The sequence below is a fragment of the Sus scrofa genome, chromosome 4 (assembly GCF_000003025.6).
Source record: "Sus scrofa isolate TJ Tabasco breed Duroc chromosome 4, Sscrofa11.1, whole genome shotgun sequence".
Lineage (NCBI taxonomy): Eukaryota > Metazoa > Chordata > Mammalia > Artiodactyla > Suidae > Sus > Sus scrofa.
In genome coordinates, this window is record NC_010446.5 from 130763616 (window position 1) to 130907794 (window position 144179).

The 144179-nt window shown below is 45.5% G+C and overlaps 2 protein-coding genes across 10 annotated transcripts; one reads left to right on the forward strand and one right to left on the reverse strand.

Annotated features, from left to right (window-relative positions):
• On the reverse strand, positions 1965-63213 carry WDR63 (WD repeat domain 63). 9 transcript variants are annotated; one of them, XM_013981172.2, is made up of 24 exons: positions 62864-63213; positions 57252-57321; positions 56831-56869; positions 51865-52046; positions 51164-51268; positions 48608-48757; positions 48453-48488; positions 47396-47595; positions 42278-42394; positions 39913-40103; positions 38789-38913; positions 36015-36104; positions 34428-34514; positions 33637-33765; positions 32409-32482; positions 30853-31000; positions 29447-29534; positions 20598-20728; positions 17037-17100; positions 11657-11787; positions 9587-9791; positions 7313-7404; positions 6345-6467; positions 1965-2261 (listed from the first exon to the last, which is right to left on the reverse strand). In XM_013981172.2, exons 2-24 carry the CDS (start codon positions 57313-57315, stop codon positions 2118-2120), a joined length of 2715 nt encoding a protein of 904 aa, XP_013836626.1. In that variant the 5' UTR covers positions 57316-57321; positions 62864-63213; the 3' UTR covers positions 1965-2117. The 9 variants fall into 9 exon arrangements, with proteins under 9 accessions (XP_013836626.1, XP_020946006.1, XP_001928501.1 ...); XM_021090347.1 differs by lacking the exon at positions 62864-63213 and adding an exon at positions 62400-62857; XM_001928466.6 differs by lacking the exon at positions 48453-48488.
• On the forward strand, positions 71680-102910 carry MCOLN3 (mucolipin 3). Its single transcript, XM_021090354.1, is given in 15 exon segments — positions 71680-71995; positions 72538-72754; positions 74677-74906; positions 80795-80888; positions 80891-80961; positions 83915-84068; positions 85556-85640; positions 85717-85813; positions 91294-91393; positions 94712-94824; positions 94904-95053; positions 98516-98617; positions 98722-98844; positions 100019-100225; positions 101157-102910. Coding segments are annotated over 13 exon segments (1656 nt in total). The 5' UTR covers positions 71680-71995; positions 72538-72754; positions 74677-74678; the 3' UTR covers positions 101289-102910.

The following is a 144179-nucleotide window of genomic DNA, read 5'->3' on the forward strand; positions in this document are numbered from 1 at the left end:
TCCCCAGCCCTGTGCAGTGGGTTAAAGGATCCAGCGTTGCTACAGCTGTGGTGTAGGTTGCAACTGCAGCTCAGATTCACTGCCTGGCCTGGGAACTTCTATATGCTGTTGGTGTGGCCACAAAAACACCACCACCAAAAAAATGTTTTTGAAAAAAGGAAAGAGAAACGTTCACATACAAGGATGAGCCCTGGGATATTCTAATAAGGATGCTGACCTGTGTGGGGCAACCCCCCACCACCACCGTACGCAGGGACTCATTTGCTCTTACAAAACGTTACCGGTAAGTCCTCTCGTCCTGACTGTAGAGAAGGAGGAGGCATCACAGCAATGAGCCGCCTGTCCCAGGCACACAGAGGGTTAAGCGCCGCTCCTACCTGACTTCTGTGTAAATGATGCGTCACCTCCTGGCAATTTAACTTATGAGCCTTGGCATCACCCTCTGTCTCCCTGCCATCCAATCGGATGCAATCGGCCTTTCTTCTCCATTTTCACTTTAAGGTTCAGCACAGGGTGTCCTAGTCTTTTACCCTGAACTGTTACAACTGTCTCCTGCCTTGACTCTCCCACTCGAATCTGCTCCTCATCTTCCTGAATGTAAAGCTGATTGTGTCACCTTCCTGGTTGGCTCGTCCATTAATTCCCCATTCTCGGCCAGCTCTAATCTTGCTTCTTCAGCTTGCTTTACAGGAGCCTTCGCTTCCTCTCCTGGCTCCTCTCCCGGCAGCCCGCCTCCCACACTAGACACTCTCCTGTGCCATTGAACCTCTTATTGAGGTACATCGAGCTCCTTCTCAACTCAAACGCTATTACTACTCCCCTTCTGTGCCCGTGCTGGTTAAACCTTCGGTTCCATGCTGACCAGAAGACACGACACTGGGCACTGTCCTTGTTCCACGTCTCTGAGGAAAACTTTCAACTTTTCACGATTAAGTATAATGTTTGTTGCAAGATTGTTCTAGATGCCCTGCATCGGATTAAGGAAGTTTCCTTCTTTTTGTAGTTGCAAAGAATTTATTGTTTTCTTGTGAGTGGATGTTGAATTCTAATGAATGCTTTCTGCGTTTATTTGGTATCATAAATGCTTTAGTCAATCACTGATCTATTTTCTATTAACCTTATATTTCCTGGATAAATCCAACATGACCTTCACGTGCAATCCTTTTCAATGCATGTATTTCTGGATTTCATTTGCTAATATTTTGTTTAGCACATGGCCCTACAATCTGTGCAGTGGTCCAGTGGGAACACTTCTTGGAAAGCAACCTGCTAGTTCTATTTTTTTTTTTTTTTTTTTGTCTTTTTGCCATTTCTGGGCTGCTCCTGTGGCATATGGAGGTTTCCAGGCTAGGGGTCCAATCAGAGCTGTTGTCACCAGCCTATGCTAGGGCCACAGCAACACGGGATCTGAGCTGCGTCTGCAATCTACACCACAGCTCACAGCAACACCAGATCCTCAACCCACTGAGCAAGGCCAGGGATCGAACCTGCAACCTCATGGTTCCTAGTCAGATTTGTTAACCACTGAGCCATGACGGGAACTCTGCAACCTGCTAATTAGAAGCAAAGTTTGATTTCTACTTCTGCCTGGGCTTAGAGGCTCTGAATGGATGCTGGTCAAGGACTGAGGGTGGAGGGGATCTCTGAAGCTGTTTTACCACAGGAAAATGGAAGTTTCATTAGAACTAGCCTTTTTTTTTTTTTTTTTTTTTTTTTTTTTTTTTTTAGGGCTGTACCCACAGCATATGGAAGTTCCCAGGCTAGGGGCTGAATCGGAGCTACAGCTGCTGGCCTACACCACAGCTCACAGCAATGCCAGATCCCTGACCCACTGAGCAAGGCCATGGATCGAACTCACATCCTCATGGGTGCTAGTCGGACTAGGTTCCCCTGAGCCACGACGGGAACTCCAGCAATAACTTTTATGCTCGGTATATTTTCAGTCCCCAGAACTGAAATATACCTTATTGTTTAATTCAGAAGCTTTAATAGCAGTAAAATGAAAGCTTAATATGTGAACGCAAACCTTTTTCATGTTTGCTAGTCCACCTCACATAAACAATGATGAAGAAAAAGAAGGCCCCGCGAAACCCCAAACACGGCTCCCGCAGGGTCTCCTACATCATTTCCACGTGCGACCCGGTTTCCTCCACTTTGATAAGCCCGAGGCGGACGAGGGTGCTCTTTTCCAGCTCCAAGTAATCGTCATAGTCTGCTTTCAATTCCGTCTCCAATCGTTCTTTTGACTTCTGATATGTTTTCTAGGGGGGAGAAAAAAAAGTCATCCATATAACACTGACACCTGAAGATACCCAAGGCTGGGAAGGGGCTATTTTTGAAGAGCTGGCCTGGTGCCGCTCTCGGGAAGGGCTTCGAGGGAGAGGGCAGGGGGCACCTCCCGCACAGTCAGGGAGGGGCTCGGGGCCGGAGTTGGGGGGCAGAGACAGAACAGAGCAGGTGTGTGCAGACTCAGGTGTCTCCTGGTGGTGGAGCTGGCGGATCCGCTGAGCGCTGGGGGCGGGATGTCAGGGGCAGGGGGAATTCAGGCCGGGCTGCAAGCTGCTGCCACCGACCCAGGGAGGAGCACGTTGAGGGCGGTGAGAATAACAACAAAGAGCTTTTATTCAGCTAATTTACCCAGCAGCTCTTGCTGAATCATTTGAGTCATCTGCTTTGTTCTTTGATCTGTCAGTATTTGCATGAGGACTGCTCTGGTTTCATTAGCGTGACAGTTAATTTGCTGGGCAGTCACGATTTTTCCCTCATCTGTGTCTTCTTTCAGAGGAGCTTTGGGATCCCTGCATTGTTGCCTTTGTTTCTCCTCTCGTCCTCTCCCCATCTGATTGTCTTCTGGTGCCTTCTGACCCCTTGTCACCCAGCCCTGTCTTTGTGGATTCCATCAAGGGGACCAGTGCTGCATTTTATTCTAGTTGCTTTAGAGAATAATCTGCAATCATTTCCCCTTTGAGCATCCACACACACGATGCTCCCTTCCCCGCCCACTGAGGCCCTCTTTCCGTAGGTTTGTTTTCCCTCTCTCTTCTCTTCTTAATTTCTCTGCTTTCCCAAGAGAATTGCAACCGCTCCCTAGCACCGTGAGGGTTAAAGGAACAGTTAAGTACTGGTGAGTCTTCAGAATGGTTCATGGCACCCAGGAGGCACTTAATATGTGGGAGCTACACTAACCAATTCACAGAGAGGGCAGGACTTGATGGGGTGAGAGTAGCAACTGCTGCTCTTCTAACCCCTGACCTGTGCAGCATATGTGACAGATCCCGCAGGCTTTCTTACCACTTCTAGGTATGAGGATAATGTCGTTTTTGGGTATTTGAAGGTCCCAGCCAGTCCACTGTCGAAAGGGCAACTGCCCCACTGTGACACCCCTTCTGAGACCTCCAGCCTCTTTCTTGGAGGCTGCATCACTCCAGTTAGAAGGCCCTTTGGGGCTTCTGATCGGAGCCTAGCTCTTTTGAGTTTGCCCCCTGGCCCCAGGAAAACCCACGGCCCTCACTCTGCCATCAGGACAAGTTCACTGCCCCGGGGTCCTCTCTCCTCCTTCTGCCAGAGCAGTTTCAGCCAATCTCCTGCCTGCAGACCTTCCAGCCACAGAGGTCAGGTCCCCGTCCCCAGTTGCTAAACTCCTTCTGGACATTCTGCTCTGGGCCCTTGCTAACTCCCAGCCCTTGGGTTTCTGTGGCTCCACAGGTAGGAGGCCGGCACCCACTCAGCCAGCAGCCACCTCTGCAACAGGTCCCGTGCAGCTCTCCTCCTGGGGTCTGGGCGGTCTGCATGAGTGGGAAGTGGGGGCCACCGGACCTCCAGCACCTCCCTCCACAAAAAGCACCCTCCTCCAGCCTCTTCCCTGCGGCTCCTGCTTCCCTCGTGGCCCGGAGTGTGGGTTCCTGGTGGTCTGGGGTGGGGGTCCCTGACCAGAGGCCACAGAATTATTCGGCGTTTCACCCTCTTCTCAGTCTCAACATATGGATCCCATGGGAACTGTCACTCCTCTTGGCGCTGGGTCGCCTGCTGGAATTCATTTCATATGTTCTTCGAGCTGTCATTACTCTGACGTTTCAGTGCGTGGACAGCATCCGGCTGCAGTGTTTGCAGAGGGGTGGGCACATAGATTCCCTCTATCTGTGGGTGAGGGTGCCCGCGGGCCCGCCGTCTATAACCAGTGCTCCTCACGGCAGCTGCCGGCTGCGGACACTTCACACAGTTTAGCTCCCGCTGTGACCTCAGAGGCAGCTCCCTCAGGCCCCTTGTCCCTGTTATCAGTTGCTTGTAAGGAGAGAGGTCCTCCTCGGGGACCCCCGCTCATGTTCTAAATCTAACAGACGGGCCCTGAACTTGGCCCTTTCCCACAGCCTCATTCCAGAGGAAGCTGTAGAGGCAGCAGCTCTGCTCGGGGGAGGGCGTGATGGCAAAAGGACCAGAAACACCAGGCAGCAGGTGGCACAGTTTGGTGACTCAAAAGCATCCCAGGCTTCCACAATGGGACTATTATAACGTTCAGGTGTTTTAAAAGTACTTCCGGAGTTCCTGTCGTGGCTCAGTGGTTAACGCATCTGACTAGCATCCATGCAGACTCAGGTTTGATCCCTGGCCTTGCTCAATGGGTTAAGGATCCTGTGTTGCTCTGGCTGTGGCGTAGGCCGGCGGCTGAAGCTCCAATTCGACCACCTAGCCTGGGAACCTCCATATGCTGCAGGTGCAGCCCTAAAAAGTGGGGAAAAAAAAGGACTTCACATGCAAATTGTTTTTGGATTATCCACAATTCTACTTAGTCTCAGTGATGTGGACAGTTGGGAGCTGTCACTATGGCATTTAAACCCTCGTAGTCATCATAGATGGTGTGTGGAAAGCGTGGCAGACTCTCCCCCAGCTGAACTGCAAGGTTCGTGATGCCCCAAAAGCCAGACCAACACCTTTTTTTTTGTATCAGGGAGAGTTGGTTCCCTGGTGTTCTTTTGTGCTTTGCCATCGCCGCACAGTGTTGGACAGGAAGGCCCTCCGCTTTTGGTGCACTAATTCGTATCCATCAATGCGACCTTGTTGACCCATTTGCTAAAGCAGTGCATGAAAACTTTTCCATGTGCTCGTGCTTCTGAGACCTGGGGTCTCACATGAGTCATGACATTGGAGGAGGCTACGTATGAGGCTACAAGGAAACGCGAGGCAGTGATGAAACGGGCGGTGACCAAAAGCAAGGGAGGGAATGAAGGAGAGCCCAGCAGAAGCGTGGACTGAGATGACCCCAGTGAGGAAGGAAGAAGAGCCGAGTGCACAGAACAGTTAAAGGCCCCCAGCTCTGGGGATCAGGAGAAGAGGCCACCAGGGCGACAGGGTCCCAGCAAGCGGACAGGCTGAGAAAGAAGAGGGTGGGGCTGTCAGAACTTTAGGTTTTTTGGGGGGGCAGAATTTAAGGTGGGGGTGTCCTGTAAATTCTTCTCTCCCGAAAACTTGAGTTCTAGTCCATTTTTGTCTGTCTGTCTGTTACCAGCTCTCACTTAATCAGAGTCTACTAGGTGTCAGACCACCGTGCTGAAAGCCTTACAGTAATCCTAAAAGGGGCTTATCAGAGTCCCATTTTTAAAATAAGAGAACCGAAGCTCAGCAGAGACACAAACCTTGCTCCAGATCTCGTAGCTAGTAAGTAAGAAAGATGGAAGTGAGCCCTCACGTCTGAATTCATAGTCCACTCTGTTTTGCACTGTTTTTTTTTTTTTTTTGGTGTGTGTGTGTCTTTTTAGGGCCACACCTATGGCATATGGAGGTTCCCAAGCTAGGGGTCTAATTGGGGCTACAGATGCTGAACTACACCACAGTCACAGCAAGGTGGGATCTGAGCCTCATCTGCAACCTACACCACAGCTCACGACAATGCCAGGTCCCCAACCCACTGAGGGAGGCCAGGGATCTAACCTCCGTCCTCATGGATACTAGTCAGGTTCGTTAACCACTGACCCATGAGGGGAACTCCTGTTTTGCCCTGTTTTAATGCATTGTTCACCAGATGATAGCATTCTATGAAGAGAAAGCATTCAAATTTTGAATTTTTGTATCTATAATTGTTATGTAGATAACCCTGTATCTAAAAGACTTTAAAATATGAAAATTTCAGAAACTTAAATTGGGCGGAATCTCACTAGGTGTCCCACTGGCAGTTCTCACGCACAGTAAACTAGGAAATCAGAGAAATGCCTGCTTGACTCACATGAGAACAAGAGAAGAATGTGAAAAGGCATAATTTTTCTATCGAAACTGTAGACTAAGCCATACAAATATGTCCCCACTGGCATCAGAGGAAAGCAATTTTGGTTGGTTTCCGAAATTTAACTTACAATTTTTTTCTTCTCCAATTCCAAATCCATTTCTTTCTTTTCCTGTTCACGAATTTTTTTGCGCTGTTCTACATATTCCAGGTGCTTGACTTCTCTTTCAAAGTAGTGGCTTATACTTGATGCCTGTTAGAAACACCGGCCCGTGAGAGGGAGCCCACGCGGGAGCCCTGGAGCTGCAGCTTCATGGCTGCAATTCAGGGATCCGCCCCCCACCGCCTGCTTCTTTCCTTCTCACGTTCAAGACCAGGGCAAGTCCCACGTCCCAACCAAACTTGAGAAACCCAGAGGAGGGTGTTGAGGTAAACCCTGAAGGGACTGGAGGCAGAGCTGGTTCCTGGGCCCCGGAGAGCTTGGTATGTGGGCATAAGAAGAGGAGCAGGAATGTGAGTAGAGGCCTCGGGCAAGGCGACCAAAGGAAGAAAGCGTCTCCTTGCCCGGAACCAGGCTGATGCTGTCGGAACTCGCAACAGACTGTAACCTGTACATTTAATGCGGGTTGAACACACAGTTACACACTTCCATCTATTGATCTTTTTATAAGCTAAAGATTAACATCGCTCGACACCCTTGAGTGTTGTGCGTGGAGGGGCAGACACGCTGCCCGCCAAGCTGGAGGAGGAGGGGTGGAAGCTGGCAATGGAGAGATGCATAAACACGCCAGTGGTCCCTCTGGGAAGGGGGTCCCTGAAAGAAGGATCTCCTGCCTGGGTTATAGCCTGAAAAGAACATTATTGGAGTATGAATCCGCCAATTCTTCTCTGAATCTGAGCTTTATGAACTGGGTCTTTCTTTCATTGCATTTTTTTCCCCTCGCTTTAAGCCATACAACAGAAACACATCACCTTATTTTTGACTGTACGATTCTTTTGTTCTCTTGCAGAGCAAAAGTGGTCATTTCTAAACATACTTACAAAATATGCCTCAGCAGCATCTGATGACATAAATCTGCAAAGCCGGAAGTTACCAACCTCATTGCTGGAAGGGTGACTTAATGTCCACGGAATTTCCAGTATGTGCAGCGTTCCATAGTAATCGGCTATGGCTATCAGCTGCTGCTTAGCTGAAAGAGTCAAAAACGGGAAGAAGCACCTCTGCAATCAGAAAGCCACCTTGGAGGCGACCAGGGAATGTGTTTTGTCCTGTGATGGCCCAGAGGACCTGCTCTGGTTCCAGGGATCTTGGCACCTTCATCAGACATTGCCTACTGGGGGCCACATTCAGAGACCCCGAGCCTCTGTCAGCCACCTGCCCAACTCCAGGCGCTGTATAAGGAGTGTAGCTCCCAGCTGAAGCCAGCCCTCTCTGGCTGGATCCGCTGGGCCAGTTTAAGGGGTAATACATGGAAGATTTAAAAATAATAATGAGGGAGTTCCCGTCGTGGCGCAGTGGTTAACGAATCCGACTAGGAACCATGAGGTTGCAGGTTCGATCCCTGGTCTTGCTCAGTGGGTTGGGGATCCAGCGTTGCCGTGAGCTGTTGCAGACACGGCTTGGATCCAGCGTTGCTGTGGCTCTGGCGTAGGCTGGTGGCTACAGCTCTGATTCGACCCCTAGCCTGGGAACCTTCATATGCAGTGGGAGCGGCCCAAGAAATGGCAAAAAGACAAAAATAAAAAAATAAAAATAATAATAATAATGAAATCATTTCCACCAAAGACACAGTAAGGGCAAAGGGATACCATCACGCAGATGACATACAAAGGCACAGCTAGAGCCAGTTTTCTTATTATAAAAACAAATTGCTTCCTTTGATTATTTAAAATGGATATAAAACAAACGTATTTGAGAATTTAAATTTTCTGTCTCATCGACTTTATTCTTCCTCTCATTTTCAGAAGGTCTGGTTCAAATTGCTAAACCCTAGACCTGCAATCCCTGTAGGAACACACACACACACACACACACACAAGCAATGTTGGGTAGCAGAGATAGGAAAACACACTTTCATGGCATATACTGCCAAGCAGTAGCCAGACTCTGACCTAGAGATTCTGAACCCTGCAATTTATTTATCTATTCTTTTTATGGCCCCACCTGTGGCATATGGAAATTTCTGGACTAGGGGTCTAATCAGAGCTGCAGCTGCAGGCCTTCACCACAGCCACAGCAACACTGGATCTGAGCTGCTTCTGTGACCTACATCACAGTTTGTGGCAACACAGGATCCTTAACCCACTGAGCGAGGCCAGGGATCAAACTCACACACTCATGGACATTACGTCTGCTCCTTAGCTCACTGAGCCACAACGGAACTCCTAGAAAGACAATTTTATGCTTGCACATCTTTGGAAACAAAGGGAAACTTCTTTTAAAAGAGGCAAATATGGGAGTTCCCATTATGGTGCAGCAGAAGCGAATCCAACTTGGAACCATGAGGTTGTGGGTTTGATCCCTGGCCTCGCTCAGCGGGTTAAGGATCCTGTGTTGCCACAAGCTGTGGTGTAGGTCGCAGATGTGCTTCGGATCCCGAGTTGCTGTGGCTGTGGTGTAGGCCCAATTAGACCCCTAGCCTGGGAACTTCCACAGCTGTGAGTGTGGCTCTAAAAAAAACAAACAAAAAAAAGGCAAAAATGTACTGGGTTTGCACAGAAAGTATTACTTGGGTGAAACAGAGAAATTGGGACAAAAAATATAAATTAATTTTCCACAGACGCTTTCTTAAATTTCTGCTTGCTCTCTTATACCTTATTTTCCCTGATAATTAGTTCAAAATTTATGGTTTGAATCAACATATGACCCAGGGAGACACATGATCTCATGAAGAGAACTGCTCGGTACTGTCCAGGGAAGAGCCACGAAAGTGATAAAATGCTGAACATTTGTGACGTGATGAAAAGGTAAGGCTACAGACCTTATCCTATTTGGAAAAGAAGCAACAAAAAGTAGCAAAGATTTCAGGGTTCAGACTGTGATTTAGGGACCTGGAGGGCGAGAAGCGAGCTCTTCATGATGTCGGTCAGAATCGGCCTGGACTCGGCACACTGCGTGCATCTCAGAAACAACTGTCGATGAAGCAGACAGTGACCGAAACTCAGGCTGCGTCCAAGCCGATGAAGAGGGAAAGGGAGGGAGTGACGGAAGGGGAGGGAAGCGAAGCATCAGAGGCGGTCCAGGTGAACGGCCCCACGCGCCGGAGCCGCCCGAAAAGGCAAACTGACTCAGCACATTTGATCAGAGTGCACACCCCAGAAGAGGCCCCCACACCCCGAGAAAGGGTCACGCATCAGAAAAGGTCCACACACCAGAAAAGGCCCAGGGTTTGACGCAGGTGATGGCGGTTATGCAGATGTTTTGCGACTGGGCTGGTTCGTGGGTTTTCTCCAGAAGGTCCCAGATGTCGATGGATCCGTCTTCTCGGCCAACGTAGAAGAGCCCGGGCCTTGTCAGGGACCAGTGCCCCGAGGTGTACCTTTTCGGGGCACAGGATGACTGCAGGAGGGGTCCAGTCTAAAAATTAAAAATACATTAGAAGATTTTGGGACATTCGCAGCGATTTCTTTTGAAAGTAAGACACAGGTAGCTGTGATCATATGACAGCAAAACCATGCCCGCTCAGAAGTCATCTTCTTCCGCTTTCTTGTAGGATTTTTCTGTGATGCCCGCTCTTTTCTTCGCTGTGTGTGTGCCGGCTGAGGTGCACAGAGGCGGGGATCTCAGTTCCCAGACCAGGGAGCAGCGGTGAGAGCGCCCAGTCCTATAACCACTACAGACCACCCTGTATGTCTTTATAGCATCTTTTTTTCTTAAGTGACTTTTCACATAAGGTCAGACCTTTCGATTGAGCTGTTGGCTGTTCCAATAATCCAACTGCTGCTAAAGCCCGTTGCTATTTCCGTGGAGCTGGGTGGACATCCGGTAAGTCAAGATTATAAGTAAATGTTGCTAATAACGTTACGTTCCTGCCACGTGTCTGCTCACCACGGATCCAGCTCTGGCTGGCAGGAAAAGCGAATGAAAGTCAATTCTCTCCATAAGCTGCTCTTACTTGAAAGAGATTTGGGGTCATCTTCTCTTCTCTACTGTGGGGTGTTTGACCCCTGCATAGTGTTTAGAAAATCTTGTCTAAATTTCCTTTTTCTTCTTCTTTAGCTGCCAAACTAATACTTGCTTGTTGTAAAAAAAAAAAAAAAAAAAAATCATAAAAACGTGTGTTGGGGGAGCTCCCCCCTGTGGCTCGGTGGAGACAAACCTGACTGGTATCCATGAGGACCCGGGTTCGATCCCTGGCCTCGCTCAGTGGGTTAAGGATCCAGTATTGCCCTGAGCTGTGGTGTAGGTCACAGATGCAGCTCAGATCCTGCATTGCTGTGGCTGTGGTGTAGGTCAGCGGCTGTAGCTCCAATTAGACCCCTAGCCTGGGAACTTCCATATGCTGTGAGTGCCGCCCTAAAAAGACAAAAAAAAAAAAAAAAAATGCTTTGGTTATAGTAGAAGTCCTTTTGTGGATGGACACGTCAAGAGTTTCCAACTTTTTTCGATTGGCAAACTCGTCATATTCACACACATTTTTGGGGGGTAACTGTGTAAGTTAGAGTCCCCAAATGAAAGGAAATAAACATGTTAGGTCAAAGCACACACACACAATGTGTGTAAAAATATACACTTAGGTATGTATATATCCACACATACATAATTTATCCAAAGACTATATATTACTGCTGTAAAACATATATCCATATACAATTTTTTGGTCAGATTTGATACTTTTCTTAAATAGCTCACCAAAGGGACATATCTTTCTCTTCGCCCACACCTTGTTTCACTGGGTTTTTCCAGTCGTTCTAGTTTTTGGCAGTTTGGTTCTGTCTGCCTGGACCCAAGCCTGTCCCTATCCTGACCCCCGATTCTTGGCACTGCCTCACCTTGACCCCTGCACGTCTCCACCTGGCGATGGAGCCCTTAGCTTTTTTACTCCCACTTTCTGAACCTGCTGACAAATTTCTGGGGCAGGAGAAAGAAAAGGCGACAGACCCATCGCTCCTCCTTGGACCCCACACGGTAATCAGCACCCCATCTTCTATTTTAACGGGAGGGAAAGGCAAAGCGAGCCAACGGCCAAGGACACTTTGTCGAAGAAAAGGCTGGTTCTGGAGAACAGAGACTAGTAAATGCTTCCTTCCCTCGGGAAAGAAAAGCCAGCGGCTGTGTTTTCAAAAGACTTTTGCAGCGGGTCTGCTGACAAGTGGGAGACCAGGCCACCTGTTCCAGTTTCTCTAAAGTGTCCCAAAGGCCCTTCCTATTGGCTGTTGTTCCCACTGTCTTTCTCAACAACGGAGGACCGCACACCGCTCCGGACTCTGCAGGTGACTCACCGTAACGCCCTCTTTCCAGATGGCCACGTTCCAGCCCCCAATGGTGAGGATGATGTCCTCGTAAAAAGGGGACCTCTGCACCGTGTGGACAGCTCCGTCGTGGACCGAGTAGAGGCTCACGGGCTTCTTTGCTGTCAGAGTGGAAAAAGGCCACGGCACATTTACTAGCTGTTAGCGTTCCTGCAGTGGAGAGTGGGCAGACCTCCGATGGGCAGACAGGTCCCTAGTAACGAGGTCTAAGTGGAGAGGCAGAGACCAGCTGGGCCAAGAGTCCGTCAAAGGACTGAGCCTCCTCTTTTCATAGGAGTCCAGGGAAATTCCCATCGGGCCACGTTTCAGGCTCAGAGAAACACTTCCTGTCCTTATTGACTTACTCATTCACTAGCCTATCCGTTAGTCAACACTATGCGTATGGTTTGTGGATTGTTTGTATGGACCAGGTACTGTAGATGGCTGGGTAAACAATGGTTAATAAACAAACATCATTTGTCCTGTGGAGCTTAGAGTCCAATGGGAAAGACAGATTCTCAATAAACAAATCCCAAAGTATAGAATAAAAAATGTGAGAAGTCAATAGCCAGGACATGGAAACAACCAAAATGCCCATCAACAGATGATTGGATTAGGAAGATGTGGTATATATACACAATGGAATACTACTCAGCCATAAAAAAGAATGACATAACGCCATTTGCAGCAACGTGGATGGAAATAAAGACTCTCATACTGAGTGAAATGAGTCAGAAAGACAAAGACAAATACCATATGATATCACTTATAACTGGAATCTAATATCCAGCACAAATGAACATTTCCACAGAAAAGAAAATCATGGACTTGTAGAATAGACTTGTGGCTGTCCGATGGGAGAGGGAGGGAGTGGGAGGGATTGGGAGCTTGGGCTTATCAGACACAACTTAGAATAGATTTACAAGGAGATCCTGCTGAGTAGCATGGAGAACTATGTCTAGATACTCATGTTGCAACAGAACAAAGGGTAGGGGGAAAAATGTACACATGTAAGAGTAACTTGATCCCTATGCTGTACAGCGGGAAAAAAAATGTGAAAAATATCATCAAGGAAGGACTATCATAAGAAAGAATAACAAGGGACAGTCATGATTTAGGCAGAATGGTCAGAAAAGGCTTCCCTGAAGATGCGTCGTTCAGGCCTGAGTTCTGCACCAGAGCCTGTGCTGTGGAGAAGGATCCCCAGAGGAGGAATATACACCCAATGCGGAGAAGTGTTTTAGTGCATTTGTAATTTTGAGGCATGCAGCAGGACTGCAGTTTGGTAATCCCGTGAGGAGACAGGAAACAAATGGAGACCAGGAGAGTCCAGACCACACAGAGCTTTGCTAGGAAAAGCGCTTAGATTTCTTTCTTTCTTCCTTTTTTTTTGCTTTTTAGGGCCACATCCAAGGCATATGGAGGTCAAATCAGAGCTACAGCTGCCAGCCTATACCACAGCCACAGCAAAGCCAGATCCAAGCCGAGTCCGCGACCTACACCACAGCTCATGGCAACACCGGATCCTTAACCAATGAGCGAGGCCAGGGATTGAACCTGAGACCTCATGGTTACTAGTCAGAATCCTTTCCACTGTGCCACAACAGGAACTCCCTAGATTACATTCTAAGTGTGTTGTGTTTTAATGAATTCTTTAGGTCTAGAAGACAATCTGATTGACGTATGAGCAGATTCTCTGGCTGCTGTGGGGAGAACGGATCAGAGGCAGATAAAAGCAAAGAGGGACCATGGGAGGCTGTGCAGCAGTTCTCTTAGGAGGATGGTGGCTTGGGTGAAGTCAAAGGGCAGGAATGGAGAATCAAGATGTATTTGTGAGCCCTTGAAGACGCTTGAACAGGAGGCCTTAGGAGGGTGTCTCCTGTGCTCTCGAGATGGGGCTTTGCTCGAGGGAAATTGGTCTTTTTCTGTAGCTTAGAAGAGCTACATTTAAATTTATTTATTTATGGAGTTCCCATTGTGGTGCAGAGGAAACAAATCCAACCAGTATCCATGAGACTGCAGGTTAGATCCCTGGCCTCACTCAGGGGGTCAGGGATCCGGCGTTGCTGTGGCTGTGGTGTAGGCCAGCAGCTGCAGCTCCAATTCGACCCCTAGCCTGGGAACCTCCATATGCCGCACCTGCGGCCCTAAAAAGCATAGTGTGTGTGTGTGTGTGTGTGTGTGTGAATTGCTTTATAAGCGTTTCTCAAATAATTTTTAAATTGAGATAAAAGTATACATAAACATGAACTGTAAAATTTTAGCCATTTGAAGTATAGACCAGTGGAATTAAATACGTTCACATTGATGTGAACCAATCTCCAGAACGCTTTTCATCCTGCAAAACTGAAACTCTGGACCCACCAAACACTTGCTCCCCGCTCACCCTTCCCTCAGCCCCAGGCACCATCTCTTTCCCTTCTAGCTCTGCAAATGTGACTCTTGAAGACCTCTGTAGAAGTGGAATCGTACAGTACCTGTCTTTTTGTGAATGGCTTATTTCCCTTAAAATAACATACTCGGAGTTCATCCGTGTGGCAGCATACATCAGAATTCCCTTCCTCTAGAAGGATGGACACTATCTCAGTGCATGCGTAGAGCACATTTGGTTCATCCATTCACAGATCAACGACTCTCGGGTTGCTTCCTTGTGGCCAGGGCAATTATGGCTACAAGGAACTTGGGTGGACAGAGATTTCTTTGACACTGAGCTTTTTGCAAGATTTGGTAGCTCTTTTCTGCTTAATGTTCCATTGGTGTTATGAGAAAACAAACAAACAAACAAACAAAAAACCCTCCAGCCTTCGCACAGCTGTAAATAGAATGAGCCTCAGAATAAGTTTGTTGTTTTAGTATAAAGTAGCCACACATTATGGTTTGGCCTAGACAGGCACATGTTTTTATGGCCACGCCTGGGGCTTGTGGCTGTGGGCAGCAGCCAGCTCCACAGCCGGGCTGGGGCAGTGCTGGAGCCATCGGACCAGGGAGGCGGGAGGACCCTGGGGCTTGGGGCAGAGACTCGGAGAGGGCGCCACCTGATAGCCACACCTGCTCCCCCTCCAGCTGCGATGAAAGGAAACTGCAGTGAGCCCGTCCCTCTTGCGGAAGTCCTGCAGTCTCAGGGATACTGGTCGGATTTGTTTCCTCGGCACCACAATGGGAACTCCATAAATAAATAAATTTAAATGTAGCTCTTCCAAGCTACAGAAAAAGACCAATTTCCCTCGAGCTAAGCCCCATCTCGAGAGCACAGGAGACACCCTCCTAAGGCCATCTTGAAGTTTTGCGAAGGTTCCTGGGGAGGCAGAGACCCCTGGAAACAGCTTTCTTCTTGCTGCTGCCTGTGTTGCTCAGAGCCTGGTTTTGTCCTTGGTGAGCGGGCTTCCCTGGACCACCCTTTTCTGGGGAGCGGGGCTGTCCAGGAGTCTAGAAGCTGTCTGTGAAATGTAACAGACGGGGTAACTGTAATTATCAAGTTATCAAGTATCAAGATTGGTACTGTGGGTAGAAGGTCTCAACCCACAACTCTTCTATCCCTTTGTCCTTTGAGAGGCCCTATGTCTTTAAGCAGTAAATGGAGCTGTCCTTAAAATAGCAAATGAAACACCAGTAGAGTTTCAATAAAGATTTGATGAATGACTCAAAGAAAGGACAAATATCCGTGGGATGCAAACATAGAGTTTCAATAAAGATTTGATGAATGACTCAAAGAAAGGACAAATATCAGTGAGATGCAAACGTAAAGCTCTTAAGTTTCTAAGATTATTGTCACTGGTTCTATAGACGGAATGACATTCATTTAAAATAAATAACTTGTTTGTCATGCGCCACCTCAAACACAGTGTGGGAAGCTGGCAGCAGGGTAAGGCTGCAAGAAAATCTGAGACCAGGAGGAACCAGTGTCCAGCTGTGCATTAACCAGTCACAGCATCAGGATGGCAGCTTGCATCCCAGGGGTGCGGTGGAGATCACTGCCATGAGCACATGGACGCTTAACACTCCTGAACGCTAGTGTTAAGAATAAAGAGAAACACGAGTAAGCATCGGAGTCGTTGCACGTAATTCATTATATCCAACGTACAATTCTGAGTGCAACTTTAAGTCATGGAGTTGAAGTGCCCGGAACATCAGTCTCCGTTCTTCACGCGTCTGACCCTCTTCTGAGGTCATATCTAACCCTTTCTCAATACCCCTCTCACTGACAACACACACTTGGGTTTCTAGGCAGGAGACCCGTCTGAGAAAAGTAGGTAGGCATATGCGTTCATCTCCAGATGAAAACGGCGCCCTGGAGGCGGTGCCGACAAAGCCAGTCCTCCCAGGTCCAGGGCAGACTCTAGCCTGCACAACCAGACCCTCCATAGACAGAAGCCAAGAAGATGAAGTTCAGGGTGCAGATCTGAGCCCCCGCAGCTGCGCCCTGCAGGCAAGCGGCTCCATCAGGCGCGTTTCCAGTTGCCCCAACCACACACAGGACTGACCAGCTCCCCTTCTGTAAACCCAGCCTAGCCCTCTGCCTCACGCTCCACGGTGTCCTGGCAGTTCCAGGAGCTGCCTCTTCCTCATCTCATGGTTATTGCACACTTTGAAAAGCAGCTCAAATGTATTTTCATGCCATGGTAAAATCGAAAGCTTTAGAGGAGGTGGTTGTAATTTCAGTGCACCCTAGGGCTCCGAGCTTTGACAGGGAGCTTTGCTGACTGGGGCCTGAAGTGTGGACTCTGATTCTCACCCACACCTGGGTAAGACCTTCATACCTCTGTTCAGCTGCCAGAGTCTGGGCCCTGGCAGCAGAGGGACACATGAACACATGGGTCCCAGCCCTTAAGAGGGGCTCTAGAGTTACTTCTCCCACGTAGTGCTGAGGTCTTCAAGATCATGGTGAATTTAGCTGATAATTTCATGTGGATTCAGATTTTCCACACAGCTGAGCTACTGGGCTTTTGAATTTTTTAAAACATTTTTAATTAAAGTACAATAGATTTATAATGTTCTGTCAATTTCTGCTGTACTGCAACGCAAATTGTTGAAACAGCACTGCTATTTTAAAATTCAATTGTCCAAGTATCTCAGTAGTTTTATTTTAGCATCAATAGACCAGTGCTCCTTAAATTCTGGTGTGAAAACAAATCACTGATGAATTTTATTAAAATCTGTACTCGGATTCAGTAGGCCTGGGGTAGGAGCCCAGATTCCGCGTTTCTAATAAGCTCCCGGGTGACAGCTGTGCTCTTGTCCAAAGCCCTCGCTCTGAGTGACAAGCGTGGAGTCAGGACCTCGGGGGCCCTCCGTACACTTCCCAAGGCCAGTCATGAGTCCTTTGTAAAAAAGGGAACAACTTACCAATAAAGGAACAATCATCAGAACTTACTCATCAGTCGGCCAGTTTCAGGGTCTCTTTCCATTTTCCAGTCTGTGTATATCACTTCACCTTCCTAAGAACATTACAGGTTCCTGATGAGTACCACGACAATTTCAGAGACCAAAGACCTCACCTCCCTGCGCCCAGACAGACTGTAACCCAAACAAGCACAAAGCAGCAGGTCAGCTGGATCAAATGATAACTTGGTGCAGGAGGAGGGCAGAGAAAGGCTTGAAATGATTATTTAGGTTTATATTAAACAAACGGGAAAATGAATTGGTTGAGTTTTTTTAATTACACTCAGGGACGAGGAGAACACAGGCAATTCTGAAGATATTCTAGGTCCACAAGTTCCAAGTGCTGGGCTTCCAAAACCTCTGCTGTTTCCAGGGAACGGGCTGCAATGGGCTGCGAGCTCCGGGAGCTGGGGGAGTTGGTCTGATTTGGTCAGTGGCTTGTTCTCAGCACGTCGCAGAGCAAGGACTCAATAGGGAGCTTGGAATAAGGCGGCAAGGGGGACTGTGTGTTCCTATTACGGTACTTATTGCCTCTGGAAGTTGAGGATGGGAACCCTAAAATTCCATCCAAATACTGTAACAAGTAACCTATGTTCCAGCTCTGCCGACAGCCATTCTAAGAAACAGGAAGGCAGAGGGACCTGATGTAAAGAAGAGGCGGAAACAGGCACACGAGGGGAAAGACAGAACCAGGGTATGACGGAGGTGGGAGAGATTTAGGGGAGAAATTTAGTCCACACGCCACCTCATGGACGTGAAACAGAGACTCAGAGAGGTTAATGGACTTCCTCAAGGTCACCCAGATGCAGTCTCTAAGTCTATTGCTTTTTGTTTTTTCTTTTTTTTCTTTTTTTCCCCACTGAATGAGAGGAAAACACAGAGAAGGCACAGAAAGGCGAATTAGGGGGACTGGAAGGAGGGTGTGGGCGGGGATGGAGGCAAAGGGAGGCAGAAAACACTGGATTCACGCAAACTGAAGGACAAGCTCCGGGGGCCGGGGCCACGCGCTCACTCTTCTAGGCTTTCATTCTCCACGTCAACTCTTTGAGCAAACGAGGGCTGTGTCTGGAGCTGGGAACTCAGAGTCCGGGGACAAGGGGTCCCTCCTGTCTTGCTAACACAGTCTAAGGCAGTGGGCGGCGGGTCCGCGGTCTGCGGGACACGGCCAGCCCATCGCCCTTGGGCTGCCACCTCCTCAGTGCTTTGCCCGAGTCGCTCAGAGCTTTGCGAATGTGACCCCAGCCCTCACCAAAGTCCTGCTGGAGAGTTACTATCTCCTGGCTCTCCCAGCGGCACGTGGGATGCTGAACCTGAACCGGGTCCAAGGGGTCATCTACACCAGGTTAAGAAATATGCGTTGAGGGCCCTTCGTATCATCACACAAACCTCCTCCTCCCTCTCCATCCAGTTACCTAGTTCTGAAATTCCACGCCCCCCAGGCCGGGGTGAGGCGCTCCGCCCCACTGCTCGGGCCCTCTCCAATCCTGGGCGCCCCGCCTGAGCTCACCACCTGCCTGGCCTCTCTGCTCCAGGACGCCACATCCCTCCACTTTAAACCCCGCGTCAGCCAGCCTGGATCCCAGGCAGGCCTCTCCTAGACTCTCCACCCGGAGTAGAAGGACCAGTCATGCCAAGAAGAGCGTCCCATAGGAATGTCAGGAACGCTGGCTGTTCTGTTCGCTGCCGTGTCCCCGGGGCAAGACCAGTGTCTGGCATACATTACATGCTCAGTAAATACCTGCTGAATGGTGTGATGAGGCTCCTTGGAAGGAGTGCGAGGACGTGAGAGGCAGGAAAGTGTTTGGTGCATAAGAGGAACGGGAGAAAAAGCGGAGGAGACAGAGTGAGTGAGGGGCGGGCGCAGAAGGGTGGCGAGAAAGGAGCAAATTATATGGAATCTCATCGGCCGCGGCATGAGGAGACTGGGTCTCCATGCTTCACTAAGCCCCGAAGAGGAGTTTCAGCGGAGGGTGCCATCCTTTAATTTCTGTTTTAAGCTTTTGTGACCATTGCTCTTTCTAAAGCTATCATTGTCCACTTACATAACTCTGGTGTGCACAGGGCAAAATACTACATGAGTCCACGGACGTAAGCTGCCCAGGACAGTCACATTCGGGGGGACAGGAAGTAGAACGGGGGTTGCCAGTTGCTGGGGGCAGGAAGCAACGAGGAGTCATTACTTTAGCGGGTACAGAAGTTCAGTCTGGGATGATGAAATAGTTCCTGAGATGGACGGTGGTGACGGTTACACAGCGATAAGAACGCACCTAATGCCACTGAACGATGCACTCAACATGGTGAAGATGGTAAACTTCACGCTTATTTATATTTTTCATAATATTTAAAAAATCTTAACGAAGACTTTGGTGCGCGGCCCAAGTTACAGAACATCTATTTAGTGGTGCCCTGTTGCTCAGCAACTGCAGTGCACGTGACCTAGCACAGGCCCCAAGCCAGCATTTCCTCTTACACCAAACTCCGCCACTCTCTCCAGACGAGGCCCAGACCCTCAAAACTCCGGAGCACTGTTCAGGCTGGTCCTCCCGCGGTCCCGGGGTCTTTCAGGGGCTTCCTCAGCCCACAGCGCCTGCGAGCTCTCAGGTCACCTTCCCTAACCTCCCGCTTCGCATCCCTGCAACCTCTCGACACGACAGGTGTGGTGTGGCTCACACTGTCAGCACGTCTGCTCCTTGCTAGGCAGTGAGCCCCTGAAACAGGGACTCTGCTCTTGGTTCGCGTCTGGCCCGGGCCCAGGGCTGTGCCGCAGGGGGTACACCCTCAAGAGCAGATGGAATTGAGTAGCGCCCTCCCAGCACGGAAGCCTGCAAGCGAACTGCAGCCAGTGAGGCTGAGCTTTGGGGTCGGCCCTCGGTGGATGGTCTGGGAGAAAAGCCCTTCCTGTCGGGCGAGAGAGAGAGTCGGGAATGGAAAGAGAGTCTCTGCCCGGCGGGACTTAAAGCTCCCAGCCTCCTTTCTTCACGTGTGAAATGGGCCCGATGACAGCGGTCTTAGAGGGTTTGATTTTATTCGGGTTAAAGGGAATGTAATTTGGAGACTTCCTGGCACAGACCCTGGCGTACAGGAAATCATCAACCTGAGCAGGGTTTTGTTCTTACGGCAGGTGCTGGAAAATGACAGCCATGGTGTTTTATATCCAGTTGTCATTTATCTTTTGAACTGAGTGAGTTTTCCGTCTTTCCTGCTAGATTGTACTGACCTAACAAACAAAATATTTTCTCAGTAAATCTCTAACACTCAGCATAGTGTCTTCCATGTGGTATAGCTGTTTGATAACTATTTGCAGGTTGATCAATAAACTATTAGTAAAAAGAGTGGTGTAATTTTATAGACTTCCACATTCGTTCAGGAACGTCTCATATGTGAATCCAGGAGACACGGAGGTTAAAAATGTCCAATGCGAGCAAAGCGCACCAACTATGAAGACAGTGTAGATGCCGTAAGCATACGAGACAAGCATACGCAGAAGTCATACCCATGCATTTCAACCCATCATTTAAAATGCTAATTTTAGAAGCAGATAATTCGGACTCACCTCTGTCCCCACAAAGAACTTGGTGCAGAAGTCGTCTATTGGCTTGAGATGATTGGCTAACCCGCCTTCCAGATTCTGGTACGGGTTCATTTCTCCTGCCTTCACTGCTTTGCTCTGGGCTAATATTTTGTCTTTTTGAGGCATGTGGACAGAAGCAGCACACAGTTACACAGAAAGATCTAAAACAGTTCGTCTGCATCCTCCGTCCTGTGCCACACGTATCTGCCCCCCAGCCCCGCCCCGGTGGGGGCATAAGCCTAAGCATTTCTAGACTCCTGGCTCAGCAGCAGGATGCTTTGTTCAATCCAAACGCTGTATGTACCTCCCTGCCCCCGCCTGTAAAACAGAGCAGAGCTGCATTGCTCTGGTCGAAGGGTCTCCTGGGTGGGAGGCGGCGAACCCTCTGCCCACTTTTCAGGAGCTCTGAAAGGTTCCACTGCACACTTTGAAAACTTCCATCTCATTTACTTCATTCCAGAATTATTTACAGTCAGTTGGATACAAATATATCCTCGGGTTTATAGCTCCTTTGATCTTCTCAATAAGAGAGATCATTGATATTGCTCTTGAATTGATAACACCCTGTTATTCCCTAATAATAAAGTCACGTCATTTGTATTCAGTTGGTACCATACAGCAATTTTCCAGTAATTCAAGATTAGCCTTTTAAGCGTCAAAAATTCTTAACTTCTAAAAAACACATCCATCTGAAATATGTTACTTGTTATAAGCGCAACATATGGAACACAATTTAATATTTGCTGATTTGTTCAGGTTTATTCCTTACCAGCATCTATGACTGTGGTATATTACAACTATCCATGCAAATAGCAAGAGGACAGCTAATCTGGGGGGTGAAATTCAAATGTCATCTGGGGCTTCTTTCTTTTTAAAAGCATCTTGTTTTAAAACAAAAGGCTTTTATGATCTAAATTAATAAATGTTATTTATTGAGATCTAAAACTACATGTTATTAAACATTTATTTTAGACTTTTATGATCTAAATTAATAAATGTTATTTATTGAGATCTAAAACTATGTGTCATTTATTTATTTATTTTCTTATGGTTGCACCAATGGCTTATGGAAGTTTCCAGGACAGGGCTTGAATCTGAGCCATAGCTGCGACCGATGCCATAGCTGTGACAATGTGGGATTCTTTAACCCACTGCACCACCCCGGGACTGAACCCTGCTTCCACAGTGACCTAAGCCTCTGCAGTCAGATCCTTTAACCCACAGTGTCACAGTGGGAACTCCAAGTGTTATTTATTAAAGCTTCGGAGAAGAGAGAAAAGCATGAAGAAAATAACAAAAATAATTCATTATCATGTCTCCCAGAGGTGCCCACTATTAAAATATTGGTATAGTTTCCTCCATTACTCTTCTGTGAATATATACAAACAATGTGTTTTTTTAGTTAGGTATTTTAGCTTTGTATTCTGCTTTTCTATTCTCTTAAAGATGTATTCTGGGCATTTTCCCACCCCTCTTTTTTTGCTAAATGTTATATTAAACTTCTGGGAAAGACTGTGAAGAATGCACACCTGCACAAGACACACTGTGGGTTGCCTCCATCATGGGAAAACCAACCAGCGAACTTCCAAATGAAAGCTAACACTGGGGAAGAAGACATCAGCTGTACTGAAAATAGGAGCATTTCAAAAAGACAATTCCACACAAAAGTAAAAGACAATCATCATGATTTAGGAGGCACAGTCAACCGACACTTCCTCTGTTTGGGACCTACATGTTTTGAGCAGTCCTTTTCATACTGCGCAAGACAGGAAAACAGGAACCAAAGCCTTCCAAGGTTGGAAGCTTTACAGAGCGGAGCTGCAAGGTGTCATCAACACTTCAAGAGATAACCAGGCACATTCCAGCACACTGCTCTTACTGATAGTATCCACAATACATTCAGCAAGAGCAAAAAGCCATTTCGTATCCATGGAATACATAAAATTAACATCATTAAAATATTTATTTCAAATCTTCGCTCTCATTTTTGTGTCTGTTTTTCTCTTTTCGAAATAATGTACATAAATATATTAGTAGAGTAAAAGGTATTTAATTTGAAATACACGTTCATTGTGAATATGTGCTTAAAAATGTTTCCTGAAGGGGTGCAAGGTAGATCCCTCTGGTCTAACAAGGGGAGCCAAGAGCCTGGTCCAAGGGTCTCCACTGATAATGCAAAGGGAAAGACAAATGTGAGCTGCATTGTAAACCAAGACTTAATTAGCCTGCGTAGGAGACCGGACATGTGGGCCTGAGGAGAGAGTGGGGGACTCCAGTGACCAGCGTGCTGCTCCAGACACACTGACGGTGGGGACGAGGCCGGCTTCAGTCGCAAGGGATGGCGGGAGGCGAGATTTCAGGATTCTCAACAGAGGTCTGCACGTCCACTGTGTCACCAGCGGGAGAGTGTGCGCCGAGGGACATTCTCGATGAGAGGGCGGTGAGGTGATATGGAGCCAGGGAAGAGGGCAGAGGAGAGAGACTGAAGAAGGTTCAAGGAAGTCACAGAAGCCAAGGTGGGGGCTCCAAGAAGGGGGTTTAGTTGATGTTTAATGCAGTGGCGGGAGAGGATGAGGCCAGAGAAAAACGCCATTGGCAGCAGCACTTACTCAGACCTGAACGGGGCACCTCGCATATTTATTTAATTCAGCCTCGTCCTCACAGGTCACGGCTTTTCCATCAGCAGGGATGGTAATAACAATAGCAGCTGTCATTTGCTGATTGCTTAGTGCCAGGCACTAAGCCGTGTGCACGAGATCGTGTCGCTCAGTTCTCACAATAACTCCTGAGGTGCCAAAGCATTAATCCTCCTGCGAGGGGAGTGAACGAGGCTCGGAGAGCTCAGGCGGCTTGCCTGAGGTCTCACACAGAGTAGCTAAAGCTTACTGTGTGTTCTTAGAGCTTCACAGGTATTAGCTCATGGGATGGTCACTCAGTCCAAGAGGTAGTTACCTGTATCATTTACTCCCCTTATCCTCACCTCTTTTCAAACAGGTGAGGGCTGGGGAAGAAAAGGCACAGGGAGGTAAAGCAACCTGATCTGCTGGAAGTAACAAATCGTAGTTTTGGGATTTAAACCCGAAGCCAGAATCCACACCCTAAAGTCCTGTGACACGTTGCTGAGAAGTATAACGGAGGCTGTGAAGGCAATTCCTAAAGAGGAATTCCAGAGCCATTTAGAGCTCAGAATAAGCACAGCACTTCTTAAAGTGACTTCTTTGAAGGGCGCCGGCTTTTGCGGATGCAACACGGCAGGGCAAAGGGAGTGGTCTGTGGCCACTAGATGGCAGCGCAGTGCCAAGCACGGAGACCGCAGGAGCGCACGCGCGAGAAGGATGGAGCCGCAGGATTCGGAGAACCCATGTAATAACAAGCTAAACATGAGCAAGAAGCACACACAGGTGTATTCTAATCCGCAGGTCCAGATCCGACGCGAGTAGGTGGATAGCCGGCACTGTGTGCGACAGAGACCCCAGATATAGTTAGACCTCAAATAAACTCCCCAAACGGGCCAGTCACCCAGGAAGCAGGACACGGCCACAGTAACGCCTTTAGAGGTAAAAAGGCACGTGTTAACCCGACACATGGGCTCACCAAGTGAAAGGTAAGTCTTTCCCCAACTTGGGGTATTGTCAGCACATCAACTTCTGAACCCACATGAGGGGACATGGCCAACTACGGTCTCAAATGAGAATCTAAAAACTTGTGTCTGTGCCTGTTCTGAACTGATTTGGGCAAGTATGTCTTTCTCCACATCCACAAACATGACTTTGTCTGGAAAGAGAACATTCATTTGATGGAGAGCATTCGTGTCTGAGCACAATTGGGCACACTTCCAGTGTCGTTTTATATAGGCCCTTCCTTAAATGGATACAGATACGTATATTTGCTACTTATTTTAGTGTTTATCCCACCAGAATGTAAGTTCCATGAAAGCAGGACTTGTCTGTGCACAGATTTATCCTGGCATTTTGCAGGAATTTAATAAACGTTTTAAATAGACACAGATAAGGAGACAACAGCATGGAAATAAATAATGCTTCTGACCGCATGAGCTTTATGTGCCTATTCCCTCGTGTTAGCTGTGCCTACACTAAAATGAAATGTAATGTTCTTTAAGGGAAACAAGGGCCTCTGTCTCCTGAAATGATAACATATTCAGTCTTCAGAAAGAGTTGGGCTAGGAGTCTAATTGCAAGGAAATGAAGGGTCAACAGAAATTGCACTCACTTGAAGAACATTAAAGTTTAGATTCATTTGTTTTTCAGAAAAAGTAGTAGTCATATCTCCTAATTAATGTTTTAAAAAGCAGGCTTTAGAGAGACCTCTGCTTTGGACCAAGGAGGAGCAATTGGGACTGGGCTTAAGCTTTCTCACTTTAAACAACCAAAAAAATAGGCAAAATATATGAAATAATAATAGTTTTCAAGGCACTGGACATAAGATCACAAAGAACACTGATCCCTAAGAGATGGGAGAAAAAATGACAGTCGTAAACCTAACCACATCGATAATCGTGTTAAATGCAAAAGTTCTAAGTGTCCAGTTAAGAGGTGATCGAATTGGACGAGAAAAAGTAAGACCCATAAGAAACGCACATCGAATATGACAGAAATAGGTTAAAGGTAAAAGGATTTTAAAAGGCGCTTATTACCACGCTAATGTTGTTAACCAAAGGAAAGCTGGATGGCTATAGTAATGTTAGAAAAGTAGATTTCAAAGTAAAGGGTATTACCAATTCTTCAAAACACATGAAGCGAAAATGACAGAACTGCAAAGCCACAGTTACAGCCAGAGATTTCAATGCCACTCTCTCAGCAACTGGTAGAACAAAGAGATGGAAAATCTGGAACAATATAGAAAACTGTAAAATTACTCTCAGCCAAAATGATCTGCTAGACATTTATGGACCATTCTATCCAATCACAGAAGATACACATTCTTTAAAAATGAACTTGGAGCATTTCTCGAGGTAGACCATGTATGGTCATGAAAGTCATATGAAGTGTGCTCCCTGATTACAGCGGGATTAAATTTGATATATCTAATTGAAAGATCTCTGGAAAGTCTCCGACAATTTATAAACTAAAAAACATACTTCTAAACAAATTTTGGGCAAAATAAGAAAACGCATGAACTGAATAAAAACGACAACACGATATTGCAGAAGGGTGACACGCTGCCACCGCTATACTTAGGGGGAAGACTACCTCACCAGATACCCTTACTAGAAGAGAGGAAGCCTTCTAGTCAGTGACTCAGCTGTCAGCTTAAAAAAGCTGGGAAGAGCAAAGTGAATCCAAAGTAAATAGAAGAAAGGAAAAAATAAAGATGAGAGCAGAAATCAATGAAATAGAAAACAGGAAAATAATACAGAGAGACAGAAAACTCCAGGCCCAGGTGGCTTAATCGGTGAATTCTACCAAACATATTTTTTTTGTCTTATTAGGGCTGCACCTGTGGCATATGGAGGTTCCCACGATAGGGGTCCAATCAGAGCTGTAGCCACTGGCCTACACCACAGCCACAGCCACAGCAACACAGGATCTGAGCCACGTCTGGGACCTACACCACAGCTCAGGGCAACGCTGGATCCTTAACCCACTGAGCAAGGCCAGGGATCCAACCTGAGTCCTCATGGATGCTAGTCAGGTTTGTTAATTGCTGAGCCACTAGAGGAACTCCCTTCTACCAAACATTTAATGAAGAAATAATGCCCATTCTAGATAAAATCTTCCAGAAAGTGGGAAAAAAACAATACTAAAATATTAAGAAAGTAAATACAATTCATTCTATATGAGGCCAGAAATACCAAAACCAAAGACATCATAAGAAAGAAAAACTGGGGAGTTCCCGTCGTGGCGCAGTGGTTAACGAATCCGACTAGGAACGATGAGGTTGCGGGTTCGGTCCCTGGCCTTGCTCAGTGGGTTAATGATCCGGTGTTGCCGTGAGCTGTTGTGTCGGTTGCAGACACGGCTCGGATCCTGCGTTGCTGTGGCTCTGGCGTAGGCCAGGGGCTACAGCTCCAATTCGACCCCTAGCCTGGGAACCTCCATATGCCACGGGAGCAGCCCAAAGAAATAGCAAAAAGACCAAAAAAAAAAAAAAAAAAGAAAAACTGACTAATACTAATACTCATAAACATAGCTGCAAAAATTCTTAACAAAATTTTAGCAAATTGAATCCAACATTATAGTAAAAGGATCATATCACAACCAAGTGGGATTTATTATTCCAGAACACAAGGCTAGTTTAACATTCAATAACTAAAATAATTCACCATGTTATTAAGCTTAAAAAGAAAAATATATGATCATCTCAAAATACGCAGAAAAAGCTTTTGACAAAAACCTAACATGAATTTACATATAAAAGGGACATTCTTCAAGCTGATAAAGGGTTCTGCAAAAACCCTACAGCTAACATAACACTTAAGGGTGACAGACTGAGTGTTTTCTTCATAAGAAGTGGAAAAAATGAAGGATGTCTCCTCTCACTGCTTTTTTTTTGTGATTCTGGAGGTTCTGGCCAGAGCAAACAAAAATTAAAAGTTTTAAAGTACCATTTACAAGAGCATCTAAAAATATGACAGACTTAGAGAGAAATCAGTTAAAAGAGGTGAAAGACTTGACACTGAAAAATACCAAACATCACTGAGAAATTGATGAAGAAAATAAATGGGAAGATATACCATCCTTATGAGCTCAAAGATTCAATATTGAAGATGCTGATTCTTATAATATTGATTTACAGATTCAACATGATTCTAACCAAAGTCACAGCAGGCTTCTATATAGAATAAACATTATAAAATTCACATGAAAAAGCAAAAAAACCTAGAATGGTCAAAAACTATTTTGAAAAAGAAAAAAGTTGAATGATTAGTGCTAATTTCAAGACTAATTATAAAGTAGTAGTAATCAAGACAGGTGGTGTGGTGTGGAAATAGACGCATCAGTCAATGGAGCAGAGCACAGAGTTCAGAAACAGACTCACACACATACGGAAAAATGATTTTTGACAAAGGTGCAAAAGCTATCCACTGGAGGAAGAAGAGTGTTTTAAACAAATGGTGTTGCCACACCAGACACAGAGGAACCCTGATCCAGAACTTGTGCATATCAACTTAAAAATATATAGACTTAATTATAAAACTATAAAACCCTTAGAAAAAAATAACCTAATCTCGGATTAGGCAAAGATTTCTTAAATTCGACACCAAAATTATGATTCGCCAAAGAACAAATTGATATACTGAGCTGTCTTAAAATTAAAAACTTCTGCTTTTTAAAGGACATGTTAAGAGAATAACAACAATTTAATAAGGTGCACATCACATATGGGAGAAAATGTTCGCAAATCATGTTTAATAAAGGACTAGTACACAGATTATGTTAAGAACGCTCAAGACTCAATTATGAGAAAATAATGCAACTGAAAAATGGACAGAAGATTTGGACAACTCACCAAGGAAGATAGACAAGCGGCAAACAAACATGAAAATGTGCCCAGCATCTCTAGCCACCAGCTAAATGCAAATAGGATATCAGTACACACATTTTAGAACAGTTAAATGACCATATGGCAGGTTTAGCGTCTAAAGAAACTGCCAGGGGTCTTCCAAAGTGTCTGTACCACTTTGTATTCCCCCAGAAGTGTCTGAGAGTTCCCGATTTTCCACATCCTCACAAGCAGTTGGTGTGATTCATGCTAATTTAATCATTCTAAAATGTCCATTTTTTAGTTGAAACCCATGGCTGGAATTCCAAATGTGTAGCCAATAATTGAATATGAAGTGGAGAAGTAGGAGAAGGGAATTCTCCTAACTTTCTGGGATGAAGGAGGCCCGAGTACATAAAACACATGAAATGTTTTAATACTGCTTTGAAAATGTCTGTAAAGGTTTAATGATTCCTTTTTTTTTTAGCATGAGGTCTTGGGTTACATCTTTGAACCACACAGCTTCAAACTGAATTTTGCCCAAGCTGGGTATTAGTTATATAATATGTTTTTCTTAATGTCCTATTATTTAACTGCACGTTGAACAATTTATAAATGTAGATCCTTTCGATATGGCAAAGACTCAGAAAATACTTCTGTTGCTCCTGACCCTTGTACGTTTCCACTGTGCATTGCCTGCCAGGTGGGCTAGTGACCCACACCTTTGTTTTAACAGTCTTGACAGCTTACACCCACAGCTTTCGGCTCCTGCCCAAGGGCATGTGGCTTAAGATCTATTTATAAGTCAATTATTCTTTCTTTACTCAGTTTTATCATGGTGCTGTATAAATATTAATTCTTCCGTTTTATTCTAAGAATGATAATTTGACTCTGAGCACGTCATCACTTATTTTGCTAGACCTGAGATGCATCCCATTCTGTAGAATTAGTCTTTGAGCACAAGACATATTCATTAAGTGAGCCTCGTTCAATTGGTTTAGTGTAACGAGTTTTCAAAAATACATGAATATGCTCAATAACTGCCTGTGACACTGAACTGAATTCTGTCCAATCTTTTTGTGTAAAGGCAGTTTTGATATGCTGGCTATAGCTCTACAGTCACTATAAAATTCTGTATCGGAGGAATCGCTTTTCCATACTATTATTATTATTTACAAATTAGACTATCCCAGAAAGTACTCACCTTAGACATAAGGAACCACTAAACTCAAACTTTATTAAATGCCTTTTTTTGGACTGCCCTCAGAGCATGGGGAAGTTATTGAGCCAGGAATCAAACCAGCACAGCAGCGTCGATGCCAAATCCTTAACCCACTGAGCCACCAGCAAACTCCGTAAATGCATTTTTAATAAGCAAAGGCAGTTACCTTGTGCTTTGTAAAGGAGATTGTCCTCCCCCAGGCTTAACTTGGTTGGGCAGTGGTCTAAAGTTGTTTCACCTTTAGACAGCCTTATCTTTGGGGAAACATACAAGAAAGATTATTTTCACACATCCCCCCTCATCATAGGTGACTCCCTCTTGCTTTTCCCTTCTGCCCCCAGACCTCTGGGTCCTGCTTCCTGCTCCTGTTCCCCTCTCCATTCTCCTGCAGATTGTGGTTGCTTTCCCCCCTCGCAGAAAGCACCTAACCCACAGTTTTTAAAACCTGGCTACTGAGGGGAGCCTGTCTGGGAGGGCTCATTTCTAAATCCCAAAGTCTCATGTGTTGTTTAATTTCTGAAAATGTTGTTTTCTATTCCATGGTACATCATTGTTGGTAATAACATAAAATAATGGCGTCTTCCCATGTTCCTGAAACCTTTTCGTCAGAGGCGCCCCCAGGACTGCCTGCCGGGTCCCCTGCGGGGCGGGGCGCTCCTGAGCTCCGGACCCGGGGGTGGGAAACCGGCACACCTGCCACGTCCCCCTCACGGCTCCCTCCTCCTCTTCTCCATCAGGATGTTGGTCCACATGCCATGCGGTTATTCGCAGGTGACGTTTGGTTGGCTGGCTTCTTTTTAAACCATCCACAGCCCAGTAAATCTTATTCCAGGAACTTTCTAGTCCTCTCTTTCTAATTTCTAATCCCAGTTATTTCAGAATTATTCTCACCCTACGTGCCCCCTTTTTCCCTGGGAGCGAATACATGATAATGTCGTTCTAGTGATACTTGTACATCAAAGGAAAAGAAAAATACTAAGTTTAGAATTAGAATTAGACCTTCTGAAGACTGAGAGCCATCAGTGTCAGAAGTTCATGCCTGCTTTTTCACACACATCCCACCCACAGCCGTTATCTTTCTTAAATTAAAATGTCTCTTCATGCTCTGCCATTGACAATAACTACAAATAGTTTCTCCTTCAATTACTTTCAGTTTTATGTGCGCGTAGGCGTTACAATACATTTCTACTACTGATATGCAAAACTCAGAATTTTGGCCACAATAGCGGTAAAATTAGCTTTTCCAGGAGATCCTACCAGTTTGAAGCAGCTGCTATGCAATTGAATAATTATCACACAAATCCTGAGAAGTTGTAGCCTGCTTGTACCCGAACAAATACCTATCTTGACTTCCCAATAATTGCGATTTGTGGCTTGACCTCGGCAAGCGTTATAATAACTCTCAATGAGATAATTTATTGGTTGAAGGAACACATGGACTGTAATGTCGTGTGTTAATTTGGCCTGCTCTGCTGTGTGTGTGTGTGTGTGTGTGTGTGTGTGTGTATCTATGCATATAAACTACATCGTGTATATAAGCAGATAAAATGGACTAAAACCCATGGCACTTGCCTTAGAGAGAGGCTTCCAGGAGAGATCTAGATGCAGAAAAGTGGATGGCAGGTCAAAGGGAATTTCAATACTTTCTTCTTTCTTTTTCTCTGCTGGTGGTTGGGAGCTTAAAGCTTTCTGTGGTCTGATATCCCAAAAGCATATTGTGCTTTAAAAAAGTTTACAGTTTGTTTTTATTAAGTACAAAGAAGAAGTTGGGACTACCATTCTTGCCACTACGCCTTAGCCACGTGATTGTGGCTATATCTAATTTCTCTGAAACTAGGACTTTTTAAAAATGAAACAGGACTGTTTCACATTTTACATTTTAGGGAATTATACAGTTTATAGGGGTGTTTACCAGCTTCACTAGTATGGAGGCTAATATTATTATACATGAGAATTGAGTTTGGAGATTGACACGTTTTTAAAACCTAACAGCTTTATTGAAATATAACTCACACACCACAAAATTCACCCACTTAAAGTACACAGTTCAGTGGTTTTTACTATTCACTGAGTTGTGCAAGTCATCACCACACTCAATCCTAGAAGATTTTTCTCCCCCGTGGAGACTCACTCCCCTCAGTCTCTCCCGTCAGCCCTGGGCAACCTCAACTCTGCTTCCTGTCTCGATAGATTTGTCTGTCCTGGACATTTCAAATAAATGGACTCATATACTAAGTGGTCTTTCACGACTGGCTTCTTTCCTTTAGCTTGTTTTCAAAGTTCATTTCTATGATAAGCTACAGCAGTACCTCATTCTTCCATTGGCACCTAACAGTCCATTGAATGGAATATAGGGCGCTTTCTTTACCCATTCTTCATGTGACGGGCTGAGCGACGAGGACATAAATTTGGGTTATTCTGCTTTGTGGCTGTTATTAGGAACAATGCTGCTTTGAACAGGTGGATATAGGTTTTCCTTTCTCTTGGACACACACATATATAGGACTAGAACTGCTGGGTTTATAATGTCTTTGTCATAATTAAGTGAAAACATAGTAAGAACAGCAAAGAATATACCATATCAGCTCCATATTTCAGTCACTGAGGTTATGAGTAACCCGATTAATAAATGTAAAACATGACTAAAGAATCTGGATGTGTAAGTTAGAGTCTTTGGATAGGTTGATGGTAACTCAAACAGGACTCCTCACTACCCTCTCCAGGGCAGGACACACCGTTTTGAGGGCACTAACCTGCTGTGGCCCCTTTGCCTGGCAAAGCAATAGAGCCGTTCTTTTCTATTTCACCCGAAACTCTGTTTCTATTTGGTACTGGGCGAACAGAGGCCGCGTTCCAACGGCACGTGAATGTGAAGAAGCAGAATAACTACTGACATGCTATGCGACATTACTAACGAAACTGAGTTAATTCTTTTTGCAGCACATCTGTACCTATAAAAAGATTGTTTTTTTATCCAGCAACAATCTACTATCTGTCCTTTGGTTATACTAAGTTTAATTTCCACAATAAAACTTACTTAAGGAACAGGAGAGGACAATGACTTCAGAAGCATCTAAAAAAGAACACGTTGTATAAAAACACTAGATAATGATTAAAATAAGACATACCAATCTGCCGAGCAAGTGACAAGTTGACAGGATATTCCACTCCGATTTTCAAAGACGGAACCCAATCTGTTAATCTATTTTTTAAAAATGCTAGAAGTAAGTTCTGTGTATCTAGAACAGTAATTACTTTTTGTTTTTGTTTTTGTTTTTTTTAAGGTCCTGCACCTGTGGCATATGGGAGTTCCCAGTCCTTATTTACTGGAAAACCTGTATTTACTATATTTGGGGCAGATAGTTTTCTTCATTTTGCTATTTGCTGTTTATTTTTAATTTAGAAATTTACAGGTATGTTTTGAATTTCTTTCAACATTACCTTAGAAAACTATCAGATCCAGAAATATGATATTCTATTCTGAGTTGCTGTATTTGTCCTGTGATTTGTTATTTTTATTTAAATTATAATCACCTGGATTAATTTGTGCGTCTGGTGTGAACTGAAATGAGTTTTATATCAACTCTTTCCTTGTGTTGCAACCTCCATTATTACACGTTAAACTTTAGCGGACACTCTGTTTGAGCTGTTTATCTTGGTCCATTACAACTCTGAAGAGTAACTGTTTTTGCATAACCATTTGAATACCTTGAAGGGCTAGTCCCCTTTCATTACTCTAAATTTTCAGAATAGTTTTTGATAGCCTCACCTTTTAATGTTTCAATACATAGGAGACTCTTAGCTCCTTGACGGAAATATCTGGGAAGCTTACTGGTTTTCAAAATCACAACCTTTGTGGGTCAAGAACAGAACCACAAAGCTGACCTGCAGCGCAGATGCTGGGCAGTCAGCTGACTCAGTCACTGCACAGGTAGTTTTCACGATGCACACAATTCAAGACTGCCTGCAAAGTGACACGTTTCTACTGTCACAGATCTTCAGGGTCGCCTGCTCTGAGTAGCTGAAATCACAGATGTTACACCCATGAAGGCTAAGAGTGTAAAATATCTGCACTCTGTTTCTACAACCCTCTCCTCTCCACCATTCTACCAGTGTTAACACTACCTACACTTTTTAGTGGTTTATAAAGCATCAAAGTTGAAACACTGGTCTTCTTCTCATCCCCACGTCAGATATTGGCTGGGCAACCAGTGACACAACTGTGTGATGTCTAGTTCCTGGTTATATCACAACTTAAATGCAAATGAACTGTTGACTTGAGACAATTTCTTCAATTAAAATCTTCTGAAAACTTACAAGCCAGCTGGAGAAAAGTATGAAGGCACCAAGACTCACCTCAAATGTGTCAGGCAGCCAGTGAATATCTGTAATTACTTTCCTATGGCCGTTTTCTATCGAGGAGACGGCACACTGCCTGATATACATCGCCTCTTTGTTGCTGTCTGGTTCAAGGAGAAACATAGGCTGTAAAATGGGAAAAGAAAGTTATGGGCTAAATTCGGAGAGCTGATGAATGAACTCATACTTGACTTATCATTCCAACTAAAATCAATGACTTAGAGAAGTACCAGCTCAAGGAAAAACATAAATTAGGGTTTCTATGTATCCCAGAGTCTAGTAATAAGATTAACCTCTCTCCCCTTCAATTTGGCCTAAGATTTTGTCTATGAACTTTTAACAACAAAGATTGACCCATTCTCTAAGGAACCAGTGAGATCCCATTTTTGAAGGAGGATGTGAAGGCTTAGAACTGAGTCTTTGTTTATCTCGGCAACCCTGTCATGTGCCTTTTTTTTTTTTTTTTTTTTTTTTGGTCTTATTAGAGCTACACCCGTGATATATGGAGGTTCCCAGGCTAAGGGTGGAATTGGAACTATAGCTGCCAACCTATGCCACAGGCACAGCAACACAGGATCCAAGTGGAGTCTGCAACTTACGCCATAGCTCACCGCAACGCCAGATCCTTAACCCACTGAGTGAGGCCAAGGATCGAACCTGCGTTCTCGCGGATGCTAGTCAGATTTGTTTCCTCTGAATCGTGACCGGAACTCCAATCCTGTTATGTACTTTTTTGATAAACTCCTGAATGGAAAAAACTTGCAAGTGAGAAGTGAGGAAAAGCTAACCTTGAGTGTGACTTTCTTACTTCTGTTACCACCTGCCTTGATGTTTTCTATTCGATCTGCGTGTGCGGTAATATCCCACATGACAATCTGGAACAGAAATAAATGTCATTGCAATCTATTTTCAGGAAGTAGCGAATTGGATATTGAACATTTAAAAAAACCCCTATTGGAATTGTATGCACTCTGATAAATCAATCGCCTTGGGAGGATAATCAAATTTAGCCCGTGTATAAGACGGCAACTTTTAAAGTGAGTATAAGAAATGTTTTCTTCTTCATAAAAGAGTTTAAGCACTTTGGGTGTTGTGCTTGTGTAAGTAAATTCTAGCCGTTTCTTTTAAAAGCCAATGTAGACATCATGCAATTCTCTCTGCTCCAGGGAGAGTTCTTCCTCTGTTCGGGGAATGTGCTTGTTCTGGGGACAGCTGTCTTAGACCCAGGAGAAAGCAGTCTGTTCTCCAGAATTACGTGCAAACACCCGAAATTGTCCAAAAGGCTAGGAAGCTATGATTTCTATTCAAATGAATATTATGGCCAATTTTGAATTTGCATATATACATGGATGGTCATTTTTGAAAAATCAGAATAAAGTATCCCATGTGACACTAAATTAGAATACTAAGACCTTAACAGAACGTCAGGATGATAGAACTATGAATGATTTGATTTTTATCATTTACTTTTACAAAGTATTCTAAAGCAAACTTCGCAATAAGTAAAAAGGGCATTTCAGGGTCTGCAGGGCTTTTGGAGGAGGAGCTCCAGGTCATCCTTATGATCGCCAGTTACTACTGAACAAAACCAAAGAAAAAATTGATTTTCTTAGGAGTTCCCATTGAGGGCGCAGTGGGTTCAGGATGTGACCATGTCACAGCCATGGCTCCAATTCGATCCCTGGCCCTGGGAACTTCCATTCGTCTCAGGTGCGGCCAAAAAGGAAAAAAATTAGGTTTCTTAGATGTTTTGTTCTGGATGAGGGGATGGATGATGCAGATGTTCACAGTCCACCACAGGGCGCTTCCCAGTCACACACAAAAGATAAGGCACCCCTGCAGTGGTCAGACTCAACGGCTATCACAGTGGACTTAAACTTCGGTCACAAAATAGCTGTAAGATCTCTATTTTGCTTTTTTGGAGAGACAGGCAATTGGAAGATAGAATCTAAACTTCATATAAATTAGACAACTTAAGGAGAAAAAGAAAAAGAGCAAACGGGACATTGCGGTATACAAACATAAATTCGGTGATACAGGCTGTTTTCCAGAGAATTCTGTTTAAAGTCTGGATCATTCCCTGACTCCTGTACCCCTGGGGAAATTTCAGAAGAGGCCTCTTGACCAAAAGGCATTCATGCTTTTGGGTTTGTTCTTCTGTGCGGGCTTGTAATATGTGGTTCTAACCCAGCGACACCAGGTTTTGTCCCCGTTATCACAGCAGGGTTTCCTGCGGACCTCGCGAGCCCAGATACAGTGGCAGACATGCTGACATGTGTTTCCCCTGCTGAACTGAACGCTTAAGTTCAAAAAACTACCGACCAATATTGTTACAGAATATCGTCTAATAAAGAGTTGAAAAAGCTCATGTGTACCTGCCCATTCATGCAGCCTCCAGCAATGATATTAGGGTCACTCGGACAGAACTTGAAGCAGAAGATGTCATCCGGGCTCTCCAGCATTAGCTAAGGGGAAACCCCCACCAAGTTCAAGAGACCGTGAGAGAAACTATTAGGCTCATGGGCAGAAAATAATATGAAGACAGTCAAAAGTCAAATCTATAAGAACCATGCACCTGGAGTCCATTCCTAGAATTCTACCTCTGGATTGGAAGCTGCTGTCACCGAGTTTTATCCTGGATGTTGACCCAGAGCAGGTAGGTCCTCGAGGCCCGTCTCCCCACCCCTACCCTCCACTGGTCATTGTTGGAGCGTATCATCATGTGTTATAAATAAAAAACTATGAGAGTGCTTCCGGTAAGCAGACAGCAACCTCTATGTCTGGGAGGCCAGGATGTTGTATTATCTATTCCCTGCTGTATACAGGGCCTGGCACAGAGAGAGCGCTCAAAATTAAAACATGTTGAACAATATTATCACTGGCAACACTGCCGGTGGTATTTCAAATTTTAAAACAACACAGAACCCAGAGGTAAACAAAATCAAGTGCCTGGAGGGCGGGGGGAAGCCCTGAAAGGAACACACTTATTTGTGAGCAAATAGGTGTAGTAACCACAGTGAACACCTGCCCTGCTGTGCTGGCACTGTGCTACACACTTGCATGGTTGCATGGTGACCGCTCTTCCATAAAGATAACGGCCAAAAACACAGGCTCCAGAGGCCGTGGGTTTTCCACCACCGAGCTAAAGAGTTCGAATTGGAATTGCGGCGGATTATCTTGGTTTAGTTGGTTCTTTATGGAGAAACCTGTTTTTGAAAATACAACCTTTAATACTTTCCTATAGTTTTGATTAGAACAAAGACAAAATTAATCATTTGCATTATTTCTTTAGCAAATTATTTGCAAGTCTTTTAAAAGCTATTCTTCAGAACAGAGGAAAGGCGAGTTTTTCTTCCTGCTTCCTATTTGTCTGGAAGTTGGGCCATGCTCCCATGGCCGGCAGTGGGGAGCCTTCCACACTGCAGAGGAGGTAGGAAAACCGCAGCCAGAGAAAGGCCACCTTTCTTGTGATAAGTAGCTGACGAGGAAGGACGATTGAGCTGCCATTTTGATCTCTGTATCTGTAATAATTAAAGCATCTAGACTCTCTAACAGTAAAACTGCCTTCATTCCGATGGATTAGGGAAGGACTAAGGCGAAGCTAGAGTTTATTAGGGAAAGCCCTAGTTATAGAATGCCTTATAGAAGCAAAATATCGTTATATTCAAGTACGTTGAAAAAAGGTAATCTAACATTGCAAAGCACCCTCCCCTAAGCAGAAGCCATCTGGAGCACACACCGGAAACTGAACACGGAGGCAAACCCAGCATGCAGCCTTATTTAATTGGGCTGCTGTGCGTTTTGGTTTGGTTTTCATTGGGCTATTTAAAAATTGGGAGATGTTGGCGGGCGGCCGCTGGAGCTGCCTGGAGAGCTTGGCCGTCCACAGCGATGCTGTGCTTCTGCCCGGGCTGCGCAAGTGGATGCTGAGGGAGGGGCAGCACTGCCCTGGCTTCACCTGCAATACCCGCCCCTAGGGGCTCAGTCACCCGCAGGACAACAAACCCCAAGTATCCAGGGTTGAACCAAGCGGATGACTTGCGAGGGGGAGCAGCTGCTCAGAGTGCTGGCTCTACTGCAGCCGTGTCCCAAAGGTGTGCATCCTGGTGTCTGTTTCCTGCAGCTTCAGACCCGCTCTGCAGACCCCCATTCTGTAACCTTCTGCAAGGCCCGAGGCCACCTTCTACAGCTGTTGCTGTGCTCAGTGTTGACACCGCCGCAGGGACCAGGGCCAGGCTGGCCCAGCGTGTCAGCGCCTAAAGGTCTCAGGGTGAGTTCCCAGCCCCCAGGGTGAACTGTGTCCTGAGGGCCTTTGCTGGGGTGGGAAAGCTAACCCTCATGGGGGCCAGCCAGGGGGTCAGGAAATGCAGCCCATCACCCAGTTGAGGATTAACTCCTTAGTGTGTGGGGGGGGCCATAGCCAAGCGCATCCTGTTTAAAGCCCTGTCTTCATCCTTGACCTTCATCTGGCGCTTGACCTTCTCTCACCATCAGCTGCTCATACATGTTTACACTGTTTGCACAACCAGTAAAGGAAAACTTATGAATTTAGACACTCGATGTCCCTAAGTATTTAACCATCAATTAGAAACCTATTTGATTAACATTGTTTCTGAATTTTTAATTAAAATTAAAAAGCTAAAAGCAAAAAATAAATAAAAATTGGGAGATGTCACACAAAACTTGATGAGTGGGACCACCTGGCAAGAGCCGAAGCGGGGCTGTCCCCGCAGATGGGCCGTGTGCTCTCTAGAGCCACTGTCCCCGCCCTCCCCACTGTCTCTCATACAGTCATCTTTACCCGCCACCATCTCCTACCATGATCCTGGGAACTGAGGAAAATCAGGTGACACTAAAATCTCATAAAGCTCATAAAAGGGTTTCTCCTTAAGATCAATCGAACATGCCTCTCACAATATTTTTTGAAATAACATGTTGGTTTGTTCCAATAAACCTTTCCAATAAACCAAGTGTAAACTTGAGTTTTGCTCAAACAGAATGATGACAAATTCGAAACTGAAGAAAGCCTAACTTTATGAGGGTTTACAACATCATGTGGTTGTAAAGCATTTGTTGATTAAAACTGCTAAAGATACACGAAAGAAGTGTTTGAAATTTTTAGACCACGTGGATGACTCTGCTGAATTACCTGAGGATGTATGGGATCGGAGAAACTCCAGAAAAGAATCAGCGATGGCTGCAGCAATAATTTACCAGAAAAGTGGACTCTTTCTTCAAAGGAGAGTCGAACAGCCACCGACACAGCTATTAGCCCTGATTGAAACACAGCCAGGAATTAAAGTCTGTAGCAACTGGGCGTAGAGAAGTGGTTTTAGGTCTTGCCTTTTTTGTTTGTTTGTTTTTGTTTTTGTTTGTTTGTTTGTTTGTTTTGCTTTTTAGGGCCACACTCATGGCATATGGAGGTTCCCAAGCTAGGGGTCAAATCAGACCTACAGCTGCCGGCCTACACCACAGCTCAGGGCAACTCTGAATCCTTAACCCACTGAGCGAGGCCAGGGATCAAACCCACAACCTCAGATTCGTTTCAGCTGCACCACGTTGGGAACTCCAGGCCTTGCTTTTCTCTATAGTCAGTGCTCATTTCCATTTCAATCAAACCTGTGTGAAAATATTCTATGGGAGTTTTCTTGGATCCCTACTGTCTAATACCAGGGTTGCCAATAGCCGCTTGTCACTTATTTAGCACTTGAACTGTGGCTGGTCCAAATTGAGATTACTATTAGTATAAATAAACAGTGCATTTTGATGATTTAGTCAGAAAAAGACGGGTTTTGTTTGTTTGTGTTTTTTTGGGTGAGGAGGACAGTGTCGGGGAGGGAAGGAGGTACAGGGCACGGGTGGCTCTGTCCCTGGTTCTGCCCTCAGACATCCCTGCCTCCCTTGGGTACTGAGTGCTTGGAAGGAGGCGTGTCTCCTATCTTGCCCAGTAATCAGGGCCGCAGGGCATCAGAGGAAGGAAGTTAGCCTTGGTGGTCGTCAGGCCCCAGGCAAATCCAGATTCAGCATTGCAACAGCTGGGCGACCTGAGCCAGTCATTTCCCCGAGTTGAACTTTGGTCCCCTGCTTGTAGAGACCCCAGGGCGGTCCCATGGGGTAGCTGGGAGGACACGTGATGGGAGAAGGCACAGAAAGTGCTTGGCAGGCAGGTGCCTGCACTCGGGAATGGACGGTGTCTCATTGGAAGTGAGCCTGTCTGTGGTTTGACTCTGTCAGCGTCAGCCCAGAGTGGCCTCCCAGCTGGATCCCGCTCACCGCAGACAACCGGATGCCAGCAGATGCAGGTGATCATCTTCTCTGCCAGGTTGTGCAGGTCCGTGAAGGACTGGTATTCTTTCAGGTGGGTGTCAGTCTTGTCCCCAAATGTGCCTTCTTCTTCCGCCAGGCTTTTCCAGTCGTCCACAAATGTATTCATGATTTCATTTTGCTGCAGGGCTATTTCAACACTATTTTGTAAAAGAAAAAAAAGAATTAAGATGTTAGATTTTCGTATTCGATGATATGGCTTTTAGCAGAATGGTTTTCAGTTACACGTTTCCTAAAATAAGGAAAAAACCTTGTATTTAGATAATTATATACAAGCAGTAAATACCATAATAGATATTCTTAACATATCAAACAAGGGTACCATTTAATACCTCTGTCATTAATCATTACAGTATCACTTACTGCTTAATTGTAAACCCTTCTCGAAAACTCATCTGTTAAACTAGAAGCATTTCCTAGGACCAGCAGCCTCAGCATGACCGGAACTGTTAGAAATGAGGAGTCACAAGCTACACCCCAGACCTCCCGAGTCAGAACCTGCGTTTTAAGAAGACACCCAGCTGGTTCACGTGCACATTGAGGTCTGAACAACCCTGTGTAGGGTAGGTTCATACCCGGAGCATCCAGGTTTAAAACCCAGTTTCAAAGAGAAGCATTTGTTAGCATTTTCAAAACCATTTCTTTCTGTTCCAGGCTGAACGGGGAGGTAATTCACGAGGAAGAAGTAAAGACAGCACCTTCCCTCTGGTTTCCCGAGTCCGTCCGCCTGAACTCTACCACCTGGATCCTGAGAATGATGAACTGGAGGCTGGCAAGGTTTGCTGTCTGAGAGAAAGCCTGTGGGTATCATTTTTCTTAAGCCCTCAAGTGAATGTTTCTTAGTGGATTTGAGCATCTCCTTAAAGTTTCTCTCTCTCCTCTCAGATCCTTTTCTTCTGTTGCAAATAATGCCTGCCTTAGGTTTGTTCTGGACAAAATTCTATGCGAAAAAAAGAGCTCATGTATCAAAGGGCTCTCTTCCAGAACAAACTCAGGCTTATATTAATCTTAAAAAATTAAGTAAACCTTAAACAGTTCTTGGGTAACAGGCACGGCTGCGATGTAAATGGGGGTTGCTTATTCATTCTTGGCCAGTGTTAAATTTCCGGTACTTATTTTCCTCTTTCTTCTTATAATTCTGGCCCTTGCTTCCCACATCTCAAGGAGGGAATTCTGAAGCTGTTCTTCTTACAAGCATGGCAATTGAAAGGGAAGAATAAAAGCTGCTAAAAATAATACCCAATGCAGGTAATTGAGAACTGGCTACAGACCGTTTATTTCCCTGAAATGCACTGTACACAGATAGACATCTCATTTTTACTGTTCTTAATAACTACTTAATTTTGATATGAGGAAAAGAAACCTCAGATTTTTCTCCTTTCTTTCTCATTGCCCACATAGGGAACACTCCCACATTGCTGTAAGGCAGTGGCAAATACTTAATAAGCTCTCTTTGAATCATTAGTGAATTCTTTTTTGTCTTTTTAGTGAATTTTTGAACCAGATTCTAAGCATAGGTCACAACTTTTGAGAGTTGTTGGAGTTTTCAAGACATTTAATCTTAAAATGTTTTCTTAAAAATAAAAATAAAAAACTTAACCTGGACTATATATGAGCTCGTCTATCAAATCTTTCATTTTGGAAAGAAACAGAAACTGACCTATTGGTACAGATGGCAGAACCTGAACCACTGACCTGAACTCCGATATCAACTTGATGAGAGCTTGCCAAACTGTTTCTTTGGCTTAAAAGTCCCAAGGCTCTGCTTAGGGCCCTAGTGTCAGGGTAGGGGGCGTTTTTAAGACATTTCTCTTTCAGAGCCAGTAACAGCGGCAGCAACACAAGAGTTAGGGATGAGGGCGACCTATCCAAAACCCATACCTGCCTTGAATTCAGGTTCTCACTTAAAAGTAATTTTGGTAAATGCCTATCGTCACTGTAATGATCATCTCCAGCACCCACAGCATCCCCGTCTTTGTAAACCTCTAAGAGGCAGTGAAGCTAAGAAGGCGAGTGCGAGGAAAACCGTTAGGAAACCGTGGTGAGTCAATGGTAACTTGCCATCAGGAAACAGCATATACACCTTTCCGGCTCACTCTGTGTGGTGGGCCCTCGATTTGAGGGTCTAGGATGTTGCTTAGCAACAGAAGGGAAAGACAGACCGAGAGTCTGTAGAACGTGTCACGCCGCCGATAAACGTCTTCATACATCCTGTCTGGACACCAGGCAGGGAGCTGTTTTTTAAAGACCTACCATTGTAAGTGCACATACACACTTTACATTGATATTTTTAAACTTCACATGCAGCTTTTACCTTATGGACACGTTGTTAAGAAACTCAGTCAGAGTCTTCGATTGTCCCAGTGTGTCTTTTTCTTCTTCTGAAAACTCTCTTGGATAATATTGTGTAGTAGCATTTTTGGGATATGCCCTAATATATTAAAAGAAAGTGAATACCCCAAATTAGATCAAAGACAATTAAATAGAGGCCATGACAGGTCAAAAGTTTGTCTCTGAAACAATATTAGGGTATTTTTTTGTATTTAAATTTTATATATTGAATTTTTTTCTACACCGTGGACAATAGATCCTGGCTGCCATTCAAAGTACTCGTGAATTTCACTCTTTATTTTAAAAACAATTTATTTAGATAATTTAAATTTACAGAAAAGTTGTAAGAAGGGTATAAAAAATTCCCATATGCTCCTTCCCCAGACTCATTAGTTACTGACATTTTGTCACTCCATCAACATGGAAATAGTGTCCATCATTAACAGTCAGCATTCACTGAGAGGCCAATAAATTTAAAGTTATGTGGTTAGGGTTCCTGCTGTCAGAAGTTCGCTCTTCCTTTCTGAGCCTACCTCCTGAGTCTGTCCTGGCTGACTCACTTTTCTGTACACTGGCAGGAAAACAGAATGCTCTACCTGGCTTGACTAAGAAATTTGTCTCAAAACTCTACTTAAAAGAGACACATGCACCTGCATGTTCATTGCAGCACTATTCACAATAGCCAGGGCATGGAAACAATCCAAATGTCCATCAACAGATGATTGGATTAGGAAGATGTGGTACATATGCACAATGGAATACTACTCAGCCATAAAAAGAATGACATAACGCCATGTGCAGCAACATGGATGGAACTAGAGAATCTCATACTGAGTGAAATGAGCCAGAAAGACAAAGACAAATACCATATGATATCACTTATAACTGGAATCTAATATCCAGCACAAATGAACATCTCCTCAGAAAAGAAAATCATGGACTTGGAGAAGAGACTTGTGGCTGCCTGATGGGAGGGGGAGGGAGTGGGAGGGATCCGGAGCTTGGGCTTATCAGACACAACTTAGAATAGATTTACAAGGAGATCCTGCTGAGTAGCATTGAGAACTTTGTCTAGATACTCATGTTGCAACGGAACAAAGGGTGGGGGAAAAAATGTAATTGTAATGTATACATGTAAGGATAACTTGATCCCCTTGCTGTACAGTGGGAAAATTAAAAAAAAAAAATTTGTCTCAAAAATCTGTTTCTTCCACTCATGAGTCACCTCTCTCCTTCCTGTCTTACCCTCATTTCTTGATATTTAAAGTTTTTTTTTTTGTCTTTTGTCTTTTTTAGGGCCACACCCTCAGCATATGGGGGTTCCCAGGCTAGGGGTTGAATCGGAGCTGTAACTGCTGGCCTACACCACAGCCACAGCAAAGCCAGATCACCAGACCTGAGCCACGTCTGCAACCTACACCACAGCTCACGGCAATGCTGGATCCTTGACCTACTGAGCAAGGCCAGGGATTGAACCCCTGTCCCCATGGATACTAGTCGGATTCATTAACCACTGAGCCACAACGGGAACTCGGAGATTTAATGATCTTTGACGTCCTGATCATCTTCCAAGGCCTGATCACTCCTCGTCCTTCTCCTCACCTCACTGGCTCTGGCCGGTCTGGCCATCTGCTCCCGGCTTCTGAGCCATGTCCTTCCTCACCCTGGTACCTATGCACTTAGGCCCTGACTTTAACACTGCATTGGCATGGTTTCTGACTCTTCGGTTCACAGAGATCTGAAAGTCATGTTTTTGTTTTGTTTTTTGTCTTTTTGCTATTTCTCGGGCCGCTCCCGCGGCATATGGTGGTCCCCAGGCTAGGGGTCAAATCGAGCTGTAGCCACCGGCCTACGCCAGAGCCACAGCAATTCGGGATCCGAGCCGCGTCTGCAACCTACACCACAGCTCGTGGCAACGCTGGATCCCCAACCCACTGAGCAAGCGCAGGGACCAAACCCGCAGCCTCATGGTTCCTAGTCGGATTCGTTAACCCCTGCGCCACAACGGGAACTCCTGAAAGTCATGTTTTGAAGATGATTTTCTCTGGCTGATTCTCCTGTCTTAACCTCTCTCACTGTTCATTCCATGGCTCTCTTACACTGAACTCACGTCTGTCATTCTGCATGTTCTTCCTTAACTCGATCCCCTCCCCTTCCCTTCCTCCGTCCTTTTCCCCCTCCGTTTAATGACTACCTGCCAGGAACTGTCCTGTGAGTTGGGGGTAGAGCAGTAAACCAACCAGACAACGTTCCCGTCTCGTGGAGCTTAAATTCTACGTCGTGGTGAGAAGGGGAGAGGAGAGAGACAATGACCAGTACACACCAAGCGATGAGGGAACCGTGAAGGCAAAGTAAGGCAAGAGGTTGGCTCTGCTTTTCCACAGGAGTGTCGGGGAATAAGCCTCGTGCAAGCAGAGGTCTGAATGGAGGAGGGAGAAAACCCTCAGGACGGGGAAGAGCGGCCTCTGCAGAGGACCTGTGAGCATGAGCACGTGTCAGATCTCAGGATGCGTTGGGGACTGCAGGGAACCAAAGGGGCTGGAACGAATGGGCCAGAGAATTGTGGGAAATGAGGGCCGAGGACTCCAATCGCCATCACACGAAGCTTTGTAAGTCCCTTCAGGATAGGAGGCCATAGGAGGGGTTGCGTCAGTGACATGGTATGAGCTTCATTTAACAGGATTAGCCGGGCTCTTGTGTGAGCAGCGTGATGCAAGAGGATAGAGAAAGCCCCATTAGGCTGCATTCCAGTAATCCAGGCAGAGGTGACGATGCTTGGTCCAAGCTGAGAGCAGGGAATGTATTTTGAAGACAGACCCAATACAATTTAAGATTTGGTGTCTGAGCAATTACAAGAAGACCACTGCCATTTACTGAAATGAGGAAGATTTGGGAGTCTGGGGCTTGAAAACAGAAAGTCCAAAGTTTGTGGTTGGACACGTTAACTTTGAGACGTTAGTTATTTAAGGAAGCGGATGAGTATGAACACATGAGCATAGAGTTCGGGGAGAGATTGAGGTTGAAGCCATCAGCCAAGAGATGACAGGTAACATCACAGGAATGAACACATTCACTCAGAGATCAACTACAGTTGGAGAACACATCAAAAGGAGTCAGCTTTGTGGGTCCTTTAACATTCGGAAGTTGGGAGGAGCAGGATCTCAGTAAAAGAGACAGAGAAGGCGCTGCAGGTGAGTTCGGCGGGTGAATGAGTAGTCTCCACCAGCCAACGGACAGGTGTTGACGGAAGGAGAAACGGTCAGCGTGTTAAATACTGCCGAGCAGTGGCAAAAGAGGGGGTCTGAAGACTGGATGAGGCAGTCAGACCACGGGGTCTTTGGTGGCTTTGCTAAGACTGGAGCATACTTAAGACAGAGGGTAGAAGAGAAGTTGGAGCTAGAAAACGTGCACAGTGCTGTGAGGGGTTTCGATGTTAAAAAAAAAGCAGAGAAATGACCTGAGCGCCAGAAAGGCCAAAAAGTTTTTGTTGGTTTTAGCGATGAGGTTTACAGCATTCTGCGTTTACATGTGTCTCCTTTCCATCCTTTCTCCTTGGTTTGCTGCCGCCTGACTTTAGAACCTGGTCACATTTCCCTGGTTTAATGAGAGTAGGCCGATCCTACTCAATCCAGTCTCCTCAACTCCAGACTCCCCTCCTGCCCCGTTCTCCCTACACACTGCCCGGCTCAGCTTGTTTTAATAGCTTTGCCTTCTTGCCTCTGCCTGGGCTTTGGAACTTGCCAAAGTTCCCTACAATCAGTGACAGAGAACCAGACCTGTTTCTCTGTCTGCCTCTGCTCCTCCCTCCACACCTCCCAGGCTGGTCTCCATGTTGTCCGTACAAGCTCTGTTGATCCCTCCCCCTTGAATTGTTCATGTGATTAAAAAAAAAAAAAAAAAAAAAAAAAGGTTGTTTTCCCTTTCTGTGTGTTCAGGTCATACTCAACATTTGTGGCTTATCTTCTATAAATCTAAAATTATTTCAAAATAAAACAACACCAGATCCGAGATGGGTCTGTGACCTACACCACAGCTCAAGGCAACGTTGGTTCCTTAACCTGCTGAGCGAGGTCAGGGATTGAACCTGCATCCTCATGGATGCTAGTCAGGTTCATTTCAGCTGAACCATGATGGAAAATCCTGGTTTAATTCTTTTTTAAAAAAGACATGCATGGCTTAGCTAAATATGTCTTCAAATTTACACAACTTTCAAAGCCTAGTTCAATTTCCCAAAGGAGTCCCTCGGGAATCCATTTCACATCAATTAATTCACTAAAAATTTTACTTAAAAGCTTGCTGTGTGGAATGATATCATTTACAGCCTCAAAGCACTCTGGCTGTAAGGCAGACAGGCCAGTAAGCGGGTGAGTACAACATGGGTCATCGGTGCTGCAATAAAGACACGTCTAAGCTTTAGTGCAGAGGAGAGGGTGACTGACTCTACCTGGCGTTTCCAGGAAATCACAGAGGGTATGAACTGGAACCTACAGGGTGCAGAGGGTGGATCAGGTGGTGCAGGGCATTTTAGGCAGAGGAACAGCATGGGCAAAGGCAGGAAGGAAGGTATGCTGGGCCCGGACGTAGCTCGTAGGCTACAGCACGGAGGGCTTGTCTGGGGACGGGGCTGGACAGGCAGAGTGACTCACCGAGGAGGAAGGAAGGGGACCTCATATGTCATCCTGAGGGCTCCGGGCGTGCGGGGAGCCGTGGAAGGGATTTTGGCAGAGATGTGGTACGGTCTGACTCGAGACACAAGAATGACCATGCCGGTGGTAGACTAGGGGAGTTAGAAGGTGAAGGTGATATTCCGGGTGACAGACGACGAGCCCTTCTCTAGAGCAGCACCGTAAGTATCGGCAGCATCACTGTTTCCCACTTTACAGTCTTTACGGTCTGACATATCTGTGTTTCACTTTCCTCCTAAGATTTTTAAAAGGCTCTGTCGATTATAGTTAGACCTTCTAGAGTTAAGTTCCTCCGTGGAGTGCTGTAGTCATGGTCAATTCACCTCTACTGTAAAGCCCTCTCAAAATAATCATGGGTGTTGCTAGATGTTACTGCAATTGCCTGTGGAAAAAATGTAAATGCATCACATACTTACCATCTCGTCTGCGTACTTGTGTCCCTGATTTGGGGGACTGCTTGCATGCCAACATCTCTCTCGAGTTGCTTAAGGGTAAAATTTTTATCTGGGTAGGCTGTGCATTCAATATAGGCATCTTTTACAGTGGAAGCATTCTGGTCACTGAACTTAACTGAGGCACCAAAATCACTTCGTTTCCGAGAAATCATGTAGGTGACCTGGAAGACACGTGAGCAGGAGAGGGAACGTCATCGAGCCCCTGGAGGGGAACGGCCGCGTGGCCAAGGCTGGCGCTCTGCCCACATCCTCTTGGGTCCCTCTGTGTACTTCCCAAGTCCATGAGCCATGTTCCCACAGCCACCTGGGCCGCTCTTCCGTGGAGGAAGCTCTAGGGTCCCAGGGCCACTTTGTTGGAAGGTACATCTCGACCAGTGATAGACTGTAGGATGCATATGGAAGCCCCTCTCTTTTGCTTCTGTTTGGTGCGCCTCTGAGGTGTCATTTACGCTCCAGAGTTCATTCCCTTAGGGGTGCAGGCTGAAGCCTTACCTCTGCCAGACCTTGGTCTGAGACTGTACCCTTGCAGGGCTCCTGCATGTCCCTGTCCTGCCGCTTTCCCCATTCTCTTGAGGGGCATTTGCATAAGGAGTCCCTTGCACACAACTGCCCCTGTCAGGGGCTGCTCCGGGAAGGTCATTGGGTTAGTTTCCCAGGGAGGCTCTAACCAAGTACCACAGACTGGGTGGCTTGAAACAACAGGATTTTATTCCCTCTCGGTTGTGGAGGCTGGAAGTCTGAAGCCAGTGTCGGAGGGCCGGTTTCCTCCAGGGCGCTGAGGGTGAATCTGTTCCCTGGCTCTCTGCCAGCTTCTGGTGCGACGGCAGCAGCCCTGGGTCCCTGGTTGATGGATGCTTCACTCCAGTCTCTACCTCCTTCCTCACGTGCTGTTCTCCCTGCGTCTCCGCATCTTCTCAAGACCATCCTCTCATAAGGACCCCAGTCATACTGGATAAAGCTCCCCTGTTTCCCAATAAGGCCACGCCCTGAAGTAGTGGGGATTCAGACTTCAGCTTACCTTCCAGAACATCCACCTAAGGCAGTGATCCTTCGTCTGTCAAAAGGAAAGCCATATTCCTGTAGGAAACACGGCAAGCCATGCGGATCCCTCAGGAGTAAGCGTTGCTAAGTTACAGAGAGATGAGGACTGGAGATCATATTCAAGCCACTGACCTGCTTTGTGGATTCCTTAACTGATTCTTCTTCAATTTCTTTTTCACTGCCCAAAGAAACCCATGGTTTAGAGACAGGTGGCTTATAAATATATATATCTTCAGGAATATATTCTTTATATTCTTCCTGTTCTTCTGGTGCTTCTGGGGGCTGAAGTAAAACAAAAACATTCTAAAATACACGACCAAATTTACATATGCATATTTTGCAATAAATTTTACTCATATAACTTAAAGTCTTATTATTTTTCTTCTTTGTAGGTTCATGCCTTTAATTATGAGAAAAAAGTAAGCCAAAAAAAGTAAGATTAAAGAACAAACAAGAAAGGGATCAAGGATATAGAAAGAAGAAAAAGGAGAGGAATAAAAGTGAAAGATAAGTGATAAGAAAAAAGCATTTACTATATATTTTAAAGATATACATTACTGTATATATCTTTAAGAATATAGAATGCTAAAACTTGATAAAATGTAAAACTAATTTTCTCTGATTTAATGATATCCTTTGATAAAAGGATTATATGTATGAATAAATACAATATCCATTAAATAAGAAGAGTGAATGCTTTTTAAACCAAGATGTCCACCAGGAGATATACAGAGAGATACAGGTAGAGGTTTATAGATGTTCCTGCTGTTTTATTTGCAGTAGTCAAAAGAATGGGCAACCAAATGAATAGCATTAGGGAAAAGGGCTCATACATATTGTGGTATCATCAGAAAATAAAATCTCATAAAACATTTGCAATGAACAAACTGAATCTATAGCATATGATGTCTAAATGTATCAAGATGGATAGATCCTAAGATTTTACAATTCAGTGAGAAAAAGTTGCAAAGCAATTTGATTAAAATCTAGAAATTTTATGTAGATTTTAAATTAATGCAACATATTACCATGTATCATTATACACACATGGTAGCAGTGGGAAATCACAGACAGAAGCCGATATAACACTTTAGAAAATGGTCCCTTATAGGAGGAAGGAGTTAGAAAAAAATGGAGTTAGGAAGGATATGGGGGGGGGTGGAACATTATCTATTATAATTTATTTCATTTTAAAGAATTTGAAGTGAATATAAGAAAATATTAACATTTGTTAATTATGGAAGGGGATTGTGCAGGTACTTGTTATACCATCTGTACTTTTATACTTGAAATATTCTACTGTAATAAAAAAATTAAAACACATAGAAAAACAATCATAAAAATAAAATTGAAAATGCCAGAGTTCCTGTCGTGGCACAGTGGTTAACAAATCCGACTAGGAACCATGAAGTTGTGGGTTCGATCCCTGGCCTCGCAGGGGGTTAAGGATCCGGTGTTGCCGTGAGCTGTGGTGTAGGTCGAAGACACAGCTCAGATCCCGCATGGCTGTGGCTGTGGTGTAGGCTGGTGGCTACAGCTGCGATTAGACCCCTAGCCTGGGAACCTCCACATGCCGCGGGAGCAGCTCAAGAAAAGGCAAAAAGACAAAAAAGAAAGAAAGAAAGAAAAAGTTAAGGCTAACTGAAAGATTGCTTTAAATTTTAAAAGTGTTAAACACTTTAAAGTTCTATGCTTCGTTTTTCTTGCTTATCGGACAGCCACACAAAGCCCTGCTTCCTGCACTTTGACCATACCTCCCCGTGGGGGTGCTACATCAGAAGGCAAGTGTCAGAAACCCGTCACCTTTCATACACACACCCCCAAAGTGAACAGACTGCCTTTCCTTGGAAACTATCATGCTTTTATTTTCTGCTCATCTTGGACACACCCTCCCCCTCAAATCCCCACTGACCAACCTGTCCTTTAAAATTCTTCTTTTAAATAATCATAGCCAACAGTTTTGGAGTGCTTAGATGTGTGCCAGGCACTATACAAGGGCTCTACCTGCCTCAACCCACTTAGTCTTCACGACAGTCCCGGAAATGGACACTGCTGGTGCCACCATGCAGCCCCGAGGCTCTGAATTTACCCGAGTCATGGAGATGGTAAGAGGAGAGCCAGGAATAGGGGTCAAGGCGGGTCTGAGAGCGGTGGTACTCCGGGTTCGCTGTTTCCCCTCTCACGGGGTCGATGAAGGGCAGATAAGCCAAGTGTCTGCGACCCTGAGACGTCTGTTAGCTCACCCCACATCTGCTGCTTAGCTGCTCTGGGTGCCAGAAGTGCTCCAGGCCCCAGGGGATCAGAGCTCGGCAGGAATAATCATGACCGGAGTTCCCATCGTGGCGCAGTGGTTAACAAATCTGACTAGGAACCATGAGGTTGCAGGTTTGATCCCTGGCCTTGCTCAGTGGGTTAAGGATCTGGCGTTGCTGTGAGCTGTGGTGTAGGTCGCAGACTCAGCTTGCATCCCGCGTGGCTGTGGCTCTGGCGTAGTCTGGTGGCTACGGCTCCAATTAGACCCCTAGCCTGGGAACCTCCTTATGCCGCGGGAGTGGCCCTAGAAAAGGCAAAAAGACAAAAAAAAAAAAAAAAAAAAAAAGAATAATCATGACCATGTCTACAGGGCTCCCCCAGAGCCACCACTTCCTTCTGGCCACCACAAATTGCACGGGCTCAGAACGTGCTTACGTTTAGATAGCTTTCCTTGCCCTCTTCAGTTCCAATAAGGTAAAAGTTAAGTCCATATTTGAAATCCTTGTCATAAACAAGCAGAAGCTCATCTCCAGGATATTCCTACAAAAATATCACAAGAGAAGGTTAATGTTCAGGGGTTGGTCAGTTTATATAGACATTGACACAAAACTGATATTTCTTTAATCAATCAATCATAGAAGATAATTATAGTTAATCTACGGCTAACAGCGCCAAATTACAAAATTATTTTATTAACTTACAAAAGCTCTTAAAACACAGTGGATCCAAGGAAATTTATCATGCAATTTTATTTCTAACATGAAAAAAGAAGCATTTCTTTTATTTGGTATTGTTCCCTGTAGCATGTTTGCAGACAAATTATGAATCAGGATCAAATTATGAATCGAACAAATAAAAGCACTTTGGGAAAATAAGGGTAGGTTCCTTTTCTAGTTAAAATTGGGCAAGGATGAGCTTTTTCTGGGTGTGGAATAAGACAATCTGTCACCAGTTGGAGTTTTCTGTACACAAAGAGTCATCCAGAGGGATTCCCAAGAAGGTGTGGATACGATAGCCTTTGCCGAAAGTAATGGAAAACGCCAGATTTGAACTCAGCAATTTCTCCAACTTTTGTGATCATGTACCAGGAAGGTCTTGAGGTAGGACCAAGAAATAAAGAAGGATTCTGTACTTACCTGAACAATTTTTTTGACTGGGTAGAAATCAGATACTGCAGCTCTGTTTTCAAAGTCTGCCAAAATATCTTCTTTTCTGATAAGTTTATAAGGTTGGTCATCTGTGACATCTTCATCGACTCGACAATCAAATATTTCCTGGGTCATGGTAGTTAATACTAAAGGATAAATTTCTGGATGACCTGGGAATGGCCAGGTGGAATTAGGACATTAAATATAACCATTTAAAATATCAACACCAGGAAACATGCAATTGTTTGCTTTAAATACTTGCCTTGGTTAAAATTTTAAAAATTTTACATCCATTGTTCTTTTGTTTTTTTGGTTTTTTTTTGCCTTTTTAGGGCTGCAGGTTCAGCATGTAGAAGTTCCCAGGCTAGGGGTTGAATCAGAGCTGCAGCTGGCCTGCATCACAGCTCGGGGCAACACCGGATCCTTAACCCACTGAGTGAGGCCAGGGATCTAACCTGCATCCTCATGGTTACTAGTCAGGTACTTAACCTGCTGATCCACAATGGGAACTCCCCACTGTTCTTATTTTTAAAGGAAGTTAATACATTGTTAAAAAGATTAAAAGATGAAAATAACAATTATCCCTAATATTACCTCTCAAGAGAGAACCTGTGTTAATAGATTAGTCACTCCCTATGTAGTATCTTACGTGAAATTCTAAATCCTTTCTTTCATACTTACCATTATGTCACTAGAATTTTACTATGACATTATGTAATTTTTCTAATGTATCATTTTAAATTAATGTAATTCTATAGCATAGTTTTTAACCATTCTGTTTTTGGTAAGCCATAATTTTTTTTTTCCTCATTTGTTTCCAATGATTGTAAATAACTCTACAAACAAATATCTAATTTATAAATTTTTATCCTATTTCAAATTATTTTCTCAGGATTGGTTTTAAAAGTGAAATTATTGGTTCAAAGGTATTACCACCCCCTTTTCAGCTCTGTCAAGTCTGTTGCTTTCCTCAAACTGCCTCATTCTAAACCTGTGCTGACAGTCACTTGTGGTAAACAGAATGATGTCACCCCAAGGATATCCATGTCCCAATTCCTGAAGCCTGTGAAGTGCTGCCTTGGTGGTAAAAGGGACTTGCTGATGCGATGGAGTTTAGGATCTTAAGAGCCCCAGAGGTGTGTCTAATGTGATCACAGGGTCCTTACAAGAGGAAGGAGATGGGACAGGGAGCCAGAGGTCAAAGAAAGAGAAAGATTAGAAGATGCTATGCTGCTGGCTTTGAAGATACAGGAAGGGGCCTAGAGTCAATGAACACAGAGAGCTTTTAGCTGAAAAAGATAAGAAAACAGATAACCCTTCCGAACCTCTGGGAGGAACCAGCTCTGCCAACACCTTGACTTTACCACCAGTGAAAGTCCTTGCAGATTTCTGATTTCCAAAATGTCACAACGGTAAATTTGTAGTAACTGGTTACAGTGGCAATAGGCAATTAGCATACCATGGCCACTCTAAAGTATGGATACACTAAAGTGTGACTTACAGTTTGGGTAAATTACTTAACTTTTGGGGGTCACAGAGCTCCCTCTTGTGATAGCCACATCGATGCTTACTTTCCAGAGCTAGAGGCTGAGAGGAGCATGTCTGGCACGAAGTTGCTGCTCCATAAATGGTAACCGTGTGTAAAAGTCATGCCTGTTCTCTAGAAACCTCCGGACCTTGCCTGTGAGCGCCTTCGGATACAGCTGTTTAGATAGTCTGTTGGCCTCTCGGTTCTTTGGTAGGAAAGGGAATCCAGTCCTTGGCAGCATGACCTCCGCAAGCTTTGAGTGACAGTTGACAAGGTCAGGACCCACGTCAAGGAAGTCAGAGGCTCCTAATGTTGCCTGTGGGGAGTCCGGGGGCAGAGAGACCTTCTAGCATAGGGGATGCTAAGTCTAACTCACCACAGGCCTCCTTCAAAGTTTTGAAGGTCCTTTTTCTTTTTTTCCCCTCTCCTTAAACAAACATACTCACTTCTATTTTTCAGCTGAACCATCTCCACCACTACCACCTCCCCAGGTTCACGGACTTTCTTACCAGTCAATTATTTAGTCAGGAAATATTTACTGAGCACCTGCTATGTGAAAAGCATGGTCCTAGTGCCAAGGTCTACAATCTAGACAGACAGAAAAGTACGCTCAGAAATACATAAGGACAAATAGTGACAAGTGCTATCTGGGAGAAAACAGGGTGCGAGATAGAACACAGAGCTGAAGAGGGCAGTAGTGTGGTGGTCTATTTAGGCAGGAAGAACAGAGACAGCAGTTCGTTCATTCATGTATTCAATTGATCAACAAGCATTTACTGAGGGCTTCTGTGTCAACATCTGGTCTGGGCACTGGAGCACAGCAGTCAGCAAGAGAGTTGCTGTTCCCCTGAAGCTTGTGTTTGTGTGAGAAAGAGAGAGAGAGCATGAGAACCCACAAGGGCTGACCAGCACAGGCATATGTGTGTGAAGGGAGTATAAACGCATAAACAAATAAATGTGTTCCTTCCTCATTATTCACAAATTTTGTATTTGCAAATTCACTTGCTAAAATGCATTTGTAACCTCAAGACCAATAGTGGTGGCATTTTTATGGTCATTAGTGGACATGCTTAGAGTAGCAAAGAAATGAGTTGCCCGATGTGCGTGTTGCCAGGGAAGGTCCAACAAGACTGTCTGGAGTTCCCTGGTGGCTCAAGGGTTAAGGATCCAGCATCGTTTCTACTGTGGCTCTGCCATCTTCTATCCTCCCTCAAACTGTGAGCGGTGTCCTTTCCACTGTCTCTGTACTAACACATTTCCCACCGTTTTGTGCTTTGTATTGGTGCTTTGCCTATTTAAAATGGTCCCCGAGATTACTGCTAAAGTGCTGTCTAGTGTTTCTAAGTGACGAAGGTGTGATGTGTTTTACAGAGAAAATACGTGTATCAGATAAGCATCAGTCAGGCGTGAATGGTAGGTAGTGTTGTTGGCCACAAGTTCAGTGTTAGTGAATCAACAATGTTCACTAAATGAGTTGTCTTTAAACAGAAGCACACATCAAACAAGGCTATGTGTTGATTGGTTAATGAAACATTGTGACCAGAGGCTGCAGGAACCTAATCCTGTGCTCCTCCTAGGAGGGAAGGTTCAGAATCCTCTATTCAACTTTGTAGCAACTGTGCAGAACTACCACGAATCAGGAAAATTGGCAGTATTTTAACTTCGGAATTATGACAAGTGCGATGAAGGCAATAACACAGGCACTAGGTGAGAGAGAGGCCCTCAAGGACTGCCTCTTGTGGAGGTGGGGTTGGAGTCTGGATCTGAACGATGCAGAGAGAGTAGCATGGAAAAATTTTTTTCTCAGGTGTTGGGAACAACCAGAGCAAAAGGGCCTGAGGCAGCAACAAGCTTGGTGTGTTTCGTAACAAGCGAGGCTGATGAGCTGTACGTGGGTGGAGAGGATGGAGAGACGAGGTTAGAGAGGAGGGCAGAGCCAGGACGGCTGTCAGGACACAGAAAGGGCAGGGGAGAGTTCACATGGCAAAGAGAGAAGTCAGGGGGATTCTGTGCACAAAACGCACCCACGGGGGCTGAGCGGGAGCAGGGATTCAGTCAGGGGCTGAGGGACTAATCCGAGTGAGGGATGTGAGGCTAAGGTTGCAGAGGTGGGTTTGATACATGTTTTAGATGTGGAACTGTCACCACTTGGGATGGTTTGGATGCAAGTGAGGAGCTGCTGAGGGGGAAGGAGTCAAAGATGCTCTCAGGTTTCCCGGTGGAACATTCAGTCATTCAGTAAATGTTCGTCAGGCAACACACCTGTTGGCTCCAGTGTCCTTGACTGTCAGCTGACAGCCTCCCTCCACCTCCACTTTCCACATCTGCTCCCCCTGGCGCCGCCCAGCCATCTCCCTCCTGGACGGCTGCAGTGGCTTCCTAACCAGCCTCACCTCTGTTCTTGCCCCTGCAATTCCCCACAGAGTAGCCAGGGGGGCCCTTTAAAAACGTAAACCAGATGGTGTTTCCTCTCTGCTTAAATACCACCAACAGCTCCCCATCCTACAAGATTAAAAGCCAAAATCTCTACTGTGCCCTGCAAGTCTTTTAGAGCTGCCTTCTCCCCACCCTCACTGTTTTCTCTGTTTCTAAACATGAAATGCATCATCTAAGGCAACCCAGAGAAAGTTTCAACAACAACAACAAAAATTAAAAGTTGTTGGAATAGGTTATTTAGCCTCTAAAAGTAGGAACCACATTAACTTGATTAAGTTCTAGTTTATTGGCTTAAAAATTAGCCTCTTTCTTTGAGATAGTGGAATCCTACCATGATGTACAGATAAATATTGCCCGTGAGCCAGAGTTTGAAAAATATTTTTATAATCAAGTAATAACTTGGAGATTTATCATACTTTATAGTTTAGAACGTCTCTCAACAATCATACATTGTTGGAGTTTAAACGGACTGCTTGGTCCAGTCTATTTCTCAGTTTGGAATTCTTGCTTCCACTCTTAATGTGTTTTTTTTTTTCTTTTTAGGGCCTCATCGCGGCATATGGAGGTTCCCAGGCTAGGGGTCTAATCGGAGCTACAGCTGCTGGCCTACACCACAGCCACAGCAATGAGGGATCCAAGCTGCATCTGTGACCTACATCACAGCTCACGGCAATGCCAGATCCTAAACCCTAACCCTAACCCTAACCCGTACCCTAACCCTAACCCGTACGGAGTGAGGCCAGGGATTGAACCCGCAACCTCATGGTTCGTTCCTAGTCAGATTCGTTTCCGCCGCACCCCAATGGGAACTCCTCCACTCTTGCTTTTTATTCTTTCTTTAAAACCTATTTCATATTCGAAATGACGATATAACTTCAGTCCATGCACATTTTGATCATTTATTTCAATTTGTAGTATTCTCACTTGCTTACTGAGTGTCAAAATATTATAGAACTGAGGACATAAATTCTATATTGCATTTCCACTTACCCATGCTCTCCATATTTAAAGGTTCTTCTTCTTCTCTAACTAGAATACAATAAAATGATATCAAATTTACATTTTGAATCAAGTGTGTATCTTAGTTTATTACAATTTTTACTAAATGTTAAACCACAAAACTTAAAAACAAATACATAATGAAGACTTAAATTTATTTTATGATTAGGCATAAACTGAATAGTTGTCTTTCTCACAGAATTACATCATAGTGATATCTTTGCTATGGCCTTTGAGATTGTAATGAAAGGAATAAAAATTAAGAATAAATCCCCAAGTTTTGAATTCCACTTCTCTGACTTTATGACACCAAAAACATGTATTTGAGACATAAAACCATGATTGTTTTGGCTGCCAATATATGTACAAATACTAAATCCATAAAAATCTCTGAATGAAGAAGCAGTCCTACCAGGCAACGTTGGTTTGGTTTTGCCGCGTTTCAGGGGCTTCTTTCTCTGAGGTTTTGGAGCCATGGCTCTCTGCATAAAGAGAGACAATCACTGGTACATGCTGGTTTACAGTTTCAAACAGTGAGCATTATCCATTAAGAAACATGAGAACATGTTCTCTAAGTTTTGCCCTTGGCTAAATCAACACGTGTCCGTGCAGCACGGGTGCTCTGTGTGCAGAGGGACCCTGTGACATCAACCCTCCTAATGAGATCCTGCCATTCCAGGGGCGCCATGCAGCCCCAGCATGAGAGGTGACTTGCCAACACTCCCAGGTTTCTGCTGCAGTTCCTGCCATGGGGGGACACAGAGCACACTGGGTCCCTGCCTCCTGCTGCCTTCTCCATCCAGAGAGTTGCTCAGTGCCCCCTGTGCACGGCTGTCTGACAGGTGCCTCAGCTGCAAACACAGGCTGAAAGACACGGGCCTGCATGTACATGTACGTATAACATTTTAAAAATAACACGACTGGAATAGTTCTTTTGTCCTGGCATGTGTACATGTAACCGCTGTGCCCTTATTTGCACTGTCAGAGAATACCTCCAAACATTTTCTATGAATTATTCACCAATTCTGACAGGATGTAACCTGGCCAAGGTCACTGCCGTGATACCAAACCCTTGTCATCTCATCTCCTCAGAGTTCCCCTCCACCCCATCTTCTTGGATGGTAGGGAATGTGATTTCAGGAGCCTGACCAGCAGAATTAAAAAACAGGCTCTACTTTTAACAGTGGAGGGACCCTGGGCAAATCATTTACCTTCTAAGCTTCAGTTTAATGGGGATAATAATGAAACCTACCTCACAAGGAGGCTGTGAAGATTTAATGAAAAAAAGTTGTGCCATCATCAATTCAGGCATCTGACACTGCTTCGCCTCATTTTAAGAATCCAGTCTCAGGCAGAATATTATTTCATAGCCCACAGTCAAAATATAACAAGCTTTGTTTTATGCCCAGTCCCTTAATGACTAAATCTTGGCCAAAGTGTGGGTAGGCGTGTCTGTGTGTTTATAGATATACACTTTTCCTTCAGATTTTTCACATGTATTTTTCTCAAATGGCAATGAAGATTTTAATGATAATAGCCTCATGTTTATTGAATGCTTGCTATGAGCCAGACACAGCTCTAAGTACTTTGTATGCCTTTTTAATTTAATTTTAACCACCCTTTTAGGTAAGCATTTTATTAATACAATGATCTTTATGCCCATTTTATGATGTGAAAACAGGAGGCCCTGAGCTGTGGATGACGTGCCCAAGGGGACGTGTGGACGTGTGGAGCAGAGCAATAGGGCAGGCTGTGCCCCCCGCCCCCACCCCGAGCAGCCTTGCTCTAGTGTCCACACTCTTTGCCTGGGTCCCAGACTGTCCTTTGGATTTCAGCCATGACTGTTGACTGTGTTTCATTACAAATGATGCTATTTAAAAGCACTGTCTTTAGCTAAAAAGGTACGATTTTATTATTTAACCAACATTTTATGTGTCAGACCATGTAGGAATTTCCATTTTATAAACATTGTGCAGCAGGTGCCTCTGACCCAATGTTCTGGCTGTCTAGCACCCTCCGTCCCTCTTCCCAGCCTCAGCCTCATTTCAAATCTGATCTAGTCCTTTTTTTCAGAAGAGTCTTTATTAATATATACCCTCCCCATATTCTATTCCAGCTAAATTTGACTCAAAATACACAAAACCATTGTGAAGTCACCCAGACTCACCCCATCACTGTTTGTTCCACAGTTAGGTATTGAGTGACTGTAACGTGCCAGATGCTTTCCTAGATGTTAGGAATAAAGCTTGGAAAAAATAGATAATCCCCCGATAGAGCTTACATTCTAGTGGGGAAAGAGCAAAGCAAGGAGCAAATAATTAGTACCTTAGAGGGTAATAATTAGTACTTCAGAGGGTAATAATTATTAAGCAGAAAATCAAGTAGGAAGGGGAAAGGGATTTAAGAGTGGAGAGGCTGGGATCAGGGAAGACCTCACTTAAGTAACATTGAAGCAAAGACCTAAGAGAAGGAAGGGAGCCTGAAATGCACATTCTGGGGTTCCCTGGTGAGAGAAGCAGGAGATAACTTCATCTATTCCTAAAGGAAAGTTTATGCCTCCCCCTACCCTGCACTTGTATTACAATTGGTTTTCAAAGCCATCACAGCTGCTTGAATTTCAAAACAGAATTTATGAAAGATAATACCTATAAATATTTAAGCAATCCATTTAAGTATTTCTCACATTAAAACATTAATCTTCTTTGCAAATTAACCCACCCATTCCAGGATGCCTTTTTGCTACCAATGAACTAAAGGACACGTGCTGTACCTTCCACACTAACAGAAAAAGACATTAGGGAGTGACAAAAGAAGTAAGTACAGTGGGCCCCCCTCCACACCTGCAGATTCTGTGATCTTGGATTCAACCCACCTGGGATCAAAAATATGGGAAAAAATTCCAGAAAGTTCCAAAAAGCAAAACTTGGATTTGTCATACACTGACAATTATTTACATATCTTTTACACTGTGTTAGGTATTACACATATCCTAGAGATGACTCAAAGGATGCGAGATGATGGGGTAGGTTATGCAAATACCACACCGTTTTACACAGGGGACTTGGGCATTCTCAGACTTTGGCATCTACAGGACGTCCTGAACCCAATCCTCCCCCAGCCGCGGGGACACTGAAGGAAAACTGCTCTGGGGAAAGCCTCCGTGTAACAGTCCAAAGCCTGTGACTGCCCTCCGCCGGTGATGGGGAATGTTGCATTCAGGGCTGTCCGTGGCTTGGTTCCAAACTAACTTTCAAGACTTGTCCTTGACTGTGTGTGTGTGTTTTTAAATAAGGCTTTTATTATTCAAGAGGATAGCTACTGCAGAGGAAGGATAAATGACACAAATTACAAGTGACACAATGCAGTGACTTAGTCATCAGCCTCCTCTCTTCACTTTCTTCTGCTGTCGTGCTCACACCTGTACACATTCCCATTTATTACCTGTAGCACGTGTGGCTTACTCCCAGCCATGAGATCTTTAATTCTAACAAGACCTGTGGCAGTGGCACCTTATCCTCAAGCAGAGTCTTCCTGAGAAAGAATGACTTCCCTGAGGCTTCTTCAATTAGATGACCTCGTTTAGGTGGCCATCATCCTTTTTATCCTCTTCTATCTTCCCCCAAGGTTTTTTGGGTTTTTTTTTTTTTTTTTTTGGTCTTTTTAGGGCCAAACCTGCAGCATACAGCATACAGGGTAGAGGTCAAATCAGAGCTGCCAGCCTACACCACAGCATTGCAACACCAGCTCTGAGCCGCATCTGTGACCTACAGCACTGCTCAGGCAACTCAGGATCCTTAACTCACTGAGTGGGGCCAGGGATTGAACCAGCGTCCTCATGGATACTAGTCGGGTTCTTTACCACTGAGCCACAACGGGAACTCCTTCCCCAGGTATTTTTAGGTTCATAATGTTTGCCTCAAGTGTTTTTTATTTATTTATTTTTAAATAGAGATTTAGAATAAGATCCAAGACTAACACCTTGGAAGTCTGGCAAGAGAGTCTCTAGGGACAGAGATCCTGAGGAAGTTTTCAAGGGCCCCTGGGCTTTTCAGTCATCTTCTCAGAAGGGCCCAAGACTTATCTACCAGAGATAACTCTTCCCACAATATTGATTCGTCTTCTATTCTTCTTTCTCCTCCTCTAACCCATTCCTTTCCAAGATTAGATATTTACATATTCAAGTAGATGCTAAATCATCGCTTCTCCCTTTGAAATGGCTCCTGAATCCCAAGCCTTCCTCTCTGACCACACCCTCTGGTTCAGGCACTCAACACACCCTCCTCTACCAGGAGTTCCTGACTATTTTGTGCCCTGAACACCTTTGGCAGCCTAGTGAGGCCCGTGCATCAGATAAAAACATGGCATTACAAGGAAGATAGATTATATTGAAATACAGTTATCAAACTCGTAAAAATTATGAAATAATAATTTACTTGCCTCTTTATTAATACATTAAATAATAAGATCTAGCAGCGGTTCCAATTACTGCCTTAATTTTAAAGAAGAGAAGAGCATAAATAATATATCTATAACATCTATGATGTTACATGAAAAGAGCTCTAATTTTTTTGGTGACAAAGTCACAGGTTCTGCCAATACTACTGTAGTTTGTTATCAAATACAGACATTTCAATTAGCAATTAGTAAAAATAAACATGTATTCTTTTTCTGTCCACAGATTCCCCTTCGACTAGACTGTGAACGTTTAACTTTCCACTCTGCCTCTGTTCCAACCAGAACAGTCACCCACAGGACAGGCCTTCAGAATTCTCTTTCTAAAATGCAGATCTGAAGAAGTCACTTCCCCGTATACTGGGACTATAATATGGATGCCTAGCAGGCACAGAGGGATTCTCCTCCGGCAGAGTAGAAGTGGAATTCCTTTGAAATGCAAGTTTCCTGGACCCATTGTGTTTAGCAGGTCTGAGTGAACTTGGGACTCAGCATTGTTAAAACCAGCACGAGGCAGTCTCGCACCAGTGGTCTGCAGACCAGAATTTGCAAAACAGGATAGAGTCCAAACTTGTAAGAACCACCTTTAGTCTCTCCACATTCACCCTTCCAGTTCTACTCCAGCCTCCTAGGATATTATCCACTCTCCAAACAGAGAGGGAGAGCCCTCTTCCCTCCAGACGGCTCCTGCTCCACATGATGCCATGTTTCTCTGCCTGCTTAAATCTGACTTTTAAAGGCTCATACTCTCTGGCGTAGGCCGGTGGCTACAGCTCCGATTCAGCCCCTAGCCTGGGAACCTCCATATGCCGCAGGAGCGGCCCAAGAAATAGCAACAACAACAACAACAACAAAAAAAAGACAAAAAGACCAAAAAAAAAAAGGCTCAACTCTAACATGAACTCTCTGAAGCCGCCATAAGTTTCTCACTGAGGCTGATACAATTTTGTTCTCCCCGACATTTCCTAATCATGCTGTAGAGTAGTTAATTATGCCAGGCTTCTGCAAAGGCAGAGCTGCCTCAGCACATACACGGTGGAGAAGAGAGAAATTACTGAGCAGCAATCAGATCTTGGGGGGCGCTAGAGCAATAAGACAAAGTCCTTACTTTCAAAGAGCTGGTGTTCCCCTGGTCATCTGTTTCACTCCATTTACTCCAGCCCTTTCTTAAGTCCTGAAGTCATCTAATCACTTCAGTCCACATTAGTCTTTTCTTCTTTGGTCTCCTATACCAGGATCATGCTGTTTTCCTTCCCATCCATCCATCCATCCATCCCATATTTATTTTTTCCACCCTGAGCCAGGCATTGAGATAGGCACTGGGAATATAAAACCTGTGAGCAAAACAGTACCTGCCCTCAAAGTTCTTAAGAGTGTCGTTAACTGCTCTCTCGTTGCTTTTTTTGGTCTCCTGGCTAGGCTGGCAGTTCTTTGAAAGCAGAGAAAATTTGGTACATTTTTGTAGTCTTCACTTCATCTAGCACATTGCTGGCACAGCGAGTGTTCCAAACGCCCTTGAAAGAGTAAAATATTGTTTTTCAAGCTTCCTTTCCGATTCAGAGCTTCCCTTACCTGAAACTGCTAAACTGAAGGAAAAGAAACCTCTTCGCAATGCTCTGGAGAAAAGTTCCTTCGGGAGCTGGAGACTGGAGTTTGACTCTCCTTTCTCAGAAAAACAAGACCCAGGAACCTAAGCTGCAGTTCCCCAGGCAGGCTGTTGCTGTGATGCATCTGTTGCTAAGAGAAAAGAGGCAAGTCCGCTACTGAAATTGACAGAGCAGCTCTCCCAATACAGTTCCCGCTCCCTAACAGTATCTTTCAGAGAAGGCTTGTGATTGGTTGCTTGAGGATGACGCCACTCAACCTGAACTAGAGGGAGGGCCGCAGTTTCCCACTAACCAGGAAGGAGATGTGCAATGTCGAGGGCTGCCGCCAGGCCTGACCCTAAATTTATCAGGCTTGTTCCATGCCTCGCGCCCTGTGCAACCATACCCAGAGGAGAACGCTTCTAGGATGTGGTCTCTAGCAATAGGGAGTGAAGGGTAACGTGAAGGTTTCTGGCTGCTGCCCTTTTTACCCCAGCTGCCACCTGGGCCCCTCCTAGGAACCTGCCCTCTGATCCCGGTGAAGGAGAGAAAATCTTGCTGATCAGGTGTCCTGCGGTCCCAGAACTTCTAATGTGTTACATTTTCTTCTTGCCAAAATGTAACTTCTAATGTGTTACATCTTCTTGCCAAATAACTTCTGTATAGAGTTTGAGTCAAACTGGAAGTACCAGTCTCAGGGGAAGAAGATCAAATCCCTCAGCAACACCGAGGCTCATTTTATCTATGGCTGTGGGTCCTATGGGATCATACAGTCAAGGTCATCTCCCTGAACACTATTGCCTGCCTTCCTTTTCTTTAAAAAAATAATTAAAACTGACTAATTTGCACTCTGGCAGAATATAATAAAGTAATTCAATTGACTGCTGTAATTGGTCTGAATTTCTTACTCCTAATTTAAATGAAAATAATTGGCAATAGGGTTATAGATTCATAATTTAATGACCCTAAGATGATTTTACATGTAGGAAGATCATGCACATTCTTTCCAATATCTGAAGAATTTGTGTTTGCAAAATGCAAATAATTTTTATTAAACAAATCATTTAAAAAATTAAACTAGGAGCAGGACTTATCATTGTGATTTGTGAAACTTTTCCCAGGCTCCACGACTTTGAAAGGTTAGTTTTCCCCAGGGCCGAAGTCCTGAAAATTCTTCTTTACTTACTCTTAGGATTTCCTAGAGGCATTATATCTATTCCCCTTAGCTTTAAATGGCCCCCCTAACACATCAGTGACTCCCATTTCTATACTCCAGCCTAATGCATTTAGGCTGAATTTCCACTACTGCTTAGATATCTCCAAACATGTCTAGCTTTGTTCATGGTGTTTAATAGCTGCTGCTAAATAAAGATATTGAGTGAACAAGTGAATAAAGATATTGAAGGAATAATTACTGTACCAGAGGCATCACAACTTAGCAGTAGCAAAAATCAAGTTATTGTCTTTAATGTGTATTTCAAGTATCTTTCAGAAACTTTTTTTCCTTTTTCTTTCTTTATTTTCTGCCTTAGGTAATATTATCCATTGTCCATTTGTTTGCAAAGCTAGGAATCAGAGTCACTCCTACCACACACAGTCAAGACGTCACCAAATCCTGTCATTTTCCTTTTCTAAATTCTCTCTCAAATAATCCATCTCTTCTTAGTTGTCTTCACTGCCTCTGACTTATTTTAGGTTGTAAGAGTGGTCTTGTGACTTGTTCTATCTCTTCCTCTCTAATTTATTTGCCACAATGCCATAGAGTGTTCCAAAACAGAGATGCAGTCCTGCTATCACCCTGCTTACATATTCTCAATCTGGCATATGAAACCCTGTCCAAATACCTTGAAAGTTACCTTGAAGATATCTGGAAGATAATAAGTTGTTTTTCTAACTTCACTTCCTGCCTCTATCTCCATCAACCCACATTTTAGCACAGTGCTTCTCAATTGAACCGCTTAAGAGCCAGAGGCCTGAAACCACAGGGATTGCAGGTTGGTATCAGGCTGATAGTAAGAGGGGTTATAGCTTGAAATAGATTTCCGCAACTGAGATATATTTTTTTCATACAAAGTCTTCACGAGATTTTTGCATTCTGCTCCGCAAAGTGCTCATGTTTGTTTTCATATTTAAAATTTTTTTTCTTTTAATGGCTGCACTTGTGGCATATGGAAATTCCCAGGCTAGGAGTCGTATTGGAGCTGCAGCTGAGGCTTATGCCACAGCCACAGCAATGCCAGATCCGAGCCGCATCTGCGACCTACACCGCAGCTTGTGGCAATGCTGGATCCTTAACCCACTGAGTGAGACCAGGTCTTCTCATGAGCAATTTTGGGTTCCTAACCTGCTGAACCACAATGGGAACTCCTGTTTTCATGTGTCTGAAATCCTTATTAAATTCTGTGTCTGAAATCCTTATTAAATTCTATCTCAATAAACTGGAGAAAGTGTCTGCAATCACTATTAACTAAAACTGACATAACATTGAATAAACTCAAAGAAGCCCCAGGCAGCTGGGCCGTGCTCATTGGGAGGCTCTGCACAGCTCCTGCACATTGCCACGCAGGCCCAGGCGTCTGTGTGTCCCAGCCCGAGAGGCAGAGCTCGGGCACTCAGAGCCTTTGACTCTCCCTGAACATGCCATGTCCTTTAGTTACCGGGCATGTGTTCCTCCTGCTGCCTCTACTTCTCCCTCTTTCTCAACCTCTAATGGCTTTCTTCATTTTCATTATTTAGTAAACTCCTATTTATTTTTCAAAACACAACTCAAATGTCATATTCTCTGAAAGCCATCCAGACACGGAACAGAATTAGTCACTCTTTCCTCTGTTTTTCTGTTATAGCAAGTTTCACACGGTGTTGCAATGGCCTGTTTATATGGCTGTCTCCCCCACTGGACTTTAGGGCTGGGATGGTGTTTCACCATTGTTCAGCACAAGATCTGCCATGGGTATTTCATATATGTTGAATCATTTAATTGACTGACTCGTCTTGAGAGCAAAGCTAGAAAAGCTATCTAACAAAAGTTTCTTTGTATTCTTCCAAAGAATTTCCTTTTCTTAAAAAAATTTCATAATACTTTGCAGTCAGATTTAAGGAAGTAAGTATTATAACCTTGTGATTTGGATGTGACATACCAAGCCTTTCTGTCATCTATTCTTTATAGACACCCCCAGGGAATGTCCATTTGGAGGAATGATTCATATGTCCCAATACCAAGAAAGTTAGAAATCAAATGGAAAATGTTTCATAATTTCTTCATATTACTGATTCAAATTGTAAATGAATGACCAAACACCTGCTCTTTCACGGGAACGGTCAGAAATAAAACATCCCCGTGATGCCTAGTGGACACTTCTCCGTGCTTCCAGGGGTGCTAAATTAAATTTGCCTGAAGTGTAAAGATACTTAAGCATTAGTTTCAGCTTTACTAGCTGAGTGAAAATGTCTTGGGTCAAGAAGCTGTTACTGAAAACATTTCCCTGAAGATTTGAGGACATCTTGATAAGTTTCAGACTGGAATACAGAAGGGTAGTCTGACAAATTAGATATGAGGTGGTTTTTACTACTTATTACTTTAGTGCTTGACTCCTTCAAGAATATTTTTTATGAGTTCCCATCATGGCACAGTGGAAACGAATCCGACTAGGAACCATGAGGTTGTGGGTTCAATCCCTGGCCTTGCTCAGTGGATTAAGGATCTGGCATTGCCACAAGCTGTTGTCTAGTTGCAGAGGTGGCTCGGATCCCGAGTTGCTGCTGTGGCTGTGGTGTAGGCCGGCAGCTGTAGCTCCAACTCGACCCCTAGCCTGGGAACTTTCATGTGCTGCAGGTGCAGCCCTAAAAAGCAGGGGGAAAAAAAAGAATATTTTTTAAAGGTTGGTTCAGAAACAAGAGCTTCTTGACCCTGAATAAGAAATCTTTATGCCTTTTGTTTTCATCCTGGGAGGCAGACAAAGTGGGAGAGAAGAAAGTATCCTTGTTGGAGCCGGAATTACCAGGATTCTGACATGTTTGCAAAGTGCTTGCAAACCTATTGCACGAGAAACTGAGAAGCATCCCAGAAAAGTACTCAGCTTCAGAAAAGAGAAAACAAACATACAAGTCTGACCTGGGAACAAGGCTTTGCCTATTAGAGGAGAGGATTGATTGTGTCAATTCTAGGAAAAAACGGACGGAAATTTCAATAAGAAATCGGAATAGATGTAACGCTGAAGTGAGGCAAGAGGCATGCTTATGAATTCTGCACAGAATGGCTTAAGTCTTATGGGGACTAAAGAAAAACACCCTTCACCCCCATCAGAAATGCTGGTTCTTCCCACACAGGAAGCAGATGTCTCTGGAGGGGCCGGTGAAGGAGCCGAGAAGGAAAATGTGGTGCCGTGTGCTAGCAGAGTAGACTTAGCTGTTTCTCACCAGAAAGGGTTGGTGGCGAGAGGGCCATCGTACGGTGGGGATGGTCCTGCAACACCAGCAGGCATCAAGAGGTAGTGAAGTATCAGTTCTAGGCATGTCATGATTATCACCATTAGGACACCTTAAATATTTTTTAAAGTGGAATCGTTCAAATAACACTGTCCTTAAAGTTAGAAAATTATTTCAGAACCAAAATTTGCCACTTGTTTGTGAGATCTGACAAGCTGTTCACTCTCTGTATCTCAGTTTTACATCTGCAAAATCTAGAATAGTCATGCTTTCCTTGGAGCCAAATTAAATAAAGGGTGAGAACAACCACACTGCTGCTGAGAGGGCATATTCTGCAAAAGAGATGAAACCTCACAGTGGTGGACTGGAAACAGGTTGTCAGTTCAGGTTTCCACAGGGGAATTCCTACATAGCAGGAGAGAGAAAATTGGTTCTTCTCTCCATCAAGAAGACAGTTTCAGATTTGAAATAAAATCTACATTGAATATTTCTGCCTTGTGAGGGTACAAATCATAAGATTTAACCAAAAGTCAAGTGTTTTCATCCCTGAGATTGAATATTTAAATTTTGAACAGCTTGATATGTTCCCAATAACAATTTGTTTAGAAACAACTGGTTTAGAAAATTGTGGGGTTTTTTTTCCTTTGGCTTATTGGTTATTGTAGTAGTATTTCCAAATTCCCAATAAAAATTAATCTTTGAGATTCAGGAAGCAAAAAAAAAATGGAATTCCTGAAATCATGAGTTATTTTGTATTTTTCATAACAATTTTTAACATGCTTTTAAAATATAATAAGTAACCATAATAATAAACAGTGAGTTGTTTTTCTGTGATAGAATTAGACTAACAGTTCTGGAGGTTTCCTTATATTTTAAAAAAGATAATAATAGAAGTGTGGTTTATTATTATGAATCAATATATTAGACAAGATTGTATATTTCAGTTATATGTCCCTGCTCATTTCATAATAAAAACCATTAAAAGAGGGAAGGATTAATGCAAAATAAATTCTAAATAAAATAAATTTAAAGATGAAAAATAAAAATATTTAATATTTAAAAAACTATTCTTCAAATGACAATTTAAAACTTATAAAACATTAATTGCTTTATCCAATAGATTTGATCTTTGTTCTGTGACAAATATTCTAGATGAGAGAAATTTTCTCTTATTTAGTGTTTGATGTTGGTTCTGCTTTAAAAGTGCTTCCAGAAGTATTATGAGATTGGATATTAGGGCATATGCTGCTTTTTATGAGTTCATTTACTTTTTACACAATGAAAATATTTGGTCCGTTTTGCAAAAAAGTATATCCTTCAGTGAATATTCAAACTCTGGAAAATGCAGCCAACATGAATAGGTAATATTCAAACAATGTAATGCTTGGATTTCCCAGCAAGATCAATAGTATTACATAGAAATATGTTGAAATCACAAATTTATTGTTACTTTGCTTTTTGCAAAATATTATTTCTTGAAATGCCATCCTTGGGATTAGCGCAATGTATTCTATGTATATAATCACTAATTATATACATTTACATGAAACATGTTAATATCTATCTTATTTGTATGACGAGCCAGGAACACAATTTATAACCTAACAATGATTACAAGCAAAATTGACTGCTTAGATAGTAACTGTTTATAATGTGTTCCTGTCATGCTTCCAGAAATGTGACCTTAATTTTCTCTTTTTTTTAAATTAATTAATTTATTTATTTTTGTCTTTTTTGCCTTTTTTTAGGGCCACTCCTGTGGCATATGGAGATTCCCAGGCTAGGGGTCTAATTGGAGCTGTAGCCACCAGCCTACGCCGTAACCACCAGCCTACGCCAGAGCCACAGCAAGGCAGGATCCGAGCCGTGTCTGCAACCTGCACCACAGCTCACGGCAACGCCAGATCCTTAACCCACTCAGTGAGGCCAGGGATCGAACCCGCAACCTCATGGTTCCTAGTCGGATTCGTTAACCACTGCGCCACGACGGGAACTCCGACCTTAATTTTCCAAACCACATGTCAACATTTCCTGTCTTCCTTTAGACTTGAAGTCAGTATATTGCTTTGAACTAATAATATCAGTATGTTAATTGTCAAGGTTTAATTTTCCCCTTTACACTGTTTAGACATCTTCGTCAAAAATCGATTGACCGTACATATTGTACAGATCCATTTCTGGACCTGCTAGTCTGTTCCATTCCACTTTATATGTCTGTTTCAGGACCAAACTCTCATGCTTATAGAGCTTTATGATAAGTCTTGAAATGAGGTAGGGTAAGTCCTCCAATTTTGCCCTCATTTTAAAACACTGCTTTGGGGAGTTCCCGTCGTGGCGCAGTGGTTAATGAATCTGACTAGGAACCATGAGGTTGCGGGTTCAGTCCCTGCCCTTGCTCAGTGGGTTAACGATCCGGCGTTGCCGTGAGCTGTGGAGTTAGGTTGCAGACGTGGCTCGGAACCCATGTTGCTGTGGCTCTGGCGTAGGCCAGTGGCTACAGCTCGATTCGACCCCTAGCCTGGGAACCTCCATATGCCGCGGGAGCGGCCCAAGAAATAGCAAAAAGACAGAAAACAAAAAACAAACAACAAAAAAAACTGCTTTGGTTATTCCCGGTTCTTTGCATTTCCATAGAATTTGAGAATTAGCTTGTCAGTTTGTATAAAACAACTTGCTAGAATTTTGACCGATACTGGGTTGAATCTATAAATGAACTTGGTGATAACTGGCATTGTAACAATTCTTGTAATCCATGAATGTAGTTGATTTTTTCATTTAGACTTTCTAAAATAAAAATTAAAAAAAGATCAACAGTTACAAGCACATAAAAAATGCCAGGTACAGTAATGGGTGCTTTATTTGCATCCAGTAATTAAAATCCATCATTCTTTTTATTAGGCAAATTATACCTAGAAAGAAATGGGAAGGCAGACAAGTAATTCTCTGAGGTCAGTCAGCAAGTGGCACAGAAGCGAATGTGAGCCCCCAGCTGTCTGATACCAAAGCCTGGCTTTTTCTATAAACCGGTCTACTTAACTCACCTCTAACTAGGGCCATCGCTTACACCTGCAAATATCTTTAAAGTTCAGATTTTTCCTGAACAATCAAGCATTTCAAACTCCCACTGTGAGTGTTATGCTAATGAGATAGTGTTAAACCAGGTGGAGGCATATGGCATAAGAGATGGTTACAGTTTCCAAACTGCACTTGAGAATTGAGTGTGCAGCTATACCCTTTTGACTACACTGTTTGCAGCACTTGGGATTCCGCTTTAAGAACAGCATAAAATTCTTGTACCCCATCGCAAGAAAAGATATTCCCATTTATAAATTACCCATGACAGTTATCCTGGTTTAGGATTTTAAAAAGCTTTTATAAAATATCTAAAAGCTCTTGAAATAATTTGGGGAAATGCCCATTATGGAAATGCAGTGACCTTTACAAACTCGCCCATAACCAAAACAACAAGTTCTTGATCTATTCCTGATGAGTAGTCTAAGGTTGAATTTTTTAAAAGATCATGAAGAAAAAAATGATGGTTGGAGATCTACTTTAAAAAAAATTCAGTGACACCTATTAAATATCCATCCAGACAGGTGCATGGACCATTGCAATGAGAATTTTCAGTGGAGAACAGAGACGGGGCTCCACCCCTAACACTGCCTGAACAAGTGGAAATCTGCAGGGGAGGGGTCAGTGAAGGGAAAATCACTAAAGGAAAAGGGCAGGGTTAAGGGGGGTCCTGGCCAAACTGACCTAGCAGGATTCTTGCTGAAAAAAGGCCCGAATGATCAGACTCCAGCTGGGAATAGTGGAAGGTGAGGAAGCTGATCATTAGATGCGACGGGGGAGGCTGGTTCTAGCTAAACTAACTTGGCAAGGTTCTTGCTAAAACTGGGTGTCACAAGGTAGTGCACAGATGAGCCTAGGCGGTTTCAGGAGTCTGAATGAAGTTTGGCCAAGCAAAGCATCTTTACTTCAAGTATTTCGGGTCATACTTCTTTTTAGCTTTCCAGAGCTCTTTCAGGCCTGGCAGCCAGTCTAGAAGAGTCTAGTTAACAATCCACCCATTTCATAGCAATTCTCCCAAACGGGAAGGCCAGGCGAGGGTACAAGGCTCAAGCTTGCCGTATCAACCTTCAAGATTTCCTTTGTTTACGAAAACCAGAACAGCGGGCTTTTAGAGGGGCTGCTCCCTCCCCCAGGCACTCCACACCCCACCTGGCCCTTCACTCCTCTTCAGCCAAGAGATGAAGCTCTGAGCCCAGCGCTCCCACCTCCGGGCTCCACAGCTCCTGAGCAACGCGGGAAGCCGGAGGAGGGGGAAGCGGGTTGTTTAGGGGACGGGGAGGGGAGCGAAGGAGGGAGGCGCCCAGAGGACAGGGACGGCGCCAGCCAGTTCAGAAGGCCTCCTTCGCCCCAGATCCCCGAGGACGGCCCCGGAAAGGGCGTGGAAGGCAGCGGGAGCGCTGCGGGGCAGGGGCAGGTGTTCACAGTGCCATCGACGGGCACTCAGCCGCCGGGCTCGCGTCGGACTCGGGCTGAGCCGAGCCTCCGACGCTTCTAGAGCAGCTGCCCTGCCGCAGCCCCGGCTGCAGAGAAGCTCTGACTCGACTCCCCCATCCCCGCCTCACCCACCACAACGACCTGCTGAGGTCCACCCCGCCCCCCTCCGGCTCCCGCTACCCTGCAGGTGAGCAGAGCTCGGTAGCGCCCTGAGCATCAAGCGGCGTGGGAACTGCGCCAGCGGCGCGCAGGGAGGGTTCGCGAAGTTTCCGGCCCTCAGCGATACCCAGCGGGAGGTCGCCGGGACGGCAGCGCCCTGGAAAGGACGCGAGTGGGAGCGGGGTGCGAGCTGCAGCACTTCGGCCCGGAGCCCGTTCGGCCGCTGGCCCAAGGATAGTGGCGGCGCCCCCGCCCGGGGAGGGACTCCAGCTGCGGCGCCCCCCCACCCCCGGAAGCCACCTGCGGGCGGGGCCAAGCCTGGGAGCCGGGCGGCCGTCCCGTGAGGCCGAGGGTTCGGAGCCCGCCTGCGGATCGCACAGCCCCTAACTGCAACTCTCTAGGAAGCGAAGCCCGGGGGGCTTGGGGGGGGGGGGGGGACGCGGGGCCGAAACCGGGTCCCTGCGCCGAGCGAAAGCAGCCTCCAGCCGGCCTCGGGCCGTGTAAGGACAGTCGTCGTCAACTGGCAGCCTTTTACTATTTGCGCAGTCCCTGGTTTTCTTCAACTTTCAGGCCAGTTAAGCGTCTCCTCGCTGTGCATCAAGACCTGTGCAGCGGGGCGTGGATTCTGAGAGCCCCCACAGGCTCCGCTGGCCGCGTCCCCACCGACCCCGCGACCCGCGCGGCGCCTCGGCTGGGTGCGCAGCGGTGTTGGGGACCCTCGGCAGCCGTTTGGGGTCCGACGGTCGCCGTGTTCAAAGTGCACCCTCGGAAGGGATTCTGTGACGTGGTAAGGCTAAGGTTTGCGGGGAGTTTAGCGGTCAGTCCTAGTGAGAGAAAACTCACTTCCCAGACAGCCTGGTGCTCTGGGCCGAATAAATTACTGTGGTTGGCGCTTTTTTTTGTTCTTCTGTTACACGGCCTGTGGCTAGTTGTTTAAAGTTTAATTTTCCCTGTATCAAAATAGAAAGGGTTGAATGTGACTTCAAATCTATCTTTAACCAGCAGGCTGTGTAATTATTAGCTTCATTATTATACGAATGTTCATATGCGACTTTCGATAACATAAAATCATCTCCCTTATAAATCCTTTAGGTAAAGTCTCTTAAATGCTGGTTAAAATGCACCTTTTTGGAAAAAAGAAAATGTTCTTGAGTGAAAATCGAAAGGGATTAACTTTTTTCCTCTCCCTATGTCTTTAAGAGTCGTTGTACTCAGACTTTGACAGACCTTTTAACTCGTACCTTTTAACAGCCATACTTTCATGAGTTCTGTCATAATTACTTCACGTGGAAGGTACTGCATATGCTATTGTAAATATGTTGTGTGCTCTGTTGACTCAGCAATATCCTAATAAATCTTGTCATTTATCAAGAATTTTAACTTTCTCCATGGGTAGTTTTTATAGCCAGTGTCTATTGTTTGGAGATGTTGGGTTTGCTAAGAATGTTTGTTTCAGAACCAAATGTCAGATTCTGGACTTGGAAAGCACCTAAACAGTGACTTGTAAAATAATTGTATTGATGCAGTTCGAATCCCTTTTCCCCCACCTCAGCGCCCCCCACCTCCCAGGAGACATCATGGTAAAAATATCAAACAGATCCAGCTTTTCTATACTATAAAAAACAAACTCTGCTGTCCCTGGTGGTTTGTGGTATCTTATTTTGAACAAGTTTCCATATTATCAATATTAGTCTGAAAGAAAATCCAAGATAGTTTTTAGCTTCTGGAACCACTTTATCACTTTGGATAAGCTATGAGGACCATAAAATCAGCCCCATCCTTTTCAAAGGGACAGAAAAGGGGGGAGGGGGTTATGAAATGCGTTGAAAAGTAAAATGTACTAAATAAATATAAGGCCTTCAATAAAAAGCTAATACAAGTGATGTGGCTGATTGGGATTTGGACTTAAATTGAGCTGAGTTTCCTTTGCAGACCTTTGCAAATCCGTAAAGCTCACACTGCCTCTAAAGAGCCTTATTGGTGTTTAGGAAGCTATGTCTGCTGGGCTATAAGAGAGTGAGGCTGCTTGCTTAGCGTTAGACTCCGTGCAAGGCTTTATTTGCCTTTTGATTTACTGCTGGTAGGGTAGGTATTCTTAGTACCATGTTGCAGAAGTGAAAACGGAGGCTCACACAGGCTGAGTGACTTTGCCTAAGATCACAGAAATGTCACAGTGTAGAACTAGGGTTAGAAACCAAGCAGGATCATGGTTTTCTATAGCATATCTTTTACCTTTAACTCAGTGGTTTAAAAATATTTTTTGATAATCTGATGAAACTTTTAGTACATCCTTAGGAAAAGAGGCCATATCCATATATCTATGGATAAGAGGCCATATCCATATATCCACCTGCTTTCTGAAGCCTTACCTGTGTGTTCAGGACACTCTGCTCCAATTATATCTGTTACTGTATGAGGTAAAAGGCATATACATACTCTCTATATATGTACATATAGTCTTTTACTAACAGCAGCCCTTGTACTTGGTAATTTTCAATTGGATAAAACTTCTCTGAGTAACCGGAACAAAAAGAAAAATAATGTGCTCTGTTCTAATTGATTCTGTAAACATCAAAATTGCAGTTTAGAATAGTGGTGCTTATTTGAAAGCAGATCCTTTTGGGGGGTTTCTTCAGTTACCCTGCAATAGCAAAGAACATAGATTTTTGCCTTTACTTACAGCTTTTTTTTTTTTTTTTTCTCTCCTAGAAATGGCAGATCCTGAGCCTGTCATAAGTAGCTGCAGCTCTCGTGAAGAGGAAAATCGCTGCACTTTTAACCAGCACACATGTCCCTCTGAGGAGCGTCTATTAGAAGACCAGATGAGGCGAAAACTCAAATTTTTTTTCATGACTCCTTGTGAGAAGTTCTGGACTCGAGGTCGAAAACCATGGAAACTTGCCATGCAAGTTCTAAAAATTGCGATGGTGACTATCCAGGTAAGCATCTCAGATCGAGTTCACCGAAATCTTTTACTAACAAAGAGGCCTATGGACAGTGGTTTATATATATAACCATACATTTATCACGTTGAAGTTATGTACAATAAAGAGCAATAAATAAGGAGACACGCAACCCTAAACCCTCTCTCTTCAATATTGTGAAAGAAAACTAACGTTTTTCCTTCTCATCTTTCATTAAGTTATGATTTTAGTCACATAATTAAATTTTAATGTTTGGCTTTTCCAGTCAAGAAGTTTAGCTGAAAGTTACTAAATCAGCCGTGGAAACTAGCTGGTGCCCGAGCAGAGGATTCTTTTCCTTCCTGGTTAGCTTCCTGAGAATTTCTCTCTCTTCAGAAACTTCAGGATTTCTGTTAAGGCAAAGTCTTTGGATTCGCACATCCTTGTGATCAGGGGAGCCCTGCAGTGCACGTGGAATTCACTAAAAGAGAGTAGTGTGGGCAGGGAAACGGGAGGCTTCGTTTAGGAGATACTGAGTCTCATTTCTTTGGCTTCTTTTTTGGGGTAAACCATATTTTGTGATTCTTAATATATACTTAGATTTACTCTTTTTTTTAAATTTAGATTTACTTTTGTGAAGGTATATTTCCCTGTTAGTGAGAATAAACATCTTTTGTTAAAAGCAAAAGGGCAAAAATAAAAGCAGGTTTTAATAGGAAAAATGAATATGATGGGTGTATTTTAATTAATACTTTCTCTTTTAATTTGGTGAAAAATGCACAAGTAAATAAAAAATTAGTATTCAAAGAGTTTTTTTAAACTCTGAAATTGCTAACTGATTATTAAGAACAAATGCTGGAATCCCTGTTGTTGTGCAATGGAAATGAGTCAGACTAGTATCCATGAGGATGTGGGTTGGATCCCTGGACTCGCTCCAGTGTAGGTTGCAGACACGGCTTGGATCCTGAGTTGCTGTGGCTGTGGCATAGGCTGGCAGCTGTAGCTCCAATTTGACCCCTAGCCTGGGAACTTGCATATGCTGCAGGTGTGGCGCTAAAAAAAAAAAAAAATGCTTAAGATTGCTAGAAGCTAAGACTGTTTCTGCAATCATATGAGGTTGGTGAAATTCTGGCCTATGTTTCTGATGCTAGATATTATGTAAAGGAAACTAACATTCGGGTGACTACCTTGTTTCAGGACATTCTTTCATTTAATTCTAACAACACTCCTATTGGATAAATACTGGTATCTTTCACTTTACAGAATAAGAACTAATGTTTATAGAGTTTTTTGTTTTTTTTTTTAAAGCCACATGACTCCGTGGCAGAATCAAGACTTTAGAGGCAGGTGCTCTCTTTCTCTAATATTTCAGTGTAAAAATGGATGTTCAGGTCTCAGTATAGTATTTGGCAAGTTTGAATTGAAATTTTTCGCTGCCAGGAATAATATAGTGTATCACAATAGTTAAAGTATTTATCTGTGTTTTTTCTGATCAGTAGGCAGGAAAGCCTGTATCAGTTGAAATGAATACTCTTAGAGGGATGGGTACCACTTGTGTGTTTACTGTATTTTAAGCTAAGCATTTTACATCATCGTGTTCAATTCTTAAGACAAGTCAGAGATAGGTACTGGTAGCCCCATTACATAGGTGAGAACACTGAGGCTTAGGTAAAATAACCTGTCATAGTCAGCAACTAGAAGAGTAGAGCTGAGAGTCAAACTCAGATTTTATTTCCTCTGAGATTTATGTTCTTAATTACTCCTAAATCTTTTAGGGAGCTCATCTAACTTTCTTGTGTTTCCTAGGGTGGTCAAGAGGAAAATTAACTAACAATTGAAGATGTTAAGCCTGTTAGTAATAAGCATATACAAGGCATTTAGAGAGTTCCTGTTGTGGCTCAGTGTAGCCAACCTGAGTAGTATCCTGAGGACTTGGGTTTGATCCCTGGCCCGACTCAGTGGGTTAAGGAACCAGTGTTGCCATGAGCGTTGGTGTAGGTTGCAGAGGTTGCTCGGATGCCACGTTGCTGTGTCATAGGCGGCTCTTTGTGTGCTTAGGACCTAGGTCAGTGCTGGCATGTGGATGTACTTTTGTATTTGAATCAATCAGCAAAATGTCTTTGGAAATTCTCTGGAGCCTTTTTGGTCATCAACTTCAATAGATGTAAAATCCTTGGAATATTAAACTATCATCTTTTAAATCAACTAATTAATTAATATTAATTAATTAATTTACACGCTTGTGACGTATGGAAGTCCTCAGGCTAGGGGTGGAATTGGAGCTGCAGCTGCAGGCCTACGCAATAACCACAGCAACACTGGATCTGAGCGGCATCTTCAGCCTATGCTGTGTTTTATGGCAATGCCCGATCCTTAACCCACTGAGTGAGGCCGGAGATCACACCCGTGTCCTCACGCAGACAACATCAGGTCCTTAACCTGCCACAGCTGGAAGTCCTCAAGCTATCCTCTTATTGAAATTTAAGTAGGACACAGCTTAAAGAGGCTTGTCAGAAATGGGGGTCGAGTCAGGTGGAGAATGATGACAAGTGTGCGTATGGGGCCCCCATCTCCAGGGCGGGTGAGAGGGAGTAAGACTGGTCTATATCCCCCCACAGACCCGGATACTCAGGTTAGCATGATAGGGGCTAGAGCTTGGATTTAGTCTGTTAGACTTGGGTTCAGATTTTTTTTTTTTTTTTTTTTTGTCTTTTTAGGGCTACACTTGCGGCATAGGGGTCGAATTAGAGCTGTAGCTGTGGGCCTTCACCACAGCCACAGCAACTTGAGATCTGAGCCAAGTCTGCAACCTATACCTCCGCTCACGGCAACGCCGGATCCTTAACCAATTTGAAGGCCAAGGATTGAACTCGCATCCTCATGGATCCTAGTCAGATTTGTTTCGCTGTGCCACAGCGGGAACTCCGGGTTCAGATTTTGATTATACACTTGCTGCTGATGTGACTTGTAAAAATTATTTAGGTTTTCTGAGTCTCTATGTACTCATCTGTGAAATGGACGTGTTAGGAACTGTACTGTGGGATTAGTGTAAAGAAAGTTACGGAACATAGGTTTTCAGTGTTATTCCCTTTTTTCCATGTAAAACACACATCGCCCCTCACTCTGGGATCTAAGTGGGGGTGTATGTTCTAAACTTACAGTGTGTGTGTGTGTTTGAGAGAGAGAGAGAGAGAAGAAGGGCGGGAAAGGAAGGCAGAGAGAACAACTGAGTTTCATGTAAACTCTGAGGTCGATCCTGCCTGAATATTAAGGATATGTTATGTTAGTCTGCTTTAATTTAGAGATGAGTTGGAAGAATTTCTTTTTTTTTTTTTTTTGCTTTTTAGGGCTGCACCTGAGGCATGGAAGTTCCCAGGCCAGGGGTTGAATCAGAATCAGAGCTATAGCCGCCAGCCTGCACCACAGCCACAGCAACGTGGGATCTGAGCTGCATCTGCGACCTACATCACAACTCTAGGCAACACTGGATCCTTAACCCACAGAGCGAGGCCAGGGGTTGAACCCACAGTCTCATGGTTCGGATTCATTTCCGCTGTGCCACGATGGGAACTCTGGAAGAATTTTTTACTTTTGGCCTTACTATCACAGTTTTGGTAGTTCAACCCAGGACGATAGTTTGATTATAGGACTTATGTAAGATGTTTCTGACATTTTATTGTACACCCGCCTCAAGACCCTGGCGTCCTGCAGAATCCAATATGAGCTCTTCCACTGACTGTTCAAGCCCCTGCAGCGTCTGACTCCAGTTTTTCTGCTCACATTTTTGCTTTCACTGTTTCTCTAATCGAATTATGCCGATGTCCTCTCTGGCCCTCAAAGTGCTAAGTTCCACTTGCCCTTCTGAGCCGTCCCCCATGCTCCTCAAAGGTCCCCTGCCCAAACCATGCGCATACTTCAGGGTTTCAGGATTTCCTCCTTAGAGAAATCTTACTTCCTTAGTCAAAGTCACCTTGCTTCTCCGAACGAAAGAACTCCTAAAGGACTTCTGTGAACTCCTAAAGCTTTTTCTTGGTGAGGACAGTGTCATAACTGACATCATGCCAGGAAATAAATGTTGAAAACATGCGAGGTCGCTTTCTTTTGTTTTAAAACTGAAAACCCACCTTATGTTTAAGGACAAATTAATTCACAGCTGCCAAAAGTTTAATTTCTATCGAATATATTCAAGATAGACATTGAATCTTTTTTAAAAAAAATTAAAGTATAGTTAATTTATAATGTGTTTCTGGTTTACGGCAAAGCAGTTCAGTTTTATATACACACATGTGTACATATAAATACATATTTATATTGTTTTTCATATTCTTTTCCCTTATAGGATATTATGAAGTATTGAGTATAATTCTCTATGCTGTTCAGTAGACCCTTGTTCTCTGTTTTATGCACTCTTTTTAAAAATATATTATTTTCCATCAAGGTCTATCCCAGGAGATTGGATACAGTTCCTGTGCTGTACAGTAGGCCCTTATTGTCCATCTATTCTAAATGCAATAATTTGCATCTACTAAACCCATACTCCTAGTCCATCCCTCAGTTTCTATTTTATTTTTATTTATTTATTTATTTTTTTTTTGGGTCTTTTTGCTATTTCTTGGGCTGCTCCCACGGCATATGGAGGTTCCCAGGCTAGGGGTCAAATCGGAGTGTAGCCGCTGGCCTACTCCAGAGCCACAGCAACATGGGATCCGAGCCAGGTCTGCAACCTACACCACAGCTCACGGCAACGCCGGATCGTTAACCCACTGAGCAAGGGCAGGGATCGAACCCACAACCTCATGGTTCCTAGTCAGATTCGTTAACCACTGCGCCACGACGGGAACTCCTGTTATCTATTTTATATATAAATAGACACATAAAAACATATATGGTTTAGTTTGTATCTACTACTTCCAGACTCCAACTTATCCTCCCCTCCCCTTGGGTAAATTTGTTTTCTGTGTCTGTAAGTCTGTTTCTGTTTTGTAAATAAGCTCATTCGTATCTTTTTTGTTGTTGTTGTTGTTGTTGTTGTTGTTGCTATTTCTTGGGCTGCTCCCGTGGCATATGGAGGTTCCCAGGCTAGGGGTTGAATCGGAGCTGTAGCCACCGGCCTACACCAGAGCCACAGCAACGCGGGATCCGAGCTGTGTCTGCAACCTACACCACAGCTCACAGCAACGCCGGATCGTTAACCCACTGAGCAAGGGCAGGGACCGAACCCGCAACCTCATGGTTCCTAGTCGGATTCGTTAACCACTGCGCCACGACGGGAACACCCTGTATCATTTTTTTAAATTTCGCATATAAGTGATATCATATGACATTTATCTTTGTCTGGCTCACTTCACTTAGCATGAGAGCCTGTAGGTCCATCCATGTTGCCGCAAATGGCATTATTTTATTCTTTTTATGGTTGTGTAGTTTTCCATTATATATGTATGTAACATACATGTATACATACAATGTACATATGAACATATATATATGCATATACCACATTGTTTTTATCCATTCATCTGTCAATGGACATTTAGGTTGCTTCATGTCTTGGCTAGTTAGAGATTGAATCTTTTTTTTTTTTTTTTTTTTTTGTCTTTTTGCTATTTCTTTGGGCCGCTTCCGCAGCATATGGAGGTTCCCAGGCTAGGGGTCTAATAGGAGTTGTAGCCAGAGCCACAGCAACATGGGATCCGAGCCGCGTCTGCAACCTACACCACAGCTCATGGCCACGCCGGATCGTTAACCCACTGAGCAAGGGCAGGGACCGAACCCGCAACCTCATGGTTCCTAGTCGGATTTGTTAACCACTGCACCACAACGGGAACTCCGAGATTGAATCTTGAATAGATAAATTGATTTATTATATGGAGAACTTCTATTTCATCACTTTTTTACCCTCTTACTTTTCCTTTTTTTCTTTTAAGCTGATCTTTTTCGGGCTAAGTAACCAGATGGTGGTAGCTTTCAAGGAAGAGAACACGATAGCATTTAAACACCTCTTTCTAAAGGGCTATGTGGACAGATGGATGACACATATGCCGTGTACACCCAAAGCGACGTATACGATCGGATCGTCTTCGCAGTGAACCAGGTAAATCAAGTGTGTGCATACTTTTTGGGGGGAGAAAAATTCGACCAGAGAATTGTTGCCAGTATACATAATAGAAACTGACATTCAAGTGTACAAGGGTGAACTTTAAAATGAAATATATAAATGTCATGTATAAAACCCTTAATTTTTTGTATTGCCGACAGCCTTTTACAAAAGTAGAAGTTAAGAGAGGCTTTTGTTTAGTAATAGAGAGACAGAAACTTCAAAGTCTTAATTAAACCAGTCAGAGCGAGGGCTTGGCATGAGAACCTCTAAGATTTCAAAGGATCCGCCGTGACCCTGGTTGTAAGTAGTCATTAAGTCTTCAGAGTTTACACTTTCAGAGGTTCTTCACAAATAATGAGAATATTGACTTTGTAGAGTATGTAGTAACCGAGACCTGAAAGTTCATTTAAAAAATAAGGGTTTATGTCATCTGTGACAATGATTTTATTGTAACATTGATTAACTCCCCCCCAAAGGAAGCTTGTTCATACAGATGAGTCAAATTCTATTCTGAGTTTCTAATCAATTTGTTTTTGCTACAAACAGTACTTTCTCAAGTCTGAAAATTCGTATCTTGTGGGAATTGTTGGAAGCTTTCTTAAAGTCAGTTCTTCCAACTGGGTTAGTCTGCAAACAACATTTCAAAATTATCAAAACCCTTCTTCAAAAAATTGTTATAGTGTAATTGTTGCTCTTCATTATGTAGAAACAAACTATGCACAGTGAGATAAAATACATGTTTATGACACTAAGGCTTTCTGATAGCATTCAGTTTTCGAAAATAGGCCAGGAATCTACAGTAATTGAAGTAAGCTGCATACGTTGTTAATAATGTCTTGCAATTTGTAAAGGAAAAAATAGTGTAATGATGGAAATATTCAGCTTTGAGATTCTTGTTTTAAGTTTACTAAGTTTATCTAAAGCTACTCTGAACCTAGTTGGTGGTTTGCTAGGAGAGGTGGGTAGAAACAAGAAGTAAACAGTTCATTGAATTTCTCCTGAAACGTTTTTACCTTAACTGTAAGCCTAAAAGCAATTTTAAAACTACAGTATTTGCCATTCAGGCCATTCCGCTGATCATATTTCTGGGTTCTTTGCAGAATTGCATGTGGATCCCTGCGCTAGTGTACAGGTAGTAACATTAATTGGGGTGGGGTTTACTTAAGACACATCATTCCCCACCAACCTCCAGGCACTGTTAGGCACTTTAAACTGAAGGTAAAAATATCTTCTGTGCCTTATGCTGCTACCTGAAAACTGCGTTTAACTCTGTGGGTGTGAAACAAAAGACACAGCCAAGCCAAAGATCAGGAGAAGGAGGAATTTGTTACCCACAGCCAAGTAAGGGGGGCAGCGGGGATCTTTACCAAGGCAGTGTCCCCCCAACAGCAAAATTGGGGAGGGTTTTTTTGGCTTTTTAGGGCAGCTCCGAGGCATATGGAGGTTCCCAGGCTAGGGGTCGAATCGGAGCTGTAGCTGCAGGGCCACACCACAGCTCGTGGCATCGCTGGATCCCCGACCCTGCGTCCCCGATCTCTGATCCCTGAATGAGGCCAGGGATGGAACCTGCATCCTCATGGATTCTAGTTGGATTCATTTCTGCTGAGCCACAACGAGAACTCTGGGGAGGTTTTAGGCTAAGGGTCCGTGCATAGTCCCAAAGGAGCTTGGCCCAAGTTTTAGCTGATTGAAGCCAGGAGGGTCAGAGAAGGTCAGCAGCATCACCCTTGGGCTCCAGTTGATCTGGTGGCTCAGTCTTCTGGCTGATCTTTACCACGGACCCAGCGGGGAGTCCTTGCAACTGAATTTTGTCTTTGCTATTGCTATTCCTCTTCTCTGATAACAGTCATCGGTTTCTGCATTCCTTTGTTCCTTTAAGGCCTGAACTCCTGAGACTTGCTCAAAGATCAACATTGTGACCAGGCTTAGATCACAAAATGTCTTAGGCCAAGAATGGCTTCTCTTGTGCCAAGAAAGCCCTGCCTGATTCTCTTTCTTTGGGGACTCCTACCCTTTCTGCTTACAATTCTGTTCTCAGGGCTGCAGTTAAGCGCAGTGGCCTTGATAAATTCCTTGCTCTGCGGAATTTATTCTAATGGAGAGGTGGATTTGAAAGAAGTTTAACCCAAATAATTTGATTTCCAACAGTGATGAGTGCTCTGAAAAAAGTTAAGTAGCATAAAATATAAATAGTGGCCTCAGGATGGCCAGAAAACGCCTCTCTAGGGGCTTGAAGTCTGGGGAAGAGTATTTCAGGCTGAAGGAGTGGAAACAGCAAAGGACATGGAGGCTGGACAATATGGGTATGTTTAAGGCAAGTGTGCAAAGGAGTGAGGGGAAGGCTGGAGGTGGAGCTAGTCTTTCAGGGCTTAACAGGCCCTGGCAAAGGGCTTTGGAGTTGATTCTGAGCAACAGGAAGCCATGGGAGGGCTTTCAGTAGGGGACTCTTGCTATAAAGTGAGTAAACTGTATTCTTGCCAAGATGATTTTTAAAATACTATTTTTTTTTTGGTAAAAAGTTTGGCTGGTTCACCCGGAACAATGGTATTCCACTTCTTGTATTATAGTAAAGCAGAACTCTGACCTTGTGGGAAACACAATTTGTATCCACACTAAATGTAAAAGTCAGTCCCTAACACAGTTCTTCAAAAAAGGAAAGATCCTTGGAGGTTATATGGCTTAAGCCTTTAATTTTGCAGATAAGAAAGCAGAGGCTCAGAAAGTTTGTGACTTGCTCAAGGTCACAGAGATGAACTTGAACCCAGAACTCTAATTACTCTGCCATCCTGCCCTCAGTAGCCTGTCACTTATTCTCACATTGGTGTGCAGGTCTCCACCTGGACCGGAGGCGGAAAACGACACAGTTTCAAAGGCAGGCAGGCAGGGAGGGGGGTCTGGGCTTCACTTCCCATGGCTAGCTGCTCCTGTTTTCTCTTGTCGGTTGAAGTACTTGCAGCTACGCAGCATCTCGGTTGGGAACCACGCTTACGAGAACAAGGGCGCGGAGCAGTCGGCCATGGCGATCTGTTGGCACTTCTACAAGCAAGGAAACATCTGTCCTGGAAATGACACCTTTGACGTTGATCCAGAAGTAAAAACTGGTGATGTCCTTCTATAAGCTACAACTTCCTTTTTGAATGCCTTGATTTATACTTAAAATCAGCAATTTCACCTCTGAAAACATTGATTTGGTCTGTGCTATTAGGTCATAGTAAGAACTATGTCAGAGTTATCATGTGTCAGGTACTTCACTGTAACTCATGGTTCTTAAGGAAAAACACCAAAAACAAAGAGGTACGTTTATTATTATCCTCATTTCATAAAGGACTGGAGGGTAAGTGATCTGCTCAAGGCAGGGCGGGTAAGAGGCGGTGCTGAAATGTGACCCACGCTGTGCTCTTAGCCACCGTATTCCACTGCCTCTCAATCTGGATAAGCCAGTTAAATAGACAGATATTGCCCTTATAAAGCAGTATGCTGGCAAATTATTATTATTATTATTTGGTCATTTTAAGGTCCGCACCCGTGGCATATGGAGGTTCCCAGCCTAGGGGTCTAATCAGAGCTACAGCTGCCAGCCTACACCACAGCCACAGCAATGCCAGATCCAAGCCATGGCTGCAAACTACACCATAGCTCATGGCGATGCCAGATCCTTAACCCACTGAGCGAGGCCAGGGATCGAACCCAAGTCCTTGTGGATACTAGTCGGGTTTGTCGTCACTGAGCCACAACGGGAGCTCTGCAGATTCTTGATGTATATGAAACTCTGTCCCCTCAATAGCATTTCATGTTCACTGTCTTTGCAGATAAGGTGGGACACCCAAACTTAGAATTGCATGGCTTACTCTTTCTTTTTATTTTTTGGCCATGCCCATAGCATGTGGAAGTTCCCTGGGACAGGGATCAAACCCGCACCACAGTGACCTGAGCCACAGCAGTGACAATGCCAGGTGCTTAACCTGTTGTGCCATGAGGGAACTCGCAAGCACGTGTATTCTTATTAGCGAAGTTCTATTTGCAGTTTGTACCTAAAACATTAGCTTAGGTCATTGAGTTTAAAAACAAGTAAGTACCTTTAACACTAGCCTCTGGAAAATGTTCTTTAAGAGGAATAGTAAAGGATTATGGTACCGAATAGTGACACTCAAGATATGCTGCCTTCCTTTTTAAAAAGGTGTTTATGAGGAGAGATTGTCAACACATAATATTCTAAAAATAGGTCCTTTAAACAAAATTTTGTCTTAGACACGGCAGGTGCTTCAAATCTATGCTTAGGATACAAAAAGGGAGAGAGCCTCCAAGTTTAGGCGTAAAAGACAGAAAGGAAGATAGCACCCTGCAGAGGATAGTGTGGGGAGCTCAGGTCTGTCTCTACCCCACCCACTCCAGAAACGTGTGTAGTCACTTGTGTATTAATAACAAGGGAGTCCCTGTAACTACGTGGTGCGGGTGAGTAACTTTAAAAATCTGAATTCAGAAAAAGCCCAGAATCTGAATATCTAGGCTTAAATATATGATCCTTTCAAGATGCAGTTTCTGTATGTATTTGAGGTGCTATATCGTGTTTCATTCCTTTCTGTGGCAGAATGTTTCTTTGTTGAGCCGGATGAAGCTGTTGACACTGGAACACTGGAGGAGAATAAGCTCAACTTAACCCTTGACTTTCACAGGTGAGGGCGGCAGATGGGAGTGCAACTCATGTTTGTGTGTCTGTGTTTTACTGCCCCAGAATCTCCTGTTTTCCAGACTCCTAACGGTGGAGCTGCAGTTTAAACTCAAGGCCATTAATCTGCAGACGATTCGCCATCACGAACTCCCTGACTGTTATGACTTCACCCTGACCGTAAGTGTGGGCTGGGCTGGGTTTAGGTCCTGTCTGGAGAAAAAGAGCTGTATCTCCATAGATGTCTCATCACTTGTATGCGTGCACAGACTGTGTCCCCGTCCCACTCACACGCACAGGGAAGCACTGGTTCAGCTTTTGCTCTGGTTCGTCGTACACTAGTCCCTTATCTGCGTTTTCACTTCCTGAGGATTTAGTTACCTGGTCAACCTCTGTCTGAGGCTATTAAGTGGAAAATTCTGGAAATAAATTGGTAAATTTTCAAGTGCATGTCGTTCTGCGGAGCATAAATGAAAACTCCCGCTGTCCCACTCTGACCCTCCCCGGATGGGACTCATCCGCATTCGTCTCATCCCCCACCTCAGTTATCAGATCATTTGTCCCGGGCTCGAGGAGCTTATGTGCAGGTCACCCTTAGTTTACTCAAGAGTGGCCCCAAAGCACCCAGGTGGTGAGGTGGCAATTCTGATATGCCAGAGGATTCCTTCAAGCGAAAGTGTGGAAGTTCTCAACTTAATAAGGAAGGAAAAAATGTATGTTAAGGTTGCTAAATCTACAGTAAGAACAAATAATCTATCCATGATAATTATGAAGAAGGCAAAAGAAATCTGTGCTAGTTTTGCTGTTTCACCTCAAACTGCAAAGATTATGGCCACAGCATGTGGTCAGTACTTAGTTAAGATGGAAAAGGCATTGAATTTGCATAAGACGGTTTGAGAGGCCACGTTCCTGTAACTTCTACTATAGTATATTGTTGCAATTGTTCTATTACTAGTTATTGATGTTAATCTCTTACTGTGCCTAATTTATAAATTAAATTTTGTCATAGGTATGTGCATATGAATAGAAAAAAATAGTATATGTATAGGTTCAGGTATGATCGGGGTTTCAGACATCCACTCATCCACTCAAGGTCTTGGAATACACACTCTGTGGAGAAGGGGGGGGCCACTATACCAACTTGTTTACTTGTTAGTTATCTGTCTTCTGTGTCTCAATGTAAGTTCTCTGAGGGCAGGCACCTTGTCTCCTTCAGCACTCTGTTTTCAGTACCAAGAATAGTTCCTGGCACAGAGGAGGGGTTCAAATGCAAAAGGAACAGAGGTTTGTGGGTTCTGTATGGTCAGCTCTTAGCAGGTGGTGGCTGTCGGCTTCAGGTCATGGCCCAGGGCTCTAGCTGCTGAGTTTCCTTGCTATGGATGTTTGCAGATCTTGGCTTATTACTCATAGTGCCTCCTTACCTGACAAAATTGCTGTCGAGATAGAAGATAACAGATATGAAGATCTAACAAAGTATCAGATATGTAGTAGATGTTAGATTCATTCAACTTTTTTTTTTTTTTTTTTTTTTTTTTTTTGGGTTTTAGGGCTGCACCTGTGGCATATGGAAGTTCCCAGGCCAGGGGTCAAATCAGAGCTACAGCTGCCAGCCTGCACCACAGCCACAGCAATGCAGGATCTGAGCCGCATCTGCTTGGATCGTGGTATACCACAGCTCATGGCAACACCAAATCCCTGACCCACTGAACGAGGCCAGGGATGGAACCTGTATCCTCTTGGATGCTAGTAGAACTCGTTTCTGCTGTGCCACAATGGGAACGCCTAAACAGCTGTTTATTAAGTCTGTCCTGTGTGTGTCCAGTTGGATTTATAATGTAAAAGAAGTGCATTAGCGTTCGTTCGTACAGCTGGATGAATTTTGCATCCTGTCTTTTGAAGCTCTTTATTAGGTATGTAAACATGTAGGATTCCTGTGTTCACTTGAACTGACTCTTATCAGTATGAACTAGCACACTCTTTAACCCTGGTTATATTCTTTGTGCAAAAATTTACTTTGCTAGTAACATAGCCTTTCCAGCTTTCTTTAGATTACTGTTAGCATGGCATATCTTTATCCAGCCTTTTAAGCTTATTTGTGCCTTATATTTACAGGGGCTTCTTGTTAGGCAACATGTAGTTCTTTTGCCTTTTTATCCAACCCAAAAGTCTTTACCTTGTGATTAAGGGATTTCCATAACTCAAAGTGCATGTGATTGGTAATATGGTTTTCCTCTTTTTCTGCCTTCTTTTGGATTAATTAAGTATTTTTTTAGGATTCTGTTCGAGTGCACATGTTAGCTTATTGGCTAATACACTTTGCTGTAGGCTCATGGTACACGTGTATAACTACACGTACAGCATGAAAACCTAAGAGCAACATGTTTCTGTTTCTCCCGTCTTGGCTTTCATGTCATGGTTGTCATACAGTTTACTTCCAGATATAAACTGGAACAATGCATTTTACTATTTTCGCTTTAAACAGTCAGATATCTTTTACAGCAACTTAAATAATTGAATGTGTTTATATCTGCCCATGTAGTTCCATCCCCAGTGCGCTTCTCTCTTTTGTGTAGTTCCTGGTTCCCATCGGGTGCCCTTTAACTTCTACACAAAGGGCCTCCTTTAGCGTTTCTTATAACACAGGTCTGTTGGATAAAAAGTTCTTTCAGCTTCTGTATGTCTGAAAAACCTTTTTTTTTTTTTTTTTTTTTTTTTTTTGTCTTTTGCCTTTTTTTAGTACCACACCTGAGGCATATGGAGGTTCCCAGGCTAGGGGTCTAATCAGAGCTGTTGCCATGGGCCTACGCCAGAGCCACAGCAATGCCAGATCTGAGCTGTGTCTGTGGCCTACACCACAGCTTAACAGCAATGCCGGATTCTTAACCCACTAAGTGAGGTCAGGGATCAAACCGAAACTTCATGGTTCCTAGTTGGATTCTTTTCTGCTGCACCATGACGGGAACTCCTGAAAAACCATTTCACCTCTTTTTCTTTTCCTTCCTTCCTTCCTTCCTTCCTTCCTTGCGCAACCACAGCATGTGGAAGTTCTCAAGTCAAGGATCAAATCTGAGCCATAGGAGTTCCCGTCGTGGCGCAGTGGTTAACGAATCCAACTAGGAACCATGAGGTTGCGGGTTTGATCCCTGGCCTTGCTCAGTGGGTTAAACGATCCGGCGTTGCCGTGAGCTGTGGTGTAGGTTGCATACGCGGCTCGGATCCCACGTTGCTGTGGCTCTGGCGTAGGCCAGTGGCTACAGCTCTGATTCGACCCCTGGCCTGGGAACCTCCATATGCCGCGGGAGCGGCCCAAGAAATAGCAAAAAAAAAAAAAAAAAAAAAATCTGAGCCATAGCTGCAACCTACACCACAGCTGGGGCAATATCAGATCCTTAACCCACTGTGCCACAGGGGAACTCTTCACCTTCATTAAAAAAAAAAAAAAAAATAGTTCCGAGTTCCTGTAGTGGCTCAGTGGCTAACGAATCCAACTAGGAACCATGTGGTTGTGGGTTCAGTCCCTGGCCTCACTCAGTGGGTTGAGGATCCAGCATGGCTGTGAGCTGTGGTGTAGGTCACAGACGTGGCTCGGATTTGGCAAGTTGCAGTGGCTGTGGTGTAGGCTGCAGCTACAGCTCTGATTAGACCTCTAGCCTGGGAACCTCCATATGCCATGGGTGCGGCCCTAGAAAAGACAAAAAGACCAAAAAAAAAAAAAAAAAGTTCACTAGGTATAGAATTCTAGGTTGACTGTTTTTCCCTCAGTACTTTAAAGACGTTGCTCTTTTAGTTGTATTATTTGTGAGAAATCTATTGTCTTCCTCATCTTTGTTCTTCTGGTTGGGATGTATCTGCCTCCCTTTGGCTGCTGGAAATTTTTTTTCTCTTTAGCTCTGATTTTAATGATTTGATTGTGATATACTTTGATGTAGTTTTCCTCATGTTTCTTGTATTTGGGGTCCATTGAATATCTTGGGCCTATGGGGTTTAGTTTTCATTATATTTGACATTGACTCAGTATTATTTCTTCAAATATTTTTCTTTTTCTTTCCTCCCACGTTTCATAGATTCTAATAATATGTGTATTTGGGCATGTAAAGTTGTCCCATAGCTCTTGATTTTCTTTTATTTTCAGTCTTTTTTTTTCTTTTCTTATTTTGGGTAGTTTTATTGCTGTGTCTTCAAATTAACCAATCTTCTTTCTTTTCTCTACTGTCTGTTGTTAATTAAATCCAGTGTTTTTTCTTTTTCATTTTTTTTATGTCTTTTTTTTTAAGGACCATACCCATGGCAAGTGGAAGTTCCCAGGTGAGGGGTTGAATCAGAGCCACAGCTGCTGGCCTGTGCTACAGACACAACAATGCCAGATCTGAGCTGAATCTTCAACCTACACCATATCTTGCAGCAATGCCAGATTCTTAACCCACTGAGCAAGGCCAGAGATCGAACCTGTATCCTCATGGATACTAGTTGGGTTCTTAACTCGCTGAGCCACAATGGGAACTCCTTTTTTTCATTTGAAGAAGTCAACTTCTTCTAAACCTTACTTAGATATGATTGACATTAAGTGAAAGTTTATTTATTCAACAGATATTTAATGAGCCCCTTACTGTTTGTAAGAAGTTGAAGCTCTTTGTGTGGTGAAAAGCATGGTTTCTCCTTGGCAAGGATTTCTGACTCATTCGAGTGATCCTGAGCATCTTCTTCTCGTGAGGCTCAGGCTGGGCCCCTCAGCAACTGTGGACATGGGCAGACACTAACATTGCCCTTGGTTGCTTGTCAAGGGAAGAAACTTGCAGTTGAACGTGAGGATAAACAGAGTAACTAGACTTATTGGGTATTTGAAATCTTATATCTGAAGTAGATCTGATTACCCCACATGAAGAATCTTATAAAACTCATTTAAATGACAGACTTTAACAGAATTTTTTTTCCTTATGGACTTGAGAGAAGAGGACCAAAACAAAAACAAAAAAAAAGAGACTAATCTTCATACCTTGCCTCTCTGTTTCTGCAAGGAGAACATGAAGGGAGCTAGAAGGGAAGACAGTGGAAGAAGCGTGAAAGGTGTCCAGCATGGCTTTGCCCCTTTGATGCCTGATGTCCTGAAACAGTTACCGTTGAAGCCAGACCTGGCTTTTGTTTCCCTATGACCACACCCTTTGTAATACCTGAAGAAATCTAGTCCCGGAAGGAAAATTGAAAGATCTCCACCTAAAATGTTTCAAGACAGAAATGATGAGCCCCTGTCTGAGTATGACTTCAAAGAGCATTAAAAATCTATGCCTATCTGAGGCCTTGCTGGAAGGTGGGGAAAAACAGACTTGTACCCATTCTTGCTCATTTTAGGAGGGCATCTGAAGGTGCTTAGCCTGAGAAGGAGCGGGAAGTTCTCTTGTTTGGTAAGTCGTTCAGGGCTTGAACACCAGCTTAGAAACAGGATTTTGGAGACTGAAAATTCTCTGTAGAAGACTGAGTTCAGCCTTTTCAGTTCACAAAGAAATAAAGGGAACTTCCTCAGGTTGAACAGGGTTGGCAACAAGTCAGAGATGAGAGTCTGGGTCTCTCATCACCTTGGAAAAATTGTTTCTGGTTTAATGCATAGAGGTATCTTGGCTTTAAAAACTACAGGTCTGTTTTGACCCTTTTCCTATTATTCACAGATAACATTTGACAACAGAGCCCACAGTGGAAGAATTAAGATAAGTTTAGAAAATGACATTTCCATCAGGGAATGTAAAGACTGGCATGTATCTGGATCAAGTAAGTGACAGATTTTTACTAGTTTTCAAGACGGTTAATAATGTGAAGTGGTCATTAAATTGCTGGTCCAGGGGTATGTGGGACAGTAAATAAAAGAATTGGACCATTCCCAAGTCCCTAATTCTCTGCAAGTAAATCAATTCATTGTAGTTATTTGATGTTCCAAGTAATTCATAAGTTTTTTGTAACTGAACTGGCTTTTTCTGCCTTTTCCTTATGACCTCACTGGCTCACTCTTTACCAAAAAAAAAAAAAAAAAAAAAAAAATTGCTTACAATCCCTCCAGCAAAAAAGATCACATATACTCAAAGCAATGTTATTGAGTACTTATTGCATAAGTAGTTCCACCTACATTTTCCTTACCTTAATATTTGAAAATATTGTTGAGATAGATAGGTAGCATTCATATTTTTACAGATGAAGAAACCAAGGCTCAGAACTGATTTTTGGTGCCCATGGTCCTACAGCCAGGGAGATGTCAGGGAGGATTTGACCTTGAAGCATCCCACACTTTATAAATATTTCCTATCTAGGTCAGAAAGTAGACTAAATAAGGAAAGTGTACATTCCTAGAAATATGGACACAAATTCAGGTGTAAACTGAGTACCACTGAGAATTTTGGAGCTGAACTTCAGAAAATTGGCTGGAAAGAATAGCTCTACTTCATTTCCTAGACCCTTGTACGTGACAGTGTGTCATGCTCGACTTTGATGATTAAGTCAGCAGACCATCATCCCAGTTACCTGCCAAGATCCCATCTCCCACGTTCCACACAGGATAGTCTGTAGGTCTGGGCTGGAACCCAGCAGTGTGCAGTGGGTCCTTATTCAGAACATGTTTGGATAATAATTGCTTTAGGGTTTCCTACGGAAGGATTCATGAAATTCAAAAGTAGTGATGAGATGGTCCGAGTAAATAAAAGAAAATTTCTTCATTCTAGTATTCTTTTCACTAATAGGTAACTTCACATACATGAGGATCTTGGATCACAAACGTTTATTTCAATCACAAAATTGTTTCTTTGAAACACAAGCCTCTTTTGTCACCTGTAGACATTGTAGCACTTCTCCAGAAACTTGAGAAGGAGGAAGATGAGGGCATGTGAACATGCCTGGCACATAGGCTTTCTTTCAAATGCTTATTTCTTGGATTTTAAGTTTTTCTAAAGTAGATTTAGTCATGTGTATAACAGGTGCCTCTTGACAAAACTACAGGATAATGCTTCATTGCAAAATAGTCTGGAGCTCTTTTCATCAGCACAGAGCTGCCCCGCTTGCTCAGTGAAGACATGCTCTGTAAGACAGCACGGGCCAGCGCTCTGCCTGCCGCCTTCACCTGGCCATTCTCCTGCTGGGAGGACTGGCTCTCGGAGTCTCCGCATGGGTGGTTGCAATGTCATTCAGGTCTCAACCAAAGCCCAGTGCCCCCTTAGTGGCCCTTCCTTCACTGGGGAAAGTGAGCCTTTCTTCTGCCCAGTCCCCCACACCAAGCCCCCTTTGCATTGGTGCTCAAACTTTAGTGTTACCTGGAGACCTTAGGGAAATGCAGCTCCTGAGTCAGTGGGTCTAGGGTGAGGCCTGAGAATGTGCATTTCTCACAGGTCCTGGGGTTACCAAGAACCATTCATGCAGAGTGACCAGTGCAGATCTGGAGACAGACTGCAAAGGTTGGAAGCCCGACTCTGCCATTTACTGGCTCTGGAGTCTCGGGCCAGTTCTGAGACCTCTCTGTGTTTCAGGTTCTCACCTGCAAAGTGGGGATAATTGCACCCACGTGGGGGTTGCCGTGAGGTGCAAATGAGTAAAAAAAAAAACCACCCTGCTAAGTGCTTAGAATTAAGCCTGGCAGGAAATGCATTCAATACGTATTGGCTATTTGGATTTATTTTCTTCACATGACTTTCCTCTGCCTGAAAGTATTTTGTTCATTTACTTGTTTACTTGTTTGGCTTGTCTCAAAGGAGTAGAAGTTGCACAAGATCAGGGGCCTGTCCTGTTCACTGCATCTTCTGCATGTGGAGATGTACTGGTGCTTAATGAGTATTTTTTACCTAGATGAGTATATTTTAATAGGATATGCAGGGACCCTAACTGTATTAACAAAAGACTACAAGCTGATATTAAAGGTCTCTGATGTCTGGTGGTGGAGATTTGCAGAAGAAGGACCTTTAACCTTCCTTCAATACTAATGGAAGAAGGTGGGTCAGAGCCTTTTCTCTTGCTGTCTTCTTGGAAAGAACGCTTGAATTACTTAAATTATTCTAAAAATGTGTGTAAAAGATCCATCTTAAACTTGCAAATGCTCCTGAAGAATGCAAAAAGAAGACGAATCAGGAGTTCCCATCATGGCACAGCAGAAACGAATCTGACCAGGAATCTGACCCCATGAGGTTGCAGGTTCGATCCCTGGCCTCACTCAGTGGGTTAAGGATCCGGCGTTGCTCTGAGCTGTGGTGTAGGTCTCAAACAAGGCTCGGATCCCAGTTGCTATGGCTCTGGCGTAGGCTGGTGGCTACAGCTCCGATTAGACCCCTAGCCTGGGAACCTCCATATGCCACAGGTGCGGCCCTTAAAAAGACCAAAAAAAAAAAAAAAAAAAAAGACGTGTCAACGAAAAGGCACACCATATTTTTGCACAAATGATTCCACATCATGACTATGCCAGTTTTTCCTAAATTAATCTCTTGAGTCCCCCGAAATCTTCAGTAGAATTTTTATTGGAATTTGACAATTTGATCCTAAAGAATATATGGAAAAATAAATAAGCAAGAGGAGTCAGCAAAAATTCTAGGAAAGAATAATGAGGGGTATTTGTCTTAGGCATTAAAACACACAAAAAACATCGGACGGGTAAGATATGGTACTTGAATACAAACGGCATTTTGGTACATGATGAAGACAGCATTTGAAATTATTTACTCTTTTGATTGGCAAAAATTAAAGGATACTCATATCCAGTGATGGAGATGTGGTGATGTGAGTGGGTGTGTAAACTGGCACGATCGTTTTGGAGAACAAGTGCTTAGATCTCTTTTTAGAGAGATGCACGTGCCTTAACCCAACAATTCCATCTTTAGATATTCATCCATCTGAAGAGCTCGCTTGTAGCTGTGCACGAAGAGGACCTGGGGAGGGGGTTGTAGCGGGAAGTGCAGATTACAGTCCCAGGGTCCTTACAGATAAAGTATTGTACATCCATGCTGAAGGACGCCATGCAGCGGTTAAAGTAAACGAGGCTAGAAATGAAAAGAAAGCAAGAAGCCCGTGTCACGGTCTCAGTGTCCCACTGCGTGAGCAGGTGACCCTCTTTCCCTGCAGTTCAGAAGAACACGCGCTACATGATGATCTTCGACGCCTTCGTTCTTCTGACCTGCTTGGCTTCCTTGACCCTGTGCGCGCGGTCTGTGGTGAGGGGCCTCCAGCTTCAGCAGGTAGGGTCGCTGCTTTCTCGGAACGTGCTGGAACGTTTGACTGATAGACAAACTCAGCTTGCCTCTCTTTTCCCAAAAGGAATTTGCCAACTTTTTCCTCCTTCACTATAAGAAGGAAGTTTCTGTTTCGGACCGAATGGAATTCGTCAATGGATGGTACATTATGATAATTATTAGTGACATATTGACAGTCATTGGATCAATTCTGAAAATGGAAATCCAAGCTAAGGTAAAATTTTTTTCCTATTTCCATTGTTAGTATTAGGTTTGCATTAATGGTCATTTATTTTTCCAAAATGAAAGAATTTGCAGAGTAAATGATTTCTTTCAAACTTTGTATTGAGTAAACCTGAAATAACTAATTTTTAAAAAATCAAGCCAAGAACTCATTTGGGCTGTTTTTCAAAGTGTGATGCACACACCAAGGCCACTACAGAAAAAGGTGTCTTTTTGTTGTTGCTAAAAGAACTCCCAGAATCTCCAACAGGAAGTGTAGGGCTGGAAGGTGGGGTAGGGGGGCAGGGGGCAAACACAAGCTGCTGTTGTGGGTGGGCTTACAGGTGTTTCCTTTGTTCATTCGGATTGAAAATATTCCTGTTTCCTACTTTTCTCACTGATCTGCTACGTGGTTTTCCATTTTCGTTTAGGACTAAGTCAGCCTGGATATCAACCCTCCTCCCAAGCAAAAAAATCAAGTAAAACTAATCCTATTCAAACTATGTCTTTCTAGCTTTGACTACTACCAAATATGAGTATGATTCCACGTGGGGAACGTGTTATACTTCACATTCCTGGGCAGGGACCTCAGATGCAATGGCTCATGGGAGAAAGGAGCCTTTTTCCCCTCATGCCACAGTCAGGGCAGGTTTTCCAGGCTGGCAAGTCACTCGGCATCACACTGTCACTCAGGGACCCAGACGTCTCCCGTCCTTTCCCTGCCAGCCGCGAGGGCTCTCTCAGACTGCAGGATTGATGCTGGGTGGCCTCACAAACAGGTTGCAGCCCATGGGAGGAAAACGTGGAGTGGGTGGGTCTCTCAGTCTTGCCTCTGCTCAGAATGGCAGCCTTTGCACCTGTTCACTTCCCGTGGAGAGAGTTCAGGCACACTGAACTTCAGGGGAGCTGGGGAGACAGCCCAGGCCCATCCCTTAGAGACAGTGGGTTTGGGAGGCCAGAGAGCAGCTGCTGCCACGAGCAGCAAGTACCGATGAACTAGGTGTCTAACTTTAGGGAGCAAAAAAAAAAGAGGGGTGGGGGCAGGTTTGCAGCAAATCTTCATTTTCACCAACCTCAGCCCTTAATGGTGTCCAAGACTCTTTCTACATTTTTCTACAACATTCATTCCCCCTGTCTTATAGCCAATCATTTCATATATCTTCTTCTCTGTTGAAACCTCTAATACCCTGACCTCATCCTCACTCTCAGCTATTCACAAAACAATAGAAAAAAAATAGAAATTCCACCAACTTGCACTTGATGTATCTACTTATCAGCGTCAGTGTCCATGCGCTCTGCTGCTCCTGTTACTGTGCACGTGCTCTTTAGGTCTCTGACCAAGCCCACCTCCTCCTTGCGGAGATGCCGTGAGCTGAAGGTAGAAAGCCCACCAGATGCCGTCCCCACCGTCTCACTTCGGGGCGGAGCTCCTGCTGTTCCTCTTCCATTTCTCGTGCATCGTGCAGTTTCCGTCTCTGCCGTGTCATTTCCATCAGGACGCTTTCTTCTCCTTTCTAAAAAGACAAAATCGCAGCCTCTTCTCCCTCCAGCCCTTCCCCATTTCTCTGCTCCCTGTTGTACAGCAAAGACCTCAGCAGAGGGTTTAGTCCTGCTTCTGACCCTGCGCGTCCCAGTCTGTGTGGTGTCTGCTCCAGTCAGGCCGTCCTGACAGCCACAGCCAGGGTGCTTTCCGGTGTTCGCTCCTGTTGCTGTATCTGCTAGTCGGGTATGTTAGCCTCATCTCAACCTCGAAGCAGCTTGTGGCACCGCAGCCCCTGCCTCTCTGTTGATGACCCTTTCCCTGGCTGTCGCTCACCTGGTTTTCCTCCTAGATCACTGGTTGCTCTTCCGACTTTCTTTTGCTGGTTCCCGCGCAGCGTACCAACGTGCTAAAGGGCTTCAGGACACACTGCTCAAACACCTTCTCTTTTCTGCCCCTGTCTTGGTGACCCCATCCTATCCCATGGCCTCAAATAGTATCTATTTTCCAGTAATTTTCAAACTGTCTCCAGCTTGGAATTACTCCCTGAAGTCCCGTCTTAAATATCCACCTGTCTATGCCACATCCTCATGTGCGTGTCTCCCTGGCCTCTCACGTTTAACACGGCAGTAACAGAATGCCTGAGATCTCTACCTGCACCGTTCAAACCCACTTCCCCTTGGCCTTTCTACCTTCAGCTCATGGCATCTCCTTTCAGTTGCTCAAGGCAAAGACCACGGATTCAGCCTTGACCGGTCTCCTTCCCCCTCCATATCTAATCCAAGAGGAAACCCTATTTGGCTACCTTCAACCATCACCTCATCCCTCCCCTGTTACCAGCCTGGTCCAAACCACCACAGCTCCATTCTGTATCATCACAGCAGCCGTCACTCTTTCAGCCTCTGCTCTCAGCCAGGGGCCAGCCTCGCCTCGTGTCCCTGCTGCTCTCAGGAGCCATCTCCCTAGTCTCTGCAGAGTGAAAGGCAGAGTGGTGAAACTGTCCCCAGGAGGCCCCAGGCGACCTTCCCCGCTACTCCCTACCCCCCCCATCGCCCCGCCCCCGCCAGGCCCCTCCTGCTCTGGAGTCTGCACTTCCGGCCCCAGCGGCAGGAAAGCTCTCCCCCAGATTTCTGCCTGGCTGCTCCCCTGCTTCCTCACGTCTGTGCTCAGACACCCCCTTTTCAGTGCCACCATCCTGGATCGCCCTACTTGTTAGAGTGGTTTTGGCCGCCCAGGAACCAGGGATCCAGTGCAGCAACCTGAGCCGCAGGAGTGGCGGCGCTGGATCCGTCCCGCCCTGGGCCACCAAGGAACTCCTGTTTGGCTGTTTTTTTGTTGAAGTATAGTTGATTTACACGGTTAGGCTAGTTTCAGGTGTACAGCGAAGTGTACAGATATATATTTCAGAGTATGTATGTTTCAGATTCCTCTTCCTCTCGGGTTATTCCAAAATCCCAAGTCCAGTTCTCCCGCGCTCTGTGCTTGGTCCCCGCCAACCTGTTTGCGGGCATCACGCAGCTGCCCCGCACCCCGCCCTGGATTTCCTCCTCAGCGGTCACTGGCAGCCAGTGACCACGGGCTTGCTGATTTCCTTCCACTTAGGGATTAGGGGTTTCACTGTTTCCTCCTTAGCACTTAAAACAGTGCCCGACTCATTACTACTCAAATAATTTCTGCCCAAATGATTTTTTTTGCTTTTCTTTTTTGTCTTTTTAGGGCCGCACCTGCAGCATATGGAGGTTCCCAGGCCAGGGGTCTAATCAGAGCTACAGCTGCTGGCCTTCACCACAGCCACAGCAACGCCAGATCTGAGCCGCGTCTTCGACCTACACCACAGCTCATGGCAGAGCTGGATCCTTAACCCACTGAGCAAGGCTAGGAATCGAACCTGAGACCTCATGGTTCCTAGTTGGATTCATTTCTGCTGCGCCACAGTGGGAACTCCCGGCGTGAATTTCTGATGTGTAACTGGTTGTTTTTTCCACTCTGTTTCAGAGTCTGATGAGCTATGGTGTCTGCAGTATACTTCTCGGGGCTTCTACGCTGCTCGTGTGGCTTGGAGCTCTGCGATACCTCAGCTTCTTTCCAAAGTACAATGTAGGAATCCAGGGCGCTCCACGCTGTTGGTGTTTCTCTGTCACAGTTAGCCCACTGCTTTGTCTGAGGGACCAAGGCTTCTAATGAGCTCTCTTACTTTCCAGCTCCTCATTCTGACCCTTCAGGCAGCGCTGCCCAGCGTCATCAGGTTTTGCTGCTGTGCGGCTATGATTTATCTAGGCTATTGCTTCTGCGGATGGATCGTGTTGGGACCTTACCATGATAAGGTACCGCCAAACAACGTTTTTCCTGTTGCTGTTAAGCTCTCAAAGCAGTGCCAGTGGCTTGTTATTCTTTTAAAATAGGCTCCTTTTATTTTGCGACTCAGCCTTAAAACGTTGAAGGTAGTGTATCTGTTGCCGTGTTTATAAAGTGGTAAAGCAAGACCAACTTGAGAGGGTAGTTGATTCACTTGGCTGCCTCGACTCCTTTTGTGGAATGTCAGATAATTAAGTTCTTCTTACTATCTGCCAAGGCAAGTTTGCCACACTGATTCATCAGCATATATTGGAGTAGGCTATTTAGGTAAGTCTTATTGAAATGCGACTTTATTTTAAAAAGTAGTATAGGGAGAAACTTGTAGAACCATTTGAAAATTTTTTTTTTTTTTTTGTCTTTTTGTCTGTTGTTGATTTCTTGGGCCGCTCCCGCGGCATATGGAGGTTCCCAGGCTAGGGGTTGAATCGGAGCTGTAGCTACCGGCCTACGCCAGAGCCACAGCAATGCGGGATCCGAGCCGTGTCTGCAACCTACACCACAGCTCACGGCAACGCCGGATGGTTAACCCACTGAGCAAGGGCAGGGACCGAACCCGCAACCTCATGGTTCCTAGTCGGATTCGTTAACCACTGCGCCACGACGGGAACTCCTGAAAATTTTTTTATTGGAGTTATAGTCCTGACTATAATGCCATCATCTTGAATGGAAATGAAGTTTAAAGCAAGAAGCATGAGCATGCATGGTTGGGGCCTGGGTTTTTCTGCAAAAGCATTTCAAGGACCTCTTTCTACGAAGGTAAAGAGAAGAGCAAGGCTTAGCTCAGAAAAACACGAAGTGTGCAGACCAGCCCCTCTGTCTTGAATTCAGGCTGCTCTTATTCGGAGGAGCGTCAAGAAGGAGCTGATTTTTCCGGGAAAAACAGCAGGCGTGTACATGCTATAAGTGTCACCAAAAAAATGCCTGTGGGAGTGACTCCGTTTCCCTGGGTGTCTCCAGTGGGTACATGCTGTTAAACTTCTGCGTGATGTCTCCTGTTTAAAAAAATGCTTGTACTTACCCCAGGTTATGTGTTTGAAAGGGCACCTGGGGATATTCCCATTATTTTTAATGGGGTGTCATGCTCAAAGCCTCCGATGGGAAGGAACATGAAATGAGGTGAATTTTTCTGTTGTGTTTTTCCAGTTCCGTTCTCTGAATGTGGTTTCCGAGTGCCTTTTCTCACTGATAAATGGAGATGATATGTTTGCCACTTTTGCAAAAATGCAGCAAAAAAGTTACTTGGTCTGGCTGTTTAGCAGAATTTACCTCTACTCATTCATCAGCCTCTTTATATACATGATCTTAAGTCTTTTCATCGCACTGATCACTGATACATACGAAACAATTAAGGTAGGTTCATCAAGAACCATCAGGAGCCGCATCTGCTAGAACTGGTAGAGTGGCGGTGAAGTAGAGGACCCGGGGGGAGGGAGCTGACGGAAGGGCAAGTTCTTCAGGGTAGCGGGAAGGACTTTGATTTTAGATGCTGAGAGACACGAATGACAGAGAAACGATTTCTAGAACGTTGAACGTTTTGTCTCTGAGGAATTGTAACAACCTTTCTAATCTTTTATTAGAATTATAAAGATCAGTAGGTACTGAAGCAGATAATTGAGGCAGTCAAAATTTTTTAAAATCCAATTCTCGTAAAGAAAAGTCGACCTCTTTGTTTGGAATATGCTGTGGCTGAACCCGCTACTCTCTGAAAGCCCCTGCTTGTTTGGGACCACACCAGAGGCTGGGTCTGAGCAGCAGTCAGGGAATAGCGATACACGAAGTTCTAGCCATGTATGAGCCGTACAGTCAGGGGCACGAGCTGAAAAGCTGTTATCCGGAGTTCGGCTCAGTGGTAACAAACCTGACTAGTATCCGTGCGGGTGCGAGTTAGAACCCTGGCCCTGCTCAGTAGGTTAAGGATCCTGCATTACTGTGAGCTGAGGTATAGATCACAGACATGGCTTGGATCTGGTGTTGCTGTGGCTGTGGCCTAGGCTGGCAGTTGCAATTCTGATTGGACCTATAGCCTGGAAACTTCCATATGCCAAGGGCTTGGCCCTAAAAAAAAAAAAAAAAAAAAAGCAAGCTGTTATCACTCACAGTGGATATTTTAAAAGTCAGTTTGAGGCCTTTGAAATATGGAAAAGCAGAATACATTTCTAATAACCTTATACTGGTAGGTATACTATTGGTCCCTTCTGTTGCCAATGATCCACTTTGAATTTGAAATACATGTGTTTTCAAGGGACTTCACAATGAAAACCTCTTTTATCCTTCTGTACAGCATTACCAAGAGGATGGGTTCCCGGAGACTGAACTCCGCACGTTTATATCCGAGTGCAAAGATGAGCCCAAGTCGGGAGAGGACCGATTAGAAGATGGCCCTCCAGTGTCGACGGGAAGGCTGTCCCCTTGAGTGTGGACATACCTGCTACCTGCCAATCTAGGGCAGCCTGATCCTTGCTTCCTCTTGTGGTGCCGGAGGAGTGGGGCGGGTTGGGAATTACACCTGGGCAAGTCCTGAAGGCCAAGCCCCATGGGCTCACCCTGCCTGAGCCGTCCCCCTTGGTGTCTGTGATCAGAGCTCAACCTGCAGATGGGGAAATGCTTTAGGATGGAATAGAAACGGGTCCAGACGTGCCGAGGGAAGTGGGGGTCATTTGCAAGGAAAGTTAGACACTCCGCGTTGCTGATACTGACGGACCTGGGGCGTGGCCCCCGGGAAGCCAGCAGGGAGTACGGGTGGAATGGGGAAGAGTGTGGCAGTGAGACAGCCCTGCAACCTAATCCTTCCCGGAAAAGGGTGGGGACGGAACAGCTTCAGGGGACCTGGGGACCTTTCACTCTGGGGTCCACCTGCTTCAGGGGATTCCTTCCAGGTCCTTACCTGGGAAGGACATCTTACAGCCCCTCACCAGGCAGCTCTTTACGTAAATGGGGTGGGGCATCCTGGCCCTTATAGGCCGGGGACTTCTGAGCCATGAACAGCTGGCCAGCAGATTATGTGCCACCTAGGTGGTCTTCGGCCACCATGGATTCACCCAGGACATCCAGCCGTACATCGACGTCAGCATCTGGGCTCTGGGGTTGGATCATGCACATGCCCTGATCCCCTCCCAGGAGTCCATCAGGAAGATGGACCGGGCCCCCGAGATGGCAGGGAGAGAACTTGCTGGGCCGTGTCTCAGGAATCGCTCGGGCGGAAACCTGGAGAGCAGCCTGGGCACTTGGTTGTGCATTTACAGTTTTCTTTTGTATTTGAAGTTGGAGTTGGTAGCCCTGTTGCCCATCGGTGGCTTTTGCACCTCAGGTCTCAGCACACAGTACAGAGAAGGCAAACATTTCCAACTTAGTGGACAATATTTTCCAAGTAATTAAGTGCAGGATTTGGGATCAGTGTGGAGCGGGTCGTTGTTTATTTGGTCCACTTGCTTTTTCCACTGGAGAACAGGTCAAAGTCTACTGCTGCCATGGCGGCCTCAACAACGAGAGACAGTGAAGGGGCAACACAGTGAAGATGGTCTCGCGTCCCTCAGGGTTGGGGTAGGTTGGGGTTTAGGGCTTGGGGTAGGGAGCAGTTAGGACCCGTTGCAACATGCAAAACAAAACCGTTAACAATGTCTCTCGTCACGTGGTGGTCAGAACCCAAAAGTCAGCTGGGAGCTTCTTGTAATGCAGCCCAGGCTCCCACGAGGACAGACCAGAAGAGACCTGACGCCACCATCCCAGGTCCCCACTGGAGCTTCCATCCTGTTGGCGACTAAAATGACTCATACACGTGCACTAGATGCACAAGGAGGCCAACTGAAACCATTTGCTAGGTACCGTTGTAATCTTAATTGTCCTGTCATCACAGCAGATTGTTACATGGTACGTAAAATCAACAATCCTTTCCTAGCCGTAAAACTATGGGTCATCAGTGGTACTGAAGCTGCAGATACACAGATTCTGAAAATTTAAATTTTGACTCGTCTATAATCCCCACATCTTCCCCCATAAAACTGGAAAAATTGTGGCTAAAAAAAGTCAACAAATGAACAGTATAGTCATCAAATATTGCTTTCCTCTGAAAATGTTTTACACTCATGAGCTGCTCCCCCTTTATGCCTAAAATCAGCTGCTGTCCGAGGACACCTAGATGACAGGGTCCTGATGTTGGCAGGGCCAGGCCTGTGCTGTGGACAGTGACCAGCACAAGTGCACCCACTGCCCACTCAGGGGGCTCGCCTGCCCCTGGCAGTTTCCACAGCCCTCCTCTGAGGGGGCCACCTCACCGGCCTCCACTTAGGAAGATTCACTTGGCAAGCCTTCCCTTCAGGGGATTGTGTTAGAAATCCTTCCTTAGAGGGGATTTGTTTAACAATCCTGTGTTGGGGGTCACCAAGAAGACCTTTCCCCCTGAAGCAGGTTCAGCTACAGGTCACCAGGGCAGGTTTCCTGGGTCGCAGTCACCACCTGCTCATCCGTCCCCAGCTCAAACCCAGACCCCTTGGTCCCCTACCCTATGGGCACCCTCTCCCCTCCTGGCCTCTCCCTGCCCTGTCCCCTGTAGGGTCACCAGGAGCTCCCACCTGGGGTGGGCTGTCCACTCTGTTCAAAGGAAGCCTGCATGTTGTCAGGGGGAAATCAAGAGGTACTCATGGGGACTCCCTCGTGCGGCCCAGCAGCCAGCACCTGCTGACCTTGGCACTCTGGATGAGCCTGGGTTGGGGACAAGGACCTGCAGCATGTTGTCCTTCTCACCTCATTCCAGCAATGCCCACCGGGAAGACACACAAAGCAACTCCATGCCTGCTGTAGGGAGGCTGCTTAATCACAACCACTCCCAGGGCACACATCAGGTCAGCACTGGGTGTGGAACAGACATGGACAGGGACCCGGCGCCACGGGGCTCAAAAGAGCAGGCCCTGCCAGAATACGCAGCTAAATGGGCAAGGAGCCAGAGGCCCACAGGATTAGGGTTCAGATTCTGTTTAGGGTTAAGGAACCAATTCAGGTTCCAATTAGGATTTCAATAAGGGGTTTGGGTTCCAGACAAGGGTTAAGTTTAGGGGCGGGCTCAGGTTAGAGTTAGGGTTGGAGTTAAGGTTAGAGTGTGGAAGAGGGTTGTTGTTAATTACTGATGATTTGCAACTGCTGAAGAGGGGGCAAATTTGAAACCCTAACCAGGCCTGGGATTCAGAATCCAGACCAAGTGCCTGCGGGCTGTGAGTGGCAGGTGCTAAAACGGTGACAGTTTCGTGAGCATCGGCACTATTCCCTGTGCCTTTTCTCTCAAGAGGGCTCCTGCAACTCCGTTTTTTTTCCCTCCACGTGAGCCTCTTTTTTTTTCTCTCTATGCACCTGGTAGGAAGAGCTGCTCTAAGGCCAGGTCGGGTAAATTAAGGCCGGTAGGTAGATTGATGCGGAGGAAGCTCTGGTGGAGAGCCCTCCTGGCTCGCTGGGTTAAGGATCTGCCTCGGTCCCTGCGGTGGCTTTGGGAACCTCGGCGGCCTGCAAACTGTCGACTGGGAGCCCGTCCTGCACGCTTCAGGTGAGGTCAGTAGAGAAAGAAAGAAAGAACGAAAGAAGGAAGGGAGGAAAGGAAAGGAAGATGGAAAGAGAGAGGGAAAGGAAGAAACAGGAAAGAAGGAAAGCAGGCCGACCTGTAGGAATGAAGGAGTACAGGTTGGAAAGTGGAGGAAATACATCCGTAGGTTCCAAGGTCCACGCCTCTCTTCCTAAAGGCCTCCAGGCATGAATCCCTGGGAAACGGAAGCAGGCCATCCTTCCCGATGCGGGGGCGGGGGGGGGTAGGTTGGCCTCGGGGCTCTGAAAGACCTTGGGAGAGAAAGAGGCCACCCTGTGGAGCCCTTCTTGCTTTTGCAGAGCCTGGAGGAAGGGGAAATCCCGCCTGCCTGGTGCCCCGGGCCACTGCAGCCCCGGGGGCTGCGGCGCCAGAGAGAGGAGGAGGCGCGGAGAGGCGCTGTGAGAGCAGCTGTCCACCAGAGGGCGGCAGGGGACCGTCTGCGTCTCTGGAGCCCTGACTGGCTCCCAGGCCGCAGGTCCAGGCTGAGAGCAGGGCTTGAGCGTGTGTGGGGTGGAACCGGCAGCAAGCACCCAGAGGTTTGGGGTTGCTCTCCGTGGCCCCCTGGGACTCTCTGCTCCAGCATGGCCCCTATCGGGCAGAGGACACAGGTGCGCCTTCGCCCCTGTGCCTTTGAGGCGCCTCGGCCGCCTGGTCGGGTGGCAGAGTGTTGAGAAAGGCCTGGGGGTTGCCGTGGGGATGGCGGTGCCCAGGGTTCCTGCAGAGGCAGGAGCCGGGACCCACGCGGCTTCTCTTGGGAACTGAGAGCTGGCAGCTGGCAAGCCCCGGACTGTCCCAGGGTTTAGGAACCTGCACGGAGGCTGGCGCTGATGGATGCGTGGAAGGCGGCCCTCGGAGGTGTTTGGGTGGGCGGCTGTGCTAAGCCCCGAGCTTTGGTCGCTCCGGAGACCTAGGGAGACGTCCCCCTTGCCTTTCGCCACGAGCCTCTCTTCTCAGGGACCGCGCTGGGGTGAGGGGGCCCTGACTGAAACCAGGTCGGATGCGTTAGGCAGGGTGGCTTGACACCCAGCGAGCTCTCAGGGAGTTCCCTCGTGTCCTGAGAGTGGGTCTCCGTCCCTGCAGCGGCTGTGGCAAGAGCTGCGTTGGGAGGTCATGAGCTGGCCAGACCCCTCTGCCCAGTGCCTTCGCAGGCGGCACCCACATGAAGGAACACGTAAAGGGGACTATCTCAAAGCAGCAGACCCAGTGACAGGGAAGTCAATCCATCCGTACATACCTTCCCGCAGGGTAGCTAAGGGCATTGACAGGTCAAGCACGGAAAGGGGCCCTGCTGACCGTTTACATGCGGTGGCAGAGGGTTTTCTGCACGAGCCTGGGCTAGGACGAGCTGCAGCGTGGATTCAGCTCCTGGCCAGACCAAAGCTGCCTGCCACGAGTGGGTCCAGAATCACCCAGAAGTCAGGAAAGCAACACGTAAAGATGGACATGAAGAAATAGTTTCCTACACCACAGATAACGTCTTCTGTTCTTGTGTTGCATTTTTGAGAAAACTTGTCAACCTAAACTAGTTGAGAATGCTCTTTTTTTTTTTTTTTTTTTTTTTTTTTTTTTTTTTTTAGCGAGTATAGTTTGGACCCAGAGCCCTTCTGTGGGGTATCCTTAGCTCCTCTTTGTTTTCAATGTTATTTTTTCCCCCTTTACCCTTTATGTATTTCTTTTTCCTTTTTTTTCCCCAGATCCTTTCTTACAGGTATGTTGTTTTTCTTTTTGTGCCATTCCTCTCTGTCATGTTCCATCAGAAATGACTAGATAGTATTCCCTGTGTTGTACCACAGGATCTGATTGCACCCCCACTCCAAGGGCAAGAATTTGCATCCTTTATCACCAAACTCCTCGTCCTTCCCACATCCCCACTGTCTCTTTGCTAACTAGGCGTCTGTTTTCATGTCCATGAGTTCCTTTTTTGTGTAAAAGTCTTCTGGTGCCCTATGTTTGAGATTCCACACAGAATTGATAGCCTATGGTATTTGTCTTTCTCTTTAGGAGTTATTACACTTAGTGTGAGTGTCTTCAGTTCCATCTATGTGGCTTCAGATGTCTTCTTTAATTTTTTTTTTTTTTTGTCTTTTTGCCATTTCTTGGGCCGCTCCCCCGGCATGTGGAAGTTCCCAGGCTAGGGGTTGTATCGGAGCTGGAGCCACCGGCCTATGCCAGAGCCACAGCAACGCTGGATCCTTAACCCACTGAGCAAGGGCAGGGATCGAACCCGCAACCTCATGGTTCCTAGTCGGATTCGTTAACCACTGCACCACAACGGGAACTCCAGATGTCTTCTTTAAAAATTCTTTTTTCTTTTATAGCAACAACAACAACAAAAAGACAAAAAAAAAAATTCTTTTTTCTTTTAATTGCTGAGTAGTACATTTGTAAGAAATCTTGACAACCACATTGTCTTAATACATTCATGTTTCTGTGGACATTTCATTGGTTTCCAAGTCTCAGCTATGGTGATTGGTGCCTGAAGATCATAGGGGTGCATGTATCTTCTTCAAGGAACTTTTGTACTAATATATTCCCAAGGGTGGGATTGCTCTGTCCTAGGGTCTTTCTATTTTTAGTTTCATGAGTTACCTCCATAGCATTTTCTGTAGCAGTTTTATCAATATACATACCCACCAAGACTGGAAGAAGGTACTCATTTTCCCACAATCACTGCAGGCTTATTTGCAGGCATACTAATTATGACCATTTGGACAGGTATGAGGTGGTCCCTCAGAATAATTTTGATTGGCAGTTTCTTACTAATGAGTGACGGTCAGCATTTTTTCATGTGATTGTTGGCCATCGGTATATCTTTTTGGGAAAAATATCTTTTCAGGTCTTTTGCCCGATTTTCATGGGGTTGATGGTTTTTTTTTTTTTTTTCCTGTGTATTTGTTATCATTTATGGAGCTGGAGGTTTTTTCTGTTTGTTCGTTTGTTTTTGTTTTTGTTTTTGTTTTTGTCTTTTTGCCTTTTGAGGGCCGCTCCCACAGCATATGGAGGTTCCCAGGCTAGGGGTCTAATCGGAGCTGTAGCCACTGGCCTATGCTACAGCCACAGCAACATGGGATCTGAGCCACATCTGCAACCTACACTGCAGCTCACGGCAATGCCGGATCCTTAACTCACTGAGCAAGGCCAGGGACCAAACCCACAACCTCATGGTTCCTAGTTGGATTTGTTAACCACTGAGCCACGACAGGAACTCCTGGAGCTGTGAGTTTTGAAAGCCTAGCCTGGTCTGGGTTTTTGGATCTGGTTCATTTTCCTGTGGGTGGTGAATTGAAGGGTGGTAAACTGTGACAGTTTGGTTAGCAGCTGCACTATTACCTGTGCTTTTTCTTTCGAGTGGTCTCCTACCACTCCGTTCTTTTCTTTCCATGTTAGCCTCTTTTATTTCTGTATATACATGTGTTATGAAGATGTAGTCTACAGCCAGGTCTGGTAAATTATGGCCAGTATATTTTAGGGTAGTTCTGGTTGAGATCCCTCCTGGCTCACTGGCTAAAGCATCTGTCTTTTCCACTTTGTTGGTTTCAGTAATCTCTGAGTCTTACAAACCAACAACTTTCAGACAACTTAGGCACACTTCATGTGGGGTCAGTAAATTAAGATCAAAAATGAAAGGCAGAAAGAAAAGAAAGACGAAAGATATGAAAGCAGCAAGACATTCAGGAATGAATGATTAAAAGTTGAAAAGGTAAGAAAATAAATCAAGTATCCTAGATACACACCTATCTTCATCAATGCATAAGTGTATGAATATATGAAAAATGGAATAAATCTCTCCTGACGTGATGGGTTAGGAGCTGAGGGTTTGAGTGGAGTGGTATTGGGTAGGTTTGCCTCAGTGCTCTAAAAGCCTTTGGGAGAGAAAGAGTCCACTTTGTAGGGCCCTTCTTGATATTTTAAGAACATGAGGAAGGAAATTCCACCAGCACACTGCCCAAGGCCAATGCAATCCTGGGGGCTGCTGATCCAGAGAGAGGAGGATAACCTGAGAGTCGCTGTTAGAGCTGATGTCCACACGATGGCGCCAGAGTACCTGCTCGACCCATGGGAGACTCCGTGTCTGCATGTCCAGGCTCAGAGTTGGAGTTCATGGTCTGTTAGGTGAAATCCACAGCAAGACCCAGAGGTTTGGGCTTTTTTTTTCTGGGCACCTGTTTCTTTCTGCTCCAAAATGCCTCCTGTTAGGCAGAGGACACTGGATTCCCTTGAACATTTGATGAGGATTGGCAGCCTGGTCTGGTGGCAGAGGCTGTCAAATGCTTGAGGGCTTCCCTGTGTATCAGAGTGCCTTGTGTTCCTGCAGAGGCAGGAGTCAGGACCCACACAGCATCTGTTTTGAATTGTGAGCTGGCAACTTGAGTTTTTAGGTATCCAGATACAGGCTGGTGCTGATGAATGGATTGTGGACAACTTTGGTGGCATTTTGGTGGGCAGCTGTGCTAATCCCTGTGCTTTTTTCACTCAAGAGACCTAGGGAGACTTCCCTCTTGTCTTTCCATATCAGCCTCTCTTTTCAGTGACTGCACCACGGTATGGAGGAGTGACCAGAACCAGGTCTGATGAATTAAGTGAAGTTGAATGATACCAAGCAAGCTCTCAGGAAAATCCCTCATGGCTGCCTAACTTAAGAGTCTGTCTATGTCGCTGTTGTGGCTGTGGTAAGAGCTGTGTTGGGAGATCAAAACTTGGCCAGACACCTTCCCAATGTCACACTTGGCATCCAAAGAAATGAATAAATAAAAATGAATATTTCAAAGAAGGAGATCAATTGATAAAAATAGCCAATAAATACATACATACATTCCTCCATGGTAGCTAAGTGAATTGACAAGATAAAGCACTAAAAAAGATATTCTGGCTTTATACACATGGTGGCAGAGGGCTTTAATTAAGAGCCTTGGGCAGTAACAGCTGTTGTATGGATTCAACTCTTGGCCAGATGATATCTGCATGCCACATGTGTCCAGAATCATCCAGAAGTAAATACATGAAGATGTAAATAAATACATACATACATATGCACATCATTGATAACTACTTCTGCTTGGATGTCACATTGGTAAGAAATCTTGGCAGGTTTAATGGGGTCAAATTGCCAGTTTTTTCTTGAGAGGCAGGAGTCTGGACCCAGAGACCTTCTCTGAGGAAAGCAGAGCTGCTATTTTTGTTTTGATTTTATGAATTTCCCCATTATCCTTGATGTATTGTGCTCATCCATTTCTATTTTACAGGAAAGTAATCAAGTCTTACATGTATTATACATAGTGTTTTCTTACATTCGCTTCCATCTGTTCCATCACAAATGACTAGAGAGCGGTCCCTGTGCTATACAGCAGGATCTGATTTCTTCTCCACTCCAAGTGCAAGAATTTGTTTGTTTTGGTCTTTTTGCCTTTTCTAGGGCCACTCCCATGGCTAGGGGGTCTAATCGGAGCTGTAGGCACCAGCCTACACCAGAGCCACAGCAGTGAGGGATCCGAGCCATGTCACGGCAACACCAGATCCTTAACCCGCTGTGCAAGGCCAGGGATTGAACCTGCAACCTCATGGTTCCTAGTCGGATTCATTTCCTCTGTGCCACGATGGGAACTCCCAAGTGCAAGAATTTGCATCCATCATACCCAAACTCCCAGTTCTTCCCACACCATCCTAATCCCTTTGGCAACCAGAAGTCTGTTTTCCAGTCTGAGTTCCTTTCCTGTGGTAAGGTCTATTTGTACATTATGTCAGATTCCAGAGAGATGTGATATCCTATGGTACTGTCTTTCTCTTTTGGACTTATTCCACTTAGTATGAGTGTGTCTAGTTCCATGCAAGTGGCTGTGAATGGCAGTTGCTTGTTCTTTTCTCATGCTGAGTAGGATTCTGTCGTGTATATGTCCCACATCATCTTACTCCACTCATCTGTCATGGGATGTTTACTTTGTTTCCATCTCTCAGCCATGGTGAATAGTGCTGCAAAGAACACGGGGTGCAGGTATCTTCCTCGAGGAACTTTTCCCTGGATATATGTCCAAGGGTGGGATTGTTGGGTCATAGGACCTTTCTATTGTATTTTCTGTGTTACCTCCACAGTGTTTGAACCAATATACATAACCACCAACAGTTTAAGAATGCTCTCTTTTCCCCTCACCCACTCCGGCATTTGTTATTTGTAGACTTACCCAGGAAGGCCATTTGGACAGGGGTGAGGTGGGACCTCATAGTAGTTTTGATTTGCATTTCGCTCTAACAATGAGGGATGGTGAGTCTTTTTTCATGTGCTTGTTGGCCACCAGTATATCTTGTTGCGAGAAATATCTTTTCATGTCTTTCCCATATTTTGATTATTTTTTTTTCTTGTGGAGTTATCAGTTGCAGAGCTGGCAATTTTGAAACCCCAGCCCAGCCTCTGGTTGTGATCTGGATGAAGTGCCTATGAGTGGTGAATGGAAAGTCTTAAACAGACTTGAGCAGCAGCACTATTCCCTGTGCCTTTTCTCTCAAGAGGTCTCCTGCATCTCGGCTTTTTTTTTTTTCCCTCTACGTGAGCCTCTTTTTTTTCTCTCTATGCACCTGGTAGGAAGAGCTGCTCTAAAGCCAGGTCTGGTGAATTAAGGCCTGTAGATTGATGCAGAGTAAGCTCTGGTGGAGAGCCCTCCTGGCCCCCTGGATTAAGGATCTGTCTTTGTCCCTGTGTTGGTTTCAGCAATCTTTGTGGCTTGCAAACCATCGATGGGCAGACAACTTGTGCAGGCTTTGAGTGGGGTCATTAAAGTAAGAATGAAATAAAGAAAGAAAGGTAAGAAAGAAAGCATTAATGAAAAGTGAAAGAATTAGAAGAAGACATGCACAAATGAATGATTAAAAGCTGGATAGTTTAGAAAATAAATCAATAGTTTCCTAGATACATACCTCTATTCATAAATGCATAAGTACATGAATATATGAAAAATGGAATAATGCTGATATTTTGGAAGCTGAGAATTTGAATGGAGTGGCGTGGGTAGGTTGGCCTCAGCGCTCTGAAATCCTTTGGGAGGGAAATAGTCCATTTTGTGGTCCTCTCTTGGTATTTCAAGAAAGTGGAAGAAGGAAAGCCCACCAGCATATTGCCCGAGGCCAATGCAGTCCTCGGGGCTGCTGAGCCAGAGAGGAGGAAAACCTGAGAGTTGCTGTTAGAGCAGATGTCCACACGATGGCGCCAGAGTACCTTCTGGACCCATTGGAGACTCCATGGCTGCATGTCCAGGCTCAGAGTTCAGGGTCTATGGTGTTTTGGGCAAATTCCACAGCAAGCACCTAGACTTTTATGCTTGTTTTCCTGGCACCTGTGATTTTCTGCTCCAAGGTATCTCCTGTCAGGCCGAGGACAGAGGAGTCCCTTCAGCATTTGATGTGGATTGTCAGCCTGGTCTTTTGGCAGAGTTTAGAATTCTTGAGGGTTTCCCTGTGTTTCCCTGTGTATCAGAGTGCCTTGTATTCCTGCAGAGGCAAGAGCCTGGAACCAAACTCCATCTGTTTTGAATTGTGAGTTGACAGTTTCAAAGTCCTGACTGTCAAGGGTTTAGGAACGTGGATAGAGGCTGGTGCTAATGAATGGATCATGTTTTCCATGGCATTTTGGTGGGCAGCTGTGTTAATCCCTCTGCTTTTTTCTCTCAAGAGTCCTAGGGAAACTTCCTCCATTCCTTTCCATATGAGCCTCTCTTTTCAGTGACCGCACCAGGGTTAAGGAGCCCTGACCTAAACCAGGTCTGATGAAATAAGCTGGGTTGATTGATACCAAGAAAAGCTCTCAGGGAGTTCCCGCATGGCTGCCTTTCTTAAGAGTCTGTCTCTGTCACTGCTGTGGCTGTGGTGAGAGCTGCACTGGAAGACCAAAACCTTAGAGGAGTTCCCGTCGTGGCTCAGTGGTTAACGGATCTCACTAGGAACCATGAGGTTACGGGTTCAGTCCCTTGCCTCACTCAGTGGGTTAAGGATCTGGCATTGCTGTGAGCTGTGGTGTAGGTCACAGACACAGCTCTGATCCTGTCTTGCTGTGGCTCTGGTGTAGGCTGGCGGATACAGCTCCAATTAGACCCCTAGCCTGGGCACCTCCATATGCCGTGAGTGCAGCCCTAGAAAAGATAAAAACAAACAAACAAAACCTTGTCAGACAACTTCCTAATGTCGCAGGTGGCACCCAATAAATAATAAAAAATAAATATTTAAGAGAATAAGTTAATGAAGAAGTCAGTAAATACATTCTTCATTATGTTTAGAGGGAGCAGAGGATCAAAATCTTGCTGCCGGGTGCCCAGGGTTAGTACCCCAGGGGCTGCTGAGTGAGACTGGAGGAAGGACTAGAATTACTGTCAGAAAACATGGCCACACAAGGGCACAAATGCACCAGCAGAGCCTCCCCTCCTTCCCCACCCCTGCAGCTCCCTTGCTGCCCCTCCAGGCTCAGAGGTAGGAGATGGGTCAGTGGAACCCTAAAGAGGTGCCCAGAGCTTGGGACTTAGGTACAGTGCACTTCTGACCACCTGCCCCAATTTTCCTCACCTCAGAGAGGGGACGTTGTTCTGCCTTCACATCTATGGTTCAGTTCTTGTCTGGTCAGTTGCCCAATGGCTAGAGAGTTTGACAGGCTGTCTGGGGTCTGAGTCCCCTTTGATCGTTTGGATCCACAGCTCTGGACCCAGAAATACCTGGCTTGAATCTTGGATGTACAAAATTCTAGAATCAGGATGTCATGGCATTTGGCTTCTATAAAGTATGGCTTCTGGTCATGAATGCAGCGTGTCAATGTGGTGGTCTTTTGGGGGGTTGCTCTGTGCCCATCTCTGTGCCCTTTCTCTTGAGAGTTCTTTCCAAAGATCCCTCTTCTTCCACCTGAGCTTCTTCCTTCTGTCCTTGACCCCTCCTGTGGGAACCCGGTCTAAAGCCAAATCACATGATTTAAGGGGGGCTGATTGATTTAAAGCCAGTCTTGTGACATAAAGGGTGCCTGATTCAGAATAGTGGGATCAGGGGGGAGGGGTGTGTACCCTGGGAAACACTGAGGAAAAATACCCCCTCTGTATGGCACTTCACTGTCTTTAGTAGGAGAGGAAGAGCAAAGCAAGCCTGGCAGGTACCCAGGGTGCGTCATTTCTGCCCCTGGGGTTGGGGAGAGAGGCAGGAGACAGGGCTGAGATGTTTTTAAAGTTTGTGGCCACTAGAGGGCATCACAGCACCAGCAGAGCCCACTTGCTGCTTTCTGGAGGTCCCTCCAGGCTCATAACTGGGGATGGCATGGGGTGGACAGAATCCCAAGGATGAGCCCTGAGCAAAGGGCTTGATACCAGCTGGCCTCTGACCCTCTGGCCCAAATTGCCTCACCTCACAGAGGGGACATAGTTCTGCCTTCACATATGTGGGTGACTTCCAGCCTGGTTTGGTGGCCCCTTTGGCCAGACATTTGGACAGGCTGTCTGGGGTCTGATTGCCCTCTGGTTGTCCAGAGGTAGAACTCTGGACCTGGAAACACCTGGCTTGAATCTTGAGTGTGCTGTTTCTAGAATCAGTCTTGCAAGGGGTTGGCATCAGGAAAGCTGGGCTGGTGGCCATGAATGGAGTGTGTCAAAGTAATGCTATTTTGGTGGGTGGGCTACGCTCATCCCTGTGCCCTTTCTCTCTTTTTTTCTTTTCAGGTAGAAATAAAGGGAGTAACAGTTGTTCAATGAGAGGTGAACATTCATCTAGAAGAGGAAAAAAGCCTTTCTGTGATAAGACCCAGAAATCTTGTTTTTCTGCTAATGCGATTTCATACATTTTTGTTGCATGGTGGGCCAAGCAGTATTCCTGCTCTGTTGCCTCAGATAGGAATTGTTCAGTGTCATGTCACACATAGCCCAGCCCCAGGTCTTCATGCTGAGTGGTGAACTAGTCCCAGGGTTGCAGTGACAGGTACTGGAGAAAGCCAGGCACACTGATTCATTCTCAGCCTTCTCTTCCCGTCTCTGTCTCCAGCCTCACATCATTTTCAGGTTTATTCATGAGCTCACCTGTGTCTGGACTCACTGAGGTTCAGGTTCTTCATATCTCCATGCAGAAGGAATTCAGTGAGAGACAAAGCGATAGGCAAGAAATAGATTTATTGGAGTTCCCTTCGTGGTGCAGTGGTTAATGAATCCGACTAGGAACCATGAGGTTGCGGGTTCAGTCCCTGCCCTTGCTCAGGGGGTTAATGATCCGGCGTTGCCGTGAGCTGCCTGCGGTGTAGGTTGCAGACGCGGCTCGGAACCCATGTTGCTGTGGCTCTGGCGTAGGCCGGTGGCTACAGCTCCGATTCGACCCCTAGCCTGGGAACCTCCATATGCCCCGGGAGCGGCCCAAGAAATAGCAAAAAAAAAAAAAAAAAAAAAAAAAACCACAAAAAAAACCCAACCAACAAACAAAATAAACAAATAAAAGAAATAGATTTATTAAGATAGGACGCTTATGAGAGATGCAAGCAGGCAGGCAAGGAAGTTCTGCCCCTGTGCCCTTTCTCTTGAAACTGATCCCAAGCTTCCTTTTTCCCTTCCATCTGGACACCCTCCTCCTCTACCCAACTCCTGTAAAGAGGAAAACACCTAAAACCTAGTGACATGAATAAAGGGTGGCCCAATTTGCCTCAACTCAGCAGGGGATAGAGTTCTGCCATTAAATGTCTAATTCAATTCCTCTCTGGTCAGGTGGCCCCCAAATGAGGGAGGCCGACAGGGTGTCTGTGGTCTGAGTGCCCTTGGCTTGTCTGCAGGCAGAACTCTGGACCAGGAAACACCTGGCTTGAATACTGGAGGTGCAGTTTTCTAGAATCATCATGGCGGGGAGTTTGTCTTCTGGAAAGCTGGGCTTCATGTCATGAATGTATTTGGGAGATGGGGTGGGCTATGCTCATGGCTGGGCTCTTTCTCTCCAGAGAGCACCACAACCTCCCTTTTACCTCTGCACCTGAGCCGCTTTAGTCTGCAGGACACCCGCTTGAAGGAAGTGGTCTAAACCCATGTAAGGTGAATCACGGCTGGGTTGTTTAGGATGCCAAGCTGAGTCCTGGGGAAGGCTGCTGATTCAAAGCCTGCTGCCCAGACTTAAACATCAGGGTTGCTGATTTCAGAGACTGGGATAAAATTGGGTAGGGTGAGAGGCCTTGGCAACTGTGAGACAGTCACTCCCCCACCCATTGTGCATTTGAGTGCACTGAGAGGGAGAGGGGTAAGAAAATCAAGCTGGCAAAGGCCCCAGGCCAGTGACGAGCAGGGTTCATTTGTGGGGGGTAGAGGAAGGGCTGAGACTTGCAGCTACAGCCCCTGTCCATCAGAAGGCGCCATTGTAACAGCAGAGCCCTCGCCCCCAACACCCCTGCCCCCTTGCAGCACCACGGCTGCATCACCAGGCGCAGATACATGGTGGAAAATGATTGGTGGCCCAAAGTGCCTCAACTCAGAGATGTTTCAGATTCTGCCATCACATCTCAGGTTCATTCTCTGTGTGATTGGGTGTCCCAATGGCTAGAGAGTTTGACAGGCTGCCTGGGGCCTGCGTGTCCTTTGCTTGTTTGAAGTACAACACTGGACCCAGAAATCCTGGCTTCAGTCTTGGGTGTGCAATGTTTTAGAATCAGGCTGGTGTAATACTTGGCTTCAGGAAATCTGGGCTGTGGTGGTATTGTGGGGGACAGGTCTCAGCCTATCAATTTCTTTGTGCCTGTGCCCTTCTCTCTAGAGATCTCCACATCCTCCTTCTTCCTGCTCCAGCCGAGCCTCTTCCTCCTCTGCGGGAAACCCTGTGCCCAGGAATCTTCCTAGATCCAGGTAAAGTAAATGATGCCTGGGAGGTCCTGCATCTCAAGCCAGGTGCCAGGGCTGGGGGGTGGTGATTGATGGCCAGTGGCCTCTGTTAACTTACCAAGCAGGGTGTCTGATTCAGGGAGTGGTCTCGGGTGGGGTGAGTGTCCTGGCTGACTCTGAGATAGCCCTATCCCTGCCCATCCTGCATTTCACTGCCCTGCAGGAGAGAAGAGTTAAGAAATCAGGCTGGCAAGTGGCCCAGGCCAGTGCAGATCAAGTTTCTCCTGTGGGAGGCAGAGGAAAGGCTGAGAGATGGGTCCTTGGCACCCCACAGTGGTGCCCAGAGCCTTCTATTTTGGTACATGGTGTCCCTGACCTTCTGGCCAAATTTGCCTCCTTTGAGAGTGGGGAAATAATTCTGCCACAACATCTATGATTCAGTTCCTGTATGGACAGTTGCCCAATGGCTAGAGAGTTTGACAACATGTCTGGGTTCTGAGTGCCCTTTGTCTGGAGGCAGCTCTCTGGATCCAGAAATACCTGTCTTGGTACTGTTTCTATTATCAGGCTGGAGTACATTTTGACTTCTGGAAAGCTGGGCTTCTGGTTGTGGAAAGTACCAGAATTTCAAATCTGTGGTTATTTTGGGATGGGCTGTCCTTATCCCTGTGCCCTCTCTCTCCAGAGGTCTCTGCCCCAACCACCTTTTCCCCTCCCCACCTGAGCCTCTTCTGGCTCTGCCAACCCCAGTGACGAAAAACCCACCCAAATCCAGGTCATGTGAAGAAATGCTGTGTTATCCTTAATTTCAAGCTGGGTCCAGGGCTGAAGGGTGCTGACTGATTCAAACCTTTACACTTGACTTCAAAGGAGGTGGGGGGTTGTGGCTGATTTCAGGGAGTAGGGATTGTGTGGGTGGTGAGGGTGAGTGCCCTTGTGACTTCGAGGTAGTCATACCCCTGCCTGTAGGGTATTTCAGTGGGCTGAGAGGGATACGAGTAAGGAAATCATGGTGGCAAGAGCGCCTGGCCAGGGCAGAGAGGGTTCTGCTTCTGAAATCTGTCAGAAGCCCCACATTTTCAATCCTGTGAAGGGGATTTAAAACACTCAGCACCCTTTAGGCCTGTGAGCCAGACCTTACTCAGTAAATCTCCACCCCCGCTCATGTTACAGGTTTTCAGATAGGTCCCACTAACAGGGTTCCAATAGGGGAGGAAGAGGAAAGCAGGACACTTGGGGAGGACACCTGAGAGAGAAAAAATCACAGGGGTCCCAAAGCTGACCACCAATCCATCACAAGGTTTCTGTGCTCCATTCACGAAGAACAGACCCCTTTTCTTTCCTTTTTTTTTTTTTTGCCTTTTAGAACTGCAGGGGCATATAGAACTTCCCAGGCTAGGGGTCAAAATGGAGCTATGGCTGCTGGCCTATGCCACAGCCACAGCAATGTGGGATCTGAGCCATGTCTGCAACCTACACCACAGCTTAACCCACTGAGTGAGGCCAGGGATTGAACCTGCATCCTCATGGATACTAGTCAGTTTCATTTCTGCTGTGCCACAATGGGAACTCCCAACAGACCCCTTTTCCAAATGACAACCCACACAAGTCAGAGGTTAGCAAATTGCAAGCCCAAGGTTCAAGACAGGTGTTTCTAGGTCCAGAGCCCTGCCCAGCATTAAAAACAAAGGACAGTCTGACCCCAGGGAATGTGTCAAACCCTCTGGCACTTGGGCCACCCAAGGAGACTAGAAAGGCCCATCACACTTGAAGGCATAGGTGTGTCCTGTGCCTGAGGTGAGGCAGTTGGTGGGAGGTTGGGGGAGTTAGAGTCGCTTGTAAACAACATCACAACTCTAGGCAGATCCAGTTAGTTCCATCTTCAACCCAGTATCTGAGTCTGGAGGTATGGCCGGGGAGGGGCAGGTGGGATCTGTACCTTCTTTCACAATAAGGTGAACAAGCAAATACCTTTAAGGGGTGGGTATTTCTCTCTCCAGATTAAAAAAAAAAATGACTCACACTCTTCTCTATCTACTACACCAGACATAGTAAAAGAAGCAAACCCAAGCCAAACAGGTGACAAGAATTAAATGAAACAGCATCCTGCTCTTCATTTCTGTGTCTTGGCTTAAGGTAAGAATTTTCATCAGGGGTGAAATAGAGGAAGGGAGAGGCTCAGATGGAAGGAAAAGAAGAAAATTTTCAGAGACCCCTCAAGAGACAAGACACCGGGATGGATGCAAAATGCTACCGAGGAACCGCTGCCTTTGCACTCCCCATTCATGACAACCACCAAGCTGCCCAGATGCCAAAAGCAATGCAAACTAGATCTGGGAACTCTGCAGGGCCAGTATTCAGTCCAATGTTTTTTGGGCTTGGATGTCAGCCTCTGGAGAATCTGAAGGCAATCCAAATTCTTTTATGGAAGTTCCCAGGCTAGGGGTCTAATTGGAGCTGTAGCCACAGGCCTACACCAGAGCCACAACAATGTGGGATCCAAGCCATGTCTGTAACCTACCTCATGGCAAAGCTGGATCCTTAGCCCACTGAGGGAGGCCAGGGATTGAACCCCTGTCCTCATGGATGCTAGTTGGGTTCCTTAACAGCTGAGAACAATGGGAACCCCCCCCCTTTTTGTCTTTTTTCCTTTTATGGCTGCACCCTTGGCATATGGAGATTCCCAGGCTAGGGGTCTAATTGGAGCTGTTGCTGCCGGCCTATGCCAGTGCCACAGCAATGCCAGATCTGAGCTGTGTCTGCGACCTACACCACAGCTCACAGCAACACCAGATCCTTAACCCACTAAGCGAGGCTGGGGATCGAACCCACGTCCTCATGGTCCTAGTCAGATTTGTTTCTGCTGCTTCATGACGGGAACTCCCAGTCAGAATTCTTGACAGCATGTCCAACCATCTGGATTTTAGGCTCCCTGAGCTGTCTGAAAGTGACCCAGAGATGACAAGGTCCTTCCTATCAGGTGAGTTAATTTAGACCCGAGAGTGAGAGGTGACCTGTAACCTAGCCCCCCTGACACGGCAGACCCCAGAGGGACCCAAACCATGGACTCAAACCGCACCTCTGGGCTGGGATATGCAAGTGCCAAGCAGCTGGGTGTGTCACGGCTCCTTGTCCTCTAGTGGCCATCACGACTCCCAGCCAGTCTTGTCCCACACTTCTGTCTCCTGACACCAACTGGTTCTGCGGGCACTGCCCTTAAGCACCTGGGAGCCTGATGTGGTCCTTCCATCTCTCTCCAGACTCTGAGGCCCTGTGGAGGACAGTATTTCTCCAAGTCCTCCAAATGCCTCCCTGCTCCCTATGTGTCAGCCCCCCTTTGAGTCCATCAAGGAAACACACTTTGAGTCGGGCAACCAGCTTTGCATTATTCCCCACAACACCGCACGTCTCCAGCCTTTGTTTTATGTCACCTGACTTCAGGTAAGATGGAGAAAAAAGTAGGGAACATTGCAGAACACACTAGAGAGAGGGCACCTGCATAAAGACGGCCTGCCCACCACAAGACATTGGCTTTTACATTCGCTCTCCAGTGATGACCGCAGCCCAGCTCTCCAGAGGCCAACCCCCGGGACTCTGGGAATCTGCACGTCCAGTAATCCAGCCATGTGCCTGCATGCTCAGAGTTCTACTTCTGGAGAACCCCAAGGCCATATGAACCCCAATGGCCTGTCCTACAACGTGGGCTTTGGGCTGCATGGGTCGACTGAAGGTGACCCTGATATTTGGAAGGCAGAACACTATCTCTTTTACCAGGTGTTCTAATTGAGACTCGAGGGTCAGCTGTGGCCTGTATGTGACCACTTTTTAATGGACATTTCCTGGGGGATCATCTGGCTACAGAGCTGTCTGAAAGCCACCCACAGGTGGAAAGGGCAGGACAAGTCCTTCCAACCAGGTTAGTTAACTTAGACTTGAGAGTCAGCGGTAAACTTAACCTGGCCCTCCTTGCAATACGTGCCTCAGGGGGATCCACCTCCTCCAACTCAAACCCCACCTCTGGGCTGGGATTCGCCAATGCCAAGCAGCTGCTGGGCTCTGTCAGTGCCTCTTCACCCTCTGGTGATGAATTGTTGAATAAAAATTCAGAGCCCTTAATCCTGTATCCTGACCAAAGCCATATTGGCACCGCACTACCCTTGTTCACCTAAAGGCCCAACTCCCTTCTACTCTCATTCTAAGTACAACTGTGTGCCTTACAGGGGCCAGAGGTCTCTCTCAGACTCTCCTGCGACTCTCCCTCCTCCTCCCTGCCCATCACCACTACCCCATGTCGTCCGGCTGATCCCACTTCAGTTCAGCTCACCACCTGTAAATACATCTGGCTGCCTGAATACATGCAACCTATTTCTCGCCATCGTTCATTTTCGTGGGTTACTTGTAGCAAGCCATGGCTCAGTTAGGAAAAAGATAGGAAACATAGGGAGGAATTTGAGACTTAGACCCAGGAAAGAGCACATCCTGCACAGCCAAAAATGCCGCTTCTACACCTCTCCATTCATGTCCTCAAGCACTGCTTTCCAGGTGCCACCCCCAACCAAAGCCCCCTTCTCTAAACCAGATATGCCCAATGCTCAAGACAAGTACCTGTGGATTCAGGGTTATACTGCTGGAGAAACCAAAGGCTATTGGTCAAACCACACCTGCTCCCCCGATAGACTGTCAAATCATCGGCACTTAGGGCTCCGTGACCCCTATGGAAATGACCACCTGGTCATGATGGAAGAACTACCCACCCACCCCCAGAGGATGTGTTTGGGACCTGAGAGTCAGAAGCAGCTGTAACTCAACTTTCCTCACTGGGAGGTCCCTGGGGTGCCACCAGCACCACCTACAACCCCATCTCTAACCCTGGAAGGGCCAACACTAAGCAGCATCTTGGTATGTCGGAGCTCCTCGACCTCTAGTGGCTATTCCCACTCCCAGCTATTCTCATCCCAAACTTCTGCCTCCTGACCAGACCCAGTTCCGTTGGCACTGCTCTTGAGCACCTGAGAGCCTGGCTTGGTCCTCCTGTTGCTTCACTCTCTCAGAATCATCTACGGCCATCCATAGAGGGTGGTATTTCATTAAGTCTTCCATGTGCCTCCCTGCTCCCAATCTGTCAGCACTCTCTTGAGCACCTGTGAGCCAGATCTGGTCTTTCTCTGTCTCTCAGAAAAATAAAAGAGCATGTGGAAGGTAGTATTTCTCCCTCTAAGTCTTTCATGGGCTTGCCTGCTCCCATCTCTCAGAAATCCTTGAGTCCATCAGGGGAACAAACTCTGTCTCAGGCAATGGGCTTTATGCTAGTTCCCCACCCCACCCCCACCCCGCTTCACCAGCCCTTAGTCTGTGTCACCTGGCTGCAGGTAACATGTTCCCTCAGTGGTTCTTGAAAGGAAGGAGAGGCTCAGATGGAGGAAAATTTAAGGAACTTTGAAGAAAACCCTCAAGAGGGAGGTCTCTGGCATAAAGACTGCCTGTCAGGTAAGACATCAGTTTTACACTCACCCTTCATTGATGACCAGCAGCAGCCCAGCTCTCCAGAGGCCAAACCACCGACTCTGAAAAACTGCATGCCCAATACCCCAGCCAGCTGCCTGCGTGCTGAGAGTTCTATTTCTCAGCTGTCTGGACTCTGGAGATCCATCTAACAGTGGGGCTTTGGGCTAGCTGAGCCGACTGAAGGTGACCCTGATATTTAGAAGGCAGAATCCTTTACTGGGTATGCCAATTCAGACTGGCATGTCAGCTGCAGCCTCTAAGTAACCCCGTTTCAATGGACACCTCCTGGGGGATCCACTCACCCCATCTCAAACCCCATCTCTAAGCCTGGAGGTACCACTATCAAGCTGCTCCTGGGCTTGGACCATGTTTTAGCACCCTCTGGCAGACATTCTTTCTTTTTTCTTGACTTTTTTTTTTTTTTTTTTTTTTTTGCTTTTTAGGGCTGCACCTGCAGCATGTGGAGGTTTCCAGGCTAGGGGTCCAATTAGAGCTACAGCTGCTGGCCTACGCCACAGCCATGTCATATCAGAGCCATGTCTGCAAACTACACCACAGGTCATGGGCAGCACTGGATCCTCAACCCACTGAGTGAGGCCAGGGATCAAACCTGCAACCTCATGGTTCCTAGTTGGATTCGTTTCCACTGCACCACAACAGGAGCTTCTGGCAGACATTCTTTCCAATGACAACTCACAGCCCTGCCTCCTGCCTTCTGAACGGACCCCCTGGATGGACTGCCCTTGGCTCCTGCACCCCTTGGTGGATTTAATCCCTCATTCCCCTCTAAGAACAAGCAAGCACCTTCCAGGGGGTTGTTTTTCTCTTAAAGTCAGTCATGGCACTCACACCTTCCCCACCCCTCTCAGTCCTTGAGCCAAACCCACTCCAAATCTGGTGACAGGACTTCAGTGAAGACTCCTCCCCTCATCATCTCTTTGACTTGGCAAGAGGTAAGATTTTCACACTCAGGGGGGAATGGGAGGAGGGGAGGATGGAAGAAAAGAAGAAATTTTCAGATAACCCTCAAGAGATGAATCTCTGGGATGGATTCAACCTGCCAACCAAGGAACCGCTGCATTTGCGCTCTCCATTCACCACCACCTGCCCAGCTCTCCAGAGGCCAAACACCATGCAAGTCTGATCTGCAAAATCACTGCAAGCCCAGTATTCAATCCCATGCCTTTGGGCTGAGATGTAAGCTTCTGTAGAATCCAAAGGCAGTCAGAACTCTTCAGAGCCTGTCCAATCATTGGGACTTTAGTCTACCTGAGCTGTTGGAAAGTGACCCTCAGATGGGAAGGGCAGGACAAGGTCCTTCCTATCAGGTGAGTTAATTTAGACCCAAGAGGTAGAGTCAACCTGCAAAGTAGACCCTCACGCAGGGCATGTCCTGTGGGACCCACCACCCCCAACTGGAACGCCACTCTTGCCTGGGATATGCCAATGCCAAGCAGCTCCTGGGCTCTGCCTGTTTTCTCTCACCCTCTGCCAGCCAACCTCTCAAATAACAACTCACAGCCATTCCTCTGGCCTCTGGACCAAAGCCGTGATGCACCACACTCACCTTGTTCACCTGATGGCTGAGCTCCCTCCTCCTGTCACTCTAAGTACCACGCTGTGCCTAACAGGAGGCCAGATGTGTCTCTCAAAATCTCCCGGCACTCTCCCTCCTCTTCCCTGTCCAACACCACTACCCTATGTCCACCAGTTTGTCCCACTTCAGGTCAGCTCACCAACTGAAAATTCATCTGCCTGCCTTAATACATGTGATATAGTCCTACCTATGGTTTATTCCTCCTGGGTAACTCACAGGAAGCGGTGGCTCAGGTAGATAAGGAAGAAAAGGAATTCCAGGAAGGAATTTGAGACATAGCTCTCAGAAGAGCATATCCTGGGCAGCCCAAAACCCTGCTTCTACACACTCAATTCAGGTCCACAGGCACTGCTTTCCAGATGCCACCCCCAACAAAAACCTGTTCTCTTAAATGGACATGCCCAAGTCTCAAAACATGTGGATTCAGGCTTGTACCTCTGGAGAAACCAAAGGCTTTCAGATCATCCCCAACCCCAGATAGTCTGTCAAATCATCAGGTCTTAGGGCGCCATTACCCCTGTGCAGATAACCCCCTGGTCATGAAGGTAGAACTACACACTCGCTCACAGGGGAGGTGTTTGGGGTCGCAGGGTCAGAAGTGACCCATAACTCTAATTTCCTCACTGGGCACATCCTCAGGCTGCCACCAGTGCCACCTGCAACCCCATTTCTGAGCCTGGTAGTGCCAACACCAAACAGCAGCTGGGCATGTCATAGCTCCTCATCTTCCAGAGGCCATTACCACCCCAGCCAGTCTCGTCCCAAACGTCTGCCTCCTGACCCCGTCTGGTTCTCTTGGCACTGCTCTTGAGCACCTGGGAGCCTGATTTGGTCTCTCTCTCAGTCTCTCTCTCCCTCAGTCTCTGTCTCTCTCGGTCTCTCTCAGAAAAACCACAGGCCTTATGGAGTTTGTCATTTCTCCCTCCAAGTCCTCCATATGCCTCCCTGCTCCCTATCTGTCAGGACTCCTTTGAGTCCATCAGGGGAACACACTTTGTGTCAGGCAACTGGCTCTACATTACTTACCCACCCCACCCTGCTTTGCCAGCCCTTATTCTGGGTCACCTGGCTTCAGGTAAGATGTTCCCTCAGTGGTGCTTAAAAGGAAGGAGGGGCTCAGATGGAAGAAAAACTAAGGAGCTTTGCAGAACACCCTCAAGAGAGAGGGCTCTGGCATAAAGTCAGCCTCCCTCCAAAAGACGTTGGCTTTTACACTCACTCTTCACCGACGAGCAGGAGCCCAGGTCTCTTGAGGCCAAACCCCAGAACTCTGGAAAACTGCATGCCCAGTACTCCAGCCACCTGCCAGAGTGCTCATAGTTCTACCTCTGGAGAACCCCAGGGCTGCCTGAACCCTGGAGGCACATCCAATAACGCGGGCTTTGTTTGGCTGAGCCAACTAAAGGTGACCCAGTTATTTGAAAAGCAGCATGATTTTCCCTTTACTGGGTGAGCCAATTGGGACTGAAGAGGTAGCTGCAGCCTGTAAGTAAAACCTTTTCAACCTCCTGCGGGATCCACCCATTCCCGTCTCAAACCCCATCTCTGAACCTGGAAGTGCCACTACCAAGCCGGTGCTGGACTTGGCTGGCATTCCCGAGCCCTCTGGCAGCCATGTCTCTAAAGATGACTCACAGCCCTGCCTCCTGAACAGAGCCCCTCGTTGGACTGCACTGGGCTTGTGCACCCAATAATCAATGTAATCCCTCCTTTCACACTAAGAACTACCAAGCACCTTCTGGGGGCTTATTTTTCTCTCAAAGTCAGCAGCCGTGGTGCTCACTCCTCCAAATCTCTCCCTACTTCTCTAAGTCACTGGGTGGAAACCACTCCAATATGGGGAGCAGATTTCAATGAATAAGCCTCCCCCTCTTCACTTCTCGGACTTGGCTTGAGGTAAGATTTTCCCTGTCAGGGGTGAATGAGAGGGCATTAAAGGCTCAGATGAAAGGAAAGGAAGAAAAATTTCAGAGAACCCTCAAGAGAGGAGCCTCTGGGATGGATGCAACCTGCAGACCAAGGGACAGCTGCTTTTGTACTTTCCATTCACAACCACCCTCCCAGCTGTCCAGAGGCCCAACGACATGGATGCATGTTCCACACCAAAACACTTCAAGCCCAGGATTCGATCCCATGCCCTTTGTCTCAGAGGCAGCCTCTGCAGAATCTGAAGGCAGTGAGAACTCTAGACATCCTGTCCAATCATCTTCACTTTAGGCTACCCAGCTGTCTGAAAGAGACCCTCAGATAGGAAGGGCAGGACAAGGTCCTTCTTATCAGGTGAATTATTTTAGACACGAGAGTCAGAGGCGACCTGTAACTTAGCCCTCTTTGCAAGTCATGTTCTGGAGGTGGGGAGATCCACGCCCCCCAAATCAAACCCCACCTCTGGCCTGGGAAAACCAGCACGGAGCAGCTGCTGGGCTTGACATGCTCTTTTGTGCCCTCTGGTGGTCATTCTCTCTCATGACAACTCAGAGCCCTGCTTCTGCCTCCTGAACTTCAGAAACATTGGATGGACTGCTGTGGGCCTGTGCACCCGATATTTGATTTAATCCCTCCTCTCACTCTGTGAACAACCAAGCGCCTTCCATGGGGTTATTTTTTTTTCTCAAAGTCAGCCATGGCGCTCACTCCTACCAATCCTTCCCCACTCCTCTAAGTCATTGAGCTGAACCCACTGCAAATCAAGTGGCTGATTTCAATGTATCAGCCTCCCTCTCTTCATTTCTGGGACCTGGATTGAGGTCAGATTTTCCCCCTAAGGGGTGGATGAGAGGAGGGGAGAGGCTCAGATGGAAGGAAAAGAAGAAACTTTTCAGAGAACGCTCAAGAGTTGAGTCTCTGTGATGGTTGCAACCTGCTGACCAAGGAACCTCTGCTTTTACACTCGCCATTCGCATTTGCCTGCCTGGTTGTCCAGATGCCAAACAGCAGGCAAGCCTGATCCAGGAACACCGCATGCCCAGTGTTCAATCCCATGCCCTTTGGGCTTGGATGTCTGCCTCTGTGGAATCCTAAGTCAGTCAGAACTCTTGACAGCGTGTCAAATCATCAGGACTTTAAGCTACCCAAGCTGTCGGAAGGTGACACCCAGATGGGATAGGGAGGACAAGGTCAGAGGTGAGAGTAAGAGGCATCTGTAAGCTGGCCCTCCTCTCAAGTATGTTCCTATGGGATCCACCATCCCCAACTCCAACCTCACCTCTGGGTTGCCAACCTCACCTTGGCATTTGCCAATGCCAAGCAGCTGCTGGGCTCTGTTGGTGCTCTGCCACCCTCTGGTGGCCATTCTCTCAAACGACAGCTCAGAGCCCTTCCTCCTGCCTCTTGACCAAAGCCATGAATGGACTGCTCTCCCCTTGTTCACCTGATGGCTGAATATTCTCCTGCTTTCACTCTAATTACCACTGGTTCCTTACAGAGGCCAAAGGTCTCTCTCAAAGTCTCCCAGGGCATTCCCTCTTCCTCCCTACCCAACATCACTACCCTACACCCACTGGCCAATCACACATGAGGTCAACTCACCACCTGGACATTCGTCTGCTTGCCTTAATCTACTCGATCTAGTTCTATCTGTGGATCATTCCTTGGGGGTATCTGACAGGATGCAGTGACTCAGGTTAAAAAAAAAAAAAGGAGAAAAGGAGTGTGTAGAAGTGATGTTTTCCGCTGGCGAGGATGTGCTCCTTCCTGAGGTCTGTGTCTTACGTTACACCCGAGGGTGTAAGACGTCACCTCTACACCCTCCATTCAGGTTCACAGACACTGCTTGCGGATTCCACACCTGACCAAATCCCAGTTCTTGAAAACGGACATGCCCAAGGCTCAAACCAAATACCTGTTGATTCAAGGTCCTACCGCTGGAGGACCCAAAGGCATTCAGACTCTCCCCCTCCCAGGTAGCCTGCCAAGTCATCTGGTCTTAGGCCTCTGTGACCCCCTATGCAAGTGACCACTAGTCATGAAAGAAGAACGATGCACCACTCTCAGAGGACCTGTTTGGGACCCAAGAGTTCAGAAGCAACCTGTAACTTGCCTTTCCTTGCTGGGCACATCCTCAGAGTGCTGCAAGTGCCACCTCCAACCCCATCTCTGACCCTGAAAGTGCCAAAAACAAACAGCATCTGTGTGTGTCAGGGTTCCTCATCCTCCAGTGGCCATTTCCACTCCCAGCCAGTCTCATCCCAAATTTCTTCCTCCTGACTCACCTGGTCCCACTGGCACAGCTCTTGAGAACCTGTGAGCTCAATTTTGTCCTCCTCCTCCTGTCTCTTTCTTACAGAAAAATCAAAGGCCTTATGGAGCATGGAATTTCTCTAAGTCTCCAATATGCCTCCCTGTGCCCTGTCAGCACTCCCTTGAATCCATCAGGGGAGCACATTTTGAGTCAGGAAACTGGCTTTGTATTGCTTCCTACCACCCCCCACATTGCCAGCCCTTATTTTGTGTCACCTGGCTTCAGGTAAGATGTTCCCTCAGTAGGGCTCAAAAGGAGAGCAAGGCTCAGATGGAGGAACAACTATGGAATTTTGCAGAACACCCTCTAGAGAGAGGGCTCTGGCATAAAGACAGCCTGCCCTCTAAAAGACATTGGCTTTTACACTCACTATTTATGACCAGCAACCCAGCTCCCCAGATGCAAAACACCTGGACTCTAGAAAACTGCATGTCTAATACTCCAGCCAGTTGCCTGGGTGCTCTGAGTTCTAATTCTGGAGAGCCTCACGGCCATCTGAGCCCAGAAGTCCCACCCAATAATATGGGCTTTGGGCTAGCTGAGCTGACTGAAGTTGAGCCAGATATCTGGAAGGCAGAACTCTTTCCATTTATTTATACCAGATGAGTCAGCCGCAGTGGTTCAGTAACCAATTTTTGCTGGACCCCTCCTGGAGGATCCACCCATACACATTTCAAACCCCATCTCTGAGCCTGCATGTGCCAGTACCAAGCAGCTACCAGGCTTGGCCAGCGCTTTGGCGCCCTCTGGCGGCCATTGTGTTTAATGACAACTCAGAGGCCTGCCTCCTGCCTCCTGAACAGACCCCTGGATGGACTGCCCTGGGCCTGTGCACTGAGTAGTTGATTTAATCCTTCCTCTCATTCTAAAACAACCATTTTCCTCTCATAGTCAGCAAAGGTGCTCACGCCTCCCAATCCTTCCCCTCTCCTCTGAGTCATTGAGCTGAACCCACTCCCAATCACGTGACCAGATTTCAATGAATCAGCCTCCCCATCTTCATTTCTGTCACTTGGGTCGAGGTGAGATTTTCACCATCAGGGGTGAATGAGAGGAGGGGAGAAGCTCAGATGGAAGGAAAAGAAGGAAACTTACAGAAAACCTTCAAGAGATGAGTCTCTGGGATGGATGAACCTGCTGACCAGGGAAATACTGCTTTTGCACCCTCCATTCACAGCCACCCACCCAGCTGCCCAGAGGCCACACACTGCGCAAGCCTGTTCTGGGAGCGCCGCAAGCCCAGTATTCCATCCCACACCCTTTTGTCTCAGATGCAGCCTCTGCAGAATCCAAAGGCAGTCAGAACCCTTCGCAGACTGTCCAGTCATCTGGACTTCAGGCTACCTGAGCTGTCTGAAAGTGACCCGAAGCTGGGAAGAGCAGGACAAGGTCCTTCCTATCAGGTGAGCTAATTTAGACCCAAGAGTCAAAGGAGACCTGTAACCCAGCCCTCTTCACAAGGCATGACCACTGCTGATCCACCACCCCCACGTCAAACTCCACCTCTGGGCTGGGATAGGCCAATACCAAGCATCTGCCGGGCTCTGTTGCCCTCTGGTGGCCAATCTCTTGAATTACAACTCAAAGCCCTTCCTCCTGCCTCTGAAACAAGTCCATGGGGCTGCCCTGGGCTTGTACACCTCAGAGCCAATGTAAATCATCCTCTCCCTCTAGGAACAACTATTTCAGCTCTCCTAGGCAAACACCATGCAATCCTGGCTCTGGAAAACTGCACGCCAAATATTCTGACCAACTGCTTGTGGGTTTAGAGTTCTCCTTTGGGAGAATCCAAAAGTCAGCTAGACCCCTGATTGCCAGTCCCAGGCTGTGGACTTTGGTCTGCCTGAGCTGACTGCAAGTGACCCAGATGTGTTGAAGGTGGAACCATTTCCCTTTTACCGGATGAGCCAATTTTGACTGGAGAGTCAAGGGTGGCCTGTAACCTTCCCCTCCTCACCAGACACCTCCTGAGGGAATCCACCCTTCCCCATCTCTGAGCCTGGAAGTGCCAACACCAAGCAGTTGCTGGGCTTGCCCAGTGCCTTAGTGCCCTCTGGTGGCCATTTCTTCTAATAACAACCCAGAGCCCTCCCACTCCTGCCTCCTGAACAAACCCATGGACTGCACTGGGCTTGGGTACCTCAGAGCTGATGTAATTCCTCCTTTCCTTCTAGGAACAATCAAGTGCCTTCCAGGAGGCAGGTATTTCCCTCTCACAGTCATCCATGGCACTCACTCCTCCCTATCCCTTAGCATTCCTCTTAGCCTATGAGCTGAACCCACTCTAAATCAAGTAATTGGATTTACATTAGATCAGCCTCCCCTCTTAATTTATGTGACCTGTCTTGAGCTAAGATTTTTTCCTTAGGAGTGAATGAAAGGTGGGAGAGGCTCAGATGGAAGAAATAGAAGGAAATTTCAAGAGACAAGAGACAAGTTTCGGGAAATATGCAACCTTCCCACCAAGGAACCTCTGCTTTTCCACTCTCCATTCATGACCACCCACCCAGCTTTCCAGATGCTGAACATGGTGCAGGCATGATCCTGGAACACTGCGTGCCCAGTAGCCAAGCCAACTACATCTGTGTTCAATTTCCTGCCTCCGCAGAATCCAAAGGCAGTCACCACTCTTGCCAGCCTGCCCAAGTGTCTGGACTTGAGGCCACCTGAGCTGTCTGAGAGCGCCCCACAGATGGGGAGGCAGAACAGTGTCCTTTCTCTCAGGTGAGGTAATTATCCTGGGGAGTCAGTGGTGCTCTGTATCCTACCCTGCTCCCTAGGCATGTCCTGGGGGATCCACCAGCCCCGTCTTCAACTCTGGCTCTGTGCTGGCACAGGCTGATCCCAAGCACCTCTGGACTTTGCCGGTGCTCTGGCAACTGTTCTCTCTAATAACCACTCTGAGGACTTCCTTCTGCCTCCTGACCAAACCCAGGGATGGACTGCACTAGGCTTGTGCACTTGACAGCTGATTTCCAACCTACTCTCCCTCTAAGGAAAACCACATCCCGCCTGACAGAGGGCAATCTCTCTCTCTCAAAGTCTCCTGTGGCACTGCTTCCTCCTTTCCCAACACCACTGCTCTACATCCATCAACTGATCCATCCCACTTCACATCAGGTCACCAGCTGGAAATTCATCTGCTCACCTTAAAACATGCGATTGCCTTCTAGCTAATGCCCTTTCCTGGAGATGAATGAGAGGAAGCACTGGTTCAGGAACAAAAACAAAAAGGCACTGAGGTGAGAAATTTTGGAGATATATCCCAGTGAGGAGCAGAGCCTGGCCAGACAAAAACACTAGTGTTTTTCACACTCCATTCAGATCCTCAAGCACTGGTTTCCTGATGCCATACATATAACGGAAAGCTGATTTTGGACAACTGCATGCTCAGGAATCAAGCCAAATATTTTGTATTCAGGGTTATGATGCTGGAGAATCCAAAGGCAATGAGACCCCCGGCAGCCTGCCAAACCATTTAGTCTTAGCGCTCCACCAGCAGCACGGAAATGACCCTTAGTTGTAAAGGAAGAACTGTGTTCCCACTATCAGGAGAGGAACTTTGGACCCAAGAGTCAGAAGCAACCTGTAACTCACCTTTCCTTGCTGGGCACATCCTCAGGGTTCCACCAGCACCATTTCCAACCCTGTCTCTAAGTCTGGGAGTGCCAAGCTGCAGCTGGGCAATGTCAGGGCTCCTTGTCCTCTAGCGACCATTACCTCTACTGACAATTCAGATCCCATCCTCCGCCTCCCGATGGCAAACGGTTCTGTCTGCGCTGCTCGTGACCATCTGTGAGCCTAATCTGGTCCTCCTTTCTTTCTCAGAAAACTCAAGGGCCTTACAGAGGGTGGTGTTTCTCTCTCAAGGTCTCCCATATCCTTCCCTGCTCCCTAGCAGCAGCCCTTGAAGTCCATCAGCTGAATGCACTACGAGTCAGATAATTGGCTTTAAATTATTTCCCCTCTGTCCTCCTTTTAGCCACCCTTTATCTTATGTGACCTGGCTTTAGGTAAGATTTCCCCTCAGGGGTGCACGAAAGGAGAGAGAGGCTTAGATCAAAGAAAAATGTGGGATGTTCAGAGAACACTCAAGAGACAGGTTTCTGGGATGGGCATAGCCTGCCCTCCAAAGGACCCCTGTTTTATACTCTCCACGGATGACCACTGGCCCTGCTCTCCAAACATCACGGAAGCCTGATTCTGGAAAACCAAATGCTCAATACTCAACAAACTGCCTGTGTTTCGGAGTTCTACCTCTGGAGAATCAAAAGGCAGACTGAACCTTAAATATCTGTCTAACGTGGGCTTTGGGCTAGCTGTGCCACTTGAAAGTGACCCAGATGTGTGAAGGTGGAACAAGTTTCCTTCCCCAGGTAAGTCAATTTGGCCTGGAGAGTCACTTGTGACCTGTAAGCAACCCCTCCTGCAGGACATCTCCTGGGGTACCCACCATCCCCATCTGCAACCCCATCTCTGAGCCTAGCAGTGCCAACACAAGCAACTGCTGTGCTTGGGTGGCACTTCAGCGCCCTCTGGCGACCATTCTCTCCAATGACAACGCAGAGCACTTCCTCCTGCCTCCTGAACAAACCCATGGGCTGCCCTGGGGTAGCTGATTCAGTTCCTCCTCTAAGAACAACCAAGAGCTGTCCAGAGGGAGTATTTTCCCCCTCCAGTTCAGCTATGGCACTCACTCCTCCCAATCCTTCACCATTCCTCTTAGTCAATGAGCCACGGCCACTCTGAATCAGGTAAACTTTTAAAAAATTAGTCATCCTCCCCTCCTAATTTATGTGACTTTTCTTGAGTCAGATTTTTCCTCAGGGGTGATCCAGAGGAGGGAGAGGCTCAAATGGAAGAAAAAGAAGAAATTTTCAGAGAACCAAGAGACAGGTCTGTAGGATCGTTGCAGCCTGCCCACCAAGGAAACTCTGCTTTTCCACTCTTCATTCATGACCACCGGCCCAGCTTTCCAGGCCCCGCGCAGTGTGCAAGTCTGATCCTGGAGCAGTGCTTGCCCAATATTCAAGCCAACTCCTCTTGGGTTGATTTCCCTCCTCCTCTCACTCTAAGAACCACCACAGGCCTTATATGAGTCCGTGAGCTCTCTCTCTCTCAAAATCTCCCAGCACGGTCCTTTCTCCCTGTCCAACACTACTAGGCTGGTTGAAGCTTGCCCTGCTTCCAGAACAGGCCCCAAACTCACCCTCCCCGAGGTCATTGGAGTGACCCCTATCTGGTATCAAGGCACATGTTCAGGTCAAGACTGGCAAACTGATTTTACAGTAATGCTCTGGGCACAAGGAAATTTTAGATGTTTGTGGGTTTTGACTGACACCTTCTCAGACTGGATGGAGTCATTTTCCACCTGAACTGAGACTGCCTTGGAGGTTTCTAAGACCTTTCTCAAGGAAAGAATTCCCCGTTTGGGCCCCCTAAGTCCATCAAGAGGGACAATGGGCCTGTCTTTGTTCCCCAAATTAGTAAGGGAGTCTCTAGAGCTCTAGGAATTAAATGGGGTTTACCCTCCACTTGGAAACCACAATCCTCAGGAAAGTAGAACAAATCAAACCCTCAAAAGGAACTCCTGGATTTCCCACTGTGGCTCAGAAGGAGAAGGTAGTTCTGGATTGCCGCGTGGTGTAAAGCTGTGATTATTTCCCCCTCTCTGAAAGGCATATTTCTATGGGCCCATATCCCCCAGGGTGGGCTCAGAGCCAGTTCCTTCAGGAATGTGCCTCCCATACATGGTCTCATATGGACTCAACATGATTTTTCCTTTAGGGACTATTCGCATTCTCACAAGTGCTATGGGGAAGAGGGAGATCAAGCGTTGATGAGTGTCTTGACATAATTTGAGTAAGTTTCCTTTTATTATTTATTTAATTTTACTGGAGTATAGTTGACTTAAAATGTATTAATTTCAAGTGTACAGCAAAGTGAATCCGTGTGTGTGTGTGTATATATATATATAGAGAGAGATCCATTTTTCCCTATATAGGTTATTACAGAATATTGAGTCTATTTCCCTGTGCTCTACAACAGATTCTTGCTCGTTATCTATTCTGCACGTAGTAGTGTGTATATGCTAATACTATTGTCCCAATTTATTCTCCCTCCTCATGGTTTCCCCCTTGGTAACCATAAGTTTGATTTCAAGAACTGTGTTTTGTTTCTGTTTTATAAAGAAGTTTTGTATAATTTTACTAGATTCAACATAGAAGGGATCTCATAAGATATTTGTCTGATTTACTTGGTATGTTAATCTCTAGGTCCACCCATGTTGCTGCAAATGGCATTATTTCATTCTTCTTATAGCCAAGTAACATCCCATTATATATACCACATCTTTAGCCATTCCTCTGTCAAAGGACATTTAAGTTGCTTCTATGTCTTGGATAATGTCAGTAGTTCCACAATGAATATTGGGGTGCATATAACTTTTCCAATTATGGTTTTCTCCAGATATATGTCCAGAAGTTTCCTTTTTTTGTTTTTTTGTTTTTCTTTTTAGGGCTGCATCTGAGGCATATGGATGTTCCCAGGGTAGGAATCAAATAGGAGCTACAGCTGTTGTCCTATACCACAGCCACAGCAATGCCAGATCCTAGCTGCATCTTGCAGCAATTCCAGATCCTTGCTTAAATGATGCCTAGTTTGTGCACAATGCACACTAGGCTGGTAAGTTCTAGGAACCTAGGTATAACCATTCATAATATGAATGCTCAGTGGGTTAAGGATCCGGCATTGCTGTGAGCTGTGGTGTAGGTCGCAGATGCAGCTCAGATTCTGTGTTGCTGTGGCTCTGGTGTGGGCTGGCAACTGTAGCTCCAATTAGACCCCTAGCCTGAGAACCTCCATATGCCGTGGGAGTGGCCCTAGAAAAGGTAAAAAGACCAAAAAAAAAAAAGAAGAACAAGAGGATATCACATCGTTCAATATATATGCCCCTAATATAGGAGCGCCCAGATACTTACAACAAATACTAACAGACATAAAAGGAGAAATTAATGGGGACACAATAATAGTAGGAGACTTTAACACCCCACTCACATCAATGGATAGATTCCCTAGACAGAAAAATCAATAAGGCAACAGAGATCCCAAATGACACAATAGGAAAATTAGACTTAATTGACATTTTCAGGACATTACATCCAAAAAAATCAGAATATACATTCTTCTCAAGTGCACATGGAACATTCTTAAGGATCAATCACTTACTGGGGCACAAAGCTAACCTCAATAAATTTAATTAAGAGTATAGAATTTTTTTCAAGTATCTTCTTTGACCACGATGGCATGAAACTAGAAATCAACCACAGGAAAAGAAATGACAAAAACTAACTACATGGAGACTAAACAACATGTTACTAAAAAACCAATGCATCAATGAGGAAATCAAGAAGGAAATTAAAAGATGCCTCAAGACAAATGATAATAAAGACATAACCATTCAAAATCTATGGAATGCCACAAAAGCAGTGTTTAGAGGGAAATTCATGGTGATACAGGCCTTCCTTAAAAAAGAAGAAAAATCTCCAATCGTCAACTTAACTCACCACCTAAATGATTTAGAAAAAAGAACAAACAAAACTTAAAGTCAGCAGAAGGAAGGAAATCATAAAAATCAGAGAGGAAATCAATAAAATAGAGATTTGAAAAACAGTAGAATAAAAATCAATAAAACCAAGAGCTGGTTCTTTGAAAAGGTAAATAAAATTGACAAGCCTCTGGCCAGACTCACCAAGAAGAGGAGAGAGGAGTTCCCGTTGTGGCACAGTGGTTAACGAATCTGACTAGGCACCATGAGGTTGCGGGTTCGATCCCTGCCCTTGCTCAGTGGGTTAAGGATCCGGCATTGCTGTGATCTGTGGTGTAGGTTGCAGATGCGGCTCAGATCCCGCGTTGCTGTGGCTCTGGTGTAGGCCGGAGGCTACAGCTCCGATTCGACCCCTAGCCTTGGAACCTCCATATGTTGCTGGAGCAGCCCTAGAAAAGGCATTAAAAAAAAAAAAAAAAAGAGGAGAGAAAAATCCAAAATAAACAAAATAAGAAAATAAGAAATGAAAAAGCAGAAGTCACAATGGATACTGCAAAATACAAAAAGCCCTAAGAGAATACTATGAACAATTATATGCCAACAAATTTGACAACCTAAAAGAAATGGACAACTTTCTAGAGACTTACAGCCTGCCAAAACTGAATCAAGAAGAAATAGATCAACTGAACAGACTGATCATGAGAAATAAAATTGAATACATAATAAAAACACTCCCTACAAATAAAAGTCCAGGGCCAGATGGCTTCACAGGTGAATTCTACCAAAGATAGAGAGAAGAAATTACACCCATTCTCCTTAAAATTTTCCAAAAGGTTGAAGAAGGAACACTCCCGAAGACATTCTATGATGCCACCATTACTCTATTACCAAAATCAGAGAAACATACTACCAAAACAGAAAACTAAAGGGCAATATCTTTGATGAATATAGACACAAAAATTCTCAACAAAATTTTAGCCAATTGAATCCAACAACATATAAAAAAGATTATACAACATGACCAGGTGGGATTCATCCCAGGTTCACAAGGATGTTTCAACATATGCAAATCAATCAACATCATCCATCACATTAACAAAAAAAAAGTCAAAAACCACATGGTCATCTCAATAGATGCAGAAAAAGCACTTGACAAAGTCCTACATCCATTCATGATAAAAACTCTTACCAAAGTTGGTAGAGAGGGAACATACCTTAACATAATCAAAGCCATTTATGACAAACCCACTGGAATATAATATTCAATGGAGAAAAGCTGAAAGCCTCACTAAAATCTGGAACAAGGTAAGGATGCCTACTCTCATCACTTTTATTCAGCAGAGTATTGGAAGTCCTAGCCACAGCAATTAGACAAACAAAAGAAATAGAAGATATTCAAATTGGAAGAGAAGAGGTAAAATTTTCACTGTAGGCAGGTGACGTCATACTATATATAGAAAACCCTAAGGACTCAACCCCAAAACTACCTGATCAACAAATTCAGAAAAGTAGCAGGATATATATGTTAATGTTATAAGATTAACATTCAGAAATCAGTTGCATTTGTGTATACTAACAATGAAATATTAGAAAAGGAATAAAAAATACAATACCATTTAAAATTGCACCCCCAAAAATAAAATACCTGGGAATAAACCCGACCAAGGAGATGAAAGACTTATATGCTGAGAAATATAAAACATTAATCAAGGAAATTAAAAAGGATTCAAAGAAATGGAAAGCTATTCCATGCTGCTGGGTTGGAAAAATTAATATTGTAAAAATGGTCATACTACCCAAAACAATCTATAGATTCACTGCATTTCCTATCAAATTACCCATGACATTTTTCACCGAACTAGAACAAACAATCCAAAAATTTATATGGAACCACAAAAGACCCAGAATTGCCAAAGCAATCCCGAGGAACAAAAACCAAGCAGGAGGTATAACTCTCCCAGACTTCAGGCAATATCACAAAGCCACGGTAATTAAGACAGTGTGCTACTGGTGCCAAAACAGACATACAGACCAATGGAACAGAAGAGAGAACCCAGAAACAAACCCAGATGACCATGATTAATTAATCTTTGACAAATGAGGCCAGAATATAAAATGGGAAAAAGACAGTCTTTTCAGCAAACGTTCTGGGGAAACTGGGCAGCCTCATGTAAATCAATGAAACTGGAACACACCCTCACACCATGCACAAAAATACCCTCAAAATGGCTTAAAGACTTAAATGTAAGACAAGACACCATAAAACTCCTAGAAGAGAACATAGGCAAAGCATTCTCTGACATCAACCTTACAAATGTTTTCTCAGGTCAGTCTCCCAAAGCAGAAATAAAAGCAAAAATAAGTTTTTGCACATCAAAGGGAACCATTAAAAACAAAAACCAAAAAACAAAAAAGACAACTTACAGAATGGGAGAAAATAGTTTCAAATGATGCAACTGACAAGGGCTTAATCTCTAAAATATACAAACAACTTGTACAACTCAACAGCAAAAAAGCCAACAACCCAATGGAAAAATGGGCAAAAGACCTGAAGAGACATTTCTCCAAGGAAGATATACAGATGGCTAACAGCACATGAAAAAAATGCTCAACATAACTGATTATCAGAGAAATGCAAATCAAAACTACTATGAGATACCACCTCACACCAGTCAGAATGGCCATCATTAGTAAGTCCACAAATAACAAATGCTGGAGAGGGTGTGGAGAAAAGGGAACCCTCCTGCACTGTTGGTGGGAATGTAAATTTGTACAACCACTATGGAAAACAGTATAGAAGTACCTTAGAAAACTATATATAGAACTATCACATGAACCAGCAATCCCACTCTTGGGCATATATCTGGACAAAACTTCCCCTTTCCTTGAAAAAGACACATGCACCCGTATGTTCATTGTAGCACCATTCACAACAGCCAAGACATGGAAGCAACCTACATGTCCATTGAGAGATGAATGGATTCGGAAGATGTGGTATATATACACAATCGAATACTACTCAGCCATAAAAAGAAGAAAAAAATGCCATTTTCAGCAACATGGATGGAACTAGAGATTCTCATTTAGTATGAGAAAGTATGAAAGAAAGTAATTTCTTCATTTAGTATGAAGAAAGTAAGAAAGAGAAAAAGGAGTTCCCATTGTGGCTCAGTGGTTAACAAATCCGACTAGGAACCAAGAGGTTGTGGGTTTGCTTCCTGGCCTTGCTCAGTGGGTTAAGGAACCAGCGTTGCCATGAGCTGTGGTATACGTGGCAGATGTGGCTTGGATTCCAGCATTGCTGTGGCTCTGGCAAAGGCCGGTGGCTACAGCTCTGATTAGACTCCCAGCCTGGGAACCTCCATATGCTGTGGGTGCAGCGCTAGAAAATACAATAAACAAACAAACAAACAAACAAAAACAAATGTAAAAAAGAAAGAAAAATACCTATGGTGTCACTTATATCTGGAACCTAATATACAGCACAAGTGAACATTTCCACAGAAAAGAAACTCATGGATGTGGAGAGCAGACTTGGCAAGGGGGAGGGAGTGGAATGGACTGGGAATTTGGGTTAAAAGATGAAAACTATTGCTTTTGGAATGGATAAGCAATGAGATCCTGATGTGCAGCACTGGGAACCGTATCTAGCCACTTATACTGGACCATAATAATGTGAGAAAAAGGGATGTTTATGTGTATGTGTGACCGGGTCACCTTGTGGAACAGTAGAAAATTGACACAGCACCGTAAACCAGCTGTAATGGAAAAAATAAAAATCATTAAAAATAAAATAAAAAAATCCAAAGCCGCAGCTTGCCCAAGGCCAGTGCAGCTCCCAGGAGACCTGAGGCAGACAGGGGGAAGGCAGGCCTGAGAGCTGCTGTTAGAGCAGATGTCCACAAGACAGCGCCAGGATACCTTCGGGAACCATGTGCAGCTCCAAGCCTGCATATCCAGACTCACTGATGGGGTTGATGGTGTGTTTGGGGTGAATTTGGTGGAACACCCAGCAAGCACCCTGAGGTTTGGCATGGTTTTCTGTGCACCAGTAACTCTCTGCTCCAAGATGCTTCATGTCAGGCAGAGGACACAGGGGTCCCTTCAGCGCTGGATATGGATTTGCAGCCTGGTCAGGTGGCGGAGAGGTTAGAATGCTTGAGGGTTTCTCTGGGTTCCAGATTGGCTTGTGTCCCTCCAGAGGCAGTAACCAGGACCCACACAATATCTGTTTTGAATCCCGAGCTGACCATTTTCAAGCCCCTGACTGTCAAAGGTTTAGGTATCTGGATAGAGGCTGGTCCTGATGTATGGAGGGTGGAATTTGGTGACATTTTAGTGGGCAGCTGTGCCAATCCTGGTGCTTTTTTTGATAAAGAGACCTAGTGAAATTACCTTCTTGACTTTCCATAAAAGCTTCTCTTTTCAGTACAGCACCAGGGTATGGACACATGACTGAAACCAGGGCTGATGAATTAAGCAGGGTTGATTGATATCAAGAAAGCTCTCATTGAGTTCCCTCATGGCTACCTGCTTGAGTCTGTCTCTGTCCCTGCTGGGGCTGTGGTAAGAGCTGTGTTGGGAAACCAAAACCTGGCAAGACAACTCCCCAGTGTTTCAGGTGGCACCCAAATAAATGAATAAATAAGAGTATCTAGTCAAAAAAGGAGATCAATTGATCAAGAAGTCTAAAAATACATACATACATTCCTATATAGTAGCTAAGTGAATTGATAGATAAAGCAATTCAAAAGGCTATCCTGACATTATACTTGTGGTGGCAGAGGGTTTTAAGTACGAGCCTGGGGTAGTAATAGCTGTGGCGTGGATTGAATTCCTGGCCACACTATATATGCATGCCACAGGGGATACAAAAAAATAAGTAAATAAATAAGTATATATAAAGATGGAAATAACCCATAAATCCGTACACCACAGCTAATTATTTCAGCTAATTAATATATGAAAAAAGTAACAAGGCTTCCACGGCTCAATGGGTGGGGCAGTAGAGGGTAGTCACAGTACCAGCTTGGGTAAGTTAGGCTGAGTGGCCTGAAAGGTTTTGATAGAGAAATACTGCACTTCTTGGGGCACTTCATGGCACTTAGATGGGGAGGAAATACAAAGTCAAATCCACAGGCCAGCCCAAGGCCAGTGCAGCCCCCAGGAGAGCTCAGCCAGACAGGAGGATGGAAGGCCTGCGGGTTGCTATTAGGGTGCCACAAGACGGGGCCAGGCGTACCTTCTGGTCCCATGTGCAGCTCCAAGGCTTCAGGTTCCAGGCTCAGACGTGGGGTTGGTGATGCTTTTGGGGGATGCCCCAGGAAGCATCCGGACATTTGGGGTTGTTTTCAGGGCACCTGGGACTCTTTGGGCCAAGATGCCTCCAGTCAGGCAGAGGAAACAGGGGTCCCTTCAGCATTGGATGTGGATTTGCAGCCTGGTCTGGTGTCGCAGTGGTAAGAAAGCTTGGCAGGTTCAGAGGGGTCCGACCACCTGCTGAGGCAGGAGTCTTCACCAGGACACCATCTCTTGTGAAGCCAGAGCTGGAAATTTTGAAACCAGATGCTGAGCTGGGTTTTGTGATCTGGATAAAGTGCCTGTGGGTGGTGAATGGAAGGTGGTAATATGGTGATATTTTGGTGAGAAGCTACACTAACCCCTGTGCTTTTTCTCTCGAGAGGTCTCCTGAAACTCCGTTCTTTTCTTTCCATTCTCTATACACCTGGTAGGAAGACCTGATCAAAAGCCAGGTCTGGGGAATTAAGGCCAGTAGATTGATATAAAGAAAGCTGTCCCAGAGATCCCTTCTGTCTGCCTGGGTAAAGGATCCGACTTTGTCCCTGCGGGGGGATTGATAACATCTGTGGCTTCAAATATGTCCATGGGCAGAGTGCTCGCACATGCTTCCGTTGGGGTCAATAAAGTAAGAATGAGAGAGAAAGAGGGAGAAAGAAGGAAAGAAAGGAAAAAGGAAAGAAAGAAATAGAAAGAAAGACATGTATGTATGAATGAATAAAAGTCAGAAAGGTAAGAAAACAAATCAATACATACATACACACCAACATCCATAAATACGTAAGTGCATAAATATATGAAAAAGTGAAGGAGGCATAACATGTTGGGTGCAGAGCTGAGGGTTTGAGTGGATTGAAGTGGGGGGTAGGTTGGCCTCAGTGCTCTGGAAGACTTAGAGAGACATAGCCCACTTAGTCAAGCACTGCTTGGTATTTAAAGAAATAGGGGGAAGGAAAGCCAACCAGCGTATTCCCAAGGCCACGGCAGCCCTGGGGGCTGCTGAGCCAGAGAGGAGGAAAACCTGAGAGTTGCTGTTAGAGCAGATGTCCACACGATGGCGCTAGGGCACCTTCTGACCCCTGTACAGCCCCAAGACTGCATATCCAGGCTCAGAAGTGGGGTTGATGGTGGGTATGGCAGAACCCCCAGCAAGCACTGAGAGGTTTGGCATTGTTCTCTGGAGTCCTGTGACTCTCTGCTCCAAGAGGACACAGGTGTTCCTTTAGCACTGGATGTGGATTTGGAGCCTGGTCTGGTGGCAGAGTGTTTAGAATGCTTGAGGGTTTCACTAGGTTTCAGATTGCCTTGTATTCCTCCAGAGGCAGGAGCCCGGACCCACACAGCATCTGCTTTGAATCAGGGTTCTGCTGTGGGAGGCAGAGGGAGGCCTGAGATTTTGTTAGAGAAGATGGCCACCAGATGGCAACATAGCACCAGAGTGGCCCCCTGCATCACCTACACTTCACCTTCAGGCTCCCAGGCAAGACTGGAGATGGGTCCTTGGTCTGATAGCCCAATGGCTAGAGAGTTCGACAGGCTAACTCGGGTCTGAGTTCCCTTGATGGTTTGGAGGCACAACCCTGGCCATCATCAGAAAGTCTGCAAACAATAAATGCTGGAGAAGGTGTCTGGCTGAGGGAGAATATCAGGTGGGAGGGAAGAAAAAGCTTGAGGAGACCTCTAGAGAGAAAGAGCTCAGGTATGAGCACAGCCTGTCCCCAGAAACCACTGTATTGACACTGCCTTCACAACCAGAAGGCCAACTTTCTAGAAGTACAATTCTACGTGGACCAGCCTGATTCTAGCAAATTGTAGGGCTAAAATCAGAGCCCAGTATTTCTGGGTCCACCTGGAGAGGGCATGGAGAAAAGGAAACCCTGTTACACAGTTGGGGGGAATGTAAAGTGGTGCAACCACTGTGGAAAATGGTATGGAGATTCCTTGGAAAACTAAAAACAGATTTACCATTTGATCCAGCAATTCCACTCCTGGGCATCTATCCAGAGAAAACCATGACTTGAAAAGATACATGTACTCCAATGTTCACTGCAGCACTATATACAATAGCCAAGACATGGAAACAACCTAAACCTCATGGTTCCTAGTCGGATTCGTTAACCACTGCGCCACGACGGGAACTCCAGGAAAGACTTTTAAAAAGGCAAAAGGAACTCTACAACTACACACCTGGCCTCTTTGTAAGAAAGATTTCCTCTAGCACTTCTGGTATTAGAGGCTCTGCCTGCACAGTGATATCTGTTTGTGGTCACTACATTCTGAGTGTGGAAAGGTGGCACAGTCATTTGTTCTCCAAATAGGGACTGTGTGACTGGTTACATGAAGGTTTTACTGTCTCCTTTTAATCAGTGAAGTTGACCTTCCCAAGTAAATACAGGAATAATTTAAGTTGAGAAGACCATATGGAGCTTTAATTAATTAATCAAAAAACCAGGAGTTCCCGTCGTGGCACAGTGGTTAACGGATCTGACTAGGAACCATGAGGTTGCAGGTTCGGTCCCTGGCCTTGCTCAGGAGGTTAAGGATCTGGCATTGCTGTGAGCTGTGGTGTAGGCTGGTGGCTACAGCTCCGATTAGACCCCTAGCCTGGGAACCTCCATATGCTGTGGAGCGGCCCTAGAAAAGGCAAAAAGACAAAAACCAAAAAACAAAAACCATTAACAACTTTAAGGGATAACATAGTTTTTAATGGATTAGCAATTTTGGTTGGGATGCCCATAGAGAATAAACCTGATCTCAGGAGACAGATGTGAGCACTGGCTCGAAGTGACATCTTAATTTCCTGCTCAGGAATTGAACTTGGGAAGGCTGGCTGAAAACCAAGAACCCTAGCCTCTAGACCATCAGAGGTGAGAGGCTAAAAGCAGAGCTGCCCTGACTCTTGCCCCCACTGAAAGCAAGAGTGTTTCAAGGAGGCAAAAACTATAAAAAGAGTCATAGTTTATTATTATAAGCACAGCACATGTGGAAGAACACACAGGGAAGTATTTAGAAGCACAACAGCACACTCAGGGAGGAGTGAGGACACCGCTGCTAGTGGGGAGAGTGCCAAAGCATAATTAAATCACTTAGGTAGGGGCTGATCTCCCAGGTCTTGGTTTTCCTCTGGCCAGTTATCTTGCTTTATTTCTCACGCTTGATTGAACCCAGGGCTCTCCTAGGTGTGTGTGTGTATCTTTTAGCCCAGATGGATTCCAGCACAGGAGTTTATGGGAAGACTGACAGCATCAATTATGGGGTGGTACCCCTCCCTTTTTAATGCTAAGAGTCTTTCTGCACATGTGTAGTTGGGGTCTCCCTGACCCCAAGGATGGGAAGTATGTGACCTCTTGATCTTTTACCCAAGCAGGGCTTAGCCCCTCTTTGCCCTGCCTTACAATTATTTTAAAGTGTCCACAGGAGAAAAAGTCCAGCTATTTATCCTGTTCCTGTTATTTTCTCTTGAAGTATAAACAGGAGGCTAGTTGTAAATATCTAACCTGGAGCCTATCTATCTTCTCAAAACAATCTTTGAGTGATTAAAATTCAGACCAACTAATCAAAATGCCTTATCACCTACTGATCTAAAGCACTGACCATTGGAAAAAGTTACCTTAGGGATAACAAGATAATCCTATTCTATTTTTTTTTTTTGGTCTTTTTGCCTTTTCTAGGGCCGCTCCCATGGCATATGGAGGTTCCCAGGCTAGGGGTCTAATTGGAGCTGTAGCCGCCAGCCTACGCCAGAGCCACAGCAATGTGG

What these genes read in the sequence shown, in the direction of transcription:
- WDR63 (XM_013981172.2), bottom strand. Translation starts at nt 57,315, where the DNA reads ATGGCTCCAAAACCTCAGAGAAAGAAGCCCCTGAAACGCGGCAAAACC. An exon ending in GCAAGGAAAGCTATCTAAAC is followed by an intron (nt 48,758 to 51,163) that starts GTAAGCACGTTC and finishes GTTTTACTTCAG; the next exon opens with CCCCCAGAAGCACCAGAAGA. An exon ending in ACAAGTACGCAGACGAGATG is followed by an intron (nt 42,395 to 47,395) that starts GTAAGTATGTGA and finishes TTAATATATTAG; the next exon opens with GGCATATCCCAAAAATGCTA.